Source organism: Somniosus microcephalus, chromosome 6 (genome assembly GCF_052327205.1).
Source record: "Somniosus microcephalus isolate GS21.2 chromosome 6, FLI_Smic_1.0, whole genome shotgun sequence".
NCBI lineage: Eukaryota > Metazoa > Chordata > Chondrichthyes > Squaliformes > Somniosidae > Somniosus > Somniosus microcephalus.
Window position 1 is genome coordinate 196,970,507 of NC_140992.1, and position 144,179 is coordinate 197,114,685.

Sequence of the window (144,179 nt, forward strand, 5' to 3'; positions counted from 1 at the left end):
ATGTTAATTCTAATCTGGATTTACCAAGGTGCACAGTGATGTGAATCTGTTACATGCTATTAGAGAAGTTGTCTGCGACTGTCAATGCTGCTTAACCAGGAGATGGTGAGGTTAACTGCCTCCCACAGGAATGATTGTAGGTAAGAGCCTGATGCGGGGTGTGAAAACTATCCATACAGCTGTCTGCAGACAGGCTCTTCCGCCCATTTGTTCACTATTTTCTAAATGAGAACCATATAAGATGGGAGTTACTGTGAATACTTAAGAAGCTTGACCGTTTTAAGACATCTTCTGAACACCAACAGCCTCCAACCAATCATAGAAATAAAATTTAAGTTTTAAGCAAGGTTATGTGTAAAAGCAGGTGAATGAATCTAATACATGAGGGTCTATCGAGTCTACCATGTGACTTAAACTGAAATGATATTGTGCCCTGTGACTCCAGCTACAGAAATATAAGCCTTTATTTTACTGACAAAGAGTTTACAGTGCAGAGATATACATCATATAAAATCTACCCATTGCATTCTAGAGTTGCACAGGACATAATGAACCATCACGAAAACCACAGACTTTGATCTCTCAGCTCTGATAAATTAACCTTCCATAATCTCAATGTTAACACCAAATTATTGGGTTTATTTTCTTTTTTCTAGGCACTGTTGCAACTTCTGTTCCAACTGGCTGGGAATTGCTCTTGTGGCATAAACCAGTTTCTCTTTTAAAACATTAAACCCCCAAATCAGTACCATGACCATAATGTAAATCATACTTGTACAGTAGGCTCCATTACTGTCTGCAGGGATGGTGCCCCCCCACCCCCACCAATGCACGTAGGTTGTGGTTGCACCATGAAGCAAGATTGCTATCTTCCCCCTCAGCATCGAACATCATCTACAATTACAGTACATGCAATTAGCTGATGGTGCACACCATCAGGATACATTAGCATCAATCGGAGCTGTCTAACGATTCGAGGCATGAACCAAGTCATAAGCTAGTAACTTTATCCAGTTCCATTTGTGAGGCTTTTAAGGAAGACTAATGTTCTTGAAATTAATGGCAGATGTGTTAGCTGTATTGGCTTGGCAGGAGAAAGCAGGCGAGGGTAATGAATGGAGAAAACTCTGTCTGGAGGCAGAGAGCAATTGAGTTCTGCAGAATAAAATCACTGATCGTTAGTTGAAAGGGGTTTTTGGTAAGGGCAGATGTTGGGGTAATGTGTACAGTTTAAAACACTCTAGCCTCAAAAAGACATTGGTGCGTTGGAGATTGTTCCGAGAAGAACGAGTGTGATTTGGGGCCTTAACATTCTAGTTATGAAGAGGAACTAGAAATCAGTGGAGAAAAAAAGTTAGAGAGGACATGATCAACATCTTTAAAACTTGAGCTGTAAGCAAATTATTTAATTTTAATTTAGAAGAATTAGAGGTTGAGTCCAAAATTAACAAGGCTTGAAAGAGGTTAATATATTCTCTGATAACTTTATTTATTTTATAATCTTGTCTGCTGGCTCTGCACAAAATGCCTTTCTACGTCAATAACAGTTGTTTCTTTTTATTAGTTGAAAACTCTCATCCCTGTCCATCCGCCTTATTTTTCGGACCGTGGATTTCTATCCCTCAGCAACATTTGCTACCAGTCCTGCACACAGGACCATGCAAGCGAGTAGAGCGAAATTGTAAAATGATCCTGTTGGTGTGCCGTGCAAGCTCTGTTTTCTGGTGTACTTTGTGCTTTTCAAGGTAAGGATGTTCGTGCTGGGGATGGACATTTTTCTTGTAATTTAATACCAATCCAATTTCAGTTTCTAGGACTTTTCATTAATGTTGGCCCCACACTTTGCCAGTGTTCCTTTACAGTATTAAAAGAGATTTGCAAAGTGCTGTGGGTAGACGGTTGCTGCCTAACACTAATGAAGCTATTGTCATTAGCATAAGTTGCCATCATATTATTTGTTACATTCATAACACAAAGCTTGTTACTTAGCACATTCATGAGGGGGCAGAGTAAGAAAATATATCCTGAAGAGATTGGATGAACCATTTAAAAAGTGCTGTCAGCATATATTTTGAAATCTTAATTCAGGACCACCTAGGGTTGGAGAACAAACTTCTTGCTAGTAACTGATTTATTGTTCTTGGGTTCAGGTAACTGATTTCTGCCCTGGCGCTGTTTGAATTGTGGTGTTGCATAAACAAGCTTGCCATCTCTCTGCTGGTTTCTCGGTGGCATGTGGGGGCATGCTGGTCTCTTGTCCACGTGCTGGGGCTTAGTCTCTTTTGTGAGGCTGGTGAAATCATCAGCAGTATATGCCATCTTGTAATTAGCTGATCTCTGCAAATGCTGCAAGATAATAGTATAAAAGAGATTGACAAGATATTGACTTTTAGACAACATCAAAATCCCCAGATTGTGACTGCCTTTGCCTTGCGTTAACGGGGCAATAACGGCCTTAAATAGGGTTGGTAGCCTTACCGACCCATTAACACCAGCGATGCGGCAGGCACCATTTTAAAAGGGGCCAATTACCGGCTGTCCAAAGCACCCACCTGTTTCAGTTGAAAGGCCCCCTTTAATACAGAAATTGGGGTTCTATGACGTAAATAGGACCCCAATAGCAATTGTAGGCAGGAACATTGTTGGAGCCTACGCAGTGCGGGGTTCGACTGGTTTCACGGACGACGGAAGAGAAGAGGCCCAGCAAAGGGAAGTCGAATTATGTTTGTGGCCCGTGGAAGAGCAGGAGTCTACCTCCAGGGTCCACAAAAATAACCTGGGCCGCTGCCACCCGGGACCCCCACCCTCTGTGATCGTGACACCCCCCTCCCTCTGCCCCACCTCCAAAGGGCGGAAATGAGGCAGGAAGGCAGTTACAAGAGGGGCAGCGACTTACTCCCTGTGGTCCCACTGCCGTCCCGCCGGGTTCCGATATTAACTTGCTCTTTTGAGCAAGCGAGCAGGACACGCACTGGAAGGTTGTGGGGATCCGCTTTAAATGTACAGATCAGGTCTTGATGACATGATCGGGACCTAACTGCAATTTTAGTCAGAGGCCTGAACGGTAGAGCATTTAAAAAAAGTCATTAGACAATCCTTCAAGACAACAGAGGGAGCACAACAATTTCTATGTATTAAATTCAAACCACATCCGTGATCCAGGGCAGAATGTACACAGAAAAATAAAGTTGCTGCTTAATCTCAATTCTCTTTTTTGTTCTCCACGTTTAGGACATTTTATTCTATACAAAACTCATTTTAAACAAATTTCAGAGCAGCTGATAAAAAGGATTATAGTCAACGTACCTGCTTTTCCTGAACACTTCTTTCATTTGCTTTTCTCCCTTTGCCTGGTATAAATAGTAAATAACATGACCTTAAACACATTCTCTGGCAGATAGGAATAGGTAGAGCAGCAAACTGTCTTTCAATGTACCATTACATTTGACCTACACCAATTAATGGAAATACCTCAATTTTGCAATCTAATAGAACCCTATTATGAATGTAAATGACACTGCCAAATGTTTGATATCATTTAATAGATCCTAATGGCTTACCTGAGCAAATTAAATATTTTAATTTGCAAACCCGATGCATACTAGAGACATAAATATAACCAGAGTTTCTCACTGCCAATCATTTCTCACCACGTGTTTACTCAGAAACCAAATCTACAGGTCAATTCAGAACAATTTGACTAATATCAGTTGGCAATTAAATGAGTCTCATAATAATTACTATAGTCAGTCACAGCTCTTGGTCAATGCAACTGGTCTCGGTTATATTAGACTAACTAGATTTAGTTATTTACTAACTTGCTTTGATTGTTTACCTATCAAATTAGCCTCAACATAACTAGTTGATCTCATATCTAGATCGTGAGGGGAGGTGACAGTGATCCCCAATATCTAGATCGTGAGGGGAGGTGAGAGTGATCCCCAAAATCTAGATCGTCAGGGGACGCGAGAGTGATCCCCAATATCTAGACGGTGAGGGGAGGCAAGAGTGATACCCAATATCTAGAAGGTGAGGGGAGGCAAGAGTGATCCCCAATATCTAGATCATGAGGAGAGGCGAGAGTGAACTCCAATATCTAGATCGTGAGGAGAGGCGAGAGTGAACTCCAATATCTAGATCGAGAGGAGAGGCAAGAGTGAACTCCAACATTCAGATCGTGAGGGGAGGCGAGAGTGAACTCCAATATATAGATCGCGAGGAGAGGCGAGAGTGATCCCAAATATCTAGATCATGAGAGGCGAGAGTGATCCCCAATATCTAGATTGTGAGGAGAGGTGAGAGTGAACTCCAATATCTAGATCATGAGGCGAGGTGAGAGTGAACTCCAATATCTAGATCGTGAGGACAGGCGAGAGTAAACTCCAATATCTAGATCGTGAGGAGAGGCGAGAGTGAACTCCAATTTCTAGATCGTGAGGGGAGGCGAGAGTGATCCCAAATATCTAGATCATGAGACGAGGCGAGAGTGATCCCCAATATCTAGAAGGTGAGGGGAGGCAAAAGTGAACTCCAATATTTAGATCGTGAGGAGAGGCGAGAGTGATCCCCAATATCTAGAAGGTGAGGGGAGGCAAAAGTGAACTCCAATATCTAGATCGTGAGGAGAGGCGAGAGTGATCCCCAATATCTAGACCGTGAGGAGAGGTGAGAGTGAACCCCAATATCTAGATCATGAGGGGAGGTGAGAGTGATCCCCAATATCTAGAAGGTGAGGGGAAGCAAGCGTGAACTCCAATATCTAGATTGTGACGGGAGGTGAGAGTGATCCCCAATATCTAGATCATGAGGGGAGGCGAGAGTGATCCCTAATATCTAGAAGGTGAGGGGAGGTGAGAGTGATCCCCAATATCTAGATCATGAGGAGAGGTGAGAGTGATCCGCAATATCTAGATCATGAGCGGAGGCGAGGGTGACCCATAATATCTAGAAGGTGAGGGGAGGTGAGAGAGATCCCCAATATCTAGATCGTGAGGAGAGGTGAGAGTGATCCCCAATATCTAAATCATGAGGGGAGGTGAGAGTGATCCCCAATATCTAGATCATGAGGGGAGGTGAGAGTGATACCCAATATCTAGATCATGAGGGGAGGTGAGAGTGAACTCCAATATCTAGATTGTGAGGAGAGGCGCGAGGGATCCCCAATATCTAGAAGGTGAGAGGAGGTGAGAGTACATTCCAATATCTAGATCGGGAGGGGAGGCGAGAGTGATCCCCAATATCTAGATTGTGAGACAAGGCGAGAGTGATCCCCAATACCTAAAAGGTGAGGGGAGGCAAAAGTGAACTCCAATATCTAGATCGTGAGGAGAGGCGAGAGTAATCCCCAATATCTAGATCGTGTGGAGAGGTGAGAGTGAACCCCAATATCTAGATCAAGAGGCGAAGTGAGAGTGAACTCCAATATCTAGATCATGAGGACAGGCGAGAGTAAACTCCAACATCTAGATCGTGAGGAGAGGCGAGAGTGAACTCTAACATCTAGATCGTGAGGGGAGGCAAGAGTGATCCCCAATATCTAGATCGTGAGACGAGGCGAGAGTGATCCCCAATATCTAGATCATGAGGGGAGGCGAGAGTGATCCCCAATATCTAGAAGGTGAGGGGAGGCAAGAGTGATCCCCAATATCTAAAAGGTGAGGAGAGGTGAGAGTGATCCCCAATATCTAGAAGGGGAGAGTGATCCCCAATATCTAGATCATGAGGGGAGGTGAGAGTGATCCCCAATATCTAGATCATGAGGGGAGGTGAGAGTGATCCCCAATATCTAGAAGGTAAGGGGAGGCAAAAGTGAACTCCAATATCTAGATTGTGAGGAAGGACGAGAGTGATCTCCAATATCTAGATCGTGAGGCGAGGTGAGAGTGAGCTCCAATATCTAGATCATGAGGGGAGGCGAGAGTGATCCCAAATATCTAGATAATGAGGGGAGGCGAGAGTGAACTCCAATATCTAGATTGTGAGGAGAGGCGAGATTGAACTCCAATAACTAGAAGGTGAGGAGAGGCAAGAGTGAACTCCAATATCTAGATCGTGAGAAGACGCGAGAGTGAACTCCAATATCTAGATTGTGAGGAGAGGTGAGAGTGAACTCCAATACCTAGCTTGTGAGGGGAGGTGAGAGTGAACTCCAATATCTAGATCATGAGGGGAGGCGAGAGTGATCCCCAATATCTAGATCATGAGGGGAGGCGAGAGGGATCCCTAATATCTAGAAGGTGAGGGGAGGCGAGAGTGATCCCCAATATCTAGAAGGTGAGGGGAGGCGAGAGTGAACTCCAATATCTAGATCGTGAGAAGACGCGAGAGTGAACTCCAATATCTAGATTGTGAGGAGAGGTGAGAGTGAACTCCAATATCTAGATTTTGAGGGGAGGTGAGAGTGAACTCCAATATCTAGAAGGTGAAGGGAGGTGAGAATGATCCCCAATATCTAGAAGGTGAAGGGAGGTGAGAGTGATCCCCAATATCTAGATCATGAGGCGAGGTGAGAGTGAACTCCAATAAATAGACCATGAGGAGAAGCAAGAGTAAACTCCAATATCTAGATAGTGAGGGGAGGTGAGAGTGATCCCCAATACCTAGATTGTGAAGAGAAGTGAGAGTGATCCCCAATATCTAGATCGTGAGGGGAGGTGAGCGAGATCCCCAATATCTAGATCATGAGGGGAGGTGAGAGTGATCCCCAATATCTAGATCAAGAGGGGAGGTGAGAGTGATCCCCAATATCTAGATCATGAGGGGAGGTGAGAGTGATCCCCAATATCTAGAAGGTGAGGGGAGGCAAGAGTGAACTCCAATATTTCGATCATGAGGGGAGGCAAGAGGGATCCCCAATATCTACATTGTGAGGGGAGGTGAGAGTGAACTCCAATATCTAGATCGTGAGGAGAGGCGAGAGTGATCCCCAATATCTAGAAGGTGAGGGGAGGCAAAAGTGAACTCCAATATCGAGATCGTGAGGAGAGGCGAGAGTGATCCCCAATATCTAGATCGTGAGGAGAGGTGAGAGTGAACCCCAATATCTAGATCATGAGCGGAGGTGAGAGTGACCCATAATATCTAGAAGGTGAGGGGAGGCAAGCGTGAACTCCAATATCTAGATTGTGACGGGAGGTGAGAGTGATCCCCAATAACTAGGTCATAAGGGGAGGCGAGAGTGATCCCCAATATCTAGATCATGAGGGGAGGCGAGAGTGATCCCTAATATCTAGAAGGTGAGGGGAGGTGAGAGTGATCCCCAATATCTAGATCATGAGGAGAGGTGAGAGTGAGCCCCAATATCTAGATCATGAGCGGAGGCGAGAGTGACCCATAATATCTAGAAGGTGAGGGGAGGTGAGAGAGATCCCCAATATCTAGATCGTGAGGAGAGGTGAGAGTGATCCCCAATATCTAAATCATGAGGGGAGGTGAGAGTGATCCCCAATATCTAGATCATGAGGGGAGGTGAGAGTGATCCCCAATATCTAGATCATGAGGGGAGGTGAGAGTGATCCCCAATATCTAGATCATGAGGGGAGGTGAGAGTGATCCCCAATATCTAGATCATGAGGGGAGGTGAGAGTGATCCCCAATATCTAGATCATGAGGGGAGGTGAGAGTGAACTCCAATATCTAGATCGTGAGGAGAGGCGCGAGGGATCCCCAATATCTAGAAGGTGAGAGGAGGTGAGAGTACATTCCAATATCTAGATCGGGAGGGGAGGCGAGAGTGATCCCCAATATCTAGATTGTGAGACAAGGCGAGAGTGATCCCCAATATCTAAAAGGTGAGGGGAGGCAAAAGTGAACTCCAATATCTAGATCGTGAGGAGAGGCGAGAGTAATCCCCAATATCTAGATCGTGTGGAGAGGTGAGAGTGAACCCCAATATCTAGATCAAGAGGCGAAGTGAGAGTGAACTCCAATATCTAGATCATGAGGACAGGCGAGAGTAAACTCCAACATCTAGATCGTGAGGAGAGGCGAGAGTGAACTCTAACATCTAGATCGTGAGGGGAGGCAAGAGTGATCCCCAATATCTAGATCGTGAGATGAGGCGAGAGTGATCCCCAATATCTAGATCATGAGTGGAGGCGAGAGTGATCCCCAATATCTAGAAGGTGAGGGGAGGCAAGAGTGATCCCCAATATCTAGAAGGTGAGGAGAGGTGAGAGTGATCCCCAATATCTAGAAGGGGAGAGTGATCCCCAATATCTAGATCATGAGGGGAGGTGAGAGTGATCCCCAATATCTAGATCATGAGGGGAGGTGAGAGTGATTCACAATATCTAGAAGGTAAGGGGAGGCAAAAGTGAACTCCAATATCTAGATTGTGAGGAAGGACGAGAGTGATCTCTAATATCTAGATCGTGAGGCGAGGTGAGAGTGAGCTCCAATATCTAGATCATGAGGGGAGGCGAGAGTGATCCCAAATATCTAGATAATGAGGGGAGGCGAGAGTGAACTCCAATATCTAGATTGTGAGGAGAGGCGAGATTGAACTCCAATAACTAGAAGGTGAGGAGAGGCAAGAGTGAACTCCAATATCTAGATCGTGAGAAGACGCGAGAGTGAACTCCAATATCTAGATTGTGAGGAGAGGTGAGAGTGAACTCCAATACCTAGCTTGTGAGGGGAGGTGAGAGTGAACTCCAATATCTAGATCATGAGGGGAGGCGAGAGTGATCCCCAATATCTAGATCATGAGGGGAGGCGAGAGGGATCCCTAATATCTAGAAGGTGAGGGGAGGCGAGAGTGATCCCCAATATCTAGAAGGTGAGGGGAGGCGAGAGTGAACTCCAATATCTAGATCGTGAGAAGACGCGAGAGTGAACTCCAATATCTAGATTGTGAGGAGAGGTGAGAGTGAACTCCAATATCTAGATTGTGAGGGGAGGTGAGAGTGAACTCCAATATCTAGAAGGTGAAGGGAGGTGAGAATGATCCCCAATATCTAGAAGGTGAAGGGAGGTGAGAGTGATCCCCAATATCTAGATCATGAGGAGAGGTGAGAGTGAGCCCCAATATCTAGATCATGAGCGGAGGCGAGAGTGACCCATAATATCTAGAAGGTGAGGGGAGGTGAGAGAGATCCCCAATATCTAGATCGTGAGGAGAGGTGAGAGTGATCCCCAATATCTAAATCATGAGGGGAGGTGAGAGTGATCCCCAATATCTAGATCATGAGGGGAGGTGAGAGTGATCCCCAATATCTAAATCATGAGGGGAGGTGAGAGTGATCCCCAATATCTAGATCATGAGGCGAGGTGAGAGTGAACTCCAATAAATAGACCGTGAGGAGAAGCAAGAGTAAACTCCAATATCTAGATCGTGAGGGGAGGTGAGAGTGATCCCCAATACCTAGATTGTGAAGAGAAGTGAGAGTGATCCCCAATATCTAGATCGTGAGGGGAGGTGAGCGAGATCCCCAATATCTAGATCATGAGGGGAGGTGAGAGTGATCCCCAATATCTAGATCAAGAGGGGAGGTGAGAGTGGTCCCCAATATCTAGATCATGAGGGGAGGTGAGAGTGATCCCCAATATCTAGAAGGTGAGGGGAGGCAAGAGTGAACTCCAATATTTCGATCATGAGGGGAGGCAAGAGGGATCCCCAATATCTACATTGTGAGGGGAGGTGAGAGTGAACTCCAATATCTAGATCGTGAGGAGAGGCGAGAGTGATCCCCAATATCTAGAAGGTGAGGGGAGGCAAAGTGAACTCCAATATCTAGATCGTGAGGAGAGGTGAGAGTGATCCCCAATAACTAGGTCATGAGGGGAGGCGAGAGTGATCCCCAATATCTAGATCATGAGGGGAGGCGAGAGTGATCCCTAATATCTAGAAGGTGAGGGGAGGTGAGAGTGATCCCCAATATCTAGATCATGAGGAGAGGTGAGAGTGAGCCCCAATATGTAGATCATGAGCGGAGGCGAGAGTGACCCATAATATCTAGAAGGTGAGGGGAGGTGAGAGAGATCCCCAATATCTAGATCGTGAGGAGAGGTGAGAGTGATCCCCAATATCTAAATCATGAGGGGAGGTGAGAGTGATCCCCAATATCTAGATCATGAGGGGAGGTGAGAGTGATCCCCAATATCTAGATCATGAGGGGAGGTGAGAGTGATCCCCAATATCTAGATCATGAGGGGAGGCGAGAGTGATCCCCAATATCTAGATTGTGAGACGAGGCGAGAGTGATCCCCAATATCTAAAAGGTGAGGGGAGGCAAAAGTGAACTCCAATATCTAGATCGTGAGGAGAGGCGAGAGTAATCCCCAATATCTAGGTCGTGTGCAGAGGTGAGAGTGAACCCCAATATCTAGATCATGAGGCGAAGTGAGAGTGAACTCCAATATCTAGATCATGAGGACAGGCGAGAGTAAACTCCAATATCTAGATTGTGAGGAGAGGCGAGAGTGAACACCAGCATCTAGATCGTGAGGTGAGGCGAGAGTGATCCCCAATATCTAGATCGTGAGACGAGGCAAGAGTGATCCCCAATATCTAGATCATGAGGGGAGGCGAGAGTGATCCCCAATATCTAGAAGGTGAGGGGAGGCAAGAGTGATCCCCAATATGTAGAAGGTGAGGAGAGGTGAGAGTGATCCCCAATATCTAGAAGGTAAGGGGAGAGTGATCCCCAATATCTAGATCATGAGGGGAGGTGAGAGTGATCCCCAATATCTAGAAGGTAAGGGGAGGCAAAAGTGAACTCCAATATCTAGATTGTGAGGAAGGACGAGAGTGATCTCCAATATCTAGATCGTGAGGCGAGGTGAGAGTGAGCCCCAATATCTAGATCATGAGGGGAGGCGAGAGTGATCCCAAATATCTAGATAATGAGGGGAGGCGAGAGTGAACTCCAATATCTAGATTGTGAGGAGAGGCGAGATTGAACTCGAAAATCTAGAAGGTGAGGAGAGGCAAGAGTGAACTCCAATATCTAGATCGTGAGAAGACGCGAGAGTGAACTCCAATATCTAGATTGTGAGGGGAGGTGAGAGTGAACTCCAATATCTAGATCATAAGGGGAGGCGAGAGTGATCCCCAATATCTAGATCATGAGGGGAGGCGAGAGGGATCCCTAATATCTAGAAGTTGAGGGGAGGCGAGAGTGATCCCCAATATCTAGAAGGTGAGGGGAGGCGAGAGTGAACTCCAATATCTAGATCGTGAGAAGACGCGAGAGTGAACTCCAATATCTAGATTGTGAGGAGAGGTGAGAGTGAACTCCAATATCTAGATTGTGAGGGGAGGTGAGAGTGAACTCCAATACCTAGAAGGTGAAGGGAGGTGAGAGTGATCCCCAATATCTAGAAGGTGAAGGGAGGTGAGAGTGATCCCCAATATCTAGATCATGAGGGGAGGCGAGAGTGATCCCTAATATCTAGAAGGTGAGGGGAGGTGAGAGAGATCCCCAATATCTAGATCGTGAGGAGAGGTGAGAGTGATCCCCAATATCTAAATCATGAGGGGAGGTGAGAGTGATCCCCAATATCTAGATCATGAGGGGAGGTGAGAGTGATACCCAATATCTAGATCATGAGGGGAGGTGAGAGTGAACTCCAATATCTAGATCATGAGGAGAGGCGCGAGGGATCCCCAATATCTAGAAGGTGAGAGGAGGTGAGAGTACATTCCAATATCTAGATCGGGAGGGGAGGCGAGAGTGATCCCCATTATCTAGATTGTGAGACAAGGCGAGAGTGATCCCCAATATCTAAAAGGTGAGGGGAGGCAAAAGTGAACTCCAATATCTAGATCGTGAGGAGAGGCGAGAGTAATCCCCAATATCTAGATCGTGTGGAGAGGTGAGAGTGAACCCCAATATCTAGATCAAGAGGCGAAGTGAGAGTGAACTCCAATATCTAGATCATGAGGACAGGCGAGAGTAAATTCCAACATCTAGATCGTGAGGGGAGGCGAGAGTGATCCCCAATATCTAGATCGTGAGACGAGGCGAGAGTGATCCCCAATATCTAGATCATGAGGGGAGGCGAGAGTGATCCCCAATATCTAGAAGGTGAGGGGAGGCAAGAGTGATCCCCAATATCTAGAAGGTGAGGAGAGGTGAGAGTGATCCCCAATATCTAGAAGGGGAGAGTGATCCCCAATATCTAGATCATGAGGGGAGGTGAGAGTGATCCCCAATATCTAGATCATGAGGGGAGGTGAGAGTGATCCCCAATATCTAGAAGGTAAGGGGAGGCAAAAGTGAACTCCAATATCTAGATTGTGAGGAAGGACGAGAGTGATCTCCAATATCTAGATCGTGAGGCGAGGTGAGAGTGAGCTCCAATATCTAGATCATGAGGGGCGGCGAGAGTGATCCCAAATATCTAGATAATGAGGGGAGGCGAGAGTGAACTCCAATATCTAGATTGTGAGGAGAGGCGAGATTGAACTCCAATAACTAGAAGGTGAGGAGAGGCAAGAGTGAACTCCAATATCTAGATCGTGAGAAGACGCGAGAGTGAACTCCAATATCTAGATTGTGAGGAGAGGTGAGAGTGAACTCCAATACCTAGCTTGTGAGGGGAGGTGAGAGTGAACTCCAATATCTAGATCATGAGGGGAGGCGAGAGTGATCCCCAATATCTAGATCATGAGTGGAGGCGAGAGGGATCCCTAATATCTAGAAGGTGAGGGGAGGCGAGAGTGATCCCCAATATCTAGAAGGTGAGGGGAGGCGAGAGTGAACTCCAATATCTAGATCGTGAGAAGACGCGAGAGTGAACTCCAATATCTAGATTGTGAGGAGAGGTGAGAGTGAACTCCAATATCTAGATTGTGAGGGGAGGTGAGAGTGAACTCCAATATCTAGAAGGTGAAGGGAGGTGAGAATGATCCCCAATATCTAGAAGGTGAAGGGAGGTGAGAGTGATCCCCAATATCTAGATCATGAGGCGAGGTGAGAGTGAACTCCAATAAATAGACCGTGAGGAGAAGCAAGAGTAAACTCCAATATCTAGATCGTGAGGGGAGGTGAGAGTGATCCCCAATACCTAGATTGTGAAGAGAAGTGAGAGTGATCCCCAATATCTAGATCGTGAGGGGAGGTGAGCGAGATCCCCAATATCTAGATCATGAGGGGAGGTGAGAGTGATCCCCAATATCTAGATCAAGAGGGGAGGTGAGAGTGATCCCCAATATCTAGATCATGAGGGGAGGTGAGAGTGATCCCCAATATCTAGAAGGTGAGGGGAGGCAAGAGTGAACTCCAATATTTCGATCATGAGGGGAGGCAAGAGGGATCCCCAATATCTACATTGTGAGGGGAGGTGAGAGTGAACTCCAATATCTAGATCGTGAGGAGAGGCGAGAGTGATCCCCAATATCTAGAAGGTGAGGGGAGGCAAAAGTGAACTCCAATATCTAGATCGTGAGGAGAGGCGAGAGTGATCCCCAATATCTAGATCGTGAGGAGAGGTGAGAGTGAACCCCAATATCTAGATCATGAGCGGAGGTGAGAGTGACCCATAATATCTAGAAGGTGAGGGGAGGCAAGCGTGAACTCCAATATCTAGATTGTGACGGGAGGTGAGAGTGATCCCCAATAACTAGGTCATGAGGGGAGGCGAGAGTGATCCCCAATATCTAGATCATGAGGGGAGGCGAGAGTGATCCCTAATATCTAGAAGGTGAGGGGAGGTGAGAGTGATCCCCAATATCTAGATCATGAGGAGAGGTGAGAGTGAGCCCCAATATCTAGATCATGAGCGGAGGCGAGAGTGACCCATAATATCTAGAAGGTGAGGGGAGGTGAGAGAGATCCCCAATATCTAGATCGTGAGGAGAGGTGAGAGTGATCCCCAATATCTAAATCATGAGGGGAGGTGAGAGTGATCCCCAATATCTAGATCATGAGGGGAGGTGAGAGTGATCCCCAATATCTAGATCATGAGGGGAGGTGAGAGTGATCCCCAATATCTAGATCATGAGGGGAGGTGAGAGTGATCCCCAATATCTAGATCATGAGGGGAGGTGAGAGTGATCCCCAATATCTAGATCATGAGGGGAGGTGAGAGTGAACTCCAATATCTAGATCGTGAGGAGAGGCGCGAGGGATCCCAAATATCTAGAAGGTGAGAGGAGGTGAGAGTACATTCGAATATCTAGATCTTGAGGTTAGGCGAGAGTGAACTCCAATATCTAGATCATGAGGGGAGGCGAGAGTGATCCCCAATATCTAGATTGTGAGACGAGGCGAGAGTGATCCCCAATATCTAAAAGGTGAGGGGAGGCAAAAGTGAACTCCAATATCTAGATCGTGAGGAGAGGCGAGAGTAATCCCCAATATCTAGGTCATGTGGAGAGGTGAGAGTGAACCCCAATATCTAGATCATGAGGCGAAGTGAGAGTGAACTCGAATATCTAGATCATGAGGACAGGCGAGAGTAAACTCCAATATCTAGATTGTGAGGAGAGGCGAGAGTGAACACCAGCATCTAGATCGTGAGGGGAGGCGAGAGTGATCCCCAATATCTAGATTGTGAGACGAGGCGAGAGTGATCCCCAATATCTAGATCATGAGGGGAGGCGAGAGTGATCCCCAATATCTAGAAGGTGAGGGGAGGCAAGAGTGATCCCCAATATCTAGAAGGTGAGGAGAGGTGAGAGTGATCCCCAATATCTAGAAGGTAAGGGGAGAGTGATCCCCAATATCTAGATCATGAGGGGAGGTGAGAGTGATCCCCAATATCTAGAAGGTAAGGGGAGGCAAAAGTGAACTCCAATATCTAGATTGTGAGGAAGGACGAGAGTGATCTCCAATATCTAGATCGTGAGGCGAGGTGAGAGTGAGCCCCAATATCTAGATCATGAGGGGAGGCGAGAGTGATCCCAAATATCTAGATAATGAGGGGAGGCGAGAGTGAACTCCAATATCTAGATTGTGAGGAGAGGCGAGATTGAACTCGAAAATCTAGAAGGTGAGGAGAGGCAAGAGTGAACTCCAATATCTAGATCGTGAGAAGACGCGAGAGTGAACTCCAATATCTAGATTGTGAGGGGAGGTGAGAGTGAACTCCAATATCTAGATCATAAGGGGAGGCGAGAGTGATCCCCAATATCTAGATCATGAGGGGAGGCGAGAGGGATCCCTAATATCTAGAAGTTGAGGGGAGGCGAGAGTGATCCCCAATATCTAGAAGGTGAGGGGAGGCGAGAGTGAACTCTAATATCTAGATCGTGAGAAGACGCGAGAGTGAACTCCAATATCTAGATTGTGAGGAGAGGTGAGAGTGAACTCCAATATCTAGATTGTGAGGGGAGGTGAGAGTGAACTCCAATACCTAGAAGGTGAAGGGAGGTGAGAGTGATCCCCAATATCTAGAAGGTGAAGGGAGGTGAGAGTGATCCCCAATATCTAGATCGTGAGGGGAGCTGAGAGAGATCCCCAATACCTAGATCGTGAAGAGAAGTGAGAGTGATCCCCAATATCTAGATCGTGAGGGGAGATGAGCGAGATCCCCAATATCTAGATCATGAGGGGAGGTGAGAGTGAACTCCAATATCTAGATCGTGAGGAGAGGCGAGAGTGATCCCCAATATCTAGTTCGTGAGGGGAGGCGAGAGTGATCCCCCATATCCAAATTGTGAGGGGAGGTGAGAGTGATCCCCAATATCGAGAAGGCGAGGGGAAGCAAGAGTGAACTCCAATATTTCGATCGTGAGGAGAGGCGAGAGTGATCCCCAATATCTAGATTGTATGGGGAGGTGAGAGTGATCCCCAATATCAAGAAGGTGAGGAGAGGCAAGAGTGATCCCCAATATCTAGATCGTGAGGGGAGGTGAGAGTGATCCCCAATATCTAGATCGTGAAGAGAAGTGAGTGAACCCCAAAATCTAGATCGTGAGGGGAGGTGAGCGAGATCCCCAATATCTAGACCATGATCGGAGGCGAGAGAGATCCCTAATATCTAGAAGATGAGGGGAGGCGAGCATGATCCCCAATATCTAGATCATGAGGGGAGGCGAGAGTGATCCCTAATATCGAGATGATGAGGGGAGGCGAGAGTGATCCCCAAAATCTAGATCGTGAGGGGAGGTGAGACTGAACTCCAATATTTAGGTCGTGCGGAGAGGAAAGAGTGAACTCCAATATCAAGAAGGTGAGGAGAGGCAAGAGTGATCCCCAATATTTAGATCGTAAGGCCAGGCGAGAGTGATCCCCAATATCTAGATCTTGAGGGGAGGCGAGAGTGATCCCCAATATCTTGATCATGAGGGGAGGCGAGAGTGAACTCCACTATTGAGATCGTGAGGAGAGGCGAGAGTGAACTCCAATAACTAGATCGTGAGGAGAGGCGAGAGTAAACTCCAATATCTAGATCGAGAGGAGAGGCAAGAGTGAACTCCAACATCCAGATCGTGAGGGGAGGCGAGAGTGAACTCCAATATCTAGATCGCGAGGAGAGGTGAGAGTGAACTCCAATATCTAGATCATGAGGAGAGGCGAGAGTGATCCCCACTATCTAGATTGTGAGGAGATGTGAGAGAGAACTCCAATATCTAGATCATGAGGACAGGCGAGAGTAAACTCCAATATCTAGATCGTAAGGAGAGGCGAGAGTAAACTCCAATATCTAGATCGTGAGGGGAGGCGAGAGTGATCCCCAATATCTAGATCATGAGACGAGGTGAGAGTGATCCCCAATATCTGGACCATGAGGGGAGGCGAGAGTGACCCCCAATATCTAGAAGGTGAGGGGAGGCGAAAGTGAACTCCAATATCTAGACCGTGAGGAGAGGCGAGAATGATCCCCAATATCTAGATCGTGAGGAGAGGTGAGAGTGAACCCCAATATCTAGATCACGAGGGGAGGTGAGAGTGATCCCCAATATCTAGAAGGTGAGGGGAGGCAAGAGTGAACTCCAATATCTAGATTGTGACGGGAGGTGAGAGTGATCCCCAATATCTAGAAGGTGAGGGGAGGTGAGAGTGATCCCCAATATCTAGGTCATGAGGGGAGGCGAGAGTGATCCCCAATATCTAGATCATGAGGGGAGGTGAGAGTGATCCCTAAAATCTAGAAGGTGAGGGGAGGTGAGAGTGATCCCCAATATCTAGATCATGAGGAGAGGTTACAGTGATCCCCAATATCTAGATCATGAGCGGAGGCGAGAGTGATCCCCAATAACTAGATTGTGAGGAGAAGCGACAGTGATTCCCAATATCTAGAAGGTGAGGGCAGGCAAGCGTGGACTCCCTTATCTAGATTGTGAGACGAGGTGAGAGTGATCCCCAATATCTAAAATGTGAGGGGAGGCAAGAGTGAATCCCAAAATCTAGAACGTGAGGGGAGGTGAGAGTGAGCCCCAATATCTAGATTCTAAGGGGAGGGGAGAGTGATCCCCAATATCCAGATCGTGAGGGGAGGTGAGATTGATCCCCAATATCTAGATCATGAGGGGAGGCGAGAGTAATCCCCAATATCTAGAAGTTGAGGGGAGGTGAGAGTGATCCCCAATATCTAGAATGTGAGATGAGGCGAGAGTGAACTCCAACATCTAGATCGTGAGGGGAGGCGAGAGTGAACTGTAATATCTAGATTGTGATGAGAGGCAAGAGTGATCCACAATATCCAGATCGTGAGGGGAGGCGAGAGTGATCCTCAATATCTAGATTGTGAGGGGAGGTGAGAGTGATCCCCAATATCTAGTTTGTGAGGAGAGATGAGAGTGAACTCCAATATCTACATCATGAAGGGAGGCAAGAGTGATCCCCAATATCTAGACCGTGAGACGGGGCGAGAGTGAAATTCAATATCTAGATCATGAGGGGAGGCGAGAGTGAACTCCAATATCTAGATTGTGAGGGGAGGTGAGAGTGATCCCCAATATCTAGAAGGTGAGGGGAGGCAAGAGTGAACTCCAGTATCTAGATCGTGAGATGAGGCGAGAGTGAACTCCAATATCTAGATCATGAGATGAGGCGAGAGTGATCCCCAATATCTAGATCGTGAGGGGAGGCAAGAGTGATCCCAATATCTAGATCATGAGGGGAGGTGAGCGTGATCCCCAATATCTAGATCGTGAGGAGAGGTGAGAGTGATCCCCGATATCTAGATTGTGAGGGGTGGTGAGAGTGAACTCCAATATTTGGATTGTGAGGGGAGGTGAGAGTGAACTCCAATATCTAGAAGGTGAAGGGAGGTGAGAGTGATCCCCAATATCTAGAAGGTGAAGGGAGGTGAGAGTGATCCCCAATATCTAGATCGTGAGGGGAGGTGAGAGTGATCCCCAATACCTAGATCGTGAAGAGAAGTGAGAGTGATCCCCAATATCTAGATCGTGAGGGGAGGTGAGCGAGATCCCCAATATCTAGATCATGAGGGGAGGTGAGAGTGATTCCCAATATATAGATCAAGAGGGGAGGTGAGAGTGATCCCCAATATCTAGATCATGATGGGGGGCGAGAGTGATCCCCAATATCTAGATCGTGAGGAGAGGCGAGAGGGTCCCCAATATCTAGTTCGTGAGGGGAGGCGAGAGTGATCCCCAATATCTAGAAGGTGAGGGGAGGCAAGAGTGAACTCCAATACTTCGATCATGAGGAGAGATGAGAGTGATCCCCAATAGCTAGATCGTGAGGGGAGGTGAGACTGAACTCCAATATCTAGGTCATGAGGAGAGGCAAGAGTGAACTCCAATACCAAGAAGGTGAGGAGAGGCAAGAGTGATCCCCAATATTTAGACCATGAGGGGAGGCGAGAGTGATCCCCAATATCTAGATCTTGAGGGGAGGCGAGAGGGATCCCCAATATCTAGAAGGTGAGGGGAGGCAAGAGTGAACTCCAATATCTAGATTGTGAGGGGAGGTGAGAGTGATCCCCAAGATCTAGAAGGTGAGGGGAGGTGAGAGTGATCCCCAATATCTAGATCATGAGGGGAGGTGAGAGTGATCCCCAATCTCTAGAAGGTGAGGAATGATGAGAGTGATCCCCAATATCTAGAAGGTGAGGGGAGGTAAAAGTGAACTCCAATATCTAGATCGTGAGGAGAGGTGAGAGTGATCCCCAATATCTAGATCATAAGGGGAGGCGAGAGTGATCCCCAATATCTAGATAACGAGGGGGGGGCGAGAGTGAACTCCAATTTCTAGATTGTGAGGAGAGGCGAGATTGAACTCCAATATCTAGAAGGTGAGGAGAGACAAAAGTGATCCCTAATATCTAGATCGTGAGGGGAGGCGAGAGTGATCCCCCATATCTAGATCCTGTGTGGAGGCGAGAGGGATCCCTAATATCTAGAAGGTGAGGGGAGGTGAGAGTAATCCCCAATATCTAGAAGGTGAGGGGAGGCGAGAGTGAACTCCAAAATCTAGATCATGAGGCGAGGAGAGAGTGAACTCCAATATGTAGAAGGTGAAGGGAGGTGAGAGTGATCCCCAATATCTAGAAGGTGAAGGGAGGTGAGAGTGATCCCCAATATCTAGATCATGAGGCGAGGAGAGAGTGAACTCCAATATATAGACCGTGAGGAGAGGCGAGAGTGAACTCCAATATCTAGATCGTGAGGGGAGGCGAGAGTGATCCCCAATATCTAGATTGTGAGACGGGGCGAGACTGAAATTCAATATCTAGATCATGAGGGGAGGCGAGACTAAACTCCAATATCTAGATTGTGAGGGGAGGTGAGAGTGATCCACGACATCTAGAAGGTGAGGGGAGGTGAGAGTGATCCCCAGTATCTAGATCGTGAGATGAGGCGAGAGTGAACTCCAATATCTAGATCGTGAGGAGAGGCGAGAGTGATCCCCAATATCTAGATCATGAGGGTATGCGAAAGTGATCCCCAATATCTAGATCGTGAGGAGAGGAGAGAGTGATCCCCAATATCTAGAATGTGAGGGGAGGTATGAGTGATCCCCAATATCTAGAAGGTGAGGGGAGGTGCGAGTGAACTCCAATATCTAGAAGGTGAGGGGAGGTGAGAGTGATCCCCAATATCTGGAAGGTGAGGGGAGGTGCGAGTGAACCCCAACATCAAGATCGTGAGGGGAGGCGAGAGTGAACCCCAATATCTAGATCATGAGGGGAGGGGAGAGTGAACTCCACTCTTTAGATCGTGAGGAGAGGCGACAGTGATCCCCAATATCTAGATCGTGAGGGGAGGTGGGAGTGATCCCCAACATCTAGATCATGAGGGGAGGCGAGAGTGAACTCCACTATTTAGATCGTGAGGAGAGGCGAGAGTGAACTCCAATAACTAGATCATGAGGAGAAACGAGAGTGATCCCCAATATCTAGAAGGTGAAGTCAGGCCAGAGTGGACTCCCTCATCTAGAAGGTGAGGAGAGGCGAGGGTGTTCCCCAATATCTAGATCGTGAGGGGAGGTGAGAATGAACTCCAATATGTAGATTGTGAGGAGAGGTGAGAATGAACCCCAATATCAAGATCATGAGGGGAGGTGCGAGTGATCACTAATATCTAGAAGGGGAGGTGAGAGTGGTCCCCAATATCTAGATCATGAGGGGAGGTGAGTGTGATCCCCAATATATAGAAGGTGAGGGGAGGCGAGAGTGAAGAGTGAACTTCAGTATCTAGATTATGAGGGGAGGCGAGAGGGATCCTCAATATCTAGAAGGTGAGGGGAGGTGAGAGTGATCCCCAATATGTAGATCGTGAGGGGAGGTGCGAGTGATCCCCAATATCTAGAAGGTGAGGGGAGGTGCGAGTGAACTCCAATATCTAGAAGGTGAGGGGAGGCGAGAGTGATCCCCAATATCTAGATCATGAGGGGAGGTGAGAGTGATCCCCAATATCTAGATCGTGAGGGGAGGGGAGAGTGATTCCCAATATCTAGAAGGTGACGGGAGGCGAGAGTGAGCCCCAATATCCAGATGTTGAGGAGAGGTGAGAGTAATCCCCAATACCGAGATCGTGAGATGAGGCGAGAGTGATCCCCAATATCTACAAGTTGAGGGGAGGTGAGAGTGATCCCCAATATCTAGAACGTGAGATGAGGCGACAGTGAACTGTAATATCTAGATCATGAGGAGAGGCAAGAGTGAACCCCAATATCCAGATCGTGAGGGGAGGTGAGAGTGATCCCCAATATCTAGATCATGAGGGGAGGCGAGAGTGATCCCCAATATCTACAAGTTGAGGGGAGGTGAGAGTGATCCCCAATATCTAGAATGTGAGATGAGGCGAGAGTGAACTGTAATATCTAGATCATGAGGGGAGGTGAGAGTGATCCCCAACATCTAGACCGTGAGGAGAGGCGAGAGTGATCCCCAATATCTAGAAGATGAGGGGAGGCGAGAGTGATCCCCAATATCTAGAAGGTGACGGGAGGCGAGAGTGATCCCCAATATCTAGATCTTGAGGAGAGGTGAGAGAGATCCCCAATATCTAGATCGTGAGACGAGGCGAGAGTGATCCCCAATATCTAGAAGGTGAGGGTAGGCGAGAGTGAACTCCAATATCTAGATTGTGAGGTGAGGTGAGAGTGATCCCCAATATCTAGATCATGAGGAGAGGCAAGAGTGATCCCCAATATCTAGATTGTGAGGAGAGGCAAGAGTGATCCCCAATATCTAGATCATGAGGGGAGGCAAGAGTGAAACCCAAAATCTAGATCGTAAGGGGAGGGGAGAGTGATCCCCAATATCCAGATTGTGAGGGGAGGTGAGAGTGATCCCCAATATCTAGATCATGAGGGGAGGCGAGAGTGATCCCCAACATCTAGATCGTGAGGGGAGGCGAGAGTGATCCCCAATATCTAGAAGATGAGGGGAGGCAAGAGTGATCCCCAATATCTAGAAGGTGAGGGTAGGCGAGAGTGAACTCCAATATCTAGATTGTGAGGTGAGGTGAGAGTGATCCCCAATATCTAGATCATGAGGAGAGGCAAGAGTGATCCCCAATATCTAGATTGTGAGGAGAGGCAAGAGTGATCCCCAATATCTAGATCATGAGGGGAGGCAAGAGTGAAACCCAAAATCTAGATCGTAAGGGGAGGGGAGAGTGATCCCCAATATCCAGATCGTGAGGGGAGGTGAGAGTGATCCCCAATATCTAGATCATGAGGGGAGGCGAGAGTGATCCCCAATATCTACAAGTTGAGGGGAAGTGAGAGTGATCCCCAACATCTGGAACGTGAGATGAGGCGAGAGTAAACTCCAATATCTAGATCGTGAGGGGAGGCGAGAGTGAACTGTAATATCTAGATCGTGAGGAAAGGCATGAGTGATCCCCAATATCTAGATCGTGAGGGGAGGTGAGAGTGATCCCCAATATCTAGATTGTGAGACGGGGCGAAAGTGAAATTCAATATCTAGATTGTGAGGGGAGGTGAGAGTGATCCACAACATCTAGAAGGTGAGGGGAGGTGAGAGTGATCTGCAATATCTAGAAGGTGAGGAGAGGCAAGAGTGACCCCCAATATCTAGATCGTCAGATGAGGCGAGAGTGAACTCCAATATCTAGATCGTGAAGAGAGGCGAGAGTGATCCTCGATATCTAGATCATGAGGCGGGGCGAAAGTGATCCCCAATATCTAGATTGTGAGGAGAGGAGAGCGTGATCCCCAATATCTGGATTGTGAGGGGAGGTGAGAGTGATCCCCAATATCTAGAACGTGAGGAGAGGTGAGAGTGATCGACAATATCTAGATCGCGAGGGAAGGTGAGAGTAAACTCCGACATTTAGATCGTGAGGAGAAGCAAGAGTGATCCCCAATATCTAGAAGATGAGGGGAGGCGAGAGTGATCCCCAATATCTAGATCGTGAGGAGAGGTGAGAGTTATCCCCAATATCTAGATCGCGAGGGGAGGTGAGAGTAAACTCCAATATCTAGATCGTGAGGAGAGGCAAGAGTGATCCCCAATATGTAGAAGATGAGGGGAGGCGAGAGTGATCCCCAATATCTAGATTGTGAGGGGAGGTGAGAGTGATCGCCAATATCTAGAAGATGAGGGGAGGCAAGAGCGATCCCCAATATCTAGCACGTGAGACGAGGCGAGAGTGATCTTCAATATCTAGATTGTATGGGGAGGTGAGAGTGATCCCCAATATCTAGATCGTGAGCAGAGGTGAGAGTGATCCCCAATATCTAGATCATGAGGGGATGCGAGAGTGATGCCCAATATCTAGAAGGCGAGGGGAGGTGAGAGTGATGCCCAATATCTAGAAGGCGAGGGGAGGCAAGAGTAAACTCCAATATCTAGAAGGTGAGGAGAGGCAGGAGTGATCGCCAATATCTAGATCATAAGGGGAGCTGAGAGTGAACTCTAATATTAAGATTGTGAAGAGAGGCGAAAGTGATCCCCAATATCTAGAGGGTGAGGGGAGGCGAGAGTGAACTCCAATATCGAGAAGGTGAGGGGAGGCGAGAGTGAACTCCAATATCTAGAAGGTGAGGCGAGGTGAGAATGATCTCCAATATCTAGATCGTGAGGAGAGGCGAGAGTGAACTCCAATATCTAGATCGTGAGGGGAGGCGAGACTGCTCCCCAGTATCTAGATCGTAAGGGGAGGTTAGAGTGGTCCCTAATATCTAGAAGGTGAGGAGAGGCGAGAGTGATCCCCAATATCTAGAGCATAAGCGGAGGCGAGAGTGATCCCCAATATCTAGATCGTGAGGGGAGGCAAGAGTGAACTCCAATATCTAGATATTGATGGGAGGTGAGTGTGATCCCCAATATCTAGATCGTGAGGGGAGGGGAGAGTGATCGCCAATATCTAGATGGTGAGCGGAGGTGAGAGTGATCCCCAGTATCTAGATCGTGAGACGGGGCGAGAGTGAACTCCAATATCTAGATCGTGAGGAGAGGCAAGAGTGATCCCCAATATCTAGATCGTGAGGTGAGGCAAGAGTGATCCCCAATATCTACATCGTGAGGGGAGGTGAGAGTGATCCCCAATATCTAGATCATGAGGGGAGGCGAGAGTGATCCCCAATTTCAAGATTGTGGGGGAGGCAAGAGTGAACTCCAATATCTAGATCATGAGGGGAGGTGAGAGTGATCCCCAATATCTAGATCGTGAGGGGAGGTGAAAGTGAACTCCAATATCTATAAGGTGAGGGGAGGCAAGAGTGAACTCCAATATCTAGATTGTGAGGGGAGGTGAGAGTGATCCCCAATATCTAGATTGTGAGAGGAGGTGAGAGTGATCCCCAATATCTAGATCGTGAGGAGAGGTGAGAGTGATCCCCAATATCTAGATCGTGAGGCGAGGTGAGAGTGATCCTCAATATCTAGATCATGAGGGGAAGCGAGAGTGATCCCCAATATCTAGATCATGAGGAGAGGTGAGAGTGATCCCCAATATCTAGATCGTGAGGGGAGATGCGAGTGATCCCCAATATCTAGAAGGTGAGGGGAGGTGCGAGTGAACTCCAATATCTAGAAGGTGAGGGGAGGTGAGAGTGATCCCCAATATCTAGAAGGTGAGGGGAGGTGCGAGTGAACCCCAACATCAAGGTCATGAGGGGAGGCGAGAGTGAACCCCAATATCTAGATCATGAGGGGAGGCGAGAGTGAACTCCACTCTTTAGATCGTGAGGAGAGGCGGCAGTGATCCCCAATATCTAGATCTTGAGGGGAGGTGGGAGTGATCCCCAATATCTAGATCATGAGGGGAGGCGAGAGAGAACTCCACTATTTAGATCGTGAGGAGAGGCGAGAGTGAACTCCAATAACTAGATCGTGAGGAGAAGCGAGAGTGATCCCCAATATCTAGAAGGCGAAGTCAGGCCAGAGTGGACTCCCTTATCTAGAAGGTGAGGAGAGGCGAGAGTGTTCCCCAATATCTAGATCGTATGGGGAGGTGAGACTGAACTCCAATATGTAGATTGTGAGGCGAGGTGAGAATGATCCCCAATAGCAAGATCGTGAAGGGAGGTGAGAGTGATCACTAATATCTAGAAGGGGAGGTGAGAGTGATCCCCAATATCTAGATCATGAGGGGAGGTGACTGTGATCCCCAATATATAGAAGGTGAGGGGAGGCGAGAGTGAAGAGTGAACTCCAGTATGTAGATTATGAGGGGAGGCGATAGGGATCCCTAATATCTAGAAGGTGAGGGGAGGCGAGAGTGATCCCCAATATCTAGATCATGAGGGGAGGTGAGAGAGATCCCCAATATCTAGAAGGTGAGGGGAGGCGAGAGTGATCCCCAATATCTAGAACATGAGACGAGGCGAGTATGAACTCCAATATCTAGATCATGAGGAGAGGCGAGAGTGATCCCCAACATCTAGATCGTGAGGGGAGGCGAGAGTGATCCCCAATATCTAGAAGATGAGGGGAGGCAAGAGTGATCCCCAATATCTAGAAGGTGAGGGGAGGCGAGAGTGAACTCCAATATCTAGAAGGTGAGGCAAGGTGAGAATGATCCCCAATATCTAGATTGTGAGGCAAGGTGAGAATGATACCCAATATCTAGATCATGAGGTGAGGTGAGAGTGATCCCCAATATCTAGATCATGAGGAGAGGCAAGAGTGATCCCCAATATCTAGATCGTGAGGAGAGGCAAGAGTGATCCCCAATATCTAGATCATGAGGGGAGGCGAGAGTGAACTCCAATAATTAGTTCGTGAGGAGAGGCGAGAGCGATCCCCAATATCTAGATCGTGAGGAGAGGCGAGAGTGATCCCCAATATCTAGAAGATGACAGGAGGCGAGAGTGATCCCCAATATCTAGAAGGTGATGGGAGGCGAGAGTGATCCCCAATATCTAGATCTTGAGGAGAGGTGAGAGTGATCCCCAATATCTAGATCGTGAGGAGAGGCAAGAGTGATCCCCAATATCTAGATCGTGAGGGGAGGCAAGAGTGAACCCCAAAATCTGGATCGTAAGGGGAGGGGAGAGTGATCCCCAATATCCAGATCGTGAGGGGAGGTGAGAGTGATCCCCAATATCTAGAACGTGAGATGAGGCGAGAGTGAACTCCAATATCTAGATCGTGAGGGGAGGCGAGAGTGAACTGTAATATCTAGATCGTGAGGAAAGGCAAGAGTGATCCCCAATATCTAGATCGTGAGCGGAGGCGAGAGTGATCCCCAATATCTAGATTGTGAGACGGGGCGAGAGTGAAATTCAATATCTAAATCATGAGGGGAGGCGAGAGTGAACTCCAATATCTATATTGTGAGGGGAGGTGAGAGTGATCCACAACATCTAGAAGGTGAGGGGAGGTGAGAGTGATCCCCAATATCTAGAAGGTGAGGAGAGGCAAGAGTGATCCCCAATATCTAGATCGTGAGATGAGGCGAGAGTGAACTCCAATATCTAGATCGTGAAGAGAGGCGAGAGTGATCCCCAATATCTAGATCATGAGGGGAGGCGAAAGTGATCCCCAATATCTAGATCGTGAGGAGAGGAGAGCGTGATCCCCAATATCTAGATTGTGAGGGGAGGTGAGAGTGATCCCCAATATCTAGATCGTGAGGAGAGGTGAGAGTGATCGACAATATCTAGATCGCGAGGGAAGGTGAGAGTAAACTCCAATATCTAGATCGTGAGGAAAGGCAAGAGTGATCCCCAATATCTAGAAGATGAGGGGAGGCGAGAGTGATCCCCAATATCTAGATCGTGAGGAGAGGAGAGAGTGATCCCCAATATCTAGATTGTGAGGGGAGGTGAGAGTGATCCCCAATATCTAGATCGTGAGGAGAGGTGAGAGTTATCCCCAATATCTAGATTGTGAGGAGAGGAGAGAGTGATCCCCAATATCTAGATTGTGAGGGGAGGTGAGAGTAAACTCCAATATCTAGATCGTGAGGAGAGGCAAGAGTGATCCCCAATATCTAGAAGATGAGGGGAGGCAAGAGTGATCCCCAATATCTAGCACGTGAGACGAGGCGAGAGTGATCCTCAATATGTAGATTGTATGGGGATTTGAGAGTGATCCCCAATATCTAGATCGTGAGCAGAGGTGAGAGTGACCCCAATATCTAGATCATGAGGGGATGCGAGAGTGATTATCAATATCTAGAAGGCGAGGGGAGGTGAGAGTGATGCCCAATATCTAGAAGGCGAGGGGAGGCAAGAGTGATCGCAAATATCTAGATCATAAGGGGAGCCGAGAGTGAACTCTAATATTAAGATTGTGAAGAGAGGCTCAAGTGATCCCCAATATCTAGATCGTGAGTAGAGGCACGAGTGATCCCCAATATCTAGATCATGAGGGGAGGCGAGAGTGATCCCCAATATCTAGAAGGTGAGGGGAGGCGAGAGTGAACTCCAATATCTAGAAGGTGAGGCGACGTGAGAATGATCTCCAATATCTAGATTGTGAGGCGAGGTGAGAATGATCCCCAATATCTAGAACGTGAGGAGAGGCGAGAGTGATCCCCAATATCTAGAACATAAGCGGAGGTGAGAGTGATCCCCAATATCTAGATCGTGAGGGGAGGCAAGAGTGAACTCCAATATCTAGATAGTGATGGGAGGTGAGAGTGATCCCCTATATCTAGATCGTGAGGGGAGGTGAGGGTGATCGCCAATATCTAGAAGGTGAGCACAGCCGAGAGTGATCACCAGTATCTACATCGTGAGACGAGGCGAGAGTGAACTCCAATATCTAGATCGTGAGAAGAGGCAAGAGTGATCCCCAATATCTAGATCGTGAGGTGAGGCAAGAGTGATCCCCAATATCTAGATCGTGAGGGGAGGTGAGAGTGATCCTCAATATCTAGATCATGAGGGGAGGCGAGAGTGATCCCCAATTTCAAGATCGTAGGGGAGGCAAGAGTGAACTCCAATATCTAGATCATGAGGGGAGGTGAGAGTGATCCCCAATATCTAGATCATGAGGGGAGGTGAAAGTGAACTCCAATATCTATAAGGTGAGGGGAGGCAAGAGTGAACTCCAATATCTAGATTGTGAGGGGAGGTGAGAGTGATCCCCAATATCTAGATTGTGAGGGGAGGTGAGAGTGATCCCCAATATCTAGATCGTGAGGAGAGGTGAGAGTGATCCCCGATATCTAGATCGTGAGGCGAGGTGAGAGTGATCCCCAATATCTAGATCATGAGGGGAGTCGAGAGTGATCCCCAATATCTAGATCATGAGGAGAGGTGAGAGTGATCCCCAACATCTAGATCGTGAGGGGAGGTGCGAGTGATCCCCAATATCTAGAAGGTGAGGGGAGGTGCGAGTGAACTCCAATATCTAGAAGCTGAGGGGAGGTGAGAGTGATCCCCAATATCTAGAAGGGGAGGGGAGGTGCGAGTGAACCCCAACATCAAGGTCGTGAGGGGAGGCGAGAGTGAACCCCATATCTAGATCATGAGGGGAGGCGAGAGTGAACGCCACTCTATTGATCGTGAGGAGAGGCGACAGTGATCCCCAATATCCAGATCGTGAGGGGAGGTGGGAGTGATCCCCAACATCTAGATCATGAGGGGAGGCGAGAGTGAACTCCACTATTTAGATCGTGAGGAGAGGCGAGAGTGAACTCCAATAACTAGGTCGTGAAGAGAAGCGAGTGTGATCCCCAATATCTAGAAGGTGAAGTCAGGCCAGAGTGGACTCCCTTATCTAGAAGGTGGGGAGAGGCGAGAGTGTTCCCCAATATCTAGATCGTGAGGGGAGGTGAGAGTGAACTCCAATATAAAGATTGTGAGGCGAGGTGAGAATGATCCCCAATATCAAGATCGTGAGGAGAGGTGCGAGTGATCACTAATATCTAGAAGGGGAGGTGAGAGTGATCCCGAATATCTAGATCATGAGGGGAGGTGAGAGTGATCCTCAATATCTAGAATGTGAGGGGAGGTGCGAGTGAACCCCAACATCAAGATCGTGAGGGGAGGCGAGAGTTAACCCCAATATCTAGATCATGAGGGGAGGCGAGAGTGAACTCCACTCTTTAGATCGTGAGGAGAGGCGACAGTGATCCCCAATATCTAGATCGTGAGGGGAGGTGGGAGTGATCCCCAACATCTAGATCATGAGGGTAGGCGAGAGTGAACTCCAATAACTAGATCGTGAGGAGAAGTGAGAGTGATCCCCAATATCTAGAAGGTGAAGTCAGGCCAGAGTGGACTCCCTTATCTAGAAGGTGAGGAGAGGCGAGAGTGTTCCGCAATGTCTAGATCGTGAGGGGGGTGAGAGTGAACACCAATATGTAGATTGTGAGGCGAGGTGAGAATGATCCCCAATACCAAGATCGTGAGGGGAGGTGCGAGTGGTCACTAATATCTAGAAGGGGAGGTGAGAGTGATCCCCATTATCTAGATCATGAGGGGAGGTGAGTGTGATCCCCAATAAATAGAAGGTGAGGGGAGGCGAGAGTGAAGAGTGAACTCCAGTATCTAGATTATGAGGGGAGGCGAGAGTGATCCCCAATATCTAGAAGGTGAGGGGAGGTGAGAGAGATGCCAATATCTAGAAGGTGAGGGGAGGCGAGAGTGATCCCCAATATCTAGAACGTGAGACGACGCGAGTGTGAACTCCAATATCTAGATCGTGAGGAGAGGCGGGAGTGATCCCCAACATCCAGATCATGAGGGGAGGCGAGAGTGACCCCAATATCTAGAAGATGAGGGGAGGCAAGAGTGATCCCCAATATCTAGAAGATGAGGGGAGGCGAGAGTGAACTCCAATATCTAGAAGGTGAGACGAGGTGAGAATGATCCCAGTTATCTAGATTGTGAGGCAAGGTGAGAATGATCCCCAATATCTAGATCGTGAGGAGAGGCGAGAGTGAACTCCAATATCTAGATCATGAGGGGAGGCGAGAGTGATCCCCAATATCTAGATCATGAGACGAGGCGAGAGTGATCCCCAATATCTAGATCATGAGGGGAAGTGAGAGCGATCCCCAATATCTACAATGTGAGGGGAGGCAAGAGTGAACTCCAATATCTAGATCGTGAGGGGAGGCGAGAGTGATCCCCAATATCTAGATCGTGAGGGAAGGCAAGAGTGATCCTCAATATCTAGATTGTGAGGGGAGGTGAGAGTGAACACCAATATCTAGATCATGAGGGGAGGCGAGAGTGAACTCCAATAATTAGTTCGTGAGGAGAGGCGAGAGCGATCCCCAATATCTAGATCATGAGGAGAGGCGAGAGTGATCCCCAATATCTAGAAGATGAGGGGAGGCGAGAGTGATCCCCAATATCTAGACGGTGACGGGAGGCGAGAGTGATCCCCAATATCTAGATCTTGAGGAGAGGTGAGAGTGATCCCCAATATCTAGATCGTGAGACGAGGCGAGAGTGATCCCCAATATCTAGAAGGTGAGGGTAGGCGAGAGTGAACTCCAATATCTAGATTGTGAGGTGAGGTGAGAGTGATCCCCAATATCTAGATCATGAGGAGAGGCAAGAGTGATCCCCAATATCTAGATCGTGAGGAGAGGCAAGAGTGATCCCCAATATCTAGATCGTGAGGGGAGGCAAGAGTGAACCCCAAAATCTAGATCATAAGGGGAGTTGAGAGTGATCCCCAATATCCAGATCGTGAGGGGAGGTAAGAGTGATCCCCAATATCTAGATCATGAGGGGAGGCGAGAGTGATCCCCAATATCTACAAGTTGAGGGGAAGTGAGAGTGATCCCCAATATCTAGAACGTGAGATGAGGCGAGAGTGCACTCCAATATCTAGATCGTGAGGAAAGGCAAGAGTGATCCCCAATATCTAGATCGTGAGGGGAGGCGAGAGTGATCCCCAATATCTAGATTGTGAGACGGGGCGAGAGTGAAATTCAATATCTAGATCATGAGGGGAGGCGAGAGTAAACTCCAATATCTAGATTGTGAGGGGAGGTGAGAGTGATCCACAACATCTAGAAGGTGAGGGGAGGTGAGAGTGATCCCCAATATCTAGAAGGTGAGGAGAGGCAAGAGTGATCCCCAATATCTAGATCGTGAGATGAGGCGAGAGTGAACTCCAATATTTAGATCATGAAGAGAGGCGAGAGTGATCCACAATATCTAGATCATGAGGGGAGGCGAAAGTGATCCCCAATATCTAGATCATGAGGAGAGGAGAGCGTGATCCCCAATATCTAGATTGTGAGGGGAGGTGAGAGTGATCCCCAATATCTAGATCGTGAGCAGAAGTGAGAGTGATCGACAATATCTAGATCGCGAGGGAAGGTGAGAGTAAACTCCAATATCTAGATCGTGAGGAGAGGCAAGAGTGATCCCCAATATCTAGAAGATGAGGGGAGGCGAGAGTGATCCCCAATATCTAGATTGTGAGGGGAGGTGAGAGTGATCCCCAATATCTAGAAGATGAGGGGAGGCAAGAGCGATCCCCAATATCTAGCACGTGAGACGAGGCGAGAGTGATCCTCAATATCTAGGTTGTATGGGGAGGTGAGAGTGATCCCCAATATCTAGATCGTGAGGAGAGGCGAGAGTGTTCTCCAATAACTAGATCATGAGGAGAAGCGAGTGTGATCCCCAATATCGAGAAGGTGAAGTCAGGCCAGAGTGGACTCCCTTATCTAGAAGGTGAGGAGAGGCAAGAGTGTTTCCCAATATCTAGATCGTGAGGGGAGGTGAGAGTGAACTCCAATATGTAGATTGTGAGGCGAGGTGAGAATGATCCCCAATACCAAGATCGTGAGGGGAGGTGCGAGTGATCACTAATATCTAGAAGGGGAGGTGAGAGTGATCCCCAATCTCTAAATCATGAGGGGAGGTGAGTGTGATCCCCAATATATAGAAGGTGAGGGGAGGCGAGAGTGAAGAGTGAACTCCAGTATCTAGATTATGAGGGGAGGCGAGAGGGATCCCTAATATCTAGAAGGTGAGGGGAGGCGAGAGTGATCCCCAATATCTAGATCATGAGGGGAGGTGAGAGTGATCCCCAATATCTAGATCGTGAGGGGAGCTGCGAGTGATCCCCAATATCTAGAAGGTGAGGGGAGGTGTGAGTGAACCCCAATATCTAGATCGTGAGGGGAGGTGCGAGTGATCCCCAATATCTAGAAGGTGAGGGGAGGTGCGAGTGAACTCCAATATCTAGAAGGTGATGGGAGGTGAGAGTGAACCCCAACGTCAAGATCATGAGGGGAGGCGAGAGTGAACCCCAATATCTAGTTCATGAGGGGAGGCGAGAGTGAACTCCACTATTTAGATCGTGAGGAGAGGCGAGAGGGACCCCAATATCTAGAAGATGAGGGGAGGCAAGAGTGATCCCCAATATCTAGAAGATGAGGGGAGGCGAGAGTGAACTCCAATATCTAGAAGGTGAGGCGAGGTGAGAATGATCCCCAATATCTAGATTGTGAGGCAAGGTGAGAATGATCCCCAATATCTAGATCGTGAGGAGAGGCGAGAGTGAACTCCAATATCTAGATCGTGAGGGGAGGCGAGAGTGATCCCCAATATCTAGAAGATGAGGGGAGGCGAGAGTGATCCCCAATATCTAGAAGGTGACAGGAGGCGAGATTGATCCCCAATATCTAGATCTTGAGGAGAGGTGAGAGTGATCCCCAATATCTAGATCATGAGACGAGGCGAGAGTGATCCCCAATATCTAGAAGGTGAGGGTAGGTGAGAGTGAACTCCAATATCTAGATTTTGAGTTGGGGTGAGAGTGATCCCCAATATCTAGATCATGAGGAGAGGCAAGAGTGATCCCCAATATCTAGATCGTGAGGAGAGGCGAGAGTGATCCCCAATGTCTAGATCGTGAGGAGAGGAGAGAGTGATCCCCAATATCTAGATTGTGAGGGGAGGTGAGAGTGATCCCCAATATTTAGATCGTGAGGAGAGGTGAGAGTTATCCCCAATATCTAGATCGCGAGGGGAGGTGAGAGTGATCCCCAGTATCTAGATCATGAGGGGAGGTGAAAGTGAACTCCAATACCTCTAAGGTGAGGGGAGGCAAGAGTGAACTCCAATATCTAGATTGTGAGGGGAGGTGAGAGTGATCCCCAATATCTAGATTGTGAGGGGAGGTGAGAGTGATCCCCAATATCTAGATCGTGAGGAGAGGTGAGAGTGATCCCCAATATCTAGATCGTGAGGCGAGGTGAGAGTGATCCCCAACATCTAGATCATGAGGGGAGGCGAGAGTGATCCCCAATATCTAGATCATGAGGAGAGGTGAGAGTGATCCCCAATATCTAGATCGTGAGGGGAGGTGCGAGTGATCCCCATTATCGAGAAGGTGAGGGGAGCTGCGAGTGAACTCCAATATCTAGAAGGTGAGGGGAGGTGAGAGTGATCCCCAATATCTAGAAGGTGAGGGGAGGTGCGAGTGAACCCCAACATCAAGGTCGTGAGGGGAGGCGAGAGTGAACCCCAATATCTAGATCATGAGGGGAGGCGAGAGTGAACTCCACTCTTTAGATCGTGAGGAGAGGCGACAGTGATCCCCAATATCTAGATCGTGAGGGGAGGTGGGAGTGATCCCCAACATCTAGATCATGAGGGGAGGCGAGAGTGAACTCCACTATTTAGATCGTGAGGAGAGGCGAGAGTGATCTCCAATAACTAGATCGTGAGGAGAAGCGAGTGTGATCCCCAATATCTAGAAGGTGAAGTCAGGCCAGAGTGGACTCCCTTATCTAGAAGGTGAGGAGAGGCGAGAGTGTTCCCCAATATCTAGATCGTGAGGGGAGGTGAGAGTGAACTCCAATATGTAGATTGTGAGGCGAGGTGAGAATGATCCCCAATACCAAGATCGTGAGGGGAGGTGCGAGTGATCACTAATATCTAGAAGGGGAGGTGAGAGTGATCCCCAATCTCTAAATCATGAGGGGAGGTGAGTGTGATCCCCAATATATAGAAGGTGAGGGGAGGCGAGAGTGAAGAGTGAACTCCAGTATCTAGATTATGAGGGGAGGCGAGAGGGATCCCTAATATCTAGAAGGTGAGGGGAGGTGAGAGTGATCCCCAATATCTAGATCGTGAGGGGAGCTGCGAGTGATCCCCAATATCTAGAAGGTGAGGGGAGGTGCGAGTGAACCCCAATATCTAGATCGTGAGGGGAGGTGCGAGTGATCCCCAGTATCTAGAAGGTGAGGGGAGGTGCGAGTGAACTCCAATATCTAGAAGGTGATGGGAGGTGAGAGTGAGCCCCAATGTCAAGATCATGAGGTTGAGGCGAGAGTGAACCCCAATATCTAGTTCATGAGGGGAGGCGAGAGTGAACTCCACTATTTAGATCGTGAGGAGAGGCGAGAGTGACCCCAATAGCTAGAAGATGAGGGGAGGCAAGAGTGATCCCCAAAAACTAGAAGATGAGGGGAGGCGAGAGTGAACTCCAATATCTAGAAGGTGAGGCGAGGTGAGAATGATCCCCAATATCTAGATTGTGAGGCAAGGTGAGAATGATCCCCAATATCTAGATCGTGAGGAGAGGCAAGAGTGAACTCCAATATCTAGATCGTGAGGGGAGGCGAGAGTGATCCCCAATATCTAGATCATGAGGGGAGGTGAGAGCGATCACCAATATCTAGAATGTGAGGGGAGGCATGAGTGAACTCCAATATCTAGATCGTGAGGGGAGGCGCGAGTGATCCCCAATATCTAGATCGTGAGGGAAGGCAAGAGTGATCTTCAATATCTAGATTGTGAGGGGAGGTGAGAGTGAACTCCAATATCTAGATCATGAGGGGAGGCGAGAGTAAACTCCAATAATTAGTTCATGAGGAGAGGCGAGAGCGATCCCCAATATCTAGATCGTGCGGAGAGACGAGAGTGATCCCCAATATCTAGAAGATGAGGGGAGGCGAGAGTGATCCCCAATATCTAGACGGTGATGGGAGGCGAGAGTGATCCCCAATATCTAGATCTTGAGGAGAGGTGAGAGTGATCCCCAATATCTAGATCGTGAGACGAGGCGAGAGTGATCCCCAATATCTAGAAGGTGAGGGTAGGCGAGAGTGAACTCCAATATCTAGATTGTGAGGTGAGGTGAGAGTGATCCCCAATATCTAGATCGTAAGGGGAGTTGAGAGTGATCCCAATATCCAGATCCTGAGGGGAGGTAAGAGTGATCCCCAATATCTAGATCATGAGGGGAGGCGAGAGTGATCCCCAATATCTACAAGTTGAGGGGAAGTGAGAGTGATCCCCAATATCTAGAACGTGAGATGAGGCGAGAGTGAACTCCAATACCTAGATCGTGAGGGGAGGCGAGAGTGAACTGTAATATCTAGATCGTGAGGAAAGGCAAGAGTGATCCCCAATATCTAGATTGTGAGGGGAGGCGAGAGTGATCCCCAATATCTAGATTGTGAGACGGGGCGAGAGTGAAATTCAATATCTAGATCATGAGGGGAGGCGAGAGTAAACTCCAATATCTAGATTGTGAGGGGAGGTGAGAGTGATCCACAACATCTAGAAGGTGAGGGGAGGTGAGAGTGATCCCCAATATCTAGAAGGTGAGGAGAGGCAAGAGTGATCCCCAATATCTAGGTCGTGAGATGAGGCGAGAGTGAACTCCAATATTTAGATCGTGAAGAGAGGCGAGAGTGATCCCCAATATCTAGATCATGAGGGGAGGCGAAAGTGATCCCCAATATCTAGATCATGAGGAGAGGAGAGCGTGATCCCCAATATCTAGATTGTGAGGGGAGGTGAGAGCGATCCCCAATATCTAGATCGTGAGGAGAGGTGAGAGTGATCCCCAATATCTAGATCGCGAGGGAAGGTGAGAGTAAACTCCAATATCTAGATCGTGAGGAGAGGCAAGAGTGATCCCCAATATCTAGAAGATGAGGGGAGGCAAGAGCGATCCCCAATATCTAGCACGTGAGACGAGGCGAGAGTGATCCTCAATATCTAGATTGTATGGGGAGGTGAGAGTGATCCCCAATATCTAGATCGTGAGCAGAGATGAGAGCGATCCCCAATATCTAGATCATGAGGGGATGCGAGAGTGATGCCCAATATCTAGAAGGCGAGGGGAGGTGAGAGTGATGCCCAATATCTAGAAGGCAAGAGTGAACTCCAATATCTAGAAGGTGAGGAGAGGCAGAAGTGATCGCCAATATCTAGATCATAAGGGGAGCCGAGAGTGAACTCTAATATTAAGATTGTGAAGAGAGGCGAAAGTGATCCCCAATATCTAGATCGTGAGTAGAGGCGCGAGTGATCCCCAATATCTAGATCATGAGGGGAGGCGAGAGTGATCCCCAATATCTAGAAGGTGAGGGGAGGCGAGAATGAACTCCAATATCGAGAAGGTGAGGCGAGGTGAGAATGATCTCCAATATCTAGATTGTGAGGCGAGGTGAGAGTGATCCCCAATATCTAGATCGTAAGGGGAGTTGAGAGTGATCCCAATATCCAGATCCTGAGGGGAGGTAAGAGTGATCCCCAATATCTAGATCATGAGGGGAGGCGAGAGTGATCCCCAATATCTACAAGTTGAGGGGAAGTGAGAGTGATCCCCAATATCTAGAACGTGAGATGAGGCGAGAGTGAACTCCAATACCTAGATCGTGAGGGGAGGCGAGAGTGAACTGTAATATCTAGATCGTGAGGAAAGGCAAGAGTGATCCCCAATATCTAGATTGTGAGGGGAGGCGAGAGTGATCCCCAATATCTAGATTGTGAGACGGGGCGAGAGTGAAATTCAATATCTAGATCATGAGGGGAGGCGAGAGTAAACTCCAATATCTAGATTGTGAGGGGAGGTGAGAGTGATCCACAACATCTAGAAGGTGAGGGGAGGTGAGAGTGATCCCCAATATCTAGAAGGTGAGGAGAGGCAAGAGTGATCCCCAATATCTAGGTCGTGAGATGAGGCGAGAGTGAACTCCAATATTTAGATCGTGAAGAGAGGCGAGAGTGATCCCCAATATCTAGATCATGAGGGGAGGCGAAAGTGATCCCCAATATCTAGATCATGAGGAGAGGAGAGCGTGATCCCCAATATCTAGATTGTGAGGGGAGGTGAGAGCAATCCCCAATATCTAGATCGTGAGGAGAGGTGAGAGTGATCCCCAATATCTAGATCGCGAGGGAAGGTGAGAGTAAACTCCAATATCTAGATCGTGAGGAGAGGCAAGAGTGATCCCCAATATCTAGAAGATGAGGGGAGGCAAGAGCGATCCCCAATATCTAGCACGTGAGACGAGGCGAGAGTGATCCTCAATATCTAGATTGTATGGGGAGGTGAGAGTGATCCCCAATATCTAGATCGTGAGCAGAGATGAGAGCGATCCCCAATATCTAGATCATGAGGGGATGCGAGAGTGATGCCCAATATCTAGAAGGCGAGGGGAGGTGAGAGTGATGCCCAATATCTAGAAGGCAAGAGTGAACTCCAATATCTAGAAGGTGAGGAGAGGCAGAAGTGATCGCCAATATCTAGATCATAAGGGGAGCCGAGAGTGAACTCTAATATTAAGATTGTGAAGAGAGGCGAAAGTGATCCCCAATATCTAGATCGTGAGTAGAGGCGCGAGTGATCCCCAATATCTAGATCATGAGGGGAGGCGAGAGTGATCCCCAATATCTAGAAGGTGAGGGGAGGCGAGAATGAACTCCAATATCGAGAAGGTGAGGCGAGGTGAGAATGATCTCCAATATCTAGATTGTGAGGCGAGGTGAGAATGATCCCCAATATCTAGATCGTGAGGAGAGGCGAGAGTGAACTCCAATATCTAGAAGGTGAGGGGAGGCGAGAGTGATCCCCATTATCTAGAAGGTGAGGGGAGGCAAGAGTGAACTCCAATACTTAGATTGTGAGGGGAGTTGAGAGTGGTCCCCAATATCTAGAAGTTGTGGGGAGGTGAGAGTGATCCCCAGTATCTAGATCATGAGGGGAGGTGAGAGTGATCCCCAATATCTAGATCATGAGGGGAGGTGAGAGTGATCCCCAATATCTAGGTCATGAGGGGAGGTGAGAGTGATCCCCAATATCTAGAAGGTGAGGGGAGGCGAGAGTGAACGCTAATATCTAGGTCATGAGGGGAGGCAAAAGGAAATTCCAAAAGCTAGATCGTGAGGAGAGGCAAGAGTGATCCCCAATATCTAGAAGGTGAGTGGAGGTGAGAGTGATCCCCAATATCTAGATCGTGAGGGGAGGAGAGAGTGAACTCCAATATCTAGATCGTGAGGAGAGGCGAGAGTGAACTCCAATATCTAGAAGGTGAGGGGAGGTGAGAGTGATCCCCAATATCTAGATCATGAGGGGAGGTGAGAATGATCCCCAATATCAAGATCATGAGGAGAGGTGAGCGTGATCCCCAATACCTAGAAGGTGAGGGGAGGTGAGAGTGATCCTCAATATCTAGATCATGAGGGGAGGTGAGAGTGATCCCCAATATCTAGATCATGTGGGGAGGGGAGAGTGATCCCCAATATCTAGATCATGAGGGGAGGTGAGAGTGATCCCCAATATCTAGAAGGTGAGGGGAGGCAAAAGTGAGCACCGATATCTAGATCGTGAGGAGAGGCGAGAGTGATCACCAATATCTAGATCGTGAGGAGAGGTGAGAGTGATCCTCAATATCTGGAAGGTGAGGGGAGGCAAAAGTGAACTCCAATATCTAGATCGTGAGGAGAGGTGAGAGTGATCCCCAATATCTAGATCATGAGGGGAGGTAAGGGTGATCCCCAATATCTGGAGGGTGAGGGGAGACGAGAGTGAACTCCATTATTTCGATCATGAGGAGAGTTGAGTGTAACCCCCAATATCTAGATCGTGAGGGGAGGTGAGACTGAATTCCAATATCTAGATTGTGAGGGAAGGCAAGAGTGATCCCCAATATCTAGATCATGAGGGGAGGTGAGAGTGATCCCCAATATCTAGAAGGTGCGACGAGGCGAGAGTGAACTCCAATATTTAGGTCAGGAGCGGAGGCGAGAGTGAACTCCAATATCTAGATCATGAGGAGAGGCAAGGGTGATCCCCAATATCTAGATCGTGAGGGGAGGCGAGAGTGATCCTCAATATCTAGATTGTGAGGGGAGGTGAGAGTGATCCCTAATATCTAGAAGGTGAGAGGAGGCTAGAGTGATCCCTAATATCTAGATCATGAGGGGAGGTGAGAGTGATCCCCAATATCTAGATCATGAGGGGAGGTGAGAGTGATCCCCAATATCTAGAAGGTGAGGGGAGGCGAGAGTGAACTCCATTATTTCGATCGTGAGGAGAGTTGAGTGTATCCCCCAATATGTAGATCATGAGGGGAGGTGAGACTGAAATCCAATATCTAGATCATGAGGGGAGGTGAGAGTGATCCCCAATATCTAGATTGTGAAGGGAGGTGAGAGTGATCCCCAAATCTAGAACGTGAGACGAGGCGAGAGTGAACTCCAATATCTAGATCATGAGCGGAGGCGAGAGTGAACTCCAATATCTAGATCATGAGGAGAGGCAAGCGTGATCCCCAATATCTAGATCGTGAGGGGAGGCGAGAGTGATCCTCAATATCTAGATTGTGGGGGGAGGTGAGAGTGAACTCCAATATCTAGAGCGTGATGAGAGGCAGGAGTGATCGCCAATATCTAGATCGTGAGAGGAGCCGAGAGTGAACTCTAATATTTAGATTGTGAGGAGAGGTGAACGTAAACCCCAATGTCTAGATCGTGAGTAGAGGCGCGAGTGATCCCCAATATCTAGATCATGAGGGGAGGCGAGAGTGATCCCCAATACCTAGAAGGTGAGGGGAGGCGAGAGTGATCCGCAGTATCTGGATCGTAAGGGGAGGCGAGGGTGATCCCCAATATCTAGAAGGTGAGGAGAGGCGAGAGTGATCCCCAATATCTAGAACGTAAGCGGAGGCGAGAGTGATCCCCAATATCTAGAAGGTGAGGGGAAGCAAGAGTGAACTCCAATATGTAGATCGTGTGGGGAGACAAGAGTGAACTTCAATATCTAGAAGGTGAGGAGAGGCAAGAATGATCCCTAATATCTAGATCTTGAGGGGAGGCGAGAGAGTTCCCCAATATCTAGATCATGAGTGGAAGTGAGAGTGATCCCCAATATCTAGATTTTGATGGGAGGTGAGAGTGATTCCCAATATCTAGAAGGTGAGGGGAGGCGAGAGTGACCCGCAGTACCTAAATCATAAGGGGAGGTGAGGGTGATCCCTAATATCTAGAAGGTGAGGAGAGGCGAGAGTGATCCCCAATATCGAGAACGTAAGCAGAGGCGAGAGTGATCCCCAATATCTAGAAGGTGAGGGGAGGCAAGAGTGAACACCAATATGTAGATTGTGAGGAGAGGTGAGATTGATCCCCAATATCTAGAAGGTGAGGGGAGGTGAGAGTGATCCCCAATATCTAGAAGATGAGGGGAGGTGAGAGTGATCCCCAATATCTAGATCATGAAGGGAGGTGAGAGTGAACTCCAATATCTAGAAATTGAGGAGAGGCAAGAGTGATCACCAATAACTAGATCGTGAGTGGAGACAAGAGTGATCCCCAATATCGAGATCGTGAGGAGAGGAGTGAGTGATCCCCAATATCTAGATTGTGAGGGGAGGTGAGATTGAACTCCAACAGCTAGATTGTAAGGGGAGGTGAGAGGGATCCCAAATATCAAGATCGTGAGGGGAGGCGAGAGTGATCCCCAATATCTAGATCATGAGGGTAGGCGTGGGTGATCCCCAATATCTAGAAGGTGAGCAGAGGCGAGAGTGATCCCCAATATCTAGAAGGTGAGGGGAGGCAAAAGTGAACTCCAATATCTAGGTCATGAGGGGAGGCAAAAGTGTATTCCAATATCTAGATCGTGAGGGGAGGCGAGAATGATCCCCAATATCTAGATTGTGCGGAGAGGCGAGAGTGATCCCTAATATCTAGAAGGTGAGGGGAGGCTAGAGTGATCCCCAATATCTAGATCATGAGGGGAGGCAAGAGTGATCCCCAATATCTAGATCATGAGGGGAGGTGAGAGTGATCCTCAATATCTAGAAGTTGAGGGTAGGCAAAAGTGAACTCCAATATTTAGATCGTGAGGAGAGGTAGTGTGATCCCTAATATCTAGAAGGTGATGGGAGGTGAGAGTGATCCCCAATATCTAGATTGTGAGGCGAGGTGAGAATGCTCCCCAATATCTAGATCGTGAGGGGAGGTGAGAGTGATCCCCAATATCTAGAAGGTGAGGGGAGGCGAGAGTGATCCCCAATATCTAGAAGGTGAGGGGAGGCGAGAATGATCCCCAATATCTAGATCGTGAGGGGAGGTGAGAGTGATCTCCAATATCTAGAAGGTGAGGGGAGGCGAGAGTGATCCCCAATATCTAGATCGTGAGGAGAGGTGAGTGTGAACTCCAATGTTTAGATCATGAGGGGAGGCAAGAGTGATCCCTAATATCTAGCAGGTGAGGGGAGGCGAGAGAGATCCCCAATATCTAGATCAAGAGGGGAGGTGCGAGTGATCCCCAATATCTAGATCATGAGGCGAGGTGAGAGTGATCCCCAATATCTAGATCATGAGTGGAGGTGAGAGTGATCCCCAATATCTAGATCATGAGGGGAGGCGAGAGTGCTCCCCGATATCTAGATCATGCGGGGAGGTGAGAGTGATCCCCAATATCTAGATCATGAGGAGAGGTGAGAGTGATCCCCAATATCTAGAAGGTGAGTGTGATCCTCAATATATAGATCATGCGGGGAGGTGAGAGTGATCCCCAATATCTAGATCATGAGGAGAGGTGAGAGTGATCCCCAATATCTAGAAGGTGAGTGTGATCCTCAATATATAGATCATGAGGGGAGGTGAGAGTGATCCCCAATATCAAGATCATGAGGGGATGTGAGAGTGATCCCCAATATCTAGATCATGAGGGGAGGTGAGAGTGATCCCCAATATCTAGAAGGTGAGGGGAGGCAAAAGTGAACTCCAATATCTAGATCGTGAGGAGAGGTGAGAGTGATCCCCAATATCTAGGTGGTGAGGAGAGTTGAGAGTGATCCCCAATATCTAGAAGGTGAGGGGAGGCAAAAGTGAAATCCAATATCGAGATCATGAGGAGAGGTGAGAGTGATCCCCAATATCTAGAAGGTGAGGGGAGGTGAGAGTAATCACCAATGTCTAGATCATGCGGGGAGGTGAGAGTGATCCCCAATATCTAGAAGGTGAGGGGAGGCAAAAGTGAACTCCAATATCTAGATCGTGAGGAGAGGTGAGAGTGATCCCCAATATCTAGATCATGAGGGGAGGTGAGAGTGATCCCCAATATCTAGAAGGTGAGGGGAGGCAAAAGTGAACTCCAATATCTAGATCGTGAGGAGAGGTGAGAGTGATCCCCAATATCTAGATGTTGAGGAGAGTTGAGAGTGAGCCCCAATATCTAGAAGGTGAGGGGAGGCAAAAGTGAACTCCAATATCTAGATCGTGAGGAGAGGTGAGAGTGATCCCCAATATCTAGAAGGTGAGGGGAGGTGAGAGTAATCACCAATATCTAGATCATGAGGGGAGGTGAGAGTGATCCCCAATATCTAGAAGGTGAAGGGAGGCAAAAGTGAACTCCAATATCTAGATCGTGAGGAGAGGTGAGAGCGATCCCCAATATCTAGATCATGAGGGGAGGTGAGAGTGATCCCCAATATCTAGAAGGTGAGGGGAGGCGAGAGTGAACTCCATTATTTCGATTGTGAGGAGAGTTGAGTGTAACCCCCAATATCTAGATCGTGAGGGGAGGTGAGACTGAAATCCAATATCTAGATAGTGAGGGAAGGCAAGAGTGATCCCCAATATCTAGATCATGAGGGGAGGTGAGAGTGATCCCCAATATCTAGATTGTGAAGGGAGGTGAGAGTGATCCCCAATATCTAGAACGTGAGACGAGGCGAGAGTGAACTCCAATATCTAGATCATTAGCGGAGGCGAGAGTGAACTCCAATATCTAGATCATGAGGAGAGGCAAGGGTGATCCCCAATATCTAGATCGTGAGGGGAGGCGAGAGTGATCCTCAATATCTAGATTGTGGGGGGAGGTGAGAGTGAACTCCAATATCTAGAGCGTGATGAGAGGCAGGAGTGATTACCAATATCTAGATCGTGAGAGGAGCCGAGAGTGAACTCTAATATTTAGATTGTGAGGAGAGGTGAACGTGAACCCCAATGTCTAGATCGTGAGTAGAGGCGCGAGTGATCCCCAATATCTAGATCATGAGGGGAGGCAAGAGTGATCCCCAATATCTAGAAGGTGAGGGGAGGCGAGAGTGATCTGCAGTATCTAGATCGTAAGGGGAGGCGAGGGTGATCCCCAATATCTAGAAGGTGAGGGGAGGCGAGAGTGATCCCCAATATCTAGAACGTAAGCGGAGGCGAGAGTGATCCCCAATATCTAGAAGGTGAGGGGAAGCAAGAGTGAACTCCAATATGTCGATCGTGTGGGGAGACAAGAGTGAACTCCAATATCTAGAAGGTGAGGAGAGGCAAGAATGATCCCTAATATCTAGATCTTGAGGGGAGGCGAGAGAGTTCCCCAATATCTAGATCATGAGTGGAAGTGAGAGTGATCCCCAATATCTAGATTTTGATGGGAGGTGAGAGTGATTCCCAATATCTAGAAGGTGAGGGGAGGCGAGAGTGACCCGCAGTATCTAGATCATAAGGGGAGGCGAGGGTGATCCCCAATATCTAGAAGGTGAGGAGAGGCGAGAGTGATCCCCAATATCTAGAACATAAGCGGAGGCGAGAGTGATCCCCAATATCTAGAAGGTGAGGGGAGGCAAGAGTGAACATCAATATGTAGATCGTGAGGAGAGGTGAGATTGATCCCCAATATCTAGAAGGTGAGGGGAGGTGAGAGTGATCCCCAATATCTAGATCATGAGGGGAGGCGAGAGTGCTCCCCGATATCTAGATCATGCGGGGAGGTGAGAGTGATCCCCAATATCTAGATCATGAGGAGAGGTGAGAGTGATCCCCAATATCTAGAAGGTGAGTGTGATCCTCAATATATAGATCATGAGGGGAGGTGAGAGTGATCCCCAATATCTAGATCATGAGGGGATGTGAGAGTGATCCCCAATATCTAGATCGTGAGGAGAGGTGAGAGTGATCCCCAATATCTAGATGGTGAGGAGAGTTGAGAGTGATCCCCAATATCTAGAAGGTGAGGGGAGGCAAAAGTGAACTCCAATATCTAGATCATGAGGAGAGGTGAGAGTGATCCCCAATATCTAGAAGGTGAGGGGAGGTGAGAGTAATCACCAATGTCTAGATCATGCGGGGAGGTGAGAGTGATCCCCAATATCTAGAAGGTGAGGGGAGGCAAAAGTGAACTCCAATATCTAGATCGTGAGGAGAGGTGAGAGTGATCCCCAATATCTAGATCATGAGGGGAGGTGAGAGTGATCCCCAATATCTAGAAGGTGAGGGGAGGCAAGAGTGAACACCAATATGTAGATCGTGAGGAGAGGTGAGATTGATCCCCAATATCTAGAAGGTGAGGGGAGGTTAGAGTGATCCCCAATATCTAGAAGATGAGGGGAGGTGAGTGTGATCCCCAATATCTAGATCATGAAGGCAGGTGAGAGTGAACTCCAATATCTAGAGGTTGAGGAGAGGCAAGAGTGATCACCAATAACTAGATCGTGAGTGGAGGCAAGAGTGATCCCCAATATCGAGATCGTGAGGAGAGGAGTGAGTGCTCCCCAATATCTAGATTGTGAGGGGAGGTGAGATTGAACTCCAACAGCTAGATTGTAAGGGGAGGTGAGAGGGATCCCAAATATCTAGATCGTGAGGGGAGGCGAGAGTGATCCCCAACATCTAGATCATGAGGGTAGGCGTGGGTGATCCCCAATATCTAGAAGGTGAGGAGAGGCGAGAGTGATCCCCAATATCTAGAAGGTGAGGGGAGGCAAAAGTGAACTTCAATATCTAGGTCATGAGGGGAGGCAAAAGTGTATTCCAATATCTAGATCGTGAGGGGAGGTGAGAATGATCCCCAATATCTAGATTGTGCGGAGAGGCGAGAGTGATCCCTAATATCTAGCAGGTGAGGGGAGGCTAGAGTGATCCCCAATATCTAGATCATGAGGGGAGGTGAGAGTGATCCCCAATATCTAGATCATGAGGGGAGGTGAGAGTGATCCCTAATATCTAGAAGGTGAGGAGAGGCTAGTGTGATCCCCAATATCTAGATCATGAGGGGAGGTAAGAGTGATCCCCAATATCTAGATCATGAGGGGAGGTGAGAGTGATCCCCAATATCTAGAAGTTGAGGGGAGGCAAAAGTGAACTCCAATATTTAGATCGTGAGGAGAGGTAGTGTGATCCCTAATATCTAGAAGGTGATGGGAGGTGAGAGTGATCCCCAATATCTAGATTGTGAGGCGAGGTGAGAATGATCCCCAATATCTAGATCGTGAGGAGCGGTGAGAGTGATCCCCAATATCTAGATCGTGAGGAGAGGTGAGAGTGATTCCCAATATCTAGATCGTGAGGAGAGGTGAGAGTGATCCCCAATATCTAGATTGTGAGGGGAGGTGAGATTGAACTCCAACAGCTAGATTGTGAGGGGAGGTGAGAGTGATCCCAAATATCTAGATCGTGAGGGAGGTGAGAGTGATCCCCAATATCTAGATCATGAGGGGAGGCGAGAGTAAACACCAATATTTAGATCGTGAGGCGAGGTGAGATTCATCCCCAATATCTAGATCGTGAGGGGAGGTGAGAGTGAACTCCTATATTTAGAAGTTGAGGAGAGGCAAGAGTGATCCCCAATATCTAGATCGTGAGTGGAGGCAAGAGTGATCCCCAATATCTAGATCGTGAGGAGAGATGAGAGTGATCCCCAATATCTAGATTGTGAGGGGAGGTGAGATTGAACTCCAACAGCTAGATTGTGAGGTGAGGTGAGAGTGATCCCAAATATCTAGATCATGAGGGAGGTGAGAGTGATCCCCAATATCTAGATCATGAGGGGAGGCGAGAGTGATCCCCAATATCTAGAAGGTGAGGGGAGGCAAAAGTGAACTCCAATATCTAGATCGTGAGGGGAGGTGAGACTGAACTCCAATATCTAGGTCGTGAGGAGAGGCAAGCGTGATCCCCAATATCTAGATCATGAGAATACACGAGAGTGAACTCCAATATGTAGACCGTGAGGGGAGGCGAGAGTGAACTCCAATATCTAGATTGTGAGGAGAGGCGAGAGTGAACTCCAATATCTAGAAGGTGAGGAGAGGCAAGAGTGATCCCCAATATCTAGATTGTGAGGGGAGGCGAGAGGGATCCCTAATATCTAGAAGGTGAAGGGAGGCGAGAGTGATCCCCAATATCTAGATCATGAGGAGAGGTGAGTGTGAACTCGAATATATAGATCATGAGGGGAGGCGAGAGTGATCCCCAATATCTAGATCATGAGGGGAGGCGAGAGTGATCCCCAATATCTAGAAGGTGAGGGGAGGCAAGAGTGATCCCCAATATCGGGATCAAGAGGGGAGGTGAGAGTGATCCCCAATATCCAGATCATGAGTGTAGGTGAGAGTAATCCTGAATATCTAGATCATGCGGCAAGATGAGACTGAACTCCAATATTTAGATCATGAGGAGAGGCGAGAGTGATCCCCAATATCTAGATCATGAGGAGAGGCAAGAGTGAACGCCAATATCTAGATCATGAGGGGATGTAAGAGTAATCCCCAATATCTAGATCATGAGCGGAGGCGAGAGTGATCCCAATATCTAGATCATGAGGGGAGGCGAGAGTGATCCCTAATATCTAGAAGGTGAGGGGAGGCGAGAGTGATCCCCAATATCTAGATCAAGAGGGGAGGTGAGAGTGATCCCCAATATCTAGAAGGTGAGGGGAGGCAAAAGTGAACTCCAATATCTAGATAATGAGGGGAGGTGAGAGTAATCCGCAATATCTAGATCATGAGGCGAGGTGAGAGTGATCCCCAATATCTAGATCATGAAGGTCGGTGAGAGTGAACTCAAATATCTAGATCATGACGAGAGGGAAGAGTAAACTCCAATATCTAGATCGTGAGGAGAGGCGAGAGTGATCCCCAATATATAGATCATGAGGAGAGGCGAGAGTGTACTCCAATATCTAGATCATGACGAGAGGGAAGAGTAAACTCCAATATCTAGATCATGAGGGGAGGTGAGAGTGATCCCCAATATCTAGATCATGAGGGGAGGTGAGAGTGATCCACAATATCGAGAAGGTGAGGGGAGGCAAGAGTGAACTCCAATATTTAGATTGTGAGGAGAGGCGAGAGTGATCCCCAATATCTAGATCATGAGGGGAGCTGAGAGTGATCCCCAATATCTAGAAGGTGTGGGGAGGTGAGAGTGATCCCCAATATCTAGATCGTGAGGGGAGGCAAGAGTGAACTCCAATATCTAGATTGTGAGGGGAGGCGAGAGTGAACTCCGATATCTAGATCGTAAGGAGAGGCAAGAGTGATCCCCAATATCTAGATCGTGAGGGGAGGCAAGAGTGATCCCCAATATCTCGAAGGATATTGTCCCTTAACTAGGTTATGAGCTAATATAGTCTTTAGATATAGTGGGGCTCGTGGACATTTAACTTGGTGCAGCCTATGTATCTTGGCTGGATAATAAGGTTACTGTTTGACCTTTGATGCTTTTGATAAAGTGCCGCTGTTAAACTGCCCTTTAGAAAATGTAACATGACTTAAACACTGCTGGGATAATGGAGAGTTACCACAATCTTATCCGTAGACTTGCAAGAGAACTCCAGGATCCCAGAGCAGCACAGCGTACTACACCTTGCATTATTCATATATACCACTCTTCTCCATCACATCTACCAGTAACAGGATAGAGCTAGGCTGCAGTACTGTAGTGAGGAAACTAATATTAGGATAGTCGATGCAATATATGGTGTAAATGTCTGTGACAGTGATCCAGTCGTTTGCCTCTCTACCAATACCTGAGATATTACAACATTTACTCCATTCACATGTCAAACCAAGAGGTTGTCTAGTGATGTATAGTAAATTATTCACCACAGAAGAATATCAACTTTCCCATTATTATGATGCCCTCCTCAGTGTTCACTGAACTTATTATTTAAATCCATGAGTACTGTTACTTCAGACAAATATATTTCACTTGCATTATCACTTCAGTTCATTGTAACTTGTGTTTTTATAAATAAAGTATATTGAAAATTATTAATTTAAACCATTTAGCAAAATACGGCATGCTTACCTCTGCATACACAGAATTTACAAAGTATTGGTGCAATAATCAGGAGCAGCAGGAGGAAAGCTCCACAGCCTATACAGATATAGATCCACCAGGGCAGAACATCTGATTCTCTCTCTGCAACATTACAAATACATAACTCAACTTATATCACACCACAGGAAATGTGGGAACAATACAACACATGCATGTTTTAGCACTTAATTTAAACACTGATACACAAAGTAACAATGTGATTTAATCTGACAATACCACATCCTGGTTAGTAAACATGGTGGTTGCAAATAATACTGGTTTAAAAAATATATATGTATGTTTGTAAAATTAAGTCAGGAAGATAATGGGGCAATTGGTAGAGAAGAAATATTTTAATTTACCTTCTCCATCCTCTCCTATTCCAGCCGTGCCCTCATTCACTGCAAAAACCTGCCCTCCTCTGTGACAGGCCTGCACCCCCTCCCACTCATGGACTGGAAAATCTCACCATTACTGTCGGTCCCTCTCCAGTACAGACCTGCACTCACTCTCACTGCTGCTACTCAAATTTGTCAATATCATTTAAAAGTGAACAGATTCTACTTAAATTTCTGAAACACATTGACAGGAGTTTTTTTAATTGTAAAAATATTGCTTCCTTAAAGAGGTTCCATGAGAAGGCATTTGGTAAAATATTGATTTGTTGACCCGAAGCAGCAACACAAACCACATTGAAGTACGTGATTGTGTCAATTCCAGATCACATTATAAGAACATAAGAAATAAGAGCAGGAGTAGGCCATATGGCCTCTTGAGCCTGCTCCGCCATTCAATAAGACCATGGCTGATCATCGATCTCAACTCCAGTTTCCTGCCCGATCTCCATATCCCTTGATTCCGCTAGAGTCCAAAAATCTATCTGTCTCAGCCTTGAATATACTCAAAGACTCAGCACTCACAGCCCTCTGGGGCAGAGAAGTCCAAAGATTCACAACCCTCTGAGTGAAGAAATTCCTCCTCATCTCAGTCTTAAATGGCCTACCTCTTAGCCTGAGACAATGCCCCCTAGTTCTAGGCATTCCAGCCAAGGGAAACAACCTTGGGAAACAGCATTTACCCTGTCAATCCCCTTCAGAATCTTGTATGTTTCAATGAGAGCACCTCTCATTCTTCTAAACTCCAGAGAGTATGGGCCCATTCTACTCGATCTCTCCTCATAGGACAGCCCTATCATCCCAGGAATCGATCTAGTGAACCTTTGTTGGACCGTATATCCTTCCTTAGATAAGGAGACCAAAACTGTGCACAGTACTCCAGGTGTGGTCTCACCAAGGCCCTGTACAATTGTAGCAAGACTTCCTTACTCTTATACTCCAACCCCTTTGCAATAAAGGCCAACATGCCATTTGCCTTCCTTATTGATTGCTGTACCTGCATGATCACTTTCTGTGTTTCTTGCATGAGGACACCCAAATCTCTCTCAACACCAACATTTGAAAGTTTCTCACCATTTAAAAAATATTCTGTTTTTCTATTCTTCCTACCAGTGAATAACCTCACATTTCCCTACATTATACTCCATCTGCCACCTTACTGCCCACTCACTTAGTCTATCTATATCCCTTTGCAGACTCTTTGGCCTAGAAATTCGCTATCGCCGCGCCAGGTCTTTAGCGCCCGAAATTTTGCGCTTGCCCAGATTCCCGTAGCGCCCGCCTGAAATTCAGTTGCGGCGCCCCAAGACGGAGGCGGGCGCTATTGCAGGGTTTGGCCGCCTCGCTTGGGGCGATGAAAGTCAATTGCAGGCGTTCAGCTGCCGCTGCGGCACCCGATGCGGTGCGGCAGGCTGGGGTACTGCAGGCCTCCTCCTTCTCTTAATGAGGAGCTGCCTGCAGCCGTGAGATCGCCGCTTGATTCCCCCGGCAAATGAGCCCGGCACCACGGAGAAGTGCCGGGCTCGCGGGAGTCAGACACCAATGCCGCGGGGGGGTGGTGCAGGAGTCCGGGGAGGGAGGTGCGGCCAGGCGGCCGCCGGGAAAGCGGCCGACCGCCCCTCCACCTTTATGCGCCGGCCTCTCGGAGCTGCAAGGCCCCGTTTTTCAAACGCTGTTTGCGGCCGCCACGGGCGAGGCGGCCGCAGCTGAATTTGGCCCTCGGCACGGAATCGCATTGGAACCGGGGCGCTGCGCACACCGATGACATCATCAGTGCCGGCGCAGTGCTACCGGCTAACGCCGATGTTAGGGACCAACTGAATTTCGGACGCTAAAAAACTTCCGGCGCAAACCACTCTTTAGCCAATAAGTGGGCGCAAACGTGACTGAATTTCTAGGCCTCTGTGTTCTCCAAACAGCTTACTGTCCCACCTAGCTTTGTATCATCAGCAAACTTGGATTATCGTAAAAGCTATGCTTTTGGGTCTTCAGCCTCCAATAAAAACAGGTGTGCTTCTTATGAAAACAATGCACCTTTAAGATGAAGGCCAGTGCCACCCAAGTGACTTTGAATTAAGGTGACTGTTAGGACTGTGATCCTTTTTGTTATGATACAACGCACAGGTTGTATCTTCATTTCCCTCTCCACCAGCATTGGCGCTGGGAGTGTGACTGCCCGCGGAACTAACCCTTGGGAATTTTGACGGGTCAGTCTCATTTCGACACCTTCAATGGGCTCCTGTCCTAGGAGTTCTCCCCAGAGTGAGAAATGGTTGTCGCTGCAGGATTCTAATGCTTCAAGGCACTATCTCAGAAGTTTTCCATTAGCTGCTTCCAAGCAGCGAGGGAAATGCCACTGGTAGGGGACATTATAGAATCATACAGCACAGGAGGAGGCCATTCGACCCATCGTGCCTGCGTTGGTTCTTTCCCCACAGCCCTGGATTTTTTTTCTTTTTCAAAATATATCCAATTCCCTTTTGAAAATTAATATTTCACCACCCTTTCAGGCATTGCATTCCAGGTGGAAGGTACCTCTTTACTCAAGTTACTGCCATAATCATTTAACATTCCCGACACGTCTCTCGTCACCTAGTCAGGCTGGACGCCAGTTGAACGCTGGTGTCAGTCTTGTCCAGTGTTACTGAGGCGGGAATGACCCAACATATCACCTTCGATTTCGCTTCGCTTCATTTAAATACCCAGCATGGATCTGAAAATTCCCGCTCCGGTACCACCGGCAAAAGAATGGAAATCCAGGAGATATTCCCACCCGGCGTTTCTTAAATTGTCTTTCAGAAAAATCCAACGTGATCTAAATTCAATGTCACACCAGACTAAATTTACAAGTTTAGAGCAACGTTTGAGAATCTGTGAAAATGACTGTACCTTCAGCATTGGAAATGTAGGTGTAAAGGGTTTGAACCTGGTTGTCCAGGTAGGAGACCTGGCAGGTGTAAACTGTCCCATTCTGAACAGGCTGCACTGCCTCCAAATAGCTGGAAACGTCGAAGAGGCCTCCTGGCCGTGGCTGAGTATCATTGCGGATCTCCGTTCCAATTTCGTTGCCGTTCACAAACCACTTGATGCTCAGCTCCTTGGAGTGAAAGCCGCCAGTGTTACAGGCAAGCCTGAGGGAAACCGATGACTCTTTTCCAAACAGGGTGGGGACAATCTGCGGAGGATCGAGAGAAGCTTTGGGACAGACGAGAGAAAGGTTTATATCGGTTTTAAATGAAAATGAATCAGTTTTTATTCAATTCCGGGTTTAATAATTTTCTCGATTTTATTGGACATTGTCGTATTCATTCAATTTACCTTGATCTTGTTCAACTGTTTTTCTCCAACCTATTTACATTGTAATGTTTGGCCATTTTTTCCCGACCCTAGTTCGCATTGTAATACAGGGGTTTACTTGTGAAGGGGAATGCACATGAGTGCAAAGTCAGAGCCGTTTCTCCCGGGTTTCCGCCGAAGTTACGACGACAGAACCCCTCTGAAATTCTACCCCCTTGTTTGGAAACTCGGACAGGGGAAGTTCCTAGCTCTGCTGGGATCAGTCACTGTTTCACATGTCTGAGAATCCCAACACTGCCCAGTGTAAAATCAACAGGCGCCTTATTGTGCAGAGTTCATACGCGGTATTTGTCGGTATTGTTTTATGCGTGAGTTTTTACCCAATTCGTTATATCTAGCACCGGTGAAATGTACAACAAGCCGCTTAATGTGTGTTATATTTTTGATCGAGTTAAACTAGACACATAGATATGATCGATATATCCTGAATAAATGCAGATCCATTGAGAATTACTCGGGTTAATTCACTAATTCCAGTCTCACATCAATCTCATACCGAGTGCCCAGACTTGTTATGTCCATGGAATAATATTGGTCAATATATTGATGATGGCCAGCTCTTGGCCGGGGGAGGTTGGCCGGACGCCCGGGGGAGGTTGGCCGGACGCCCGGGGGAGGTTGGCCGGACGCCCGGGTCCAGCAGAGACGGGGAGCAACGCCTCATCCCGTCCTCAGCCGCCGCCCTTCCCTTTCCTGAGACCCATTCTGTTGTGGAGCTGCCGGACTGAGTTAACTTACCTCCCGACCCATCAAACCGGCTCAGAGTGAAGGGCCGGGAAGGATATTTAACTCTGAATAATATGGGAGCTCATACCCGGTATAGTAATGTCGCTGTTTCTATATAAACTGCCCTCTATCCCCTTCTGGATAGTGGCAGTGTGCCCAGGAGGGGAGTTTATACAGAAACAGTGACAGAGTTTAGTACATGATCTCCCTTCTGGGGTACTAAGCTTGTGGAAGGAGTGGGGATGTTGGGCCGAATAGACTTTTTATTTCTATGTTTATTTTTTTACACTGCTTTCCTGTTTTACTCAGATTCGATGGGTTGTTGAGGCAGAGCACGTTGACCGGCAGAGCAAGATCCCGAGGAACGGATGTGGCACCGGTAACAGGAATTCATTCCCATTCCTCTGTCAGAGGAACAGGCGCAGCGCCGACAGCAGTGAACCAATCTGGAAATCACACTGTAGGATCCGAGTGAAAGAATTGCTCATCTGAAATGCCTTCCTTTACTATTGCGGCAGGTTTACCACTGCTTAAAGTCAACGAGTTCATATCTTTCTCGACCCTTCCATTCTCTGCAATATAGCATCCATCTCGAACTTTCCTACGCTCACCTGAGACGCATCGTTGCCAAACAATTACACTCCCATCTCTCCTACCATTCCCTGCCCGAGACCTCACACTGAGGCTTCTACAGCATCAAACCATGCTGGTTGAAGTAAGGAATAAAGTTGTATGTAACAGACCACGGCTGGCTCTCCCCCAACCTCTCCATTGCCTCCAACAATGTTGACCCCACCATCCTCTAACCGCTGTGTATATCCATAGCATTGCTCTCACAGCGTCCTAATCCTACTTGTCACATCATTGAGGTTATATTGTCACCAGCCGCTTCTTTTCGCGTGTCTGCACAGTCACTTCTGCTTATCCCTGTACTCGATGCTTGGTATCTTTACCTTCATTTATATGCTATCCCCCCTCCCTTGATCCCAAAGCCGTCACCACCTCTCCAGCCGCCTTTCTGATTTTAAGATATGGACCTCCAGCTAGATGTCAGTAAAACTGAATACAAGTCATCTTCAGTTCTTATGAACCCCTGCACACCATCAACCTGCCCAGCGGCCCCGTCGGGTCAAGCCAAGAAATGTGGAGCCTTGGTGTACAGCTCAATTCCAAGCTCAGTATTTGACCCAACACCCGAGTGAGACCATGACAGCTCTAATTCTGCACGCCTCTGCCCGAGCCTCTCCCTCTCTGCTGCCCGAGCCTCTCCCTCTCTGCTGCCCGAGCCTCTCCCTCTCTGCTGCCCGAGCCTCGTTAACGTTACTACCCCGAGTTTCTCCAATGAACTAAAACCCGTCCAAAGCACGGCCATCTGGGTCCCCACCCTCACACTCACCACCCTGTCCCTGCCCAGGTCCATTGACTCCCCATACTCCAGCCAATTGACTTTCAAATCCTCATCCTTGCCTTCAAATCCCTCAAATTGTGAGAGCAATGCCATGGATATACACATCCCATTTCGGCGATGCCCAACCGGCTGCACGTTCCTACAAGCACCGCCTCCCCCCCACCCCCACCACTGGCCCAACTCCGGCCTGCTCCCTGTTTTCCGATGCCCCATCACTGGTCACCCTTTCATTCCCCTGGAACTCTTTCTCCGGCACCTACAACCTTTATTACAACTCATGCCCTGCCTTCAAAAGCCTCTTCCCTCCCCCCCTTCCTGCTCACAATCTACTCTTTGCCCAGTGTCCCGAAAAGAGCGGCGAGGCGTCTCTCTGCATGTGGGGAGCGCGACAGAAATGCAAGTTAATGTTGCTCAAATAGCCGAAGGAATGAGAGATTCCGAGTACACTGGTAACCCATAATAAGTACATGGGATAAAGTTAGTAGGTTGAATACATTTTACAAATGGGTTGGTACCGGTAATCCAACAGTTGAAACCGTGCACTCCGGTATTATTCACCAATCTGTTCGCTATTTTACCAATAAACCCTTTGCTTATTAATGCTGCACAGTTGGATTTCAAACCCTCGGTGGCCGTTCTCTCTAAAGCGCACTAGACTCAGAACTCAGGAGCATGGCCAGCCGATGGCCACTTCAAAGTAATTTGGTTTGCTGATGAAATCTTACATCAAAATCGAAAAGGTCATGAGCAATTTCAAAGCATCATAAAACTGACGAGTTTCTGGTCTTCCTGTAAACGGCAAAACACAAGCTGGGCGAGTAATAAATATATCCTGTTTGTTTCACGGTTTAACAACCAGCTACCGCACAGACCTTTCTCCTCTCCTAAAATCACACAGCCCGGTTGAGGTGAGGCAAGAAATCCCGAGAGAAACGGAGGCAGAAAAAGCGTCTTCTTGTGTAATGGGTAGCGGTCCGAGAAATGAAGAAAGCGGCTCAAGTGCCCAAATAAACAGACACACGAGAGCTGGATTCCCAGCCTTAGCCCTTATATCAGTCAGCATGGTTCAAGTATCTGAAGATGAATTCTCTTCCCGCTGGGAGGTGGCGCGCATTCTAGCTCATGCTGAACACCAGATTTCACCAACTCCGGCTGAGACTGACTGCTGCAACTCCCTTTGTAGGAAAAGGTTGGGCCCCTCCATTCAATGAGACCCGGATCACTTCTCCCTGTACTTGCTGAGACAGATCTTCGTTTCAAAATTATTTTATTTAATATTCTGGGAATGTTTCCGATTATATGGACATTAAATCCAGTTCAAAATTAGGAGCAACACTTTAGTCAGATTATGGGAGCGAAAAGCGGGCAAAACCTCAATCGCAGTGTAAAAAAAACAAGTTAATATCTCCGTTAAAATAACCAATAGAGGAATTTGATGTAAATGTGCCAAGTGTTGATGAAATATTACAGACCGGTTAACCTGATAAAACCGGCAATTATAGCATAAAATAAACCAGGTAATCCATCGGTTAAATAACTGATAGGAGAATGTAATACATACCATATCATACCATAATATCCCACTATCTTAAAAAAAAATCTCAACAAACACTTGCAGATTTGTTCACTTCTCTTTTGCTGATTGTATGAGTTGTGGGAATACTTTCAGTCGGATTTGTATTGATTAGAGATTTGCTTGTATTTTTGAAGAGCTGGAGAGGGTTGGGGATATCACACCGCGGGTGTCCGGGTGGAACACAATATATTGAATAAAAAGCAGAGAATTGGGGGGCTGGGAAATCCCTTATTACTTGGATTCAAATAATTAAAAACCGACCGTCAATATTTAAAAATCGGTGAATTTATCGGAGAAAGTCGGTAAGAATTGAACTTGGGGAGGACTGGGGTGTATAAAATTATGAGGGGCCTAGATAGAGTGGATTGGAAGGACCTATTTCCCTTAGCAGAAGGGCCAACAACCAGGGGGCATAGATTTAAGGTAATTGGTTGGAGGTTTAGAGGGGATTTGAGGAGAAATGTTTTCACCCAGAGGGTGGTGGGAGGTCTGGAACTCACTGCCTGGAAGGGTGGTAGAGGCAGAGACCCTCATTAAAAAAGTACTTGGATATGCACTTGAAGTGCCATAACCTACAGGGCTACGGACCAAGAGCTGGGAAGTGGGATTAGGCTGGATAACTCCTCGTGGGTCGGCGCGGACACCATGGGCCGAAATGGCCTCCTTCTGTGCCGTAAATTTCTATGATTCTATGATTGCACATTACACGGGGTAGTTCACCTGAGTTAAAAGGGGCCAGATTCCACCCTGAAGCAAACAGAAAGTCGTCTCCGCCGTGGGGTTTTAGCGGGAGCTGCAGGTGCGGGGCCGGGGGCCGGGGATTTAATGGACAGCGACCCGCCATCAGGTGTCTGCCCACACAGAAATCCTTCAGCTCCGGGGCGCTGGCACTGCACCGGGAGCTCGGGCCGGACACACATAATTTCGATAAAATCCAGGGTTTCTTGTTTTACTGCAGAGGGTCGCCGCGGTAGTTAAAAATCTCCTTTTGTTGAGACCTTTGCAGCCCAGGAGAAGAACAATTTACGGAGTAACGGACTGTGGAATAGCTGAGTTATAACAGTCTGTAACTTCCCCCTCTTTAATCTCACACCAATACTTATTGAGTGAGATGATCCCAGTCTCAATGACAGAAATACGTGGATCCCATGTCTCAGTTTGGCCTCACCGGCTCTGTGGGTCAGGACTCCCTCCTGGACACACACCACGCCTGGGCAGTTCGGGACGTCCCGAGCGAGCTGGTGCCAGCGCCGGCCAGTGATTCCAGTGTAAGTTTAGAGCATTGCCACGGCTCTATTCATCTCCCTCTCACTAACTTGTAAAGTCGGCGAGAACGGATCAGGACGAGCCTCCAGTGACGGGGCGAGCTGCAGCTACACGGGACATCTTCAGCCAGAGGATTAAATGTGACACTCACCGGTTACCAGGAGCCTTGAGCCGGTCCCATTCCCCACTTGGCCCGCGTGGTTCACTCGGCAGTAATAAAGGCCCGAGTCCGAGGTGCCCACATTCAGGAGGTGAAAGGCGGCGCTGGCTTTATTCACAATTTCAAATTGATGCCTGCTGTCACCCTTTGCCTCCAGGAATCTGCGCTCGCCCTCCCTCCACCAGTGCACTTGGACACTTGCTTTATCCTTGGCAAACGGGAAGGTGCAATACAAGCTCACATTGTCACCTTTGATCCGGTTCAGGCTGTCGGGGAACTGACGCACACGCAGCACGGGATTCCCGGTAACTGTAGAGAAAGAAAGATTTACATTGATATAAAAAAACCACAAGATGCTGGAAAAGTTCAGCAGGTCAGGCAGCAACTATACAGAGAGAAACAGAGTTACCATTTCAAGTCACAAGGATTACATTGGATATACGGCCCAGAAACCGGCCATTCGGCCCAACCAGTCCATGCCTCATTTATGTTCCACTCGAGCCTCCTCCCATCTTCCTCATCTAACTCTCTCAGCAGAACCCTCTATTCCCTTCTCCCTCACATGCTTGTCTAGCCTCCCCTTAAATGAGTCGATATTATTCGCTTGACCTTTCATCAGAGCTGGCAAAGGTTGGAGACTTATATTGCGCCTTTCACCTCAGGACGTCCCGAAACCCTTTACATCCAAATGATCAGGGCACCACGGAGAGAGAATGACATACACAAGAGACAGGAGGAATCTGTAAAGGGGAGGAGGAAATAAAGGAAGCAAGAGGCAAACCAAACCAACTAAGATTCGTTAATAATAGCTGATTATTGAAAGGATAAGTTTTCCATTGTGGTGAGAGGGGGTGACCCACCTGCGGAGACCAGTGCCAGGATCAGCAGCGACTGCAGTGTGGTTCTGGAGGACATGCCGAGCGAGTGAGCGCAGCTGGCTTTGGAGAGCAGGTCCCCCCCGGCCCGGGGAAGCTCCTCGCCGGGAACTGCGGTTTGCACAGAGCGCCTGGCCCCGCTCGCTACCTGTCTGCTCTGCAGATGGAGCAGCGGCTACACAAAGAGTGCGCTGACAAACTGCCACAGCTCCCCGCAAGATAAAAGCGGAAATATTATCAGAGGTTCAATCACCAACGCCCCCCTCCCCTCCCCTCCCTCCGCCTTGCCCGCCCGCCGAGTCTGCACAGCCTCGACTACCTGCTAATACGCAGAAGGAAAGCGCTGCTTTCCGGTGATGCTGACTGCCCCAGATCCCATACCGTGTGACATTGTCCTGCTCCTGGGGTCCCGCCACCTCGCCAGCATCAGATGCTCCTGCCCTGGTGGAGATCCCAGCCACCCGTCCCTCTAAGTGAAGCCCCGAGCTATCCACAGACCAGGGAGCGGGAGCAACGCCAGGGAGTTTCCCCGGGAGCTTTCCTCCTGACTCCCAACAGCTGAAGGAGCCGGTCCCAGTGTCCCAGTCCCGGCGCCCTGTGTCTGGCTGACCCACCACCACTTCCATGACCTGCTTCAGAAAAGTCCCAAACATCCACACAAAAATAAAGAAATCTCATCGCCCTTCTGCCCACATTTCGGGATTTGAGTCGAGGAGTTTGATGTTTTACTCTGTGTTCTGGCTCCACGGCCAGCTCCCCAAACAAAGACAACAGTTCCCCACCGGGAGAGCTGACTGCCCCCATCCCCACACACCCCTCTCAGGCTCTGACTCAGAGTGACCCCTCCTCGGGCTCTCACTCAGGGTGGAACCCCTGTACTCACTCAGAGTGACCCACCTCACACTCAGAGTGACAACCCTCAGGCTGTCACTCAGGGTGACTCCCCCTCAGGCTCTCATTCAGGGTGACTCCCCCTCAGGCTCTCACTCAGGGTGACCCCCCCTCTCTCAGGGTGACTCAGCCTCAGGCTCTCACTCAGGGTGACCCCCCCTTGGGCTCTCACTCAGGGTGAACCCCTCACTCTGGGTGACCTCCCCCCCCACCAGGGCTCTCAGTCAAAAACCTGCTCACTGATGCACAGTTTGGGTTCTGCCAAGACCACTCAGCTCCCGATCTCATTACAGCCTTGGTCCAAACATGGACAAAGGAGCTGAATTCCAGAGGCGAGGGGAGTGTAACAGCCCTTGACATCAAGGCAGCATTTGGCTGAGTCTGGCATCAAGGAGCCCTAGTAAAACTGAAGTCAATGGGAATCAGGGGGAAAACGCTCCACTGGCTGGAGTCATACCTAGCACAAAGGAAGATGGTTGTGGTGGTTGAAGGTCAATCATCACAGCCCCAGGACATCGCTGCAGGAGTTCCTCAGGGCAGTGTCCTAGGCCCAACCATCTTCAGCTGCTTCATCAATGAACTTCCCTCCAAAATAAGGTCAGAAATGGGGATGTTCGCTGATGACTGCACAGTCTTCAGTGCCATTCACAACTCCTCAGATGATGAAGCAGTCCATGCCCGCATGCAACAAGACCTGGATGACGTTCAGGCTCGGGCTGATAAGTGGCAGGTAACATTTGTGCCACAGAAGTGCCAAGCGAGATTCTAGCCACCTCCCCTTGACATTCAATGGCATTACCATCAACGAATCTCCCACCATCAACATCTTGGGGGGTCACCATTGACCAGAAATGTAACTGGACCAGTCACATAAATACTGTGGCAACAAGAGCAGGTCAGAGGCTGGGTATTCTGTGGCGAGTGTCTCACCTCCTGACTCCCCTAAGCCTTTCCACCATCTACAAGGTACAAGTCAGGAGTGTGATGGAATACTCTCCACTTGCATGGATGAGTGCAGTTCCGAGAACACTCAAGAAGCTCAACAACATCCAGGACAAAGCAACCCGTTTGATTGGCACCCCATCCACCACCTTAAATATTCACTCCCTCCACCACAGGCGTACCGTGGCTACAGTGTGTACTATCTACAAGATGCACTGCAGCAACTTGCCAAGGCTTCTTTGGCAGCACCTCCCAAACCTATGACCTCTTTCACCTAGAAGGACAAGGGCAGCAGGCGCATGGGAACACCACCACCTCCAAGTTCCCCTCCAAGTCACACACCATCCTGACCTAGAAGTATATCGCCGTTCCTTCATCGTCGCTGGGTCAAAATCCAGGTACTCCCTCCCTAACAGCACTGTGGGAATATCTTCACCACAAGGACTGCAGTGGTTCAAGAAAGCGGCTCACCACCTTCTCAAGGGCAATTAGGGATGGGCAATAAATGCTGGCCTTGCCAGCGATGCCCAGATCCCATAAAAACAAATGAAAAAAAAGTCAGGGTGACCCCCCCATTGTAGCTATAAGACACTGCACATGCTGGGCCCTCAGATTCCCGGATGACTCTCCCAGCCTTACTTGATGGGACTTTCCTGGGTCACCGAGCACCGTATCTCCAGCGGGGCCTGTCAATATTGGTTTGTTAAAGAGAATGGACTGGATTTTGCAGTGAATATAATGGAGAGGCTAACAGCACCCACCGTTATTTATGCGCAAATTGGACAGCAACTTCCAGCGAGTGTACATGCACAGTTAAACATGGAAATCCGGAAGTTGCTGTCCGAGATGTGATGTTGCTCTGCAAGCTTCCAGAAAATGGCATCTGGCCGTCTGACTCACCATTCAAAAGAATTGAATGGCCTGAAGTTCGTGTATTGTCATCGTAGATACGGACTAAACTCACCAAGAAAAGTTAGGCCCTGCCCATTCCAGTCTAAGTACCCTTTTAACAGTGTGGGAAGTTTTAATTGTGGTAAGCTTGGAGACAGAGCTGGGTCCACATCACGGAAGACCTCTCCTGGTCCCTCAACACCTCCTCTCTGGTGAAGAAGGCCCAGCAGCGGCTTTATTTCTTGAGGAGGCTGAAGGGATGTAATCTGTCACCCCCGATCCTCTCTAACTTCTACCGCTGCACTATAGAGAGCATCCTGACAAACTGTATCACGGTATGGTACGGCAGCTGTAGCTCCCACGACCGGAAAGCCCTGCAGCGGGTAGTCAAAACTGCCCAATGCATTACCGGCACCCGGCTACCGACCATAGAACATATATATCAGCAACGCTGCCTACGGAGGGCACGGTCCATCATCAAAGACCCTACCCACCCCAGCCACAGTCTGTTCGCCCTCCTACCATCTGGAAGACGCTACAGATGCATTCGCACCCGTACGGCCAGATTTAGGAACAGTTTCTTTCCCAGGGCTGTCATCCTACTGAACTCCACAAATAAACACTAAAGCCTGCACATCTGCCGATGCACTTTATTATGGTCATATTTATGCTAATATATATGTACAGATGTATGTTGAAATGTTTAAGTGTCCTAATCCAAATTGTACACTCTCGGGAGCCGCAAGCCTACATTTCGTTGTGCTGCACTTGTGCACTAACAATGACAATAAAAGTTGATTTGATTTGATTTGATTTGATTTGAATTGCAATCGTAGTGGAGCACAAGCAGATTGGAAGAATTTGGTGATAGTAGGCATTTGGTGGGGAGGAGGAAGGCGGTTTGTCACGTCCAACTCAAAAGGAGGAGTGGAGCCACAGAACCTGAGGATTCTAAGTTAAGTAGCTAGATACCTAATCATTCTTTGTGTTTATTATCTCAGTGGTTCTTGTTAAATTTGATTAAATAATTTTGCCTTTTTTCTCTCTAAGTTAGGGCAGTGGGTTAAACTAAGAAGTTTAGTTAATAGTCCAATAAATAGAGGCACGGCAGGGCACCTCAGTCCCGTCCTGCGCCATGTGGGAAATCCAGGATGCTTCCCATGTCCTGGACAACCACATGTGTAGGAAGTGTCGTCAGCTGGAGGAGTTCGAGCTCTGGGTTTCAGCATTAAGCAGCGGCTGGCATCCACGAGGCTGAGAGCTATGTGGATAGTACGTTTCAGGAGGTGGTCACTCCGCAGCTTTAGAGTTTGCAGGCAGAGAGGGAATAGGTAACTGCCAGACAGACAAGAAGGACCAAGCAGTCAGTGCAGGAGTCCCCCGAATGTATCTCGCTCTATAACCACGGCACCATGGGTGGCTCAGCTGTACAGGGGGAGGGGGAAGTTCAGGAAAGCAATAGTGATAGGGGATTCAATAGGTAGGGGAACAGACAGATGTTTCTGTGGTCGCAGACGTGACTCCAGGATGGTACGTTGCCTCCCTGGTGCCAGGGTCAAGGATGTCACTGAGTGGCTGCAGGACATTCTGAGGGGGGAGGGTGAACAGCCAGAGGTCATGGTCCATATCGGTACCAATGACATAGGTAGAAAGAGGAAATGCAGTCCTGCAGGCAGAATTTAGGGAGCTAGGAAAGAGATTAATAAGCAGGACTTCAAAGGTAGTAATCTCCAGATTACTCCTGGTGCCACACGCTAGGGAGTACAGAATTAGGAGGAGAGAGTGGATGAATGCATGACTGGAGAGATGGTGCAGGAGGGAGGGCTTTAGATTCCTGAGGCATTAGGACTGGTTCTGGAGGAGGTGGGACCTGTACAGGCCGGACGGGTTGCACCTCAACAGAGCCGGGACCAATACCTTTGCGGGGGGGGAGGGCAGGGGGGGCTTGGTGGGGGTTTCTAGTTGGAGAGGGTTTAAACTAGCTTGACAGGGGGATGGGAACCTGAGTGTAGATACAGAAGGGAGAGAATCAAAGCTGGAAATGGAAGGCAGAAAATTAGTAAGTGAGTTTAGAAGGCAGAGGAAACAAAGGCTAAAAAATAGACAACAAAGGGGTTTGGCAGTGCTTAATGGTATATACTTCAGTGCAAGGAGTCTAGTGAATAAGGCAGAGCAGCTGAGGGCACAGATAGACATGCGGAAGTATGGTATCATAGCTATTACTGAAACATGGCTGAAAGAAGGGCAGGAATGGCAGCTCAACATTCCTGGTTACAACGTTTTCAGACAAGATAGAGAACGGGAAAAAAAGGAGGGAGGGGTTGCAATATTGGTTAAAGAAACAATTACAGCTGTGAGGAGGGATGATATGTTAGAAGGATCATCAAATGAAACCATACGGGTTGAACTGAAGAACAAAAAAGGGGCAACCACACTTCTGGGAGTGTACTATAGACCCCCGAATAGTCAGAGGGAGATAGAAGAGCAAATATTTAGGGAAATTTCTGAGAAATGCAAAAACAATAGGGCAGTAATAGTAGGAGAATTCAACTACCCTAATATATATTAACTGAGATAGAATTAGTGTAAAAGGTATAGAGGGCTCAGAATTCTTAAAATGCATTCATGAGAACTTTTTTAGCCAGTACATAGCAAACCCAATGAGGGACGGGACGGTTCTGGACATGGTTTTAGGGACTAAAGCTGGGCAGGTGGACGGGGTATCAGTGGGTGAGCATAATTCAGTTTGATTTAGTGCAGTTATGGAAAAGGACAAAGATAGACCAGGAATAAAAGTTCTCAATTGGGGAAAGGCAAATTTTACGAAGCTGAGATGTGATTTAGTAAAAGTGGACTGGAAACTGCTACTTGAAAGTGAATCAGTATCAGCAGTGGGAGGTGTTCAAGGAGGTGATAATGAGAGTTCAGAGTAAAAAAAAAAGGGTGCGACTCCCAAATCTAGAGCCCCCTGGATGTTAAGCTGTATACAGAGTAGGATAAGGCAAAAAAGGGAAGCTCGTGTCAGTTACCGCAAGCTCAATACTGCACAAAGTCTAGAGTTGTATAGAAAGTGCAGGGGTGAAATTAAAAAGGAAACCAGGAAGGCAAAGAGAGGGTATGAAAAAATATTGGCAAGTAAAATCAAGGGAAACCCAAAGATGTTTTATAAATACATAAAGAGCAAGAGGGTAACTAAAGAAAGAGTAGGGCCTATTAGAGACCAAAAACATAATCTGTATGTGGAGGCGGAAGACGTGGGTATGATTTTTAATGACTACTTTGCATCTGTCTTCACAGAAGACTAGGACGATGCAGACATTGTAGTTAAGGAGGAGCATGAAATATTAGATGAGATTAGTGAGAGAGGAAGTATTAAGGGGTTTAGCATCTTTGAAAGTAGATAAACCACCAGGCCCGGATGAAATATACCCCAGGCTGTTAAGAGAAGCAAGGGAAGAAATAGCAGAGGCTCTGACCATCATTTTCCTATCCTCTCTGGCTACAGGTGTGGTGCCGGAGGACTGGAGTACTGCTAACGTTGTACCGTTGTTTAAAAAGGGAGAAAGGGATTGACTGCATAATTACAGGCCAGTCAGCCTAACCTCGTGGTGGGCAAATTATTGGAAAAAATTCTGAGGGATAGTATTAATTGTCATTTAGAGAGGCACAGATTAATCAAGAACAGTCAGCATAGATTTGTTAAGGGAAGGTTGTATCTGACTAACTTGATTGAATTTTTTGAGGAGGTAACAAGGAGGGTCGACGAGGGTAGCCCATTTGATGTAGTCAACATGGATTTTAGCAAGGCTTTTGATAAGGTCCCACATTGCAGACGGGCCAGAAAAGTAAAAGCCCATGGGATCCAAGGGAAAGTGGCAAGTTGGATCCAAAATTGGCTCAGGGGCAGGAAGCAGAGGGTAATGGCGGATGGGTGTTTTTGTGACTGGAAGGCTGTTTCCAGTGGGGTTCCGCAGGGCTCAGTACTGGGTCCTTTGCTTTTTGTGGTATATATCAATGATTTAGACTTCAATGTAGTGGGCATGATTATGAAGTTTGCAGAATATACAAAAATTGGCCGTGTGATTGATAGTGAGGAAGAAAGCTGTAGCCTGCAGGAAGAAATCAATGGACTGGTCAGGTGGGCAGAAAAATGGCAAATGGAATTCAATCCAGAAAAGTGTGAGGTAATGCATTTGGGGAGGGCTAATAAGGCAAGGGAATACACAATAAATGGTAGGATACTGAGAAGTGTAGAGGAACAGAGGGACCTTGGAGTGCATGTCCACAGATCCCCGAAGGTAGCAGGACAGGTAGATAAGGTGGTTAAGAAGGTATACGGGATACTTTCCTTCATAGAAACATAGAAACATAGAAGATAGGAGCAGGAGTAGGCCATTCGGCCCCTCGAGCCTGCTCCGCCATTCAATGCGATCATGGCTGATCATCCAATTTCAGTACCCAGTCCCTGCTTTCTCCCCATACCCCTTGATCCCTTTAGCCTTAAGAAATATATCCAACTCCTTCTTGAATATATTTAATGAATTGGCCTCTACTGCCTTCTGTGGTAGAGAATTCCACAGGTTCACCACTCTCTGGATGAAGAAACTCCTCCTCATTTCTGTCCTAAATGGCTTACCCCTTATCCTTAGACTGTGACCCCTGGTTCTGGACTCCCCGACCATCGGGAACATCCTTCCTGCATCTAGTCTGTCTAGTCCTGTCAGAATTTTATAAGTTTCAATAAGATCCCCTCTCAGCCTTCTAAACTCCAGCGAGTACAAGCCCAATTATCCCAATCTCTCCTCATACGTCATTCCTGCCATCCCAGGTATCAGCCTGGTGAATCTTCGCTGAACTCCTTCCATGGCAAGAACATCCTTCCTCAGGTAAGGCGACCAAAACTGCACACAATACTCAAGATATGGTCTCACCAAGGCCCTGTACAACTGCAGCAAGACATCCTTGTTCCTGTATTCAAACCCTCTCGCTACGAAGGCCAACACACCATTTGCCTTCTTAACTGCCTGCTGCACCTGCATGCTTACCTTCAGCGACTGGTGCACAAGGACACCCAGGTCTCGTTGCACTTCCCCTTCTCCCAATCTATTGCCATTCAGATAATAATCTGCCTTCTTGTTTTTGCCACCAAAGTGGATAACCTTGCATTTATCCACGTTATATTGCATCTGCCATGCTTTTGCCCAACCACCCAACCTATCCAAATCATCCTGGAGTTTCTCGGCATCCTCCTCACAGCACACACGCCCACCCAGCTTTGTGTTGTCTGCAAATTTGGAGATATTACATCTAGTTCCCTTGTCTAGATCATTAATATATATTGTGACTAGCTGGGGTCCAAGGACCGATCCCTGTGGTACCCCACTAGTCACTGCCTGCCACTCGGAAAAAGACCCGTTTATTCCAACCCGTTTATTAGCCGAGGCATAGAATATAAGAGCAGGGAGGTTATGTTTGAACTGTATAAAACACTAGTTAGGCCACAGCTAGAATACTGTTTACAATTCTGGTCACCACATTACAGGAAATATGTGATTGCATTAGCGAGGGTACAGAGGAGATTTACAAGGATGTTGCCTAGAATGGAGGATTTTAGCTATGAGGAAAGATTGGATAGGCTGGGGTTGTTTTCTTTGGAACACAGGAGGCGGAGGGGAGATTTAATTGAGGTGTATAAAATTATGAGGGGCCTAGATAGAGTGGATAGGAAGGACCTATTTCCTTTAGCAGAGAGGTCAATAACCAGGGGGTATAGATTTAAAGTAATTGGTAGAAGGATTAGAGGGGAGTTGAGGAGAACTTTTTTTGGGCGGGGAGGCTGGAACTCACTGCCTGAAAGGGTGGTAGAGGCAGAAACCCTCATCACATTTAAAAAGTACTTGGATGTGCACCGGCTGTGCCGTAACCTACAGGCTCTGGGCCAAGAGCTGGAAATTGGGATTAGGATGGATTGCTCTTTTTTAGCCAGCAGATAAGATGGGCCAAATGGCCTCGTTCTGTGCCATAAATTTCTATGATTCTTAATTAGTACCAAACAACCTCTCTGGCACTGAAAAGCACCTTTTACAATTATTGAGTCTCATTTCTTCAACTTCTAATTATTCTTGGAGATTAATAAAAAGTAAATTTAAATTAAAAGACTTTTTTTTCCCTTTTCCTTTCTTTTCTCTCTCTTAATCAAATCTTTCTTTCGCTTTCTGTGCTTAATTTGACATTGAATTCACTATTCTAACTGACACTTCCTGGTTCAGACTCTGAGCTGTTCATTAACGATTCTTCTATCTGATTGGTTAAGGAGATACACAGTTGCTCACCCTGCTCACACAGGTCCCAGATGCCTAGTTGTGCTGTTTGGCTGACAGCAGCTTGCAATGCAAAACCCCATAGAAAGACTATGGGCAAATGTAAGTGTAACTTTATCATCAGAGATATGTCTGCTCAATTCATTTCATTATTTCATTAAGAAATGTAAAAAGATTGGTCGATAAATGAATTATTAATTCAGCAACTTAATTCACAAAGGCAGAAAATACCGAACGAAAGCCTAAAAATAAATCCCCATTTAATCTGACAGAATCTATCCCCATGAAGTAATTGACTCGAAGACCCATGGGCTGTGAATCCCAAAAATAGGCCGCTGGAAGCCTCGGTATCTGTCCCCACTGGAGTGTCCAAGGTCAGGGGCCTGTTTTATCAATAGAAAGGGTGGGGAAAGTGGCTCTGGCCCACCCACCACAGATGCAAAAAGTCAGGCCCCCCAATCACGATTCCAAACAGGGCCCCACTCCCACCAGACTGGGCCCCACTCCCAGGCTTGCTGTGGACCCCAGGCCCGCTACTGCCAAGGGGCTGATGATCCCACTCAGAGCGGGGGACGCGGCAGCTCCCAGCACTGGGAATCTCTGTCCCCACTTCCACTGCTGGCTTTGGGACCGAAACTCCAGCCCAGAGTCCCCGCTGCAAGGCCGGCTCCCAGCCTCATTCCGGCACACTCCTGTTGGAGTTAAAAGGAGTGTGTTGGGACGGCCAGGGAGTTTCTCGCCATACCCTGAAGGGTGGAAGTGCTGCATTATTTAGTAATGTCCTCACTGGCTTTGCATGACCCCAACTATCATTTGAGAGAAAGGGAGTCAGAAACACACAATCTCTTTGTATCTCTATAGGAACGCAGTGCAAAATCTACAAAGCTGGAAACGTCACCATCACTACTAATGAACAAGAGTGCCAGACCACAACAGGATTCAGAGGTCTGAATGTATAAAAGATTCTGTGAGGTAAAATGGCTGCCATATTCTCTGCTGCTTTTGTTTAACCTTGGGTTTCCCCCTGCATGATTCCTGCGTCTTCGAGTGTGAGGTTTCCTAGGTAACCACAGTCGAAGCCTACGCTGCTTTTGAGCTGGTTGCCAGGAGAGTGAGTGGTGTGCGTTAAACTATCCTTCGTTTCCCTCCCTCCATGAAGGAGCCTTGCCTATCCCAGATACCCTGTTGATTGTCTGTGTGGAGGAAGGGAGGGAGAAGAGGGGAACCTCCGGCTGCGTACTCCATGGCATAGCACCTCAGTGTAACATGTCACTAAAACTCAGCTCATGTGTCTAACCAGGGCTCAAAGTCACATGCCCTGACCTAGAAATGCATGCACATTTCTTGAATTTTCTGGGGGCTTCACTCAATCAACTACTTTGATGACATAATGTTACTCCATTAACTAAAGCCTGTTTAGTTGGAATTTACCGAAGTAACACCAATACCCACAAGCAGGAAAGGAGTTTCAGGGCAGTGAGTGACTCCCCCGAGGGCAGTGGCACTTACAGCTGTAGGAGTTGAAGATTTAAATATCATTGGCTGATCAGGTAACAGGGTTATTCAAGGCTGACATCTGCATGTGTTCATTTGAACCGTAATTACTAATTAACATTGTGGCACAATCCGTCTGTAACTCCAGTGAGAATGTGCCGGAAGGGCGGCAAATTAGGCTGGGACCTGAAAATGGTGATTGTTAAGCTTATGTTGAAGTTCCTGATTGGCCTGTTGGGAGCAGAGCCTCTGCTCACCCTAAACAAAGAGCGGGTGGGGACTTCCAATGGCAGGAGTTCCTGCATCCCTGGCCTGAGAGCAGATAGGGGCAGGATGGGTGGTTGGGACACCCAGTGAAGCAATGCTTACTGGCCAGCCTACTGGGGGTAGTGGGCACCACTGGGTTACAGGTCTAGGTTGTGGCCTGGGACCCCTGAACACCAAGGAAATATTTCTTTCAATTTCCAGCCACCCTACAAAGGAGGCCGAGGAGTTAGAGCCCTCACTTTTCCAGCGGGCGGGGGAGTGAGGAGCCTGAGCCCCACTCCCTACCCTACAGTGTGAGGTCTCTGGGAGGAAAAACTTAATAGGTCTCAAACAGGAAAAGGACGATTTTGTAGGCAAGTTGAAATGTTATTTTGCTGAATTATTTCAGTTTTTTGTGTGTTATTTTCTAACTTTTTTAGGTTTGTATCGTCAGCTGGCCCAAGAAACAGCATGGATGCTTAAAAGAATTGAGTGATTTATCGATTTTTTTTGAAAGAAAGACTTGCATTTATATAGTGCCTTTCATAACCTCAATGTCCCAAAGTGCTTCACAGCCAATGAAGTACTTTGAGTGTAGCCACTGTTGTAAGGTAAGTAAACACAGCAGCCAATTTACACACGGCAAGGTGCAAAAAACTGTAATGTGATAATGACCAGATAATCTGTTTTTAGGTGTTGGTTGAAGGAGAAATATTGGCCAGGACGCTGGGGAGAACTCCCTGCTCTTCTTTGAAATATACCATGGGACCTTTTATGTCCTCCTGAGAGGGCAGACAGGGTCTTGGTTTAACGTTTCATCCGAAAGTTGGCACCTCTGACACTGCAGCACTCACTCAGTACTGAGTGTCAGCTTAGATTATGTGCTCAGGTCCCTGGAGTGGGACTTGAACCCACAGCGTTGTGACTCAGAGGCGAGAGTGCTACTACTGAGACACAGTTGACATTTTGCTGGGATTTGATAGGTTGGTTTTCTGCTGGTTGATTGTTCCTCACTGGTATTTTTTACTACTTTTGATTTGTTCACATTTAGTCAATTGGATATTTAGTTGCTAACAACAGATAGTGGTTATATAGGCCAATCACAATATTTCTTTACTCTACAGACACAAGATACTTTGGAGGTGGGACACCTTTGAAAGATGTTATGCTGTGGCACGTACAAGACTGCTAATTATATGATGAAGAAATTCAAAGGTAATGGAGGTGAGTGGCAAAATCCAGAATGTCAAATAACATCACAAAATGCACTTCCAAACATACCAAGTAACATAAATATCAACACGGTGATATCACCAGATAATTACGGATGAGGAAGGCCATTCAGGTCATAATATATCCATTCAGAGAGATCCTAACATCACTCCATTTTAGCACCTAATAGTTTCTTAAATGCTTACATGTTTTGTTGTCTCCACTACTCCATCTGGAAGTTTATTCCACATGTTTATCACTCTGTGTGAATGTACTGATATCTGTCCTAAAATTGCCTAATTCTGTACTAGTTTGAACCTGTGTCCCTTAGTTCTGCTTCTGCAGTTTAATTTAATGTATTATTCTGGGTTAACTTTTTCTATAGACTTAACAATCTTGTGTACCTTTGTAAAATCACCTCTCAGATACCTCCTTTCCCAGGCTGAAAAGCCCAAGTCTATCCAATCAACCTCCTGACCCTGGGGATCAACCTCATGGCTCTTCTCCGCACTGTCTCCAGTGCTTGAAAGTATCTTATTTCTTGGTGGCCAAAACTGGCTGCAGTATTCAAGATGTGGTGTGACCAGAACACTGTATAGTTTGATCATTACCTCTTCTGACCTGTATTCTGTTCTGGCCTAGTAGTTCAACATCTTATTAGCTTTGTTGATGGCTGCTTTCATTGGTTGGACATATTTCGCATCAAGTCTACGAAGACTCCTAGGTAATGTTCCCTCTAATTTTGTTTGGCCCTGCGTGGCCCCTTTTAAGGGCTGTATGGGTGTACAGGTAAACCGGGAGAGCTTCTTCTCCCCGAGACGGACCCTCTGATATAAAGGGTCGACGTCCGCCTTATTCCCAATCAATCACTCGGAGTCTGGAGGTTTGTTCAGTAAAGCAACTTTATACAAGTCAACAGGGGAGTCACTCATCCTGGGACGAATGCTCCCCGATCGCTGAAAATCTCCTGCCTTATGTACAGGTTTTGTTTTGAGTCATGGCTACTGTTTCGCAATTAGGTGCATTACACGTATACATTTCTTTCAACATACAGTTGGCTTCGGGTGCAAATTCTTGTGACCTGTGTGCACTGGTTTTGTGACCCCATACATTATCTCTCAATATATTCCTCAGTTAGTGATTCACGGTTTGTGCACTTTGGCCACGTTACACCAGAATTCCCTTCTGGACATTGTTCATAACCATTCCTTATATGGTTGGATATATGCTCTGTTCCTTAATCCCCTCATTTTAGCTCTTTTTAACTCTTTCAGTGGGCCATTCAAAGTGTCGCCCATGTGCTGTATTGAAAAGCCGGCTGCGCGGGTTCCCTGGAGCGTGGCCGCGCAGCTTACAGGGAACATTGCTCCTCAGTCTCTTTCAACTTCATCCTTAACTACATTAGCACCATTCATGGAGTACACACGTTCTCTATTTCTCCTTCCTATTTGCAGCACTTTATATTTGTCCGCATTAAATTTCATTTGCCATTGTGCTGCACACTTATGTGTTGTCCTATTAATTCTGTCATTTCGGTGCTACTATTTGCAATTCCGCTGTTTCCCCCCCCCCCCCCCCCCAGTTTGGTATTGTTTGCATTGAATATCTGAATCTAGGTCATTTACATTAATTAGAAACAGTAGTGCTCCCAGCTCCGAGTCCTGAGGCACTGCACTCGGTACTTCCCCCTACTCCAACCTCTAATGAGTACTTGTTTGGAATCTTTCAACCAATTTCTTGTTCATTCCCAGGGTTTATCCTAAATTCCCACAGACTTCAGTTTAATTCATAGCCTTTTGTGTGGAATTTTATCAAAGGACTTTTGGAAGTCAAGTTACACCACTTCATTGGGCTCACCACCGTCCACTTGGATTGTCACTTCCTCAAAGAAGTCAAGGAAGCTGGTCAGACAGGATCTTCCCTTTCTGAGTCCATGTTGACTGCTATTAACTAGGTAATTATTGTACATATGATCCTCAAGTTTATTCCTGCTAATCAATTCAATTACTTTACGTGGAAAGGAAGTAAGACTAACGGGTCTGTATTTGCCCATGTCTGTTTTGTCACCCTTTCTCAATATGGGCACCATATTAACCTGTTTCTAATCTACCGGTACCTCCCCAGTGTCCAGTGAATCCTTCATAGCCATTGTCAGTGTCTCTCAGATCTCCTCCCTTGTCTCTCTCAGCACTCTGGGATAAATACCATCTATTCCTGGGGATTTATTTGTTTTGATCCCATTTAGCCTTTCTGGGACTTCTAGTTCACTTGTAACACTTGGGATTTACTTGGGATATCTTTGGATAAGACTGGTGTCATTGTCAGATGTAGCAGTAAGGCTTACAGTCTAAGTAATGGGCTGTTTTCTTCTACTGGTGTTTAAAAGGTTAAAAACATTCTGCCTGCATGGAAATATGTTCATAGCCCTCAAATTCCTTGCGTTAGCCCATTGCCATTATTATTCACAGATCCAGGTACTGACCAGAGCGAGTGTAAGGGGCACACTAATAGTGGGAACAGAAAATTGCATGCAAGTGAAAATTAAAGGGAGTGTCACAATGGGGGTGCAAAAATTCTGAAAGCCTTCAAAAAGACTGAATGGACCTTCTGACTCATTTTCAATCTTTGGCAATGTTGAAAGGGCGTGGCTTCAAGAAATGACAGACACAAATGGAGGGAAAGGAAACCCCACATGTAGGCTTGAGAGCACAGCTGATTGGTTGTGTCACTTGCTGTGCCAGCTCAATGGTGAATGTTAGCAGTGGGTACCCTTACAGCAGGTGGCACAGCTTTGTATCTGGCTCTGCTGACTCCGACCTTGTGAAGACACTTCCTCACAGCTATTGCCAGATACGTGCAAATATGGTTGGTATCATCTTGGTGGGTGCATCCAATCAGGCTTTGCTGGCTGATATCACCCTGGCATGCCTTCTTTCATGCAGTCCCATGTAAAGCATGGCAAGCTGTGACTGAGGTGTTTCTGAAGAACCACCCAGTATAATGGTTAGTTAGGTCTTCCAGTATGTCATCTGGCCTGCTGTCACAACCTCCCTTCAGAGCTGAAGCCTCCACATGCGGTTTGCCAAAGTGAAGTTTGGCCATCTCTGTCTCCAGATGCAGGTGTGCAGGAGCTGGTAGGTGGGGATAAAACACCTCTTGTGCAGCCCAACTTGTATTGATGCCAATAATGCAGTTGTGGACATAAATACTCCATTAAATCAATTGGCACAAGGGCTCATGAGAAACTAAGTGCCAGGAAAAATAACAACAAATAAAATTAGGAAAATGGGCCAGAAAGTACCTTAACACTGATGCAAGAATCTCCTTTCTGGCCCTTTTATATGTACTCATCGGTACTATTTGGCGCCTAGCAACGCTGGAAGCCCAGTTATATTGGGCGCTGATTTCACTTGCCATATGACCATTGTAATGAGTGCAAACAGACAGAGGAGGTGTCAGACCAATGCTACTGTGTCATTTAAATATGCTTATTTCAAGCAGCAACTTCCCAATTGGCCCTATGTCTACTGGGATTGAGTGACATGTGTAAAGTGGCGGATACCTGGCGTTGCTCCCATTTCCTGTGTGTGATGTCACAGGGATTAGCACACTTGGTGTGTTGAGGACAGGATAATCAACACTAACATATTTTGAGAAAGGCAAAGTCATAACCACAAGTTTGCATCACATTACAATAGACCTCTTAGATTCTATCATGCTGTATTATAGATTGTTTCTAAGATAGTTGCTGTGGTGACAGTTGTTATCGTATATGGTAGCAATTTTATTTCTTTGAAATGCAAATGTGAGGATCTTAGACTGGTGGCCATTTAGTGGAAGTGCCACTCTTCTTTCAGGGATTATACCTTTTCTTCCAATGTTCGTTGACTCTTACGGCTAGAAACACAGTAAAGTTGCTAGATTGACAGTTTTTCCATTTTGTTTTTTGTGGAAAGATAAGTGAACCAGCGTGAAGCTTAAATGCTACAAACTGCTTTGTCAATGGGGGGGGGGGAAATCAGTCTGCCAAATACTTATTTTATTACTGGTTCACATGTATCTTACGCCGAAGTAGATGGGTGATCCTGGAGCAGGAGGGCCATGAACATCTACAAGTATCTCAATTTCCCTTTCTCAAGCAACCAAGTATAAGTGATTCCCTATTATCACAGCTGGGAAGTTGCCTGTCTCTTGTCAGATCCCTGGCACCCTTCGCACAACTTCCAGAGTGATGTGCTAACGGTCGAAAACTCCCATCTTAATTATTGGAAAATTGAACTGTCCACACCTATAAATAGTCTCCAGAGACAATATTGCCTTGTTTAGTACATTTATCAACAGACATATCTTATGCAAATCTACTATATTTTGCATAACATTCCTCTTTTGCCTGTGTACACTTCCTCATTTGTGATGATTCATAGTGCTGTGCTTGACTTTCAGTGGATGGGCATGCAGAGTAAACTTAATAACAATGTTTATTAATTCAGTCAGTGGCTCTGCTGTTAGAATTAAATAACCAAGATATGACCAACAATCAATAAGTTGCCATTCTTAGTCCTGGTGTGCTGCCTCAGATGCCAACAGAGTGTAGAGAATTTTCACTTTATTTTTAACATTGCTTTTTGAAGTACAATGAAATTACAATAATGGGTGTCTGGAATATAGCGAGTTTTACTTCAGGATATAGACGGCAGTGTGATTAAAAGTCTCCAACTGTGGCCTCATTGTTCAATCAAGCCACCAACTTTTACTTAGGTGACCATGTTAATACAAACATATAAAAATGGTGGACAGGCAAAGACCAGATTGACTGTTGAGTATGCCCCATATTGTCATGGTGCAAGTGAATACCATGACCCTCATCATCCCCAACAACACCCTCCCCCCACTCACTAGTGGCCGCACAATCTCTAAGGAGAGGTAAAAAAGAGAAAAATTAATGGAAAAAAGCATCTATTAAATTCCCCTCCGACCCCTGAAAGCAATCAAAAGCAAGTTCCAGCAGACCAGTTCCTCACCTGTTATCAACCATAGCTAGGAATTTGCCCAGCTTCTTTTTGAACACTTGCAGGAAAGCCCCTGTGACTGCATGAGCCGGCAACTAGTTCCAGTGGTCGATCATCCTCTGTGAAAAGAAATACTTTTTTTGTTCGTTTATGGGATGTGGGCATTGCTGGCAAGGCCAGCATTTATTGCCCATCCCTAATTGCCCTTACGAAGGTGGTGGTGAGCTGCTGCCTTGAACTGCTACAGTCCGTGTGGTGAAGGTACTTCCACAGTGCTGTTAGGTAGGGAGTTCCAGGATTTTGACCCAGTGACGATGAAGGATTGGCGATATACTTCTAAGTCAGGATGATGTGTGACTTCGAGAGCAACCTGGAGGTGGTGGTGTTCCCATGTGCCTACTGCCCTTGTCCTTCTAGGTGGAAGAGGTCACAGGTTTGGGAGGTGCTGCCGAAGAAGCCTTGGCGAATTACTGCAGTGCATCTTGTAGATGGTACACACTGCAGCTATGGTATGCCGGTGGTGGAGGGAGTGACTGTTTAAGGTGGCGGATGGGCTGCCAATCATGCGGGCTGTTTTGTCCTGGATGGTGTCGAGCTTCTTGTGTTGTTGGAGCTGCACTCATCCATGCAAGTGAAGAGTATTCCATCACACTCCTTACTTGTGCCTTGTAGATGGTGGAAAGGCTTTGGGGAGTCAGAAGGTGAGACACTCTGATCTGCTCTTGTTGCGACAGTATTTATTTAGCTGGTCCAGTTAAGTAATGCCATTGAATGTCTAGGGGCGGTGGTTAGATTCTCGCTTGTTGGAGATAGTCATTGCCTGGCACTCGTGTGGCGCGAATGTTACCTGCCACTTATCAGCCCAAGCCTGAATGTCATCCAGGTCTTGTTGCATGCGGGCATGGACTGCTTCATTATCTGAGGAGTTGTGAATGGCACTGAACACTGTGCAGTCATCAGTGAATATCCCCATTTCTGACCTTTATGCTGGAGGGAAGGTCATTAATAAAGCAGCTGAAGATGGTTGGGCATAGGACATTGCCCTGAGGAACTCCTGCAGCGATATCTTGGGGCTGTGATGATCGACCTCCAACCACCACAACAATCTTCCTTTGTGCTAGGTATGACTCCAGCCAATGGAGAGTTTTCCCCCCGATTCCCATTGACTTCAGTTTTACTTGGGCTCCTTGATGCCACACTCGGTCAAATGCTGCCTTGATGTCAAGGGCAGTCACTCTCACCTCACCACTGGAATTCAGCTCCTTTGTCCATGTTTGGACCAAGGCTGTAATGAGGTCGGGAGCCGACTGGTCTTGGCGGAACCCAAACTGGGCATCAGTGAGCAGGTTATTGGTGAGTAAGTGCCGCTTGATAGCACTGTCGATGACACCTTCCCTCACTTTGCTGATGATTGAGAATAGACTGATGGGGCGGTAATTGGCCGGATTTGATTTTCCTGCTTTTTGTGGACAATACATACCTGGGCAGTTTTCCACATTGTCGGATAGATGCCAGTGTTGTAGCTGTACTGGAACAACTTGGCTAGAGGTGCGGCTAGTTTTGGAGCACAAGTCTTCAGCACGACAGCCGGGATGTTGTCGGGGCCCATAGCCTTTGCTGTATCCAGTGCGCTCAGCTGTTTCGTGATATCACGTGGAGTGAATTGAATTGGCTGAAGACTGGCTTCTGTGATGGTGGGGACCTTGGGAGGAGGCCGATATGGATCATCCACTCAGCACTTCTGGCTGTAGATGGTTGCAAATGCTTCAGCCTTGTCTTTTGCAGTCACGTGCTGGGCTCCACCATCATTGACGATGGGGATATTCATGGAGCCTCCTCCTCCCATTAGTTGTTTAATGGTCACCACCATTCATGACTGGATGTGGCAGGACTGCAGAGCTTTAATCTGATCCGTTGATTATGGGTTCGCTTAGCCCTGTCTATAGCATGCTGCTTCCACTTTTTAGCTTGCATGTAGTCCTGTGTTGCAGCTTCCCCAGGTTGGCACCTGATTTTTAGGTACACCTGGTGCTGTTCCTGGCATGCTCATCTACACTCCTTATTAAACCAGCATTGGTCCCCTAGCTTGATGGTAATGGTAGTGTGAGGGATATGCCAGGCCATGAGGTTACAGATTGTGGTGGAATACAATTCTGCTGCTGCTGATGGCCCACTGAGTGTGGTTTCAACAGAGTGCTGTGAGTTGGGTGAGTCAGGGAGGCTTAACTGGTTGCTAAAATCAAACTTTTGTTTGTTTCACATCTACTGTTTTTTTTTCTTGTTGAGTGAATGACATTTACAGAGCTCAAATCTCAGCTCTTTGTACAAAGTCACAAGCCCTCATGCCTACAAGGCAGGGGTCCCAGTCTCTACAAGTTGGTGATGTGATCTCCAAGCTTCTTGGTCGTCTTCACTTGTTCATCCGGGTAATGGGTCTCCAGGAATTCACACAGATGAGGGTCGGCGCTCCCAGTGGAGGGTTTGTGCTGATCCGGCAGACTCTGGTTGACATTCTTCTCCACCTGCAGGGCTCTCTGCATCGCCGAGCGGAGCCTCTCGCTCTCCCGACCGAACAAGTGGACTGTAAAAAAGCTTAAAAATTCTAGATTAATTGTTAAAACATCAAATTAAATTAAAATCCCCCCGGCCAGGGTGATGATGCACTCCAGTCCCCGCGGCACCCACCGGTCTCGGAAGGCCTCGAGCGTGCCGGCGGACACCGCGTGCTCCATCTCCAGGGCCACCCGGGCACGAACATAACCGCAGAAGAGAGGCAGGCAATCGGGCCGAACAACCCCCTCAACCACCCGCTGCCTGGACCTATTAATGGCCACTTTGCCAGGCCCGGGAGCAGTCCTACGAAGAGGTCCTCCGACCCGCCCTCTCCCCTCCGCACCGGGTGGTCGTAGATCAGGAGCTTGGGACTGAAGTGCAGCCAAAAATCGAGGAGCAGCCCCTTCAAATACTGTAACAGGGGCTGCAACCTCTCACATTCGATATAGATCTAGAACACGGACTCCTCTAGGCCACAAAAATGGCAAGCAGCCTGGGAGTCCGTGAACTTACTTAAAATCTTATTGCACGGGACTGCTCCGTGCAGCACCCTCCAGGCCAAGTCCCCAATAGATAAAGGGAGGACTCCCGCATAGAGAGCCCCCCATTGGGGACCTCCGCCTCTGCCGGACGGCAAGATGGCATGCCAAGGCGTGTTCGGTCAGCAGGCGAAGATGACAGTGGAGAGTGTGCAGGAGCAGCCCGTACAAGAAACCCCTCCGCGCAGAACTGAAAGGCATGGAGGGCATTTCCCCGAGACGGCTAAAGTTATGAGGCACCGGTTCCCGAGAGGGGTTTCGGGGCCTTGCGCCGATGAGGAATTCCGTCAGAACGGGGATCAGTTCGGATGGGATCACCCCACGTGCCTGAGCCTCCTCGATACACCTTGTGGAGTCGGGGCCCAGTGCCACTTTCAGCATCTCGATGGAATCGGCTGCGCGCCGGACACTGGCCCAGGAGAGGCGCCGCGCCAACTCCTCCGGCGCCATCCAGCCCGCTCCTCCGCCATCGAGCAGGTCCCCGACCCTGGTCACCTTGCCAGGCACAGCCCTGCTCACCGCCAGCCACCCGACCCAGCGGTTGCGGAGATGCGGATTCCTGAGCAGCGGCTCCCGAAGGAGAGCCGCCACTCCTGTCGGGGAGAACTGCGCCTGGAGGCGACGCTGTTCCAGACCCATAGCAGTTCCTGCTAGAAGACAGGCAGCTCCCGCAGGTAGGCACACGTACGGCCTAATTCCACAAACAGGAGCTGCATGTCATAGTTGAGGCCGTGCAGCTGGCGGAAGAAAAACGTCGCCAGCGCACACCATCGAGGAGGATTCTCCACCTACAGGTATCTCTGCAGGGTCCGAAGACGGAAAGTTGCCGCCCGGGTGCGTAGGCACACCAGCGCCTGACCGCCCTCCCTAAGCGGGAGACTCAGAACTGCGGCAGAGATCCAGTACTTCCCTTTGTCCCAGAAGAAGTCGATGAGCTTCTTCTGCATTTTGGCGACAAACGCAGGGGGCGGGATCAAAGTGACCAACCGGTACCACAACATGGCGGCCACCAGCTGGTTTATGACCAGCACTCGACCCCTGTAGGACAACATTCAGAGCAGTCCTGTCCAGCGTCCGAGGCAAGCGGTGACTTTGGTCTCCAGCTCTTGCCAGTTCACCGGCCAGGTGTCCTCGGCGGGGCTAAGGTAGACTCCCAAGTAGAGGAGGGGCGTGGTGCTCCAGGCGATGGGCCTGAACTCCTCCGGCAGGGAGTCCACCCGCCACTGGTCCACCAGGATTCCAGAACATTTCTCCCAGTTGATCATGGCGGAGGATGCATCCAAGTAAATCTGCTGGCATTCTTGCATCCTTCGCAAGTCAGTGGGATCCGTGACCATGAGGAGCACATCATCGGCGTAAGCCGAGAGGACGACCTCCACGCCCGGCCCTTGCAGAGCAAGTCCCGTCAACCTCTTCCGCAAGAGGCGCAGGAAAGGCTCCACGCAGATGGCATATAACTGACCGGACATGGGGCATTCCTGACGCAACCCCCTCCCGGAGTGAAGGGGCGCCGTCAAAGACCCGTTAACTTTGATCAAACACTCCGCGGCGGCGTACAGAAGTCAGATCTGGGCGACGAAATGCGCCCCGAACCCGAATGCGCGCAGAATTCTGAAAAAATACTCGTGATCCACCCTGTCGAATGCCTTCTCCTGATCCAGGGAAAGAAAGGCGACCGACAGACCAGCCCTCTGGGAATGGTGGACCAGGTCCCGGACCAGATGGATATTATCGTGGATGGTCCGGCCCGGGAATGTGTAGGACTGGTCAGGGTGGACTATGTGGGCCAGCACAGTGCCAAGGCGAGCAGACATAGCCCTGGCAAAAATTTTGTAGTCCATGCTGAGGAGGGAAACCGGGCGCCAGTTCTTAAGAAGGCGGAGATCGCCCTTCTTAGGCAGCAGGACAATGACCGCCCTGCGCCAAGAGAGGGGCATCTCCCCGTTCGCCAGACTTTCCCCCAGGACCCGCGCGTAGTCGCCCCCCAAGACATCCCAGAACGCCCTGTGGAACTCCATGGTCAGCCCGTCCAGCCCCGGGGACTTTTCCCTCGAGAGCTGGCCGAGGGCGTCAGTCAGCTCCGCCAAGCTTAGCGGAGCATCCAAATTTTCGGCGCCCTCCGGGCCAACCTTCAGCAGGTCCTCCCATAAAACTCTGTGCGCAACCTCACTGGACGGATCCGGAGAGAACAGAGCCCCATAATAGGCCAGGGTCTCCGCGCTGATCCCCTCCGGATCCGAGACCGGAGCTGCTTACGGACCCCCCGTCTTTTTTCCAGCGAGTAGAAGAAGGGGGAGCCGCGGTCCAGGTCCCGAAGGATCTGGATCCGTGACCTCACGTACGCGCCTTGGGACCTGACGAGCTGCAGGTCCTTCAGCGCGCCCTTCTTCTCTTCGTACACCTTCCGCAGGGTCGGGTCCTCGATGACCTGACCGATGGTTGCTAAAGAAACAAAAGGACACCCGCCAAATGCCCCTAAGGATCGGGAAAAAGATGAGGATGAGGATTGGGATTTGAATTGGTTTCCCTACGGCAGACCCCAAAACCAGTCTTGAAAAGGCCATAGACCAATTAAAAGTAATCGTCATGTGCCATGAGCCCAGCATATTAGATGGCCAAATTCTGCTAAAAGCATGGTTAAAAGACACCAAATTTGCTGAATTCGAGACGAAATTCCAAGATTTTAAAACACATCACGAAACTGTTGGTGCCGCTCCCGGCACCAGACCGCCCAATGACAAATTCTGGGGAAGGTGCTGGGAAGCCTTACACAAGGTGTTCCCAAAGAAAACAAATTGGTCTAAAATTATAGAAACCACACAAAGAAAGGATGAGGATGTTGAGGATTACGTTGAGAGGGTGCGAGAAATTATGAGCCAATGTTCAGGCATGAAAACAGAGGAATTAGATTCTCCCATGCTCAGCGCCATTGTAAACGGACTACGACCTGAACTCAGGGATCCCTTTAAATTAGTTTGTTTCGGATGGCGACAGGAAACGCTATCCAAGGTTGTTTCTATGTTAAAAGACATACAAGATCGAAATAGAGAAACTAAAAGCAAGGTTACCATGTTCATGGAGCAAGCAGCTCCAACGGCACCAGCCCCAACAACACCCACCTATTACCCACAACGTGCTAGGGGAAGAGGACGGAGTGGGGGAAGAGAAAATTTTCGGGGTAGAGGCGGTGGAGGTGTAGGACGAGGACAATCCGGTGCCTGTTACAATTGTGGCCAGACTGGGCACTGGGCTAAAAATTGCCCATCAAAACAGCAGCAACCAAATTATAACTGGACTCAACAGGCTGGTAACGGGCCACCTCCTCCACCTCCAGAACCCAATCCGTATGTGACCCGAGCCCAGGTACATGCTAGACCTCAAACTACATTTTCTGTTCAAAATCCATTTGGACCACAAAATCAAAATTCAAATCAATTCGGCCAAGGATTCAATTGTTAAAACTTACCATTATTAAATGCCAAGCACATACAGGCCACTTGGATGAGGTAGCACTTGGAAATGCCAGAGCTGACAATGCAGCTAAATCAGCAGCTCTGTCAGACAAAGGGGAACAAGTATCAGCATTCCCAGTAAGGGAAAATAATTCCACAGATCAACCGCCCACTATTAATGATGTGCTGGCCTTTCAGTCACAGGCCAGTACGGATGAGGTATTAACCTGGGCAAGGGAGCAATGTTGTAAAACTCAAGAAGGAATATGGGTTTACCATGACGGCCGCATGGTGGCACCCAAATCCTTACTTCCATGGATTGCCCGATGTATTCATACATTCACACATGCGGGCAAAGGGGGAATGGCGGATTATATTTTGGCAACTTGGTATGCACCAGGTATTTCGGCAATTGCAAAACAAATTTGCGGAAATTGTGTTACCTGTCAGACAATGAATCCGGGTAAGACGGAAAAGGTAAAACCTGCCTCCCACCCAAATCCAACGGGACCTTTTGTACATTTACAAATGGATTTTATTGAATTACCTATGTGTATGGGATTTAAGTATGTATTAGTTATTGTAGATGTGTTTTTTAGATGGATTGAAGCTTTTACTTGTAAAAAGGCTGATGCCACTACTGTTGCTAAATATTTGTTGAAAGAAATCGTGCCGCGCTTCAGAATTCCTGTTAAACTTTCAAGTGATAATGGGTCTCATTTTACAGGAACTGTTATAAAAGAAATGTGTAAAGCCTTACAGATTAACCAACATTTCCATTGCAGTTATCATCCACAATCAGCTGGACTTGTTGAGAGATATAATGGAATGCTTAAAAACAAACTGGCAAAACTATGCAATGACACTGGACTAAAATGGGTAGAACTGCTGCCTTTAGTCTTGATGGTAATGCGATCTGCAACTAACAGAACAACAGGCCTGTCACCACATGAGATAGTTATGGGACGTCCCCAATGGCTACCTTTTACAGCACCGTTTACTGCAAAACAAATGGACATCCATAAAATGGAAGAAAATATGTTGAATTATTGTATTGCACTAAGCAAATGTATTTCCAGCTTTCATTCACAGGTAAAAGAAGCTCAAGTCGAACCAGCAGAAGGGAAGTACCATAACCTGGAGCCCGGAGAATTAGTTTACATCAAGTTTTTTAAACGAAAAAGCGGTCTACAACCCAGATTTGAAGGACCATACCAGGTTTTGCTGACAACTAATACTGCAATTGAGATAAAAGAAAGACCAACATGGATCCACGTGTCCCATTGCAAAAAAGCACCCGATCCGGAGGAAAAGGAGAAGGAACCAGAGGGAGAGAAAAAGATTTACACAGACTATGGGGACTGACAGTACTATGCTTAACAGGATTATGCTTTGTGTTACTGATAGCACCAGAGATACAGACACGTGAACAAAGGGAACTACGTATAAATGTATTCATGGCACTGAGTCATGAGTATGCACAAGAAAGAGATTTATCCAACTGTTGGGTATGTGCACATGTGCCCATTCACTCAAAAGGAGGCATCCCTCTAAGACCCATTCCCTTTAACGAATCAGACATGGCTGAGTGGATAATCAATCAGAACGATACGTGCTGTAATACTTCCCAGAAAAGGCACACATCCTATAGGGGCACTACTAGTACAGAGGATTGGAGGCCGGAATGGGAATCAGCAGGCTATAATCTCACTGCCTTCCAGGGGTGGTACCAACCCAAATATAATCGGACTCGGCAGCCCCCATTCCTAGTTCTTACTAATACCTCAGGTATAGGGGCCCCAATGGGTAAAATATGTTTAGTAAGGAACATAGCAGGGGGCGAGAACGTGGGTAAAAGCAAATGCGCCCAGAATTTTACCATAACTCGACCCCACAACTGGCGCGATGTGGGTCAGTTTGACATGACAAATGTCCGTAATAAGACGAGTGGGGGTACCTGGACCGGTTCCAACCCTATGATGACAAAGAAGAAGTTGCAATTCACTTCTTATAATGGAACCTATTTTATCTGTGGTCATAAGGCCTACCCCTGGTTACCACAATCATGGACGGGATCCTGTTACTTAGGATATGTGATACCCTTTACTAGAACAACAAAGACCCTGAGGGACGCCTATGAAAGCCATCGACCTAAACGGGATTTGACATGGTTGAATGGAATGTTCAAGGTAATGATACCACCCTATGGGACAATGTCAAACGAGTGGGAAGTACGGAAACTGGCTAACTTAGTAGAATCAGCAGCCAACGCAACCTCACAAACCTTCAAAAGGGTAAATGACGAAATGGTAGCCAGTCAGACAGTGGCTCTCCAAAATCGTATGGCCCTAGGTTATCTCCTAGCCAAGGAAGGAGGGACATGCGCTTTGATTGGTGAGGAATGCTGCACGTACATCCCGGATCACTCAGAAAAGATCAGCAGTCTGGCAGAACTTATTAGAGAGAAGGTAATAGAGTACAAACAAAGTACTGGCCTAGGTGGTACCACTTTGTGGGGTTGGGCATCCGGATGGCTAGGATCCCTGGGAAAACCCCTGGTACAGGGCCTGATCATATTTTTGCTGATAATCTTTTCCCTATACCTTCTGTTTGTATCAATCAAGTGCTGCTGTGTCAGAGTGGGAAAAACAGTGTTACCAACAGCAACCACTACTAAGGTTATGGTAGCAACAACTACTAAAGGATTCTGTGCAGAAATGGAAATAGAAAGACTAAGCAGGATTGGAATGGATTAAGTTGTCCTTGTGAAGGACAAAAGGGGGGAATGTGGAAATGTACCTTTTAAAACTGAATATAGTTACATGTGCCCCTTTTTGACAAACAAAATTGAGCCCCGGTCCTCCCAGAAGCCTCTGCAGAAATGTCCTCGTTTCCTTCCTTAAACTTGTTAACCTTGACTAAACACTGTAAACCATTGCTTACCTGCGTTGTAAACAAAGACCATTTACATGAGTAAAGGGAACCTTAGGCAGGCCACCTGGCCAAAGGCTTGGCCAGCAGATAACAGAAGAAACATATTGTATGAAGTAACTACATTCCAAACAATACTGATGGTCTTAATTAAATAGTCTGGAATAAATAACTACCCATTGTATTATCAATAGTCTTTCTCTACGCCAGACTTTAGAAATATGTAGAAACTTAGTTAAGGATTGAAGAACTCTTTGTCCCTTTGTCTGACTTGAAAGACACATGATGAAACCATAACCTGTTTACTTTACTGTATAAATATGTTGTTAATCTGTAATTCTGCAGAGAGTCTCTGCTAGCCTTTGACTTAGCGGGACGCTCTCCTTGTGCAAGTAAAATAAACTAACAATCTGACGGTACTGCTTGTGTTTTAGAGTCTTACTCGGAGTCGAGATTTCAACAGCGCGCCCTTCTTCTCTTCGTACACCTTCCGCAGGGCCGGGTCCTCGACGACCTGACCGAGAGGGGATTCCAGGTCGAGCACCTCCCTCTCCAACCGCCCGACCCGGGCCTCCCGCCTCTTGGTCGACCTCCTCGCGTACTCCTGACAGAAGAGACGGACGTGAGCCTTGCCCATGTCCCACCATAGCCTCAAGGAGGGGAAGCCCCCCAGCTTCTTTCGTTTTGTCGATTCTGGGCCGGCTGGAGAATCCTGGAACCACTCGTCCTCCAGCAGCAGGTTGTTAAAATGCCAGTACGCGGACCCACCCTGCGCGCGCAATGGAGAGAGCTCCGCCCACACCAGGTGGTGGTCCGTGCATGGCACCAGCCGCATGGAAGCTGCCAGAATGCAGGAAACGTACGCCCGGGAAATGTAAAGGCAGTCGATTCTGGACCTTCCTCCTCCAGACCCCACGTAAGTGAAGGCACTGGAGTCGAGATGGAGTTTTCGCCAGACGTCCACCAAGCCGAAGGACCCGACCAGGTCCCTCAACTTCTCCATCGCCGCCAGGCTGCGCTGGTGACCCGAACGGTCCCTTGCCCCGAGGGTGCAATTAAAATCCGCCCCCCCCGCCGAGGATGACGCACTCGCTGACGTCGATGGTGCCCAGAAGAGCGGACACTTCATCAAAGAAGCATGCTCGCTGCGCACCGTCCTGGGGGGTGTACATGTTCACTAGATGGAGCGGCACGCCCCCCCAGGCGAACAGTGACCTGGAGCAAGCGGCCTGGCATCTGCTCCTTGACCTCCAAGATCTCCGGCTGAAAATGTGGGGCCAGCAAGATAGCCACCCCGCTGGACTTACTGGAGAGGTGACTCATGCTGACCCCTCCTTGCCACTCCAGGAGCCATGTGGCCTCGTCTCCCAGAACAGTGTGGGTTTCTTGCAGGAAGAACACCGCATACCCCCGTCCCGGAGGACCGAGAAGTTATTGAATCTACGGCGCGCCTCTCTGCTGCCGTTGATGTTGAGGCTGGCTATGGTTATCTTCATGACAAGAGCATAGTGCAAGCTCTACCTAAACCTAATGGGAGGAGGGAGCGCGGCCGCAAGTCGACCTCCACTCCCTTTGCAACCCAGTGAGGAACTTCTGTATCCGACGCCGCTCGGCAGACCTCCCGCCTTCGTCCGCGCCCATGGTTTTGGCGGCGGCGCGGACAGAGTTGACGAGCAGTGCCAGATCTGACCATCTGTCGAGGGCCAGCTGAACTATGCCGTGGCGACCCTGGCATGTGGCCACAAAGTCCTGGAGTTCTACAACGGGGATGAGGGGGGACCCAGAGAGGGGCATGAGAATATCCGCCGTCTCACTGGCGACGGAGTCCGACTCGTCCTCCATGCCCTCCGCCGGGTCCCCGTCCTCCTCTGAGAGGTCGCTATCAGCTGGCCCCACCTCTGCCCCGAGCCTACCCCCAGGATCAGTGGCAGAGGATTCTTCCCTGGGCGCCTCCGGAGCCACTGGGTCAGGAGGCGGCGGCGGCTCGGGGCCCCCCTCCGCCCCAGGCACCGGGGTGCTCGGGGAAACTGGGGGGAACGCCATTCCCAGTTCACCCAACACCTCCGGTGTCAGGGGGCCCTCCCCTTCATCGCCACCGATCCAACGGACTGGGGAGCTTGAGAAAGATTCTTGACCATGTCGAGCAGCTCCTGGGGGATGTCCTGACTGTTTTGGATGGGCTCAGCCTCAATGGCCTTGCCCCCCCCCCCCAGTCCCCAGGGTGCTCAACAAGGTGAGAGGCAACGGTGGTCCTTCAGATGTTGTTTCCGCGGGTAGTTCCGCGGCACCCCCCACTGTGAGCAGGGCCTCTTCCCCATCCCCGGGAGGCACAGACCGGACAGACTCATCTGTCGTTCCCTCCCGAGGGACAGGCAACTCCTGCTGGATGTCGATGGTGATGACGGTGGGGGGGGGATGCAGCACCCACGGCGGACGACGATTCCCCCCGCGAGGGGGAGCCTTGTCTCTCGTGGTCCTCCTCCTCATCCTCCAGGGGGTCATGCCTCCTTTTTGGTGTGGAGTGATCGGGAGGCTGGGAGACCTCCATAGCTACCAAGGCCGCCTTCTCCGTTCCCTCCCGTTGAGGGGGCTGTTCGGGTCCCTCGAGCCCCGGCCTGATCGCAGGTCCTGATTCATCCACCTAGGCGGTTGCGGTTGCAGGTCCGGGCACGAGACCCCCCCCACTCTTGAACCCTGCAGCTACCTCCGCGAGGTACGCAGGCGTGATGTCTGGTAACTCCTCGGTATCCGCGTGCTCACCGAGGGGACCTGCCCGAAGGTTTTTCCTCTTCCGCAGCGACTTCCCCCCGTGCAGATGCTCTCTCTCTTCCCCCCCCCCACTCACCACAGGCCGTGATGGCGTTGCCTTCCGGCGTCGACTGCGCATCAGGTGTCGCGGACGCGCGGACAGAATGGGGGGGGAGGAGTGGCGACGGCGCCAGTCTTGGCCGCCCCAGATGTTGTGGTGGCCTTGGAGGCAGGGTAGTTCTTTCTTATGTGCTCCACCTCCTTACAGGCGTGGCACCGCACACCGTCCGACGTCCAAAAGATGCGGTGGGCAGTCCCCTCGTGGCACACGGCAAAGGCGCCCTCTGTGTCCTCCTCCCGCACCAGCTGAACAAAGAGCTGGCGCCGGAAGGAGAAGACATGCCGGAGGCTGGCTTCCCTGCAGCTGAGCGGGATGGGTCTGATCCCTGACCTCACCTCCCCCAGTTGACTTAGGTGTAAAAGAAAAAAAGTCTTTATGGATGGTCTCCTCTTCTGGTGGGGGAGGATGATGATGATGATGTCTTCACCTGGGATAATTAAAGCTGGAGATGCCCAGGCTCAATCCACCACCAGGTCTTAACGATATTAATTAATTAATGGGACTTCGCCTGGGCAGCTCCAGCTGTCCCAGGTCAAGCAATGGGAAGGGGTGTTTGCTAGTGGTATGTGTGGCCTAGTATTTACAAGAGCCACACACACACACCCCTAGATCTTTTTCTCCTTCTTCTTTCCTCCCCCCCCCCAACTAGAAAACAGTCTCTGGGAGAGTGCACCTTTACACCCACCTGTAGATTTTCAATGGCTCTCCCTCCTACCAAGCAGATGTAAGGCTTGTTCTGTTCTCCCCTCTCTCCCTCTCCTTCAATGGAGACCAGTTGGGGAGGCAGTGTTGGAATTAGCTTCCCTCTGGTGTTTCCTCTGGTCTCCTGGTCTTTCTCTCTCCTCTCTCTCCCCTGGCACCTCAAAGCAGCAGCAGCAACAGATGTGGTCTCCCCTCTGTCTCTCTTCCTTCTCCTGGGCACACCGAGAGAGAGAGACCTCTCCTCTCCACTCCTCTCCTCTGGCACAGCAGCAGCAGCACAAGAATCCTGACTGTCTCTTGTTGCACATTTACTGTTTTTTTTTGTTTCACATTTACTGTTTTTTTTAAATTGTACAACAGTACTTCTACAACTCATCAATTATGTAGTAAATCCATTATATTCATTGACCACAATAAGAAAAAAAATAAAGCCTTGAGAACAGCTTTATGGTTAACAATATAAATGTAATGATAAATTTTAAAATGAATCAATAATATTTACAGTACATGTGAGGGTGCCAGTCAGTTCCTTCTGTAACCCCTAGATGGCACCTTCACTTGTTTGTTCCTCTTTTAAAGAACCAAATAATATCAACAATAAAACTGTAAATAAACCATTAAAAACTTCAACTAAACCCTTGGAAATCAAATTAAAATTTGGTTCTCCAGCCCAATTATGCACTCCAGTCCCCGCGGCGCCCACCGGTCACGGAAGTGATCGAGCGCGCCGGCGGACACGGCGTGCTCCATCTCCAGGGCCACCCGGGCGCGAACATAGCCGCGGAAGAGAGGGAGGCAATCCGGCCGGACGACCCCCTTGACTGCCCGCTGCCTGGACCAATTAATGACTTTCTTAGCCAGGCCCAGGAGCAGACCCACGAGGAGGTCCTCCAACCTGCCCGCTCCCCTCCGCACCGGGTGACCGTAGATCAAGAGCGTGGGACTGAAGTGCAGCCAAAACTTGAGGAGCAGCCCCTTCAAATAATGAAAGAGGGGCTGCAACCTCTCACACTCAATGTATACATGGAACACGGACTCCTCCAGACCGCTGAATAAACAGGCGGTCTGGAGTCCGTGAACCTACTTAAGAACCTATTGCACGGGACTGCCCTGTGCAACACCCTCCAGGCCAAGTCCCCAATAGAACAAGGGAGGACTCCCGCATAGAGAGCCCCCCATTGGGGACCTCCGCCTCCGTCGGAAGGCAAAATGGCGTGTCCGTACGGCAGGCGAAGATGACAAAGTGGAAGGTGTGCAGGAGCAGCCCGTACAGGAAACCCCTCCGTGCGGAATGAAAAGGCACGAAGGGTATTTCCTCGATGCGGCTCAAGTTGTGAGGCGCCGGTTCCCGAGGGGGGGTACGGGGCTGGGCACCGACAAGGAATTCCGTCCGAACGGGGGAAAGCTCAGATGGGATCGCCCCACACGCTTGAGCCGCCTCGATACGCCTAGTGGTGCCGGGGGGCACTATCGCCTTTATCGACTCGATGGCATCGGCCGCGAACCGGACGTTGACCCAAGACATGCGCCTTGCCAACTCCTCCGACGCCATCCAGCTCGCTCCTCCACCATCGAGCAGGTCCCCGACTCAAGTCACCTTGCCAGACACAGCTCTGCGCTCTGCCAGCCACCCGAACCAGCGGACGCGAAGGTGCGGATTCCTGAACAGTGGCTCCCGAAGGACAGCCACCATTCCTGTCGGAGGAGAGCTCCACCTGGAGGCGACTACATTCCAAACCCATAGCAGTTCCTGGTAGAAGACAGGCAGCCCCCGCAGGCTGGCATGCGTGTCACCCACTTTCACAAACAGGAGCTGCGTGTCATAATTGAGGCTGCGCAGCTGGCAGAAAAAATACGTCGCCAGCGCACACCATCTTGGAGGAATCTCAACGTACAGGTATCTCTGCAGCATCTGAAGACGGAAAGTCGCAGCCTGGGTGCGAAGGCACACCAGCGCCTGACCGCCCTCCCTAAGCGGGAGACTCAGAACCGCGGCAGCGACCCAGTGCATCCTGTTGTCGCAGAAGAAGTCGACGAGCTTCTTCTGTATCTTGGCGACAAACGCAGGGGGAGGGATCAGAGTAACCAACCGGTACGACAGCATGGCGGTCACCAGTTGGTTTATGACCAACGCCCGACCCCTGTAGGACAACACTCGGAGCAATCCTGTCCAGCGTCCTAAGCGAGCGGTGACTTTGGACTCCAACTCGTGCCAGTTCGCCGGCCAGGCGTCCTCGGCAGGGCTGAGGTAGACTCCCAAGTAGAGGAGGTGTGTGGTGCTCCAGGCGAAAGGCCTGAACTCCTCCGGCAGGGAGTCCACCCGCCACTGACCCACCAGGAGTCCGGAACATTTCTCCCAGTTGATCCTGGCGGAGGATGCGTCCGAGTAAATCTGCTGGCATTCCCGCATCCTCCGCAAGTCAACGGGATCCGTGACCATGAGGAGCACGTCATCGGCGTAAGCTGAGAGGACCACCTCCATGCCCGGCCCTTGCAGAGCCAGTCCCGCCAACCTCTTTCGCAAGAGGCGCAGGAAAGGCTCTACGCAAATGGCATATAACTGGCCGGACATGGGGCATCCCTGACGCACCCCCCTCCCGAAGCGAAGGGGCGCCATCAAGGACCTGTTAGCCTTAATCAGACACTCTGTGGCAGCGTACAGAAGTCGGATCCGGGCGACAGCCTGCGTCCCGAACCCGAAAGCGCGCAGAGTCCCGAAGAGATACTCGTGATCCACCCTGTCGAACGCCTTCTCCTGATCCAGGGGAAGGAAGGCGACCGACAGACCAGCCCTCTGGGAATGGTGGACCAGGTCCCGGACCAGATGGACGTTGTCATGGATAGACCGGCCCGGGACCGTGTAGGACTGGTCGGGGTGGATCATGTGGGCGAGCACGGCGCCAAGGCGAGCAGACATGGCCCTGGCAAAAATTTTGTAGTCCGTGCTGAGGAGGGAGACCAGGCGCCAGTTCTTAAGGAGGCGGAGATCGCCCTTCTTAGGCAGCAGGACAATCACCGCCCTGCACCAAGAAAGGGGCATCTCCCCGGTCGCCAAACTTTCCCCCAGGACCCACGCGTAGTCGCCCCCCAAGACATCCCAGAACGCCCTGTGGAACTCCACGGTCAGCCCGTCCAGCCCCGGGGACTTTCCCCTGGAGAGCTGGTGGAGGGCGCCGGTCAGCTCCTCCAGACTCAGAGGAGCGTCCAATTTATCGGCGTCCTCCAGGCCGACCTTCGGCAGTTCCTCCCACAAAACTCTGCGCGCATCCTTGCTGGACGGATCCGGAGAGAACAGAGCCCCGTAATCAGCGCGGGTCTCCGCACGGATTCCCTCCGGATCCGAGACCAGAGATCCGTCGTCGGCCAGCAGCCCCAAGAGCTGCTTACGGACCCCCCGTCTTTTTTCCAGCGAGTAGAAGAAGGGGGAGCCGCGGTCCAGGTCCCGCAGGAACTGGATCCGCGACCTCGCGTACGCGCCTCAGGACCCGACAAGCTGCAGGTCCTTCAGCACGCCCTTCTTCTCTTCGTACACCTTCCGCAGGGCCGGGTACTCGACGACTTGACCGAGACGGGATTCCAGGTCGAGCACCTCCTTCTCCAACCGCCCGACCCGGGCCTCCCGCCTCTTGGTCGACCCCCTCGCACACTCCTGACAGAAGAGATGGACGTGAGCATTGCCCACGTCCCACCATAGCCTCAAGGAGGGGAAGCCCCCCCGCTTCCTTCTCCAGCCGGCCCAGAACCGACTAAACGAATCCCGGAACCGTGCGTCCTCCAGCAGCAGGTTGTTAAAGTGCCAATACGCGGACCTCCCCCGTGCGCGCAGCGGAACGAGCTCCGCCCACACCAGGTGGTGGTCCGTGCACGGCACCGGCCGCATGGAAGCCGCCGGAACACAGGAGACGTATGCCCGGGAAATGTAGAGGCAGTCGATTCTGGACGCTCCTCTCCCAGACCTCACGCAAGTGAAGGCGCTGGAGTCGGGATGGAGATTTTGCCAGACGTCCGCCAAGTCGAGGGACCCGACCAGGTCCCTCAACTTCTCCATCGCCACCGGGCATGGCAGGGTGCCCGTGCGGTCCCTCGCCTCGAGGGTACAATTAAAATCCCCCCCGAGGATGACGCACTCGCCCGCGTCAATGGAGCCCAGAAGAGTGGACACTTCTTGAAAGAAATGCGCTTGCTGCGCAGCGGCCTCAGGGGCGTACACGTTCACTAGATGGAGCGGCATGCCCCCCAGGTGAACAGTGACCCGGAGCAAGCGGCCCGGCACGAGCTCCTTGACCCCCAAGATCTCCGGCTGAAAATGCGGGGCCAGCAAGATAGCCACCCCACTGGAAGCACTGGAGAGGTGACTCATGCTGACCCCTCCTTGCCACTCCAGGAGCCACGTGGCCTCGTCTCCCGGAACGGTGTGGGTTTCTTGCAGGAAGCACACCGCATACTTCCCGTCCCGAAGGACCGAAAAGTTATTAAATCTGCGGCTAGCTTCCCTGCTGCCGTTGATGTTGAGGCTGGCTATGGTTATCTTCATTTCAGAAGCATAATTCACCCTCTACTTAAGACTAACGGGGGAAGGGAGAGGGCGGCCGCTGGTCAATCGCCACTCCGTTAGCAGCCCAGTGAGGAACGACCGGAGCTGACGCCGCCCGAGCGGGCTTACGGCCACGTCCGCGCCCGTGGTTCTGACGGCGGCGCGGGCCGACCCGATGAGCAGCGCCAGTCCCGACCATCTTTCGAGGGCCAGCCGGGTCCTGTGACAACCCTGGCACGTGGCCACAAAGTCCCGGAGTTCCCCGATGGAAATGAGGTGGGTCCCGGCGAGGGGCGCGAGGTCATCCATCGCCTGATCGGCGATGGATTCCCAGTCGTCCTCCGCCCCCTCCACCGAGTCCCCGTCCTCCTCCGGGGTGTCGCCACCGGCGGCCGACCCGTCCGTCACGCAATGCGCAGTGAACGGCTCGGCCGCGACGGCCGGCCCTGCCTCCGCCCGGATCCCACCCCCAGGATCGGTGGTGGAGGATTCCTCCCTGGGCTCCTCTAGGGGCGCCGGGCCAGAAGACGGCGGCGGTTCAGAGCCCCCCTCCGCCCCAGGCGCCGGAACGACCGGAGAGACCGGAGAATATGTAAAACCGAGCTCCTCCAAGTCGCCCGGCGCCGGAGACACAGACAGAGGGCCTTCCTCTACCACGCCACCGGCCTCCGACCCAGCAGAAAGGGTGTTTCTTGCGAAATCCTCGACGAGGTCGAGCAGCACCTGGGAAATGTCCGGGCCGCTTTGGGCGAGCTCATTTTCTGCAAGCTCGCCCGACCCAGACTCCGGGCTGCCCGACTCGTCGAGGGGTAACGCCACCGAAAGGGGATTGATTTTGTCCGCGGGTTGTTCCGCGACCCCCCCACGGGCAGGGTCTCGTCCCCATCCCCGGGAGGCACGAGCTGGACAGACACCTCTGCCTCAGCCTCCCTAGGGACAGGCGACCCCTGCCGATCGCCCACGATGGTGACAGCGGTGGGGAGGGGCGCAGCACCCGCGGCAGGCGACGACGTCCCCTGTCCGGAGGGACCTTCCTCCTCCTGGTCCTCCTCCTCGTCCTGGGGGTCGCGCCTTCTTTTTAGAGCGGAGGGATAGTGGGAGAACTCCATTTCCGCAGGGGCCTCCCCCGCTCCCTCCGGTGGAGCAGGGTTGTCGGGTCCCCCGGGCCCGAGCCCGGTTGCAGGTTTTGATGCTCCCGCCACGGCGGTCGCGGCCACAGGCTCGGGCACGGGGTCCCCCCCGCTCTCGCCCTCCCTGATCAACTCGGCGATGCTTTCGGGTGACAGGGGCGCCAAGTCCAGGGGCACGCCCTCCAAGGGGGGACCCACCCCACGGCGTTTATTTTTCCGCACCCTCTTCCCGACCGGACGCACTTCCTCCCCCTCGCCGGAGGCCTGGATGGCATCGACCTCCGACGATGACCGCACCTCGGTAGTATTTGTTTGGGGGGGGCGCGGCCAGACCCGGGGGGAGGAGCGGCAGCGGCGCCAGCCTCGGCCATGCCAGACGACCTGGAGGCCTTGGAGGCGGGGCTATTTTTTCGTATATGCCCCACCTCCTTGCAGGCGTGGCACCGCACGCCGTCCATCGTCCAGAAGACGCGGTGAAGGGTCCCCTCATGGAGGACCGAAAAAATCCCGTCGGTCTCCCCCTCCCGCGCCAGCTGAACGAAGGCCTGGCGCCGGAAGGAGAAGACATGGCGAAGGCTGGCTTCCCGGAATCCGAGCGGGATCGGCGTGATCCCCGACCTCATCTCCCCAAGTCGGAGCAAGTGGGGGAGGAGGAGCTCACTCGAGATGTAGGGCGGGACGTTCGATAATACGACCCTCTGCATGGTGGCCTCTAGAGGGTCCACCGGCAGGAAGGTCCCGCCCACGGTGAGCCCCTTGGTGATGGCCAGGGCCACCGCTCGCTCCGACTCCAGGAAGAACACAGCCTTCCCATACATTTTCGAGGTGGCGAGTATGGCTGGAGGGCCGACAACCCCAGCCATGGCCTTCACGCACGCCTCGATGGTCATGTTGGGGTGGGTGTAGCTCTTCATCCCAAGCTTCTTTGTTATAAGTCGGAACGGCGACGGGGCAGCCGCAGAAGCGGGAGCAGCCATGGCTTTGGCCGTCGCTGCCGCATAGGTCATTGCCGGCCCCGTCACCGCCGAAGATGTGCAAGCCATAATGGGGTGGTTCTTTAAAGAGCTACACACACCCCAAGTCACAGGCCCTACGGTGTTAATGGCCTTGGTAAGGTGAAAAGTCTTCCCTTGAGCAGAGGGAGTTTAAAGTAACTGGCCCGCCTCTCCCCTTGATGGAATTAATTGGGAGAGGGGCCTTCCTTCCCTCTGCTCAAGTGGCAATTAATAGATTTAAAAGGAGGTGCCTTTTCAGAGAGGCAAAGAGAGGACAAAGAGAGTGAGGTGGGGGTGGGAAGGAGGGGGGCCGCAAAGGCAGGGTCCCCACTGAAGGTGGTAATTGGTGGGTGGGTGTCGGCAGGGTGCACTCCCCGATGGAAAAACAAAGTCTTATGCAGATGGTCTTCGGGCAGGGGGAGAAGATGTCTTCGCCTGGGTAGGCTGGAGAAAGCCCAGGCTCAGCCCCACACCAGGTCTTCTCAATGTAAGGGAAAAAGCTTCACCTGGGCAGCTCCAGCCGACCCAGGCCAGGCTTTCCGGCCCGTCTTCTTTCCTCCCCCTGCCTAGAATACAAAATCTTTAGGGGAATGCACAAAAGACACCCACCTGCAGATGTTGAAGGATGCAGCTCCTCCCCTCCTTCCATTTGGAGCTGAATGGTGTTCCTCTCCCCGCTCTCCCTCTCCTGGACTGGAGGCCAATTTGGGGAGGCAGTGATGGAAGGCCTCTCCAGTTGTAATGCTGGCCTCCTCTGTCCTCTCCTCCTCTCTCCCCAGGCACCTCAGTTGATGAAGATGGTTGAAGTTGTAGATGGTAGGTTGCTGGTAGTGGTGGCCTGGGGTCTCTCCTTCCCCTCCACTCCCAGGCCAAGGCGACCACACACTCTCCACTCAGCAGCTCAGCAGCAGCACAACCTGCTCCTCAGAGAGCAAGGTCTGCAATGAGGTTGTGAGGGTGCCAGTCAGTTCCTTCTGTAACCTCTAGATGGCACCTTCACTTGTTTGTTCCTCTTTTTAAAGAACCAAATAATATCAACAATAAAACTGTAAATAAACCATTAAAAACTTCAACTAAACCCTTGGAAATCAAATTAAAATTTGGTTCTCCAGCCCAATTATGCACTCCAGTCCCCGTGGTGCCCACCGGTCATGGAAGTGATCGAGCGCGCCGGCGGACACGGCGTGCTCCATCTCCAGGGCCACCCGGGCGCGAACATAGCCGCGGAAGAGAGGGAGGCAATCCGGCCGGACGACCCCCTCGACCGCCCGCTGCCTGGACCAATTAATGACTTTCTTAGCCAGGCCCAGAAACAGACCCACGAGGAGGTCCTCCAACCTGCCCGCTCCCCTCCGCACCGGGTGACCGTAGATCAAGAGCGTGGGACTGAAGTGCAGCCAAAACCTGAGGAGCAGCCCTTTCAAATAATGAAGGAGGGGCTGCAACCTCTCACACTCAACGTATACATGGAACACGGACTCCTCCAGACTGCAGAATAAACAGGCGGTCTGGGAGTCCGTGAACCTACTTAAGAACCTATTGCACTGGACTGCCCTGTGCAACACCCTCCAGGCCAAGTCCCCAATAGAACAAGGGAGGACTCCCGCATAGCGAGCCCCCAATTGGGGACCTCCGCCTCCGTCGGAAGGCAAAATGGCACGCCACGGCATGTCCGTACGGCAGGCGAAGATGACAAAGTGGAAGGTGTGCAGGAGCAGCCCGTACAGGAAACCCCTCCATGCGGAATGAAAAGGCACGAAGGGTATTTCCTCGATGCGGCTCAAGTTGTGAGGCGCCGGTTCCCGAGGGGGGGCACGGGGCTGGGCGCCGACAAGGAATTCCGTCCGAACGGGGGAAAGCTCAGACGGGATCGCCCCACACGCTTGAGCCGCCTCGATACGCCTAGTGGTGCCGGGGGGCACTTTCGCCTTTATCGACTCGATGGCATCAGCCGCGAACCGGACGTTGACCCAAGACATGCGCCTTGCCAACTCCTCCGGCGCCATCCAGCCCGCTCCTCCGCCATCAAGCAGGCCCCCGACTCGAGTCACCTTGCCAGACACAGCTCTGCGCTCCGCCAGCCGCCCAAACCTGCGGACGCGGAGGTGCGGATTCCTGAACAGTGGCTCCCGAAGGACAGCCACCATTCCTGTCGGAGGAGAGCTCCGCCTGGAGGCGACTACGTTCCAAACCCATAGCAGTTCCTGGTAGAAGACAGGCAGCCCCTGCAGGCTGGCATGCGTGTCACCCACTTTCACAAACAGGAGCTGCGTGTCATAATTGAGGCCGCGCAGCTGGCGGAAAAAATACGTCGCCAGCGCACACCATCTTGGAGGAATCTCAACGTACAGGTATCTCTGCAGCGTCTGAAGACGGAAAGTCGCAGCCTGGGTGCGAAGGCACACCAGCGCCTGACCGCCCTCCCTAAGCGGGAGACTCAGAACCGCGGCAGCGACCCAGTGCATCCTGTTGTCCCAGAAGAAGTCGACGAGCTTCTTCTGTATCTTGGCGACAAACGCAGGGGGAGGGATCAGAGTAACCAACCGGTACCACAGCATGGCGGCCACCAGTTGGTTTATGACCAACGCCCGACCCCTGTAGGACAACACTCGGAGCAATCCTGTCCAGCGTCCTAAGCGAGCGGTGACTTTGGCCTCCAACTCGTGCCAGTTCGCCGGCCAGGCGTCCTCGGCAGGGCTGAGGTAGACTCCCAAGTAGAGGAGGTGCGTGGTGCTCCAGGCAAAAGGCCTGAACTCCTCCGGCAGGGAGTCCACCCGCCACTGACCCACCAGGAGTCCGGAACATTTCTCCCAGTTGATCCTGGCGGAGGATGCGTCCGAGTAAATCTGCTGGCATTCCCGCATCCTCCGCAAGTCAACGGGATCCATGACCATGAGGAGCACGTCATCGGCGTAAGCCGAGAGGACCACCTCCACGCCCGGCCCTTGCAGAGCCAGTCCCGCCAACCTCTTCCGCAAGAGGCGCAGGAAAGGCTCTACGCAAATGGCATATAACTGGCCGGACATGGGGCATCCCTGACGCATCCACCTCCCGAAGTGAAGGGGCGCCGTCAAGGACCCGTTAACCTTAATCAGACACTCTGCGGCAGCGTACAGAAGTCAGATCCGGGCGACAGCCTGCGTCCTGAACCCGAAAGCGCGCAGAGTCCCAAAGAGATACTCGTGATCCACCCTGTCGAACGCCTTCTCCTGATCCAGGGAAAGGAAGGCGACCGACAGACCAGCCCTCTGGGAATGGTGGACCAGGTCCCGGACCAGATGGACGTTGTCATGGATAGACCGGCCCGGGACCGTGTAGGACTGGTCGGGGTGGATCATGTGGGCCAGCACGGCGCCAAGGCGAGCAGACATGGCCCTGGCAAAAATTTTGTAGTCCGTGCTGAGGAGGGAGACCGGGCGCCAGTTCTTAAGGAGGCGGAGATCGCCCTTCTTAGGCAGCAGGACAATCACCGCCCTGCGCCAAGAAAGGGGCATCTCCCCGGTCGCCAAACGTTCCCCCAGGACCCGCGCGTAGTCGCCCCCCAAGACGTCCCAGAACGCCCTGTGGAACTCCACGGTCAGCCCGTCCAGCCCCGGGGACTTTCCCCTGGAGAGCTGGCGGAGGGCGCCGGTCAGCTCCTCCAGACTCAGAGGAGCGTCCAATTTATCGGCGTCCTCCAGGCCGACCTTCGGCAGGTCCTCCCACAAAACTCTGCGCGCATCCTCGCTGGACGGATCCGGAGAGAACAGAGCCCCGTAATAAGCGCGGGTCTCCGCACGGATTCCCTCCGGATCCGAGACCAGAGATCCGTCGTCGGCCAGCAGCCCCAAGAGCTGCTTACGGACCCCCCGTCTTTTTTCCAGCGAGTAGAAGAAGGGGGAGCCGCGGTCCAGGTCCCGCAGGAACTGGATCCGCGACCTCACGTACGCGCCTCGGGACCCGACAAGCTGCAGGTCCTTCAGCACGCCCTTCTTCTCTTCGTACACCTTCCGCAGGGCCGGGTCCTCGACGACTTGACCGAGACGGGATTCCAGGTGGAGCACCTCCTTCTCCAACTGCCCGACCCGGGCCTCCCGCCTCTTGGTCGACCACCTCGCATACTCCTGACAGAAGAGACGGACGTGAGCCTTGCCCACATCCCACCATAGCCTCAAGGAGGGGAAGCCCCCCCGCTTCCTTCTCCAGCCGGCCCAGAACCGACTAAATGAATCCCGGAACCGTGCGTCCTCCAGCAGCAGGTTGTTAAAGTGCCAATACGCGGACCCCTCCGTGCGCGCAGTGGAACCAGCTCCGCCCACACCAGGTGGTGGTCCGTGCACGGCACCGGCCGCATGGAAGCTGCCGGAACGCAGGAGACGTATGCCCGGGAAATGTAGAGGCGGTCGATTCTGGACGGTCCTCTCCCAGACCTCACGCAAGTGAAGGCGCTGGAGTCGGGATGGAGATTTCGCCAGACGTCCACCAAGTCGAGGGACCCGACCAGATCCCTCAACTTCTCCATCGCCGCCGGGCATGGCAGGGTGCCCGTGCGGTCCCTCGCCTCGAGGGTACAATTAAAATACCCCCCAAGGGTGACGCACTCGCCCGCGTCGATGGAGCCCAGAAGAGTGGACACTTCTTCGAAGAAGCGCGCTTGTTGCGCACCGGCCCCAGTGGCGTACACGTTCACTGGATGGAGCGGCACACCCCCCAGGTGAACAGTGACCTGGAGCAAGCGGCCCGGCACGAGCTCCTTGACCCCCAAGATCTCCGGCTGAAAATGCGGGGCCAGCAAGATAGCCACCCCACTGGAAGCACTGGAGAGGTGACTCATGCTGACCCCTCCTTGCAACTCCAGGAGCCACGTGGCCTCGTCTCCCGGAACGGTGTGGGTTTCTTGCAGGAAGCACACCGCATACTTCCCGTCCCGAAGGACCGAAAAGTTATTAAATCTGCGGCTAGCTTCCCTGCTGCCATTGATGTTGAGGCTGGCTATGGTTATCTTCATTTCAGAAGCATAATTCACCCTCTACTTAAGACTAACAGGGGAAGGGAGAGGGCGGCCGCTGGTCAACCGCCACTCCCTTAGCATCCCAGTGAGGAACGACCAGAGCTGACGCCGCTCGAGCGGGCTTACGGCCGCGTCCGCGCCCGTGGTTCTGACGGCGGCGCGGGCCGACCCGATGAGCAGCGCCAGTCCCGACCATCTTTCGAGGGCCAGCCGGGTCCTGTGACGACCCTGGCACGTGGCCACAAAGTCCCGGAGTTCCCCGATGGAAATGAGGTGGGTCCCGGCGAGGGGCGCGAGGTCATCCATTGCCTGATCGGCGATGGATTCCCAGTCGTCCTCCGCCCCCTCCACCGAGTCCCCGTCCTCCTCCAGGGGGTCGCGACCGGCGGCCGACCCGTCCGTCACGCAATGCGCAGTGAACGGCTCGGCCGCGACGGCCGGCCCTGCCTCTGCCCGGATCCCACCCCCAGGATCGGTGGCGGAGGATTCCTCCCTGGGCTCCTCTAGGGGCGCCGGGCCAGAAGATGGCGGCGGTTCGGAGCCCCCCTCCGCCCCAGGCGCCGGAACGACCGGAGAGACCGGAGAATATGTAAAACCGAGCTCCTCCAAGTCGCCCGGCGCCGGAGACACAGACAGAGGGCCTTCCACTACCGTGCCACCGGCCTCCGACCCAGCAGAAGGGGTATTTCTTGCGAAATCCTCGACGAGGTCGAGCAGCACCTGGGAAATGTCCGGGCTGCTTTGGGCGAACTCATTTTCCGCAAGCTCGCCCGACCCAGACTCCAGGCCGCCTGACTCATCGAGGGGTAACGCCACCGAAAGGGGATCGATTACGTCCGCGGGTTGTTCCGCGACCCCCCCCCCACGGGCAGGGTCTCGTCCCCATCCCCGGGAGGCACGAGCTGGACAGACACCTCTGCCTCAGCCTCCCTAGGGACAGGCAACCCCTGCCGATCGCCCACGATGGTGACAGCGGTGGGGAGGGGCGCAGCACCCGCGGCAGGCGACGACTCCCCCTGTCCGGAGGGACCTTCCTCCTCCTGGTCCTCCTCCTCATCCTGGGGGTCGCGCCTTCTTTTTAGAGCGGAGGGATAGTGGGAGAACTCCAATTCCGCAGGGGCCTCCCCCGCTCCCTCCGGTGGAGCAGGTTTGTCGGGTCCCCCGGGCCCGAGCCCGGCCGCAGGTTTTGATGCTCCCGCCTCGGCGGTCGCGGCCACAGGCTCGGGCACGGGGTCCCCCCCGCTCTCGCCCTCCCTGATCAACTCGGTGATGCTTTCGGGTGACAGGGGCGCCAAGTCCAGGGGCATGCCCACCACGGGGGGACCCACCCCACGGTGTTTATTTTTCCGCGCCCTGTTCCCGACCGGATGCACTTCCTCCCCCTCGCCGGAGGCCTGGATGGCATCGACCTCCGACGACGACCGCACCTCGGTAGTATTTGTTTGGGGGGGGGCGCGGCCAGACCCGGGGGGAGGAGCGGTGGCGGCGCCAGCCTCGGCCACGCCAGACAACCTGGCGGCCTTGGAGGCGGGGCAGTTTTTTCGTATATGCCCCACCTCCTTGCATGCATGGCACCGCACGCCGTCCGTCGTCCAGAAGACGCGGTGAAGGTTCCCCTTGTGGAGGACCGAAAGAACCCCGTCGGTCTCCCCCTCCCGCGCCAGCTGAACGAAGGCCTGGCGCCGGAATGAGAAGACATGGCGAAGGCTGGCTTCCCGGAATCCGAGCGGGATCGGTGTGATCCCCGACCTCATCTCCCCAAGTTGGAGCAAATGGGGGAGGAGGAGCTCACTCGAGATGTAGGGCGGGACGTTCGATAACACGACCCTCTGCGCGGTGGCCTCTAGAGGGTCCACCGGCAGGAAGGTCCCGCCCACGGTGAGCCCCTTGGTGATGGCCAGGGCCACCGCCCGCTCCGACTCCAGGAAGAACACAGCCTTCCCGTACATTTTCGAGGCGGCGAGTATGGCTGGAGGGCCGACAATCCCAGCCATGGCCTTCACGCACGCCTCGATGGTCATGTTGGGGTGGGTGTAGCTCTTCACCCCAAGCTTCTTTGTTATAAGTCGGAACGGCGACGGGGCAGCCGCAGAAGCGGGAGCAGCCGTGACCTTGGCCGTCATTGCCGCATAGGTCATTGCCGGCCCCGTCACCGCCGAAGATGTGCAAGCCATAATGGGGTGGTTCTTTAAAGAGCTACACACACCCCAAGTCACAGGCCCTACGGTGTTAATGGCCTTGGTAAGGTAAAAAGTCTTCCCTTGAGCAGAGGGAGTTTAAAGTGACTGGCCCGCCTCTCCCCTTGATGGAATTAATTGGGAGAGGGGCCTTCCTTCCCTCTGCTCAAGTGGCAATTAATAGATTTAAAAGGAGGTGCCCTTTCAGAGAGGCAATGAGAGGACAAAGAGAGAGAGAGAGGGGGGGGTGGGAAGGAGGGGGGCCGCAAAGGCAGCGTCCCCACTCAAGGTGGTATTTGGTGGGTGGGTGTCGACAGGGTGCACTCCCCGATGGAAAAACAAAGTCTTATGCAGATATTCTACGGGCAGGGGGAGAAGATGTCTTCGCCTGGGTAGGCTGGAGAAAGCCCAGGCTCAGCCCCACACCAGGTCTTCTCAATGTAAGGGAAAAAGCTTCACCTGGGCAGCTCCAGCAGACCCAGGCCAGGCTTTCCGGCCCATCTTCTTTCCTCCCCCCGCCTAGAATACAAAGTCTTTAGGGGAATGCACAAAAGACACCCACCTGCAGATGTTGAAGGATGCAGCTCCTCCCCTCCTTCCAAGTTGGAGCTGAGTGGTGTTCCTCTCCCCTCTCTCCCTCTCCTGGACTGGAGGCCAATTTTGGGAGGCAGTGATGGAAGGCCTCTCCAGTTGTAATGCTGGCCTCCGCTGTCCTCTCCTCCTCTCTCCCCAGGCACCTCGGTAGATGAAGATGGTTGAAGTTGGTTGATGGTAGGTTGCTGGTAGTGGTGGCCTGGGGTCTCTCCTTCCCCTCCACTCCCAGGCCAAGGCGACCACACACTCTCCACTCAGCAGCTCAGCTGCAGCACAACCTGCTCCTCAGAGAGCAAGGTCTGCAATGAGGTTGTGAGGGTGCCAGTCAGTTCCTTCTGTAACCTCTAGATGGCACCTTCGCTTGTTTGTTTCCTTTGTTAATTGTTTCTAGCCGTTTGTTAATTGTTCCTAGCCTCCTTTGTTAATTCTTAACGGCCTGTTAGCTGTTCATGGGTTTCACCTGGTTTTCTTGGTATATAAGTTCTGTGGTGGCTTTCCTCTGTGCTCAGTCCTAACTGGGGACTAGCCTTCGCTCTGTGGCTGCTGGCTTTGACTAGCTGGCTGCCATGGTTCTCGAGCTCTGTATTTAAGATGTATCTAAGTCTGTGTTCTTGTTGTTCTTAGTCTTGATAAGGTGCTGGGCTGGACAAGCGTGTTGCCATGTTGGCGCTTGTCTTGAGCTCTGTATTGATAAGCCTTTACCCCTGTGATAGCCCCTTGTGATAGCTTGTCTCGAGTCTCGTCTCAGCAAGCTGGTTGCGCTTGTGGTAAGCTTATCCCAGCTCAGTATGGACAAGTAGGTTGCCTCATGGAAGCTGTCCTGAGTTCCTATCTTGACTAGCCATTTTGTAACTTGTCTCGAGTTCTTATGTATGTTGTTGTGTTCCTTGTATGAATCTAGTTATGTGTGAATCTAGTAAAGTTCAAACAAAGTACTGTATATTTGCCTCTCGCCTCGTTTCTGCACTTGGGTCCAGAACCTACCTTGCCCGGACAGCATGGCCCCGTGTCAACATGGCCCCGTGGCTCCCACCCCCGTCACAGTACAAACTACCATTATTTCAATAAACCAAGAAAAAACCCGTATCACGCCAGTCCTACTGACATCCTTCACCCATTCAATCGTTCGTTCGCTCGCTCGAGCATAAGTTCCATCGTATGTGCGTGTAATTTGTGTCTACGTGCGTGCATGCGTGCGTTCGTCCGTTCGTTCATTCGTTCGGTCGAACGTAAGTTCCATTGTGCGTGCATGCATATCATTTGTGTCTGCAAGTGTGCATTCACTCGAGCGTTCGTTCGATCCAGAACCTAGCCGTCGAAGTACTCATAAATATAATTTTTTTTTTTTTTTCCCCCTTTCTTTTAATTTTTTCCCAGTTAACTTATTTTTCTCCTCTTTATAAAACACTAGCTGGGGAGCCGCGCGTTGCGAGGGCAATTTTGGGGCGCTTGGTCTCCCTGCCCCTGTGTGTCCCCCCTCTCCCTGTCATGTCCTCTCCCTGTCCTATCCCTCCCTCCCCTCCCCTCCCCTCCTCTCCCTTCCTCCCCTCCTGTCTCCCTCCCCTCGCCCACCCCCACCCCTCCCCTCCCTCGCTCCCCCACTCCCCTCTGTCCCTCTCTCCCACTCCCCTCTGTCCCTCTCTCTGGCCCCTCCCCCTGCCTAGCGCCTGAGGTCCGGAGCTGAGGTCCCCCGCGTATGGCGGGCTGATGGACGGCTGCTGTGGGCGGGCGGGCGGCGCATGCACAGTCAGGGCGGGCGGCGCTAATTTTGGGGCGCTTGGTCTCCCTGCCCCTGTGTGTCCCCCCTCTCCCTGTCATGTCCTCTCCCTGTCCTATCCCTCCCTCCCCTCCCCTGTCTCCCTCCCCCACCCCCACCCCTCCCCCACCCCTCCCCTCCCCCAACCCCTCCCCTCCCCCCCCTCCCCCCCCACCCCTCCCCCCACCCCCTCCCCTCCCCCAACCCCCTCCCCTCCCCCACCCCCCTCTGTCCCTCTCTCCGGCCCCTCCCCCTGCCTAGCGCCTGAGGTCCGGTGCTGAGGTCCCCCGTGTATCACGCGGCTGATGGACGGCCGCTGTGGGCAGGCGGGCAGTGCATGCGCGGTCAGTGCGGGCGGCGCGAGTCCCCCGCGATTTCCCGAGGCTCGCCACCCCCCGCGATTTACCGAGGCTCCACCCCCCCCGCGATTTCCCGAGGCTCTCCCCCTCCCCCCCCGCGATTTCCCGAGCTCTCCCCCCCCCGCGATTTCCCGAGGCTCTCCCCCCCACGCGATTTCCCGAGGCTCTCCCCCCCCCTGCGATTTCCCGAGGCTCTCCCCCCCCCTATTAAATTGTTATTTAATTCATTAAAATATTTACCTTAGTTCCCTAACACACAGAAAGTGTGGGGGAAAAAATTGTGAAAAATCAAGATGGCGGCCACTCACCTCGGTTCAGAAGGATAAGGCCCGCCCACACACGCACCGATTGGTCGACCGGTCAGGTCACCGAAGCGTAGGATTGGTCAATCGTCGAGTCACTCGACACTCAACTGTAGGAAGGAACCCGCCGTCCGATTGGTGGACCTCGACGTCACACGGTCGCTAATGAGATGCTAATGAGCGAAACGCTGAACGTTTTTGGGATACCGTGGGCGGGATTTTTGTCCGGCCGTAACGTAAATACGCCTATGGCCGGTCCGGAATCGCAAGCTTTCTTTTGAGGTAAAGCACGCGTCGGTACGCTCTGTAACTTTCAAACGTATAGAGAACGGACAGACAGACATCGGGACAGACAGAAGAGCCGCTTTATATATATAGATACCATTTACTGGGCAACAATCTCGAAGTAAATTCCACATAGACACTAATTAACACCACAATGTACAAAAACTTTATCAGAAATCAATTAAAGCTTCAAGTAGACCTCTTTCAACCAGAAAACCAGAAAACTTCTTCAACAAAACAAGTGAATACCAGTTCTACGCCAGTCCTATTGGCAATCTAATAACTCCTCATTTTCACTTGATGCCGTCTAACCATGTAATGTCATAATCCTTGTCCACGGTCTTCAGCTTTTCCACGGAAAAGAAGCCAACCACTTTCTCAAATCCCGTAAAAAGACCGAGTACTCAAATTTTCTTCTACTTGCTGTTGTCGCTCACAGGACCATCAAAATACTCTGTATTCCTTGCCGATATAACTTTGTTTTGTCTTTTATCTTCCTTTTATTTTCCTTGTTATTCCCACTTTTATTCCGTTCTCTTTTCCCATCTTATGGCCGCTCATGCGCCATGCTACAGATGGAAGCAGTCTTTCCTCCATCAGAATGGCGGCGCACAAGCCCGATCCCATCACCGAAACAAAGCCTCACAGCTGCCACCAGATGGAGCACAGGCGGGGCCGCTGGAACTCATTCGGGCCCGAGACCGTTCTTCAACCTTAGAAACCGTACAGCATGCTCACCCACAGCATCACCCGACTCTGCTTCTGCTGACCAGCCGCACCGCCCTGGGCCCCCCGCCTAGGGTCCTCCATGCTGGGCCTCCCGCCGAGGACACTCTCCTCTGGGTCTTCCACCCTGGGCCTTCTGCACTGGGCCCTCCGCACTGGCATTCCCCGCTAGCAGTCGGGGTGTGGAGCAGCCCGTTCACACAGCACCAAGCAGAGCTGAGCTGCTGAGAATCTCGCAGCCTGTGTGTGTGTGTCTCCACATTTACTGTGACTGTCTACTGTTTAAAATCTAAATTTCCCAGCTTTAAGCAGGGTTATAAAGGGATATACAAGGCCTACAATTCAGAGCAGCTGAAGGCAGTTAATTAGGGAAACTAGATTAAATTAGTTCTGCTGTAGCTGGGCTCAGCAAGTCTCAACAAGGCTCGCTTGTTTCGGGGCCTATAAAACAGGCTGTGAAGTGCGATTTTGCACTGTGCAGTTTCAACAGAGTGCTGCGAGTTGGGTGAGTCAGGGTTAGGTGAGGAGTGGAAGGAGGAGCTCCCTTGCTTCGCCTTTGTTTGTCCTAACTTTTCACCCTGTAGGAAGAGGCCGGTATCGGGAGCAGCAGGAGTGTAGTGAGTATTTAAACTCACTTTTGCGAGCTTTTTCTCAAAGGCTGGTCAATCTTGCAGACCAGCAGCGGCATTCCAGAGCCACACCACGATTCAAAAAGTGACGCGGGCAAGAGGAAGCAGCTGATTGGGTGAGTACGGCCAGGTGAGTATTTATACAACTCTATAGTTTGACGATTAAGGTTAATAGCTTATAAAGTTTAGAAGGTCTTAATTTTTGTGGTCTCTGTTGTGTATTGGGGAGTGCTAGTAACCAAGGGCCCTTGAGTATATCATTTAATTGTAGTGTAATTGGTGGTATTGATTTGATTTAATTTAATTTAAATTAATTGAAGGGTAAGTCATAACAGCACAGCTCGGCCCCGTGGCATGCTCCTCCTGTACTATGTGGGAAATCAGGGACACTTCCTGTGTCCCTGACGACGATGTGTGCAGGAAGTGTATCCAGCTGCAGCTATTGGTAGACCGCATTGCGGCGCTGGAACTGCGAATGGATACATACTGAAGCATTCGTGATGTTGAGGACATCATGGATATCATGTTTAATCAGTTGGTCACACCGCAGGTAAAGGCTGCACAAGCAGGAAGGGAATGGGTGACTGCCAGGCAGAGTAGTAGGCGCAGGCAGGTAGTGCAGGGGTCCCCTGTGGCCATCCCCCTCTCAAACAGATATACCGTTTTGGATATTGTTGAGGGAGATGGCTTATCGGGGGAAGGCAGCAGCAGCCAACTTCCTGGCACCGTGGGTGGTTCTGCTGCACAGGACGGGAGGAAAAGGAGCGGGAGAACTATAGTGATAGGGGATTCTATTGTAAGGGGAATAGATAGGCGTTTCTGCGTCCGCAAACGAGACTCCAGGATGGTATGTTGCCTCCCTGGTGCAAGGGTCAAGGATCTCTCAGAGCGGCTACAGGGCATTCTGGAGGGGGAGGGTGAACAGCCAGTTGTCATGGTGTATATAGGAGCCAATGATATAGGTAAAAACCGGGATGAGGTCCTAAAAGCTGAATATAGGGAGTTAGGAGGTAAATTAAAAAATAGGACCTCAAAGGTAGTAATCTCAGGATTGCTACCAGTGCCATGTGCTATTCAGAGTAGAAATAGAAGGATATTTCAGATGAATATGTGGCTAGAGGAATGGTGCAAGGGGGAGGGATTCAAATTCCTTGGACATTGGAACCGGTTCTGGGGGAGGTGGGACCAGTACAAACTGGACAGTTTGCACCTGGGCAGGACTGGGACTGATGTCCTAGGGGGAGTGTTTGCTAGTGCTGTTGGGGAGGGTTTAAACTAAAATGGCAGGGGGTTGGGAACCTGTGCAGGGAGACAGAGGAAAGGGAAGCAAGGATAGAAGCAAATGACAGGAAGGAGAAAAGCAAAAGTGGCAGTCAGAGAAATCAAGGGTGTAACTGAAACATGGCCACAGTAAATAATAATTCTGAAAGGTCTAAGAGTGTTAAAAAAACAAGCCTGAAGGCTTTGTGTCTTAATACGAGGACTATTCATAATAAGGTGGATGAATTAGCTGCGCAAATTGATGTAAATGGATATGATCTAATTGGGATTATGGAGACATGGCTGCAGGGTGACCAAGGCTGGGAATTCAACATCCAGGGGTATTCAATATTCAGTAAAGACAGGCAAAAAGGAAAAGGAGGTGGGGTAGCATTGCTGGTTAAAGAGGAGATTAACACAATAGTAAGGAAGGATATTAGCTCTGATGATGTGGAATCTGTATGGGTAGAGCTGAGAAATACCAAGGGTCAGAAAACGTTAGTGGGAGTTGTATACAGACCCCCAAACAGTGATGCTGAGGTTGGGGATGGCATTAAATGGGAAATTAGAGATGTGTGCAATAAGGGCACAGCAGTCATCATGGGTGACTTTAATCTACATATAGATTGGGCTAACCAAATTAGTAACAATACTGTGGATGAGGAATTCCTGGAGTGTATACGGGATGGTTTCCTGGACCAATATGTCGAGGAACCAACTAGAGATCAGGCCATCTTAGACTGGGTATTATGTAATGTGAGAGGATTAATTAGCAATCTTGTTGTGCGAGGCCCCTTGGGGCGGAGCGATCATAATATGATCATAATATGATAGAATTCTTCATTAAGATGGAGAGTGAAGTATTTGACTCAGAGTAGGGTCCTGAATTTAAATAAAGGAAACCACGATGGTATGAGGCGTGAGTTGGCTAGGATGGATTGGGGAACGTTACTTAAAGGGTTGACGGTGGATAGGCAATGGCAAACATTTAAAGATGGCATAAAAATAAAAAACAAAAGGTGACTCAACCGTGGCTAACAAGGGAAATTAGGGATGGCATAAGATCCAAGGAGAGGGCATATAAATTGGCCAGAAAAAGCAACAAACCTGAGGATTGGGAGCAGTTTAGGATTCAGCAAAGGAGGGCAAAGGGATGAATTAAGAGGGGGAAAATAGAGTATGAGAGTAAGCTTGTAGGGAACATAAAAACTGACTGTAAAAGCTTCTATAGAAAAGTGAAGAGAAAAAGATTAGTAAAGTCAAGCGCAGGTCCCTTGCAGTCAGAATCAGGGGAATTTATAATGGGGAACAAAGAAATGGCAGACCAATTAAATACATAATTTGGTTCTGTCTTCACAAAGGAGGACACAAATAACCTCCCCGAGATGTCGGAGAACATAGGGTCTGATGAAAGGGAGGAACTGAATGAAATCAGTATTTGTAGAGAAATGGTGTTAGGGAAATTGACGGGATTGAAGGCCGATAAATCCCCAGGGCCTGATAATCTACATCCTAGGGTACTTAAGGAAGTGGCCCTAGAAATAGTAGCTACATTGCTGGTCATCTTCCAAAATTCTATAGACTCTGGAACAGTTCCCATGGATTGGAGGGTAGCTAATGTAACCCCACTATTCAAAAAAGGTGGTAGAGAGAAAACGGGGAATTATAGACCGGTAAACCTGACATCGATAGTGGGGAAAACGCTAGAGTCCATTATAAAAGATGTAATAGCAGAGCACTTGGAAAACAGTGACAGGATCGGAGAAAGTCAACATGGATTTACAAAAGGTAAATCATGCTTGACTAATCTACTGGAATTTTTTGAGGATGTAACTGGTAGAATAGATAAGGGAGAACCAGTGGGTGTGGTGTATTTGGACTTTCGGAAGGCTTTTGATAAAGTCCCGCATAAGAAATTAGCGTGTAAATTTAAGGCACATGGGATTGGGGGTAAGGTACTAACTTGGATAGAGAACTGGTTGGCAGACAGGAAGCAAAGAGTTGGAATAAACGGGTCTTTCTCCGAGTGGCAGGCAGTGACTAGTGGGGTACCGCAGGGATCGGTGCTAGGACCCCAGCTATTCACAATATATATTAATGACCTAGACGAGGGAACTAGATATAATATCAACAACAACTGATTTCTACAGAAGTTTTTGGAGTTCCTGTGTATTGATTTTTTAAGGAATGTTTAGAGAATTTAGCTGTTTTTTAATATTTTAAATGAATATTTATATCCACATTGTATTAGGCTAAACTGTTAATCACTTCTGTGTCCAGTTTTATGCTCCTCTGTGAAGACTCTCAACTATTGGAATGCTCCTCTGAGACTGTCACAATATTAAAGCCTGGCCCAAGTGTGCCTTACTACATGAGTTACAAAAGTGTTCAGTAACAGCAGAAAAATAGCTCTGTCTTTAACTTATTTGGATCCACCTCTTATTTGGCTCAGTGGTTGCTTGTATTCTTTTTATCTATTAATGGGAAACATTTCCCTCAGGTCGGAGCCCAGATCACAAATTGTGACTTGTCACTAATGCCATCAAACTGAATATTAATGCTGCATTCGTCATACTTCAATTTACATAAGTTGGTGTAAAATTTGCCAGCACTCAGAACATAGCTCCCATTGTCACATGAAATCAAGGAAGCTGGTTGTTGGTGCAAAACTGATATCACAGGCAAATTTCCAGCACATATAGAATGCCTACATTGTGTGTTCACATACATTGCGTGGGACCAGCAATTCACAGGTAAGGACTTGATACAGCTTTACTAACATTTTTTGCACTATTTGTGTCTGGGTTGACATAGTTGGATGAGGATTGTAAACCTGCTGGTTTTAATTAACCTAACCTTCCTGAATGAAATGGAGCATTGAACAGTTAGCATGAAGACTGTTGTGTTGGGCATGTTCAGGGTTAATTCAACACTTTCCCGCTCATTGCAAACTTCAGAATATAAATATGTGATGTGATACCAATGGAGATTTCATAACTTTATTCAGAAAGTATTCTGTGTGAAGTATTTTGTGAACCTGTATAAGTACTCTGTTTAGTCGACTGTTATACACACTGGTCCTGAATTTCCTTGGGCTGAGAGCAAGCCTCCCATTTTCCTGAAGCACTGGCCCTGCCAGAGTTCGTGGGATCCGCAGGAGGGCTCCACATTTGTACGGGATATGTCCGTTACTTCAGGTGCGTCTCTGGTGCCCGCCTGCCCCATGTTCCCAGAAATAACTCCGATCCTCTGCCTAGGAGGGAGGAGGGGAAGGGTTTCCGAGCAATGTACCTTTCGGTCTTTGTGGTTCCAATCACTTGATGTTCCACCCTACGCACAAATGCTCGGTCTTGTCTTTGGATCAAGAGCGGATCTCCTAGTTAATGAAATTCCCGCCCCCTGCCAATCATTTGTAAGGGGTAGACAGAAGCTCCGCCACTTCTGAGTCACTGTGGAAGCTCCCACAAACAGTGAACACCCAGCGTAATTGGAGTTAGAATTTTAGGGCTACTGTTACTATTGCCAGAATTTTCCTTACCTTGGCGGGTCTAGTGTGGGCGGTGTCCATGGAGTGTCCCGACCCCGCTGCTGGCTCCATCCCGCTGTACAAAATGGACTTACCTTAATGGAGCCCATTAAGCCCGCCCAGCACGTTACTCGGCCCAATGAGATGGAGCGGGTCTGGTGACGCCATTCATGACGTGTTTTAAGCCGGGATCCTTAAAGGGACCCTGGTCACATTAACTTTTAAGTTCAATCTAACATAGTTGGTGTTGAATCTTTACTGTATAATAATATAATAAAAGTTGAGGTAAGCCCCGGAGCGGCAGCAGTGCAGACCTGTGTGGGAAGCGGTGGCGGCGGCAGTGTTTAAAAGCGACCCCGAGGCGGCAGAGGTGCAGGTAGGCTTACTAATCTCTAATCTCAGCTCCGAGAGCAGGAGAGAGAAGTAAAAAGTTATTGAACTGTGACGTCACCAGAAAGCAGGTAAGTAATTGGTTGGTGAGTATTTCTCTCATTCTCCTTTTTTACAAGCTTAATTTTTGTGTTATAGTTTCTAGGGTCTCTGTGGTGTAGCGGGGACAGTTGGTAAACGAGGACCATTGAGTATATCATTTAATTGATGGTATTGATTTGAATTAATTTAAATTGAATTAATTTAAGAGTAAGTCATGGCAGGACAGCCCGGCCCCGTGGTATGCACCTCCTGCACTATGTGGGAACTCAGGGACACTTCTTGTGTCCCTGACAACTATGTGTGAGGGAAATGTATACAGCTGCAGCTACTGGCAGACCGCATTGCGGCGCTGGAGCTGCGGATGGATGCATACTGAACCATTCGCGAGGCTGAGGACGTCGTGGATAGCACGTTTAATCAGTTGGTCACACCGCAGGTAAAGGTTGCAAAGGCAGAAAGGGAATGGGTGACCACCAGGCAGAGTGATAGGCGCAGGCAGGTAGTGCAGGAGTCCCCTGGGGTCATCCCCCTCTCAAACAGATATACCGCTTTGGATACTGTCGGGGGGGATGGCTTATCAGGGGAAAGCAGCAGCAGCCAATGTCCTGGCACCAGGGGTGGTTCTGATGCACAGGATGGGAGGAAAAAGAGGGGTAGTGCTATAGTAATAGGGGATTCTATTGTAAGCAGAATAGATAGGCATTTCTGCGGCCGCAAACAAGACTCCAGGATGGTGTGATGCCTCCCTGGTGCAAGGGTCAAGGATGTCTCAGAGAGGCTGCAGAACATTTTGGAAGGGGAGGGTGAACAGCCAGTTGTCGTGGCGCATATAGGTACCAACGATATAGGTAAAAAATGGGATGAGGTCCTAAAAGCTGAATATAGGGAGTTAGGAGGTAAATTAAAAAATAGGACCTCAAAGGTAGTAATCTCAGGATTGCTACCAGTGCCACGTGCTAGTCAGAGTAGAAATAGAAGGATATTTCAGATGAATACGTGGCTAGAGGTATGGTGCGAGGGGGAGGGATTCAAATTCCTGGGACATTGGAACCGTTTCTGGGGGAGGTGGGACCAGTTCAAACCGGACGGTTTGCACCTGAGCAGGGCTGGGACCGATGTCCTAGGGGGAGTGTTTGCTAGTGCTCTGGGGGAGGCTTTAAACTAAAATGGCAGGGGGTTGGGAACCTGAGCAGGGAGACAGAGGAAAGGGAAACAAGGATAAAAGCAAAAGATAGGAAGGAGAAAAACAAAAGTGGCAGTCAGAGAAATCAACGGTTTAAATCAAACATGGCCACAGTAAATAATAATTCTAATAGGTGTGACAGTGTTAAAAAAAACAAGCCTGAAGGCCTTGTGTCTTAATGCGAGGAGCATTCGTAATAAGCTGGATGAATTATCTGCGCAAATAGAGGTAAACGAATATGATTTGATTGGGATTACGGAAACATGGCTCCAGGGTGGCCAAGGCTGGGAACTCAATATCCAGAGGTATTGAATATTCAGGAAAGATAGGCAAAAAGGAAAGGGAGGTGGGGTAGCATTGCTGGTTAAAGAAGGGATTAACACAATTCTAAGGAAGGATATTAGCTCTGATGATGTGGAATCTGTATGGGAAGAACTGAGAAATACCAAGGGGCAGAAAACGTTAGTGGGAGTGGTATATAGACCGCCAAACAGTAACGTGGAGGTTGGGGATGGCATTAAAAGGGAAATTAGAGAAGCGTGCAATAAGGGCACAGCAGTCATCATGGGTGACTTTAATCTACGTATAGGTTGGGCTAACCAAATTAGTAACAATACTGTGGAGGAGGAATTCCTGGAGTGTTTAAGGGATGGTTTCCTGGACGATTATGTCGAGGAACCAACCAGAGATCAGGCCATCTTAGACTGGGTATTATGTAACGAGAAAGGATTAGCAATCTTGTTGTATGAGGCCCCTTGTGTCGGAGCGATCATAATATGATCGAATTCTTCATTAAGATGGAGAATGAAATAGTTGACTCAGAGACTAGGGTCCTGAATTTAAATAAAGGAAACTATGATGCTCTGAGGCGCGAGTTGGGTAGGATTGATTGGGGAATGTCACTCAAAGCGTTGATGGTGGATAGGCAATGGCAAACATTCAAAGACCGCATGGATGAACTACAGAATTTGTTCATCCCAGTTTGGCATAAAAATAAAACAAAAAATGTGACTCAACCGTGGCTAACAAGGGAAATTAGGGATAGCATAAGATCCAAGGAGAGGACATATAAATTGGCCAGAAAAAGCACTAAACCCGAGGATTGGGAGCAGTTTAGGATTCAACAAAGGAGGACAAAGGGATTAATTAAGAAGGGGAAAATTGAATATGAGAGTAAGCTAGCAGGGAACATAAAAACTGACTGTAAAAGCTTTTATAATGTGAAGAGAAAAAGATTGGTGAAGTCAAGCATGGGTCCCTTGAAGTCAGAATCAGGGGAATTTATAATGGGGAACAAAGAAATGGCAGACCAATTAAATACATATTTTGGTTCTGTCTTCACAAAGGAGGACACAAATAACCTCCCAGAGATGTTGGGGAACATAGGGTCTGAGGAAAGGGAGGAACTGAAAGAAATCAGTATTTGTAGGGAAATGATGTTGGGGAAATTGATGGGATTGAAGGTGGATAAATCCCCAGGGCCTGATAATCTACATGCTCGGCTACTTAAGGAAGTGGCCCTAGAAATAGTAGATGCATTGCTGATCATCTTCCAACATTCGATGGAATCTGGAACAGTACCCATAGATTGGAGGGTAGCTAATGTTACCCCCTATTCAAAAAAGGTGGTAGAGAGAAAACGGGGAATTACAGACCGGTAAGCCTGACATCGGTAGTGGGGAAAATGCTAGAGTCCATTATAAAAGATGTAATAGCAGAGCACTTGTAAAACAGTGACAGGATCGGACAAGGTCAACATGGATTTACAAAAGGTAAATCGTGCTTGACTAATCTACTGGAATTTTTTGAGGATGTAACTGGTAAAATAGATAAGGGAGAACCAGTGGATGTGGTGTATTTGGATTTTCAAAAGGCTTTCGATAAGGTCCCGCATAAGAGATTAGCGTGTAAAATTATGGCACATGGGATTGGGGGCAAGGTATTGACTTGGATAGAGAACTGGTTGGCAGACAGAAAGCAAAGAGTTGGAATAAATGGCTCTTTTTCCGAGTGGCAGGCAGTGACTAGTGGGGTACCGCAGGGATCGGTCCTTGGACCCCAGCTATTCACAATATATATTAATGATCTGGACGAGGGAACTAGATGTAATAACTCCAGGTTTGCAGATGACACAAAGCTGGGTGGGCGTGTGTGCTGTGAGGAGGATGCCGAGGAACTCCAGTATGATTTGGACAGGTTGGGTGATTGGGCAGAAGCATGGCAGATGCAGTATAACGTGGATAAATGCGAGGTTATCCACTTTGGTGTCAAAAACAGGAAGGCAGATTATTATCTAAATGGCAATAGATTGGGAGAAGCGGAAGTGCAACGAGACCTAGGCGTCCTTGTACACCAGTCGCTGAAAGTAAGCATGCAGGTGCAGCAGACGGTTAAGAAGGCAAATGGTATGTTGGCCTTCGTTGCGAGAGGCTTTGAGTACAGGAACACGGATGTCTTGCTGCAGTTGTACAGGGCCTTGGTGAGGCCACATACTGGCCTAGAAATTGGGTTGGGGCGCCAAAGTGGCACAAAAGTCGCCTGAGCGCAGGATTTAGCGCAGCGATCGGAGTAATACCGATCGCCAGAAATTCAGTTTCAGTGCCCCTCGAGGGACACGGGGCGAGGCTCGAGGCGCTCTGCGTCCCTCTTAGGGCGCTGAAACTGATTATTGCAGCGCAACGTGCCGCAGCGCCACACGCTGCGGCATGGCACGCTGCGGTACTACAGGCCTTCCTCCCACTGTTAAGGGGGAGGTGCTTGCAACAGCGCGATCCCCACTCGCGAGTGCCGGCAAATGAGCCCGGCACCAAGGAGAAGTGCCGGGCTCTCGGGAAACAGCTGGCAATGCCGCGGGGGGGGGTTAGGGTGCCGGGGACGGAGGTGCTGGCAGGCGGCCGCCGAAAAAGCGGCCGCCCCGCACCTCCACCTTAACTTGCGCCGCTGCCGGCAGAGTAAGGCCCCGTGAACCGGGCGCGGGTAGCGAACGGCGCAACTGCGGCGTTCGCTACTAAATATCGCGAACGGGGCACGAATGGGGCGCTGCGCACACCGATGACGTCATCGGTGGCGGCGCAGTGCAACAGGCTAATGCCACCATTAACGCCCCTCCTGAATATCACGGGAGGCGCAGCCAGTGGCGCTACAGCCACTGCCTGCCTCTTTAGGCGCTAACAGGTGGCGCTACTCACCCAATTTCTCCCCCCTTGAGTATTGTGTGTAGTTTTGGTCGCCTTATCTGAGGAAGGATGTTCTTGCCATGGAAGGAGTGCAGCGAAGATTCACCAGGCTGATACCTGTGATGGCAGGAATGATGTATGAGGAGAGATTGGGTCGATTGGGCTTGTACTCGCTGGAGTTTAGAAGACTGAGAGGGGATCTCATTGAAACTTATAAAATTCTAACAGGACTAGACAGACTAGATGCTGGAAGGATGTTCCCGATGGTCAGGGAGTCCAGAACCAGGGGTCACAGTCTAAGGATAATGGGTAAGCCATTTAGGACAGAGATGAGGAGGAATTTCTTCACCCAGAGAGTAGTGAACCTGTGGAATTCTCTGCCGAAGAAGGCAGTAGAGGCCAATTCATTAAATATATTCAAGAAGGTGTTGGATATATTTCTTAAGGCTAAAGGGATCAAGGGATATGGAGAGAAGGCAGGAATAGGGTACTGAATTTGGATGATCAGCCATGATCTCATTGAATGGCGGAGCAGGCTCGAGGGGCCGAATTGCCTATTCCTGCTCCTATCTTCTATGTTTCTATGTTTCTATGTTTCCAGGACTCGGGAAACCCGGCAGCGAAATGGGGATGACGGGAGCAAGTAAGAGATTTTTAGAGCACTCCTTTTTGATTTTTTCATTCACGGGATGCGGGCATCGCTGGCAAAACCAGAAATTATGGCCTATCCCTCGTTGTCCTTGACAAGGTGGTGGTGAGCTGCCTTCTTGAACCACAGCAGTCCATTTGCTGAAGGTTCTCCCACAGTGTTGTTGGATAGGGAGTTCCAGCATTTTGAACCAGTGACATAGAAGGAACCAAGTCAGGATGGTGCATGACTTGGAGGGGAACGTGGAGGTGTTCCCACATGCTTGCTGGCCTTGTTCTTCTAGGTGGTAGAGTCGCGGGTCTGGGAGGTGCAGCCGAAGAAGCCTTGGCGAGTTGGTGTATTGCATCTAGTAGATGGTACACACTTGTGCAGATGCTGGAGGGAGTGAATGTTTAAGGTGGTGGATAGGGTGCTGATCAAGCGGGCCTGGATGATGTTGAATTTCTTGAGTGTTATTTGAGCTGCACTCATTCAGGCAATGGAGATTATTCCATCACATTCCTGACTTGTGCCTTGTAGGTGGTGCAAAGGCTTTGGGGAGTCAGAAGGTGATTCACTTGCCACACAATACCCAGTCTCAAACCTGCTCTTGTAGCCACAGTATTGATGTGGCTGGTCCAGTTAAGTTTCTCGTCAATGGTAACCCCTGTAAGATGTTGATAATGGGGGATTCAATGATGGTAATACCATTGAATGTCAAGGGGAGGTGGTTAGACTCTCGTGTTGGAGATAGTCATTGCCTAGCACTTGTGTGGCGTAAATGTTACTTGCCATTTATCAGCCTAAGCCTGGGTGTTGACCAGGTCATGCTGTATGCAGGCACGGGCTGCTTCATGATCTGGGGAATTGAGAATGGAGCTGAACACTGTGCAATTGTCGGCGAACATCCCACTCCTGACCTTATGACGGAGAGAAGATCATTAATGAAGCAGCTGAAGATGGCTGGGCTTAGGACACTGGCTTGAGGAAATCCTGCAGCACTGTCTTGGGACTGAGATGATTGGCCTCCAACAACCACAACCATGTTCCTTTGTGCTAGGTATGACTCCAGCTAGTGAAGAGTTTTCCCCTGAACCCCACTGACTTCAATTTTACTCTTGATGCCACACTCAGTCAAATGCTGCCTGGCTGTCAAGGGCAGTCACTTCACTTCACCTCTTGAATTCAGCTCTTGTGTCCCTGTTTGGGCCAAGACTGTGATGAGGTCTGGAGCCGAGTGGTTCTGCTGGAACCCAAACTGAGCATCGGTGAGCAGGTTATTGGTGAGTAAGTGCCGCTTGATAACACTGTTGACAACACTTTCCATCACTTTGCTGCTGATTGAGAGTAAGCTGGTGGGGCGGTAATTGGCTGAATTGGATTTGTCCTGCTTTTTGTGGACAGGACATAGATGGGCAATTTTCCACTTTGTCGAGTAGATGCCAGTGTTGTAGCTGTACTGGAACAGCTTGGCTAGAGGTGCAGCTAGTTCTGAAGCACAAGTCTTCAGCAGGACAGCCGGGATGTTGTCGGGGCCCACAGCCTTTGCTGTATCCAGTGCGCTCAGTCGTTTCTTGATATCATGGGGAGTGAATTAAATTGGCTGAACACTGGCTTCTGTGAGGGTAGGGACCTCAGGAGTAGACCAATATGGATCATCCACTCGGCACTTTTGACTGAAGATGGTTGCGATCACTTTAGCCTTGTCATTTGCATGCATGTGCTGGGCTTTGCCATTGTTGAGAATCAGGATAGGCATGGAGCCTTCTCTTCCTGTTAGTTGTTTAATTGTCCTCCACCATTCACAATGGGATGTGGCAGGACTGCAGAGCTTTGAACTGATCTTATGTTCTTTTGTTTAGCATGCATGTAGTCCTGTGTTGTTGCTTCATCAGGTTGGTGTTATGTCCGTGTATCTTAATGTTGTGTCCTTCAATAATCAGACAACAGACTGCAGGGAACGATTCAACAGGTGTTTACTGAATGAGGGTTACTCTAGAACTAACTGTACAGATCACTACTCAGGGTTTATATACAGGTGTGGTCACTGCCGGTGCTTACAGTATACAGGAGCTGTAAAAAGTAGTTCTCTCCCTTAAGGTATATATACATCACATACATTACAATTCCTCCCCTTTTAGATTAACAGTACCATAATACTCATTTAACAATTAACATTTTTAATATGCAATGTTATATGAAAATAGTCCATTCATATATTCAGTCTCTGGGGAGGCTTCCTGATTCTTTCTGGATAACGCCTTTCTCGAGTGTCTCGCTCTTGGTGCGGAGGCGATTCTAGCACCCTGTCGTCAGTTGATTCATCAGCTTCCAATGCTATTGTTTCTGAGGTAGATGCGACCTGTACGTCGGGTTCCTCACCAGGTACGTATGGCCGAGACATGGGGTTGACTCGTTCCTGTGACTCTAGGATCTGGTCAGCATGGCGTCTCACAATGTTCTCCCCAACATCCACTGTGTACATTAGTGGCCCCTGCCATGTGCATATCGTTCCTGGTTGCCATTTCTCTGTTCGGTAGTCGCGGGCCAAGACTGGTTGCCCTACATTGAAGCTCCTTGTCGGCTTCTCATTGATGTGCTGGAATTGCTTACTCTCAACATCTCTTTGTACATTTGGTCTGAGCAATTCCAGATGAGATCTCAAACTTTGGTTAAAGAACATCATGGCCGGGGCCTGGTTGGTGACTGCATGTGTCGCATTTCTATAGGCTAACAGGAAATTGTCCATCTTATGCTGCAGTGGAATGTCGTCATCGCACATGGCCTTTACTGCTTTTTTAAAGGTTTGTACAAACCTCTCAGCCAATCCATTTGTGGCTGGATGATACGGGGCGGATGTGTAATGCCTTACCCCATTCCTTTTCATAAATCTTCGAAACTCTTCGGACACAAACTGTGGTCCATTATCAGAGCAAATCTGCTCTGGCAAGCCGTTCCTGGCAAAAATGGTCCGTAGGACTGCAATAGTTTTCTCCGTGGTGGTGGAGGACATTTTTATCACCTCAGGCCATTTCGAGTGCGCATCCACGGCTATTAAAAACATTGAGTCCATGAATGGACCAGCAAAATCAATATGCACCCGTTGCCATGGAGATGAGGGCCACTCCCATGGGTGTAGAGGGGCATGTGATGGTGTATTTTGGACCTTCTGGCATCCTGAGCAGCTCTTTGTCAGGTCCTCGATTTGCTGATCGATCCCCGGCCACCACACATAAGCCCTAGCAAGGCTTTTCATTTTCACCCCTCCCAGATGACCTTCGTGAAGCTCATTGAGCACTCTCTCCCTTAACTTGGGTGGAATTACCACTCGGGATCCACACATCAAGGTCCCCTGGCATACTGACAGCTGTTCTCTTCTGGATGAGAATGCTGGCAACAGTGAGTCGCCATGTGCTGGCCATCCCTTCACCGTCAAATCATATACCCGAGACAGTGTCGGGTCATTTCGGGTCTCCTTCTCTATACCAGCGTTAGTTACTGGCAAGCATTCAATTATAGTCGAATGAAATATTTCGACAGGATCCACTGCTGGTGCTTCCTCCGCAGTAGGCAGTGGCAGGCGTGATAGCCCATCAGCGTTTCCATGCTGTTTCGTGCCCTTATACTCGATTTCATATTGGTGCGCCCCTAGAAAAAGGGACCATCTTTGTAGCCGTTGCGCAGTCATCACCGGAACGCCCTTCTTTGGATTAAAGATGGAGACAAGTGGTTGGTGGTCAGTCAGCAAGGTGAACTTCTGCCCGTGCAGATAGTGATTGAACTTTTTCACTCCCCACACTAGGCTGAGGGCCTCCCTGTCAATCTGGGCGTAGTTACGCTCGGCTGAGGTTAGTGACCGAGATGCAAAGGCTACTGGCCTCTCCGAGCCGTCCGGGAATTTGTGCGACAGCACCGCTCCAATGTCATAGGGTGATGCATCACACGCCAACCGAATTGGTAGTGCTGGGTTGAAATGAGCCAACACCTCTTTTGATGTGATCAATGCTTTGCTCTTCTGGAAAGCTCGCTTACATTCGTCACTCCACTTCCATGGTACTCCCGTTTGCAGTAGGGTGTTCAGTGGGTGTAGTACGGTAGACAAACTTGGCAAGAACTTATGGTAGTAGTCAGCAGCCCGAGGAACGACCTCAGTTGTGGCACATTTTCCGGTGCTGGAGCCTTGACTACTGCCTCAATCTTTTCAGGGGACTTATGTAACCCCTCTTTATCAATAACGTGGCCACAATACGAGATCTGCTTCTGGAAAAACTCGCATTTGTGGCGATTAGCTCGGAGCCCATATTCCTTCAATCTAGTGAGCACCTGCTCCAGGTTGGCGAGGTGATCACTGTCATTTTCGCCCGTGACCAGGATGTCGTCCAAATAACACTGGGTCCCTGGAGTCCCTTGCAGGACTTGTTCCATTGCCCTTTGCCAAATAGCTGGAGCTGATGCTACCCCGAACACCAGCCGGTTGTATTGGTAGAGACCTTTATGAGTGTTGATCGTGAGGTACTGTTTCGAGGCTTATTCTACCTCCAGTTGCAGGTACGCCTGGGCCAGATCAATCTTAGTGAAGAGTTTCCCTCCAGATAGCGAGGCGAAAATATCTTCAATCCGCGGAAGCGGATGTTGTACAGTGTGAAGGACTGGGTTCACTTTCACCTTAAAGTCCCCACAGATGCGAACCTTCTTTGGTTCCCCAGGCGTATTACTCAACGACCTCTTCATTACAGGAACGATGAGTGTAGCCCACTCGCTCCAGTCCACTTTGGACAGTACTCCTGAACGTTCCAAACCTTACAGCTCTGCTTCGACGGCTGGGCGGATCGCATAAGGTCTTAAAAAACTTTGGGCTTGCATTTTCCTCTATTTTGATCGTCGCTGTTATGCCTTTTAGTGTTCCGAGTCCCTGCTGGAACACTTCTTGTGCATCAGTTAGCATTTTTGACAGTCGTCCAGGTGTGACGTCGTCATCCTTTTTGGCATCTACAGTCAGTGCTTGTATGGAATGCCAATCTAGCTGCATCTTCCGGATCCATTCACGTCCTAGTAGTGGTGGTCCTCCATCTGGCAATACATATAGGTCCATTTTTGGTGTTTCCTTGCCATTATACATAATGTTCACTCTTATTTTTCCTTTGGGGTAGACTTTTTGCCCCGTGTACGTCTTCAAGACAATCTTTGTATCTCTCAAGGGTTTATGTGAGAATAGCCGCTTGTAGTCCCTTCGGTTTATGACTGTTAGGGCTGATCCTGTGTCCAATTCCATTTTCACTTGGACTCCTGCTATCTTGAGCGTGACCCAGATAGTTTGGTGATCCTCCGTTTTGATCACATTATGTAGTTTCAGACAACCCAGCTCCTTGCTTCCGGAGTCTGTATCACTCTTCTGTTCGTCTGAACTACACTCCGGCACCTTATGTACCTTCTTGTACTTCTCCTGTGGAGATTTCTTGCTGCTGGTTTTCTTTCCTGACCTGCAGACTCTTGCTATGTGTCCTACTTTTCCACACTGTCTGCACACTTTGTCCTTGAACCAGCAATCATTATGGTCGTGTGTTGTTCTGCCGCAGCGATAGCACTTCACTGTTCCGTATGACATTTCATTTGTGCCATATTCTTGCGGTCTCTGTTTTTTCTCTGCAGCGCCCCGTGCTGCTGCTTTGTGTGATACTGCAATGCTGAAAGCCTTGTCCAGCGTAAGGTCCTTTTCTGATAGAATCCGTTTCTGGGTTCCTTCACTTTGAAGCCCACACACAAACTTGTCCCTTAAAGTATCTGCTAGTCCCGTTCCAAACTGGCAGTGTTTCGATAGCTTGCGCAGTTCCGTTAAATACTCAGCATTACTTTCATCTTTATGCTGGTTCCTTTTGTGAAACTTAAATCTTTCTGCTATCAGCAGCGGTGTGGGGTTTAAGTGGTCCTGCAGGATTGACACTATGTTTTCAAAATCCTTTTCTACTGGCTTCTCTGGGGTTACTAGGTTTTGTAGTAAGCCATACGTTTTTGCACCCATTGAATTCAACAATACCAGCGCTTTCTTGTCATCTGGCACTTCATTCGCCTTGCAGTATACTTCTATGCGTTCGACATATGTCGTCCAATCTTCGACTTCATTGTCGAACGCTGTGATACTGCCACTCTTCGGCATTTTTGGGTGTGGTTAGACTGGCTTAAAATGGTGTCTCCTGCGCTTTCCTTTCTTCCCTGCTGCAGCTTATAATGGAGTCTCCCGCGCTGCTGCCAACGCCGCTCTCGGCGGTCCTCGTGGCAAATGGCGACGCCCTGTGGGTTTCGTGCGCTGCTCCTGCGCTGCTGCCAACGCCGCTCTCTGCGGTCCTCGTGGCAATGGCAGCGCCTCGCATTTTCCTGCGCGCCTCTCTCCCCCATTGACGCTGCTTGGCCCTTGAACACCGGCTGTGCTCTGCTCTCTCTTGTCTCACTCCCCCGTTGACGCCGCTCGGTCCTGAACACTGGCTGCGCTCTGCTCTCTCTCGCCTCTCTCCCCCGTTGACGCTGCTCGGCCTTTTTCTGTGCCGCTCGTTCGGGCTCTAGCCACCGCTGTCCGGGCAGGGTCTACGCAGTACCTGTTGCCAGCCCGTTTCGCTGGACCACCGTGACTGGAAAGCCAAGCCTGGCTCTCGACAGCCTCCCCTGCGATGCTCAAATCTCCGCTGGATGACTGGGCGGTTGCCCGTGGTCGACGCCCGTGCTTCTGGACTCGACCTCCTTCCACTGTTCTCCAGGAGCGAATCCCTGGGAGGTGATGCAGAGTTGCAGGTAGGTTCGAATCTGCGTCGTCACCAATGTTATGTCCGTGTATCTTAATGTTGTGTCCTTCAATAATCAGACAACAGACTGCAGGGAACGATTCAACAGGTGTTTACTGAATGAGGGTTACTCTAGAACTAACTGTGCAGATCACTACTCAGGGTTTATATACAGGTGTGGTCACTGCCGGTACTACAGTATACAGGAGCTGTAAAAAGTAGTTCTCTCCCTTAAGGTATATATATACATCACATACATTCCAGTTGGCACCTCATTTTCACTACACCTGCTGCTGCTCCTGGCATGTTCTTCTACACTCTTCCTTGAACCAGGATTGATCCCCTAGCTTGATGGTAATGGTAGAGTGAGGGATATGCCCGGCCATGAGGTTACAGATTGTGGCAGAGTACAATTCTGCTGCTGCTGATTGCTCCCAGCACCTCATGGATGCCCAGTTTTGAACTGCTAGATCTATTCTGAATCTAGCTCATTTAGCACAGTGGTAGTGCCAGACAACATGATGGAGGCTGTCCTCAGTGTGAAGATGAGACTGCTTCTCCACAAGGACTGTGCGGTGGTCACTCCTACCAATACTGTTATGGGCAGATGCATCTGCGACAGGTAGATTGGTGAAGACAAGGTCGAGTAGGTTTTTCCCTCGTGTTGGTTCTCTCACCACCTGATGCAAGCCTAGTCTGAGAGCTATGACCTTCAAGAATCGGCCAGCTCGGTCAGTAGTGGTGCTACAGAGCCACTCTTTGTGCTGAACATTGAAGCCCCCCATGCAGAATATATTATGTACCCTTGTTACCCTCAGAGCTTCTTCCAAGTGGTGCTCAACATGGAGGAGTACTGAATTATCAGCCGAGGGAGGGCGGTAGTTGGTAATCAGCAGGAGGTTTCCTTGCCCATGTTTAACCTGATGCCATGAGATATCATGTGGGATGGAGTCAATGTTGAGGACTCCCAGGGCCAATCCTCCCGACTGTATACCACTGTGCCGCCAACTCTGTGGGTCTGTCCTTCCGATGGGACAGGAATTGGGATGGAGAAGTCTGGGATGTTGCCTGAAAGGTATGATTTTGTGAATATGACTATGTCAGCCTCTTGCTGGACTAGTCTGTGGGACTGATCTCCCAATTTTGGCACAAATCCCCAGATGTGAGCCAGGAGGAGCAGGAGTGCTCCCCTCGGCCCCTCAAGAAAGATTTCTGCTGACCGCAACCTCTCCTCGCGGCTTCGTGCGACCGACTGCCCCCAACCCCTGCTCCTGAACCTCCTGCCCCACCATTCGCCGACCCCCACCACCAACCCCCGATCTTTCCCTCCCTCCTCATTGCCAGACTCCGATCCCTCCCACCAACCCTCGGTCTTTCCCTCTCTCCTCATTGCCAGACTCCGATCCCTCCCACCAACCCTCGATCTTTCCCTCCCTCCTCATTGCCAGACTCCGATCCCTCCCACCAACCCCCGATCTTTCCCAATTGCTGGGGACCATTCCATGTTTCAGTCATGGGGTAAGAATGCCTCTTGTTTGTCCTTACCCAATATGGTGAGCGGCGCACTTCTGGCTGTAAATATACCGCTCGCTTCCTTCCCGCCATATAGGGGCCATAGTAGTCCAGCAGTGACTGAAAAACATGGCGGTATGCGGACCAATTTCTAGGCCTGTGTCTACTCTGTGCCACTAACTTACTTTCTCTAGCTCCTAGTCTATTACTTCTATGAGGTGCTCCATGGGTAAGATGAGGTTGAGCAGTGAGCGGCAGGGATGATTCCCCTGGTGCCCGAGAAGGCTGAGGTGATTCTCATCTTAACGAAGCATATGTTCCAGAGCGACCAGCCTATCTTCTTGAGTGTCAAGTGTTACCAGATCTGACTCTGAAGCTCCTTCATGTGCGGGTATTGGAGGGAAATTTAAGAAAGCAGCTTCATTGCCACTCTCCAGGGAGACAGCAACATCTATGACCACTTCTTTCTTCCCAATGGTGCCGGAGGTGCTACTGGTCGGTGTCATTAAAATATTCCCAACCAAGTCTTGAGAGTGCTTCGTAAGTGTGGCAGTCAGGCTGAGCCTCAAGGCATCTATTGAAACAGTGGTAGCTGCCACTCCGGAAGCCACCAATATCTTTACTACTTCCGCCAGGTGCCTTCTTAATGCAAAAATCCCCATGACTGTCACTATCTCCAGGATGTTCTGCATATTGTGAGAAACTTCCTGCATTGTGTTGCAGATGTGTCGTGGACTCCTCTCACTTCTTCACCATCTCTACTGCCTGCACATGAAATCCATGCTCCCAAATCATAGTTCTTTTCAATACTGGGCTCCTGAGCTCTGGATCCCTAGACTCCTGAGCTGAGGGTAGCTGTCTCTCCACAGTGCAGAAATGGCACTCTCCCTCTCTCCCACTACCAGGTCCTCATGATTAATACTGCTCAGTGCTTCACCCAATCTAAACCCTTCTGACTCACTAACTGAGTGTCTCTGTGCTGGCACTTGCACAGGTAAGATGTCATGACGGTGACATTTGTACATGATGAAATGGCATGGAGGCTTGTTTTCCCCATTATGAGTGAACAATGATGGAGGGTACAAGGGCATTGTCCCTTTAAATGAACAGTCCTTGAAGACGAGCAGAGCCCATTGTGGAGGACTATGTGAGTTGACAGAGTGACTGTGAGTGCAGTTGGTGCTTGAGTGTTTGAAGAGGTTACCCAGGTGATGAGAGGGGTAAGGAGATGAGTGAATCCTCTATCAGTGGCACAGGATGTGGATTGACAACTGTTCTGGCCTTATCTTGGCCACCCATGTGAGATCATTGAAGCACTTTCTGCACTGTGTGGCAGTTCCTGGAGTGGTGGAGGTTTCACTGACTGCCTCAGCGACCTTGTTCATACAGCCTGAACCACTCAATTATGGGGCTCGCTGCCCTCGGAGCTCAACAGTCTATCCCTTGTTAGCCAACAACACCTCCACGGAATCATCAGACAATCTGGGAGCCCTCACTGCTGCTGGCCTCCTGCAAGGCTGCCGTTCCTTGAGAAATTCTAGTGTTGTGTATCCTGTCGCTCAAAAACTGATGTCCCCTCTAATTAGTTTCTGCCTTTTTAAGAATGCAAAAGCCCTGCACTTTCACCCCTCCCAGTAGCGCTAACCCAGCGAGGGACAGTACCACATAGGAACAGGAGTAGGCCACTCAACCCCTCGAGCCTGTTCTGCCATTCAATGAGGTCATGGCTGTTCCGTATCTTAACTTCCTTCACCTGCCTTGGCTCCATATCTTTTTATACCCTTATCTCGCAATCGACCTCAGATTTAAAATTATTAATTGAGCTAGCATCTACTGCTTTCTGTGGGAGAGAGAGCCACACTTCTACCATCCTTTGCTTGAAGAAGTGTTTCCTAACTTCTCTCCTGAATGGCCTGGTTTTGATTTTAATGTTATGTCCCCTTGTCTTAGACTCTCCCACCAGCGGAAAATGTTTATCTTTATCTACCCTATGAATTCCTTTCAAAATCATAAAGAGCCCAATTAATCCAACCCTTAACCTTCTATATTCCAGGGAATACAAGCCTAGTTTATGTAATCTGTCCTCATAATCTAACACTTGGAGCCCTGGTAACATTCTGGTGAATCTGCACTGCACTCCTTCCAAGGCCAATATATCCTTTGTAAGATGCAGTGCCCAGAACTGAACACAGTGCTCCAGATGTGGTCTAACTCAGGCTTTGTACAGCTGTATCAAAGCATCATCCCCTTTATATTCTTGCTCTCTAATTATAAAGGTTAACATTCCATTAGCCTTTTTGATTAATTTTTGTACCTGACATTAATGTTCCCTTTAAGCTGGGCGGCCACGCAGCGCTCTGCAGCTCCTGCGTAGATGGCTCACCAGCTTTTAAATAGGAAAAACCGTGCATTTTGAATGGACCATGCTGCACCTTAAAGGGGCCGCGCACCCAAAAAAAATTAAAGGGCACATTGCCTGACGTACATTTGAGTGATCTGTGTACATGGACCCCAAAATCTCTATGGACCTCCACTGTTCCTCGGTTACCACCATTTAAGTAAAGCTACCCTAACCCGACCCAATTCTCATGCGGACAGAGAGGACGATCTTCCGCTCATCTAAAATGTAGTATGGAAGCAGGTAATCGATCATATTGGGGATTGATCACATTCCAGAACATAGGAACATAGGAACAGGAGTAGGCCATTCAGCCCTTCGAGCCCATTCCACCATTCAATGAGATCATGGCTGATCTGTGATCTAACTCCATATACCCGCCTTTGGCCCGTATCCCTTAATACCTTTGGTTACCAAGAAGCTATCAATCCCCGATTAAAATTAACAATTGATCTAGCATGAATTGCAGAAGAGAATTCCAAACCTCTACCACTCTTTGTGTGTAGAAGTGTTTCCTAATTTCACTCCTGAAAGGTCTGGCTCTAATTTTTAGACTATGGCCACAATCCTAGAATCCCCAACCAGCAGAAATAGTTTCTCTCTATCTACCCTATCTGTTCCCCTTAATATCCTTAAAACTTCGATCAGATCACCCCATACCCTTCCAAATTCTAGGGAATACAACCCTAATTTGTATAATCTCTCCTCGTAACTTAACCCTTGAAGTCCAGGTATCATTCTGGTCAACCTACACTGCATTCCCTCCAATGCCAATACATCTTTCCTAAGGTGTGGTGCCCAGAACTGCTCACAGTACTCCAGGTGTGGTCTAACCAGGGTTTTGTACTGCTGCAGCATAACTTCTACCCCCTTGTACTCTAGTCCTCTAGATATAAAGGCCAGCATTCCATTAGCCTTTTTGATTATTTTCTGGACCTGTTCATGACATTTTAATGATCTATGTAGCTGAACCCCCAAGTCTCTTTGGACATTGAAATAAAGAATAGATTTGCCTTTCTAATCTAGGCTTTATTAACTTTAAAATCCTGCAGCACATCTTTCCACACCCAGTCCCAACCAAAGCTGGAAAGAACTGAATTTAAGATGGCCACCACAAATCACATGACATCAACTACCAATGAGATTACAGCATATATCCCAAGGCAGGAACAAACAACCAATCACAATACTTCTTACTAAACATAAAGAATAATCACCACATTCACCCCTCCTTTTAAAATATACTCCAACCTAAATAACCTTTACAATTTATAATTAATTATTTACAACTAAAACTATGCACAGACAAGAATAAAACTATTCAACATGACACAATACTAAGTGAACAACAACAAATAGTAACATTGCACATAAGTATTAAGTATCTCTCAACTAAAACAATATAATATAATATTTCAACAATTTTAAAACATTACTATCAATTTAAAAGTCCATTTTCAATCGGTCGACCGGATATCTTGTTCGTGTCGACCTTCTTAACCTTGGTGAAATTCCTTGCCCTCCCACACCAGGAGACACAGAAGTATCTTCAGCAGGAAGGCTATCCATATCCCGATTTTCAACGGTTTCCGGATTAGAAATCCCATCAGAAGGTAAACTGGGACGGTCATAAACATCCATCGAGGGCTGACTAATAGAAGTATAATTATCTGCAATCGGATTGGAAATATTCATAGTATCTGTAACAGCATCCACATTATCTGAATCATGAATATTGTTAATATCCTCAGAAGAGGGCTGGCCACCACAAGGAGCCAAGTCTTTAATTGAAACGGTACTTTCTTTTCCATCTTGGAATCGAATATGAGCATATTGGGAATTTGCCTCCAACAGCTCCACCTCCTCCACTAAAGGATCATATTTTGACAATCTAACATGGCGTCGAAGCAGCACAGGTCCCTGCATAGTAAGCCATGAAGGTACCGAATATCCCGTAGTAGATCTCCGCAGATAGTTAAAGAGCCTTTCATGGGGGGTCACATTAGTAGCCGTTGAAAGCAATGATCTAATGGAATGCAGGGCATCAGGCAGTACCATTTCCCACTGTGTATTCTTAAGGTTCCGGGATGTCAAAGCCAACATAACTGCCTTCCAGATCACCCCATTGTATCGTTCGCACTGTCCATTACCCTGGGGATTATACAGGGTAGTTCTACTAGGAGAAATTCCCCGACTCTGAAGGTATTCCTTCAACTGGGAAGACATAAAAGAACTTCCCTGATCCGAATGGATATACGCAGGCATCCCAAAGATGACAAAAAGTTGAGACAGACATTTGATAACTGTAGCAGCTGATACATCTGTGCAAGGAAAAGCAAAAGGGAACCTTGAAAACTCATCCACAACAGTAAATATATATCGGTTTTGAGTAGTTGAAGGAAGAGGCCCCTTAAAATCGACGCTCAAACGTTCAAAAGGAGAAGTAGCCTTTATAAGATGAGCTCATTGAGGCTTAAAGAAATTCGGTTTACACCGAGCACAGATAGAACATGATGAAGTCATCCGCTTGACGTCTTCAACTGAAAAGGGCAAATTCTTACTGCATACGAAGTGTATCATCCTTGTAACCCCAGGATGGCATAAGGCATTGTGAAGATTAATAAGCGTATCTCCGTGAATCACAGAACAATAAGCCCTCGACAGCGCATCAGCAGCAACATTATCCTTCCCCGGACGATAAACTATATCAAAATGGTAACATGCCAACTCAATCCTCCACCTCATTATTTTATCATTCTTAATCTTTTCAAAATGTTTGACAGCAAACATAAAGGACACAGACTTTTGATCAGTTACCAACGTAAAATGTCGCCCCGATAAATAATGTCTCCATTTACGCAGTGCTTCTACTATTGCATACGCCTCTTTCTCTATTGAAGAATGCCTTTTTTCACTATTGTTCAATGTACGTGAGAAAAAGGCCACAGGTCTTCCATTTTGGTTCAGAGTAGCCCCAATTGCAAAATCAGAAGTGTCCGTCTCAATCACAAAAGGAACCTGCTCATCAATAGAATGCACAACTGCTCCAAGGATATCCTTTTTAAAATTATCAAAACACGTCCTGGCCTCCCATGATAGAGGATATGTCGTAACCCGAATAAGAGGCCGGATCTTCTGTGAAAAATTTGCAATCCAATTAGAATAATAAGAAAACAGTCCAACAACTGGTTGCAAAGCCTTAGAATTAGTAGGACAAGGTAAATCAATCAATAGTCACAGACGTTCTGGATCTGGTTTAATCTTGTTTCCCGAGATAATATACCCCAATAGATTTACCTCAGTGGTCGAAAAGATACACTTCTCTTTATTAAAAGTTAAACCAACTTTTTCCGCAGCTTGAAGGAATCTTTCTAAATTAGAATCATGCTCCACCCTTGATTTGCCACACACTGTGATGTCATCTAAGTATGAAAAGGTGTCAGAGAGAGAGTTATCACTTATAAAAGCATCCATTGCCCGTTGAAAACAAGCAACACCATTAGTAACACCAAATGGTATTCGGCAAAACTGATACAGCTTTCCGCCAGCCTCAAAGGCCGTATATGGTTGATCCTTCTTAACAATAGGAATCTGATGATAAGCACTCTTTAAGTCAATAGTGCTAAAAACCTTATACTGAGATACTTTGTTGATAAGCTCATCAATCTTAGGCAAGGGGTATGCATCTAATTGAGTATACCTATTAATAGTTTGGGAATAGTCTATCACCATTCGTTTCTTATGTCTCTCGTTAGTCGTGACAACTACCTGTGCTCACCAAGGCGAACAACTAGGTTCAATGATTCCTTCCAATAAGAGACGTTGAACTTCAGAATTAATAAATTCTCTATCCTGACTGCTATACCTTCTTGACTTGGTAGCAATTGGCTTACAATCCGGCATCAAATTGGAAAAAAGTGATAATGGAGAAATGGATAAAGAGGTTAATCCACAAATAGATAAAGGTGGCTTAGTCCCTCCAAATGAAAAACTGAGAGACTCGTGTAACTGAAGCACATCATGACCAATCAAAATATCCGCACAGAGATTAGGCAAAACAGATAGGCGTATATCAGTATACGTATTACCTAGAAGAATCAATTTCACAAGGCAACAACCAGCTACTTGTGAAGTGAGAGTCATCTGAGCCATACACACCTGATACGTAACAGGCGAAATTTTCAAATGCTTCTCCTTTGCAAACTGAAGACTTATAAAACTCTCGGTACTGCCCGTATCTATAAGGGCCTTCACTTCCAACCCATTAACTTGGGCCGTAACTATAGCTTTGTTTAGGCCATGAGCAAATGCAGCAGAAATTGATGCAATAAACGCCCTATCTAAAGGCTGAATAGTCACAGAGGATGTAATTGAACCTGATGATTTACACACACGTGCGTAATGACCTCTCTTGCCGCATTTACTACACACAGCCTCCCGAGCAGGACACTTCAGACGAGGGTGCCGGACATTTCCACGAAAATAACACTTCTGAATCCTAGAGGCAACAGCCACCGAAGTAGAAACTGTTTCAGAATCTAGTAAACCACTCCTATTAAGTCCACATAATTCCTTTTCATCCGGAACTGTCGAAACCACAGTCGCAGGCCGATTAAAAAGAGCATAAGAATCCGAACTTCTCTGAGCCACATCCAATGTAGAAGCTTGCTCAAAAGCACTCTTAAGATCCAAAGTCTTATTTTCTAACAACCGCTGACGAATTGATCTAGACAGTAATCCATTAATAAAAGCATCCCGTACCGATTCTTCCTTATATTCTTCAGCCGTCACGGCCTTATAATTACAGTTAACACTAAGGCACCGAAGTGCTTGTAAATAAGTATCCAAAGATTCTCCCACCTGCTGCCTACGGGCAGATAGAAGGTGACGTGCAAATACCTCATTCTTTGGTTTAACAAAAATCTTTTCCAATGTAGAAATAGTCACTTCGTAAGTTTTACAGTCCAAAATATACTTATACACATCCGGAGCAATGTAGTTGATCAGCATATTCAGCTTATTTAGAGACTCTTGATCCAACACGCCCAAAAAGTTTTTAAATGTACAATACCAGTGTTTCCATTTATCATCCACTCCAGCAGAATTAGGGTCAGCATTGAATCGTTCTGGTTCAAGATATCGCTCCATTCTGAAATAAAGTTAATAAATTGAAATAAAGAATAGATTTGCCTTTCTAATCTAGGCTTTATTAACTTTAAAATCCTGTAGCACATCTTTCCACACCCAGTCCCAACCAAAGCTGGAAAGAACTGAATTTAAGATGGCCACCACAAATCACATGACATCAACTACCAATGAGATTACAGCATATATCCCAAGGCAGGAACAAACAACCAATCACAATACTTCTTACTAAACATAAAGAATAATCACCACAGACATCCATTGTTTTTAGCTTTTCACCATTTAGAAAGTATCCTGTTCTACCCTTTTTAGGTCCAAAGTGGATGACCTCACATTTGCTTACATTGAAATCCATTTGCCACAGTTTTGCTGCCCATCTTTGTGTCATCGGCAAATTAGGATATATGACACTCTATGCCATCATCTAAGTCATTAATAAATATTGTGAATAGTTGAGGCCCCAACACAGATTCCTGCGGGACACCACTAGTCACATCCTGCCAATTTTTCTAACCAGGTCAATAATTTGACCTCAATTCTGTGGGCTTCTACCTTAGGTAACAGTCTCTTATGTGCGACTTTATCAAATGCCTTTTGGAAGTCCATATAAATAACATCCATAGACATTCCCCTGTCCACTGCTTTAGTCACCTCTTCAAAAAATTCATTCAGGTTTGTTAGGCATCACCTACCTTTCACAAATCCATGCCAGACAGCTCCTTTGGGAGTTACAGCATGGGCCACTCTGGTGTACAAATGTGGCTGCACAGCACCTGATTTTCAGGTGACTTCAGGAAGCAGAAGCAAGGAGAGAGAGAGTGTGGAGCACTCAGGGCGCGGCCGGTGCTGCAAAGCAGGTCGCCGTTCAGACCGAGCAGAGGGAGGGGAATGTCTCAGAGGGTCCGCTCCACGACGGGAACGGTTCTCCAAGTAACGGAGAAACTATTGAAGATATAAAAAAAAATAGAAATACCGCGAAAAGCTGCAGGTCGCAACGGGAACCACGGAGAACAGCGTTGGCAGCAGCGGCAGCGGCGGGAAAGTGCGGGAGGCACCATCTTAACTCGGCGGGGAAGAAAGAAAAGCACGGGAGGTGCCAATTTGATCCATCGGGGACGGAGGAAAAGCGCGGGAAGCGCCATTTTAGATTTTCAAGATGCCAAAGACTGGCAATATTACTGCTTTCGATAGTGATATAGAAGATTGGACCACATATGTGGAAAGAGTGGAGGTATATTGCAAGGCGAATGAAGTAGCGGATGATAAAAAGGCATCGGTACTTCTAAATCTGATGGGCGCAAGGACATACGGGCTGTTACGAAACTTGATCACTCCAGCCAAACCGATGGACAAGAATTTTAAGGAGATTGTTGATACCTTACAGGAGCACTTAAACCCAACACCGCTGCTGATAGCGGAACGATTCAAATTCTTCAGGAGGAATCAGCACAAGAATGAAAGTAACGCTGATTACCTCACCGAATTACGAAAGCTGTCAAAGCACTGCCAATTCGGGGCAGGACTGGCAGATTCTCTACGAGACAAATTCGCCTGCGGTCTCCTAAGCGAAGGAACACAGAAAAGACTACTTTCTGAGAAAGATTTGACACTGGACAAGGCTTTCAGTGTGGCTGTATCATACGAAGCAGCAGCAAGAGGAGCTGCAGAGATACAGCAAAAGCCACAAGACTTCGGCACCCATGAAATGACACGGGGTTTCGAGAGATGTTATCGCTGCGGCAGATCCACTCATGACCAGAAGGACTGCTGGTTCAAGGACAAAGCATGCAGGCAATGCGGAAAGATGGGACACATTGCACATGTATGCAGATCTGGAAAGAAATCCGCTGACAGTAAAAAGGTCAATAAGGAAAAGTACAGAAAGGTACAGATGATGACGGACAGTAGCTCTGAAGACCAGAAGAGCGATAGCGACTCCGGAAATAAGAGACTAAGCTGTCTCAAATTACATAATGTAATTGCCAAAGAAGATTACCAGACCATTTGGGTTACCCTCACGATAGCGAGGTCCCCAGTCAAAATGGAGCTAGATACAGGATCAGCTCTGACCGTCATGAGTCGACAGGATTACGAGCGGCTATTTCCACATATACCTTTGAAAGACACATCCATTGTCTTGAAGACATATACGGGACAGAAAGTATACCCCAGAGGGAAAATAAGGGTGCCTGTTGTATACAACGGCAAGGAAATACAGAAGTTGTATTTATACGTTCTGCAAGATGGTGGTCCACCGTTGTTGGGATGTGAATGGATCAGAAAGATACGTTTAGACTGGCACTCCATTCAGGCACTGACGGTGACCAGTAAGAAAAAAAACAATGATGACGTCATACCTGGACGATTTAAAGAAATCTTGGCTAACGCCAAACAAGTGTTTCAACAGGAACTGGGAACCCTGAAAGGCGCCACCGCCTCAATAAAAGTGGAAGATGCGGCAATTCCCAAGTTTTTTAAGGCAAGGCCGGTGCCATACGCAATTCGTCCAGCCGTCGAGGCAGAGCTGGAGAATTTGGAAAAAGCAGGTGTGTTATCCAAGGTAGATTGGAGCGAGTGGGCAACACCCTTCGTCCCGGTCATGAAGAAAACGTTGAATAATGATAAATCTGAAGAACAGAGAAAAATTCGCATCTGTGGGGACTTCAAGGTGACTGTAAACCCGGTTCTACACACGGTACAGTATCCTCTTCCGAGGATAGAAGATATTTTCGCCTCACTATCCGGAGGGAAACGTTTCACCAAAATTGACTTAGCACAGGCATATCTACAGATGGAGGTTGAGGAGGCCTCTTAAAAGTATCTCACGATAAACACACACAAAGGCCTGTACCAGTACAATCGACCGGTTTTCGGAGTGGCATCAGCTCCGGCTATCTGGCAAAGAGCTATGGAGCAAGTCCTGCAAGGGATTCCGGGGACTCAATGCTACCTAGACGACATCCTGGTAACAGGAGAAAACGACAACAAGCACCTTGCCAACTTGGAGCAGGTGCTCACAAGGCTGAGAGAACGGGGCCTACGAGCAAATCGCCCCAAGTGCGAATTTTTCCAGAAACAAATATCATATTGTGGCCATGTCATTAACGAAGAAGGGTTGCATAAGTCACCTGAAAAAATTGAAGCGGTCGTAAAGGCCCCAGCGCCTGAAAATGTCTCACAATTAGGTCGTTCCTGGGATTAGTAACTTACTATCATAAATTTTTACCGAACTTGTCGACGGTTCTGCACCCTCTTAATGCACTGCTACAAACGGGAGTAGTTTGGAAATGGAGCAAAGACTGTAAACGTGCCTTCCATAAATGCAAAGGCTTGATCACATCCAGGGAAGTGTTGGCTCATTACAACCCATCACTGCCAATCAGACTGGCGTGCGATGCATCCCCTTACGGCGTGGGAGCGGTATTATTGCATAGATTCTGTGGTGTATGGGCCTTTAAGAGCAATTATGGTGTATGTGCCTTTAAGAGCCCCAGGTGTGCGTGATGCCGGTAATTGCCACTTGGGCTATATAAGCCTGTGTATTGTGTATATCCTTTAGAAACCCCCCCCCAGACTTGCTTAGTAAATACCTATGAACCAACTCCTGTCTTCAGTGTCTTTACCTACACATGGACACTACAGTGGCGACGAAGTGGAAACGGACTTACCTGCAATTCGGCAGCACCTCAAGGACATCGATTCCTCCAGCGTCCAGAAGACTCAAGGAAGTAAGAGAAACTGTGGTTTCACCAGCTGGCCAAGCTGGTGACAGGTACTGCGCTAATCCTTCCTGGGCGTCAGGCTGGAGCTCCAGCGGCGGGCTCTACAGCTGAGACAGGCAGCGAAATCGGAGGCAAGCAATAACGGACTGGGAGGGTGCACTCGAGAGACGGCCGGCGCGGCAAGCAGGTCAGCGTTTAGACCTCCGTCGGGAACGAGTCTCCAACAGTGAATAAACGGAAACCACAGTAAAACAGCGTTGTTATCGGTAGCAGCGGCGGGAAAGCGCGGGAAGCGCCATATCGTTGCTACAGAGAGAGAAAAAAAGCAGCGCGGGAAGCGCCATATCTTTTCTGAAATGCCTAAATCTGGTAATATTGAGGCTTTTGACGGCGAAATAGAAGATTGGACCACATACGTGGAAAGAGTAGAGGTTCATTGCACTGCAAATGGAATAACAGATGAAAAAAAAGCTTCAGTACTTCTGAACTTAATGGGCGCGAAGACATACGGGCTGTGTCGAAGTTTCGACTGTTCAATAAGACTCTGTGAAACAAAGTGATCGTCAAAGGCAGACTTTATTTAACTACTTGCTAGCAAGGGGAGCTTCACATAGGCAATGGCTATCGTGACTTCTCCGAATACATGGACAACAGCACCTCTTTTTATACACAAAGATCAAAACACTTTATCATATGACATGGTATGGTATTGAGACACAATTAATAACATTAAGAAAGAGATGAGTAAGGAATGTTTAAGGTCAACAAGAAGATGACTAAAGGGTCAGCGGAGCCTCAGTGTCTTAAGATAAGGTTAGTCAATAGATAATCAAAAAGTCATGATGCAGGAATACCTTTAGATAAAGTTAATTCATTTTATACAATGGAGACGGTTTGTCTCTCACTTTGGTTCTGGACATTCATACGAATGTTTACAGTACATGTCCTTCGGTTATCATGCTTTTTGTTCTGCTAAGCTTATCTTGTTTATGGAACTGTCTAGCCTGCAAGCTACAAAGGAGTCACATCCTCTTCCTTAAACCGCTTCCTAATATGGGCCTGCCCGTTTCCCCTTATGTTATACTGTGTGAAGCCATTTTGGCCTGTTGAAACAGTTCCAGACTCCATTTTAATATAAGAGAGTATGTGTGCTTATTTTATACTAATATGTGTGGATATATATTTCTATGCTGATGCACTTCTACATTCCCCCATTTTGTCCTACCTAGGACAATATAGCCCACATTAATTCTTTCAGTCCCTTTTGTCGGTCCTCGTGCCAAATTTAAATTTTGGCCTAAGGATACCGACTTCATTTCCGTTTTGACCATCCCCGGGATAATACCTGTATTGATGGCTGACCTTATCTAAGATCGTCTCTCCTCTCTTGTCTATCCTAATTGTTAAAATCGTATTTTGTCCAACCGTATCATCTCTTCACGAAAGGGATTGTCCTGATCTCCCTCCATAAGCGGAAAGCATCGCCAGCCCATAGCGACTTACTGGTTTTATTAAACACCTTGGTCCATTCTAGTAAAAACGTTCCCTGCTTGGTCAGACCAGGAATAGGTGATTGCCACGTGACTGTTTGATTGCAGGAACTCTCTCCTATTCTCTGTCCAACCTTCCTCCCTACCTTGACCTCCTTTTTAAGGCATAACGACCCTTGCGGTCTGCCAACTCCTGAGGTGTTTGTTAAGGAGAGGAAGGGGGCGCTCGAGTATGGTTATAATTGGGTTGATACCATCCCTGGAAGGTGGTCAGATTATAACCTGCTGATCTCCACTGAATCATATCCATGGTTCTGTCTGGGTTGCCTGAACTATTTTGCCTTATGATCCATTCTGCTGTTTCGGAAATATTAAAGGGAATAGATCTTAGTGGGATTCCTCCTGTGGTGTGAATGGGTATGTGGGCACAGACCCAGCAACTAGATCTACCACTATCCTTAGCATGCTCGTAAGCCATATACAGAAAAGTGTTAACATGTAATTCTCGTTTCTTTCGGGGTTCTTCAATATATCTCTGACAGTTTACGTATACCATCTCAATGAGCACATACAGCGTAAACAATAATTTCATCGTCTCAAGTCTTTTTTTTTAAATGTCCCCGTCTGGTGCTTTCTTGCAATGGGATGCGTGTATCCAGGTCGGTCTTTCCTTGTTTTTAACAGCTGTGTTCGTTGTCAGGAGTACTTGGTATGGCCCTTCAAAGCGTGGTTGTAGTCCGTTCTTTCTTTTGAAGACCTTTACGTATACGTTATCTCCTGGTTCCAAGTTATGGCACCTTCCTTCCGCTGGTTCCGTTTGCGCCTCTTTTACCTGCTGGTGAAAGCTGGAAATACATCTAGTTAATGCAATACAATAGTTTAACATGTTCTCATCCATTTTATGGATGTCCATTTGCTTAACCGTAAGTGGCGCTGAAAATGGCAGTCTTAGGGGTCGTCCCATAACAATCTCTTGTGGCGATAGTCCAGTTGTCCTGTTAGTTGCTGCTCGCATTATCATCAATGCTAGGGGTAATAGTTCGACCCATTTAAGTCCAGTTTCATTGCAAAGTTTAGAACGTTTATTCTTCAGCATACCATTATATTTTTCTACCAGTCCCGCTGACTGTGGATGATAGCTGCAGTAGAAGTCCATTGTCACTTGAAAGTTGTGCAGGTATACCAAATCGTGGTACAATTTCTTTTAACAAACATTTTGCAACGGTAACTGCATCTTTTTTTTTACATGGAAAGGCTTCAATCCATCGTGAAAACACATCTACAATAACTAATACATACTTAAATCCTAAACATACCGGTAATTCAATAAAATCCATCTGTAAATGTACAAAGGGTCCTGTTGGATTTGGGTGGGAGGCAGCCTGTACCTTTTCCGTTTTACCTGGGTTCATTGTTTGGCAGGTAATGCATTGTTCACTAATTTGTTTTGTAATTGTCACTGCCTGGTGAATACCAAGTTTGTGTGATATAGTCTGCCATCCCCCCTTTGCCTGCATGTGACATGTGGACACATCAGGCAATCCATGGGAGTATTGACTTGGAAGCCACCATGCGGCCGTCATGGTAGACCCATACTCCTTCAGGTGTTTTAAAACAAGAATCATTCACCCAAGCTTAACACTTCATCCGGACTGGCCTGTAATTGATAGGCCAAAACGTCATCAATTGTGGGTGGGGGATTGTCTGGATCTTGATTTCTAAGAACATATGCAGACACTTGTGACCCTGTATCAGAAAGAGCAGCAGCCTTAGCTGCTCGATCCACCCTATCATTGCCCAAAGAAGCCTGGTCTTGATTGCCTGTATATGCTTTGCATTTAATAACAGCAATTTTTGTAGGACACTGGAGAGCCTTTAAAAGGTTATCAATTTGTTCAGCATTTTTAACTGTAGATCCTGATGAAGTCAGGTATCCTCTAAGTTTCCAAATTTGACCATAATTATGAGTGACTCCAAATGCATACCAAGAGTCAATATAAATATTCACTGATTTTCCTGTAGCTAAAATACATGCTCTTGTAATGGCAAACAGTTCTGCTTGTTGTGCTGAAAAGAAAGATGGTAGTCAGCATACTTGGATAATTGAATGATCATCGGAAATGGCATATGCACTTTTTGGCGAGCCCTTTTCGTCTCTGACGGCTGATCCATCCACATAAAATATAAAATCGCTATTGTCCAGAGGAGTTTCTACAATGTCTATACGAGGCTTAGTGATAAGCTGAGTCACTGATTCACAATGCCTCTTGGGTAGGTGATGCAATTAGCAGGTCGTCTACTTACTGTATGAGGGTTAACCCATTGGTTAAGACAATGTTCTGTAAATCATGTTTGAGGCACTGCGAAAAGAGAGTTGAGCTTTCTGTATAGCCTTGTGGCAGCCTGGTCCATGTGTATTGGGTTCCTTTGAACGTGAAGGCAAACAGGAACTGGGAATCTTGGTGAATAGGAATGCTGAAGAAGGCTGAGCAGAGATCAATGACCGTATAATACCTTGAATTAGGAGGTATACTGGTCAGGATGGTGGCTGGGTTTGGGACCACTGGGTAGGCAGGGAGAACAGACTCGTTAACTGCTCTTAGGTCTTGAACCAACCCTGACTTATTCTCCACTCCTGTTGAACTGCAGCTTTTGATAGGCGTAGGACCATCTGTCCTAGATCAGAAGGTTTGAATTCATGCGCCACTGCTAGTGTACAGTGTGGCTTAGGGTCTTTTACCCTGAATAATTCCCATGCTGTTTGGGTCAACAAGATTGGTGACGCTATTCCTTCTTGCCCAATTAAAATTCTTCGGATTTTAAGTGAATATTTCTGATGCAGAAAGGGCTTGTAATTAATTGCCACTTCTAGATCTTCTCCCGTTTTGTCATAATAGGCTATACAATGCAATTTATCATGCCAATGTCCCAAATTAAACTGCTTCTGGTATTCTGATACTGATCTTGTGGCATACTGCAATGCTCCCACAGCCATCAGTAATTGTTTACTGAGGTTGTCATCATGATTAGTTCAACAATACAAAATAGGAGAATTGTGGACCTGCAATGGGTACATCCCACATCTGTCAGTTGGAACATATACCTTCAGTCCTTTTTCCATACATGATATCACTGCTTTCATTTTACACAACAAATCTCTTCCTAATAAGTTGATGGGAACGTCTTCAGATAATAAGAATGCATGCTGTTCATGAAAGTCTTTCATCTGTACATCCAATGGAGTGGGCCATACCATAGTCTGGGTTGTTCCTGAAAGTCCTACACACTTGACACTCTGATTGGTACAGTATTGTTTAGTCAAGACCGAATTAGTTGCTCCAGTGTCTACCAAAAAATGGAACTTGTGTTCCATTCATATTTAAATTTATAAATGGCTCTTCTTTAGAATTTAATGATACTGCAGGCAATTGTACCACAGCCTGTTGTTCCTGGGCAATGTCTGGGGTGGGCTCTAAGTAACGTCATGCTGAACAATTTGGATTTTGTCCAAACTCTTCGTTTGGGCCACTTTGATTTCCCCAAGGATTGCTAGTTGTCCAATTAGTCTGTGGACGAGTGTGAACCTGGGCTTGGGTATTTATATTATTAGGTACACTTCCCCAGCCTTGGTTTGACTGTTTTAGAAGCGGGCAGTCAGACTTCCAGTGTCCGATCTGACCACAGTTATAACATGCAGAGTTTGTGACTCTTCCATTCCACTGTCCTCTGCCAAAGCCTCTCTGCTTCCTTTTTCCAATCTGAGAAGGCTGACCAATTTACTTCTTTTTTTTCCCTTTTCTCTGCGGGTCTCTAGTTACGAGGCAATTCTCTAGACATGTTATTCTGTCTAAATTAAAGGTTCCGTCTATAGGGAATGGGTATTTGTCATTCTTGGTCCAATTAGACCATTTAGGTAAATCATTTGTGGATGATCGGCCACAATTTTGAAAAATATGGAAAGCTGGGGTTCCCCTTTCGGGGACCTTGCTTTGTGCAGCTCCCATCCTAGTTAGTTTTCAATTTCCACTAGCTGCACTTGTTCTGGGTCGCAAGTTTTACCCTCAACCCTCTTACGACCCCTACAGGCTGACCAAAGTGCTGAGAGCGATGAACAATAACATACAATAATAACAATCAAGAAAATACTAAGGAATAACTTGAAGGTCCAAACAGGTACACAAAACAACTCAGACATGAAATAACGTAAGTACAGTTATGCAGGCTTTCTACAAAAGCTAAATTACAATCCGACAGTTTTCTCGATCTGCGTGGTACGCTCTACAGATCGAGGCCTTATTTTACAAGCTTTTAACAACTAATGACTGAGTATCACGATCCTAAGTGCCTTTATGCCTCTCCACCCACTTCAGGGTCCTGACCTTCGCGTGGGGGATTTCCCCTCTTAACAACCGGTCTAAGGCTGCGCGTTTGAGACAGGCACTTCCTTCTCCTAGTCGATCAACTCAGTCACCAACAGTTTTTTTTTTTAATCTTTACAATTTTACATATGCATATAACATATAAGCGTTATCTTACAAAACAGTTGTGTTCTATTTCTGAATCCTTATGCTATGCTTATCCTTATTCTAACTACCAATCTATCCTTCGGGATTACTAGGTAGTCCCTTCACAGATTTACGTCACTGTGCACTCTCTGCCTATCCTTCGAGCTAGTCTCTTCACAGGTCTTCTGGTACCCTTTCTGTGTCTATCCTTCAGGCTAATCCCTTCACAGTACACTCACATATATTCCGGAACTCAACCTGGTCGCGACCTTTCTGCTGTCTCCCTTTGTCCGACAGTTTTGAAACCTGAACCGGCAATCTCCTCCTCCTTTTAATGTCAAGATAAAAGAAGCAAAAGGTTACATAAGTTAACTCAAGTTCCAAACACACATGAGTCTTAACAGATCGCAGTGCTCCCGTCGGAAGTAACAGACTACACCAACTATGTATCTAAAGAGAAATCCTTTTCTGTGAGAAAACCTCACTTATGGCCATTCAGGATTTGTCGTTAGCAAAGTATGGTGTCCTCGTCCGTGACTTACCGAAAGGCAGCAAGCGATCTCGGTGGAACCTCCAAGAAACTGTCGAAGTTTCGACTGTTCAATAAGACTCTGTGAAACAAAGTGATCGTCAAAGGCAGACTTTATTTAACTACTTGCTAGCAAGGGGAGCTTCACATAGGCAATGGCTATCGTGACTTCTCCGAATACATGGACAACAGCACCTCTTTTTATACACAAAGATCAAAACACTTTATCATATGACATGGTATGGTATTGAGACACAATTAATAACATTAAGAAAGAGATGAGTAAGGAATGTTTAAGGTCAACAAGAAGATGACTAAAGGGTCAGCGGAGCCTCAGTGTCTTAAGATAAGGTTAGTCAATAGATAATCAAAAAGTCATGATGCAGGAATACCTTTAGATAAAGTTAATTCATTTTATACAATGGAGACGGTTTGTCTCTCACTTTGGTTCTGGACATTCATACGAATGTTTACAGTACATGTCCTTCGGTTATCATGCTTTTTGTTCTGCTAAGCTTATCTTGTTTATGGAACTGTCTAGCCTGCAAGCTACAAAGGAGTCACATCCTCTTCCTTAAACCGCTTCCTAATATGGGCCTGCCCGTTTCCCCTTATGTTATACTGTGTGAAGCCATTTTGGCCTGTTGAAACAGTTCCAGACTCCATTTTAATATAAGAGAGTATGTGTGCTTATTTTATACTAATATGTGTGGATATATATTTCTATGCTGATGCACTTCTACATTCCCCCATTTTGTCCTACCTAGGACAATATAGCCCACATTAATTCTTTCAGTCCCTTTTGTCGGTCCTCGTGCCAAATTTAAATTTTGGCCTAAGGATACCGACTTCATTTCCGTTTTGACCATCCCCGGGATAATACCTGTATTGATGGCTGACCTTATCTAAGATCGTCTCTCCTCTCTTGTCTATCCTAATTGTTAAAATCGTATTTTGTCCAACCGTATCATCTCTTCACGAAAGGGATTGTCCTGATCTCCCTCCATAAGCGGAAAGCATCGCCAGCCCATAGCGACTTACTGGTTTTATTAAACACCTTGGTCCATTCTAGTAAAAACGTTCCCTGCTTGGTCAGACCAGGAATAGGTGATTGCCACGTGACTGTTTGATTGCAGGAACTCTCTCCTATTCTCTGTCCAACCTTCCTCCCTACCTTGACCTCCTTTTTAAGGCATAACGACCCTTGCGGTCTGCCAACTCCTGAGGTGTTTGTTAAGGAGAGGAAGGGGGCGCTCGAGTATGGTTATAATTGGGTTGATACCATCCCTGGAAGGTGGTCAGATTATAACCTGCTGATCTCCACTGAATCATATCCATGGTTCTGTCTGGGTTGCCTGAACTATTTTGCCTTATGATCCATTCTGCTGTTTCGGAAATATTAAAGGGAATAGATCTTAGTGGGATTCCTCCTGTGGTGTGAATGGGTATGTGGGCACAGACCCAGCAACTAGATCTACCACTATCCTTAGCATGCTCGTAAGCCATATACAGAAAAGTGTTAACATGTAATTCTCGTTTCTTTCGGGGTTCTTCAATAT

At 48.9% G+C, this 144,179-nt stretch overlaps 2 protein-coding genes and 1 long non-coding RNA gene across 3 annotated transcripts in view; 1 reads left to right on the top strand and 2 right to left on the bottom strand.

Annotated features, from left to right (window-relative positions):
- Window positions 1–446: 446 nt before the first annotated feature.
- On the bottom strand, window positions 447–58,050 carry LOC147116315 (tapasin-related protein-like). Its single transcript, XM_085991180.1, has 6 exons — window positions 57,799–58,050; window positions 56,930–57,247; window positions 51,335–51,640; window positions 48,039–48,152; window positions 3,307–3,350; window positions 447–2,346 (listed from the first exon to the last, which is right to left on the bottom strand). The coding sequence occupies exons 1-6, from the start codon at window positions 57,851–57,853 to the stop codon at window positions 2,095–2,097; spliced, it is 1,089 nt and encodes a 362-aa protein (XP_085847306.1). The 5' UTR covers window positions 57,854–58,050; the 3' UTR covers window positions 447–2,094.
- Window positions 58,051–82,106: 24,056 nt separating this feature from the next.
- LOC147116316 (uncharacterized) lies at window positions 82,107–82,727 on the top strand. The gene has a single exon (XM_085992038.1). The coding sequence runs from the start codon at window positions 82,107–82,109 to the stop codon at window positions 82,725–82,727; it is 621 nt and encodes a 206-aa protein (XP_085848164.1).
- Window positions 82,728–136,653: 53,926 nt separating this feature from the next.
- The window catches only part of LOC147116317 (uncharacterized), an 8,625-nt gene continuing 1,099 nt past the window's right edge, over window positions 136,654–144,179 (bottom strand). The window contains exons 1-2 of the long non-coding RNA XR_015078780.1: window positions 142,331–144,179; window positions 136,654–138,431 (exon numbers count right to left, since the gene is read on the bottom strand). The exon at window positions 142,331–144,179 is cut by the window's right edge and continues 1,099 nt beyond it. This is a non-coding gene — a long non-coding RNA (uncharacterized LOC147116317). The remainder of the gene's footprint in view (window positions 138,432–142,330) is intronic.

Bases quoted from the DNA above. Each gene is read 5' to 3' on its own strand.
- LOC147116315 (XM_085991180.1), bottom strand. From the start codon at position 57,853: ATGTCCTCCAGAACCACACTGCAGTCGCTGCTGATCCTGGCACTGGTC. The intron at 57,248-57,798 runs GTGGGTCACCCC...CTTTCTCTACAG, and splicing joins CCTGGCACTGGTCTCCGCAG to TTACCGGGAATCCCGTGCTG. The intron at 48,153-51,334 runs GTACAGTCATTT...GTAATGTTGCAG, and splicing joins CTACATTTCCAATGCTGAAG to AGAGAGAATCAGATGTTCTG.
- LOC147116316 (XM_085992038.1), top strand. From the start codon at position 82,107: ATGTGTAAAGCCTTACAGATTAACCAACATTTCCATTGCAGTTATCAT.